This window comes from Euleptes europaea, chromosome 6 (genome assembly GCF_029931775.1).
Source record: "Euleptes europaea isolate rEulEur1 chromosome 6, rEulEur1.hap1, whole genome shotgun sequence".
Lineage (NCBI taxonomy): Eukaryota > Metazoa > Chordata > Lepidosauria > Squamata > Sphaerodactylidae > Euleptes > Euleptes europaea.
In genome coordinates, this window is record NC_079317.1 from 50,866,487 (window position 1) to 50,996,106 (window position 129,620).

General features: G+C 41.9%; 4 protein-coding genes and 1 long non-coding RNA gene across 5 annotated transcripts; 3 read left to right on the forward strand and 2 right to left on the reverse strand.

The window, feature by feature from the left end:
- Positions 1-4,283: 4,283 nt before the first annotated feature.
- On the forward strand, positions 4,284-11,206 carry LOC130479720 (uncharacterized). Its single transcript, XR_008933372.1, has 3 exons — positions 4,284-4,398; positions 10,547-10,650; positions 11,175-11,206. It is a non-coding gene; the product is annotated as an uncharacterized LOC130479720 (long non-coding RNA).
- Positions 11,207-25,849: 14,643 nt separating this feature from the next.
- On the reverse strand, positions 25,850-32,185 carry OIP5 (Opa interacting protein 5). Its single transcript, XM_056851829.1, has 5 exons — positions 31,894-32,185; positions 29,780-29,846; positions 28,626-28,745; positions 28,285-28,366; positions 25,850-26,002 (listed from the first exon to the last, which is right to left on the reverse strand). The coding sequence occupies exons 1-5, from the start codon at positions 32,183-32,185 to the stop codon at positions 25,850-25,852; spliced, it is 714 nt and encodes a 237-aa protein (XP_056707807.1).
- Positions 32,186-32,636: 451 nt separating this feature from the next.
- Positions 32,637-52,039, forward strand: NUSAP1 (nucleolar and spindle associated protein 1). The gene is made up of 12 exons (XM_056852137.1): positions 32,637-32,755; positions 35,561-35,626; positions 37,039-37,221; positions 42,286-42,451; positions 43,035-43,130; positions 44,757-44,869; positions 45,850-45,915; positions 48,424-48,611; positions 48,892-49,070; positions 49,814-49,918; positions 51,003-51,093; positions 51,877-52,039. Exons 1-12 carry the CDS (start codon positions 32,663-32,665, stop codon positions 51,962-51,964), a joined length of 1,434 nt encoding a protein of 477 aa, XP_056708115.1. The 5' UTR covers positions 32,637-32,662; the 3' UTR covers positions 51,965-52,039.
- Positions 52,040-58,542: 6,503 nt separating this feature from the next.
- Positions 58,543-67,098, reverse strand: NDUFAF1 (NADH:ubiquinone oxidoreductase complex assembly factor 1). The gene is made up of 4 exons (XM_056852138.1): positions 66,607-67,098; positions 63,125-63,310; positions 61,168-61,242; positions 58,543-58,701 (listed from the first exon to the last, which is right to left on the reverse strand). Exons 1-4 carry the CDS (start codon positions 67,096-67,098, stop codon positions 58,564-58,566), a joined length of 891 nt encoding a protein of 296 aa, XP_056708116.1. The 3' UTR covers positions 58,543-58,563.
- Positions 67,099-71,138: 4,040 nt separating this feature from the next.
- Positions 71,139-116,361, forward strand: RTF1 (RTF1 homolog, Paf1/RNA polymerase II complex component). Its single transcript, XM_056852136.1, has 18 exons — positions 71,139-71,357; positions 85,215-85,328; positions 87,832-87,979; positions 89,387-89,588; positions 96,610-96,724; positions 102,413-102,524; positions 106,357-106,492; positions 106,796-106,973; positions 108,396-108,478; positions 109,090-109,177; positions 109,283-109,390; positions 110,190-110,267; positions 111,149-111,270; positions 111,505-111,562; positions 112,148-112,225; positions 113,127-113,222; positions 113,504-113,615; positions 116,024-116,361. Exons 1-18 carry the CDS (start codon positions 71,139-71,141, stop codon positions 116,128-116,130), a joined length of 2,154 nt encoding a protein of 717 aa, XP_056708114.1. The 3' UTR covers positions 116,131-116,361.
- Positions 116,362-129,620: the final 13,259 nt, after the last annotated feature.

Below are 129,620 nucleotides of genomic sequence, written 5' to 3' on the forward strand. Positions count from 1 at the left end.
GGGACATGCCTTCGGACTGAATGGCTACTGCCAAGGGACGTTGATCGTCAGGAAGGATGGAGATTTGAGGGGATATACGATCCCAGAGGGAGTATTGATACCTGGCCATGATGGCAAGGAAATTGGAAATGCGGAGACCCACCGCAGTGGAAGTGTAAATTTTTCTGGCAAGGGTATCTAGTTTACAGCCTTCCTTATCCTGCGGGGAGAAGTGTGCTTCAGACCTATATTTACCAGGCAAAGCCTCCACTATTACGGAATTAGGAGGGGGATGCTGGTAAAGAAATTCTCCACCTTCTCTGTGAATCTTGTAAAGATTCTCTACTCGTTTAGTGGAAGAGGGGACCGAAGCAGGCTTAGCCCAGATGTTACAGATCACTTCCAGAATGCTCTTTATCATAGGAAGGGCCACGGGGCCTACGTCAGGGTTATAGAGGATATCCATAATATCATCTATAGGGCCGGAGTCCTCCGGCTTAAACTCAATTTTGAGAGCTTTCGCCATGCGAATGAGCTGCTCCGCATATAAACGGACATCTCCCGTAGGAGAGAGCGGCTTAGAGTCCCCAACATTGTCCTCGGGTGAGGGAGCTGAAATGCGGGATTCCTCATCAGGGGAATAGGAGGCATCATACTCGGATGGATCAGTGTCCCTTGACATAGAAGGAGACCTGGCAAGGGGAGGCTTGCGAAGCGACTCTTGCCTTGGACGAACGGAATCCTTGGAAAGATCATCAGGACGACGAGACGGCGTGTGTTGACGCCGACGAGAGCCTCCAGAAGCGAGCGTGACCGGGTGACGACGATGACGGTCAACCGAAGAGCCCGAGTAGACGGAAGGAGTAGGATATCGGCGTCGAGAAACCTCTCGATGCCGACGAGAGGGAGACCGGCTCCTAGAGGAGTAGCGGCGCCTCTGACATATCGGACTGCATGAACGAAGTGAATGGCTATGTCCGGTGTTTGGCTGTTTGGATGAAGAACGGCGAGGTTGAACATCTGTACCAAGTGGATGAAGTGAACGGCAATGTCCGGTAACTGGCTGTTTAGATGATGACTGGTGCTGTTGAACGGCTGGGGTACGTGAGCGGGATGAATGTCTATGACCGGAAGGAGACTGTCTAGATGAAGTCTGATGAGAGTGGGAGCAGCGAGAAATGGATCGGTGCCGACTGGATCTGCCCTGACGGTTCTGACGGGACAAACGGCTCCGACGGGACCGACTCCGATGATGGGATCGACTCCAACGAGAAGATGACCGGCATCTGCAGGAAGCGGATCGACTCCGACGATCGGCTCGACGTCGAGAAGATCGACTCCGATGGGTAGATCGGCGACGGTGCGAGTTCAACCGACACCGAGTGGATCCAGACAAAGCTGGGGATCGAGACTGGCGCCGAGAAGTCGATCGATGCCGAGGCCGTTGGCTGGGCTCAAGATGGGACAAACCCTTCGGAGACTCTGCTTGGTTCCTTTCAACCGAACGTTGGGAGTCTTAATGAGCACTCACAGGAGGGGGTGGTTGATCGGCACCGACCTGGAGCTCTGTAGGTTCTGCCCGAGGCCCTTTATCATCAGGCCGTGGGGACTTGTTAAGCACCGGAGGCACATCTTTATAGAGGTGAAGGAGGTGCTGTTTGAACTCAGCCGAGTCTTCCTGGGCCCTGCTCAGACACGGAACCGAGGGGGTAGCCAGGGAATGAGGAGGCGAGTCCTCGATGGTAATGGGCTGCTGTGCAGCTTCATCGGGAGCTCGCGACTCAGATGGACGAGGCGAGCGAGGTGACTTGGCTTGGGATCGGCGTCGAGGGGATGCCGAAGGCGATCGGCGTCGAAGGGACTTCGGCGACCTCAAAGGTGATTGACGCCGAGGCCATTTGGAGTGGGAAGCATGGTGCTATGAGCCGCGGCCATCTTGCGAAACCGGAGCAATAAACTTTGCTGGCTGAATAATGACGGAGGAAGGCTTCTTAGAAGGGCCAACTTTTTTGGACGTTTTTGTAGTGGGTCCCACATCGAGTTGGGACTTACCGGTCGAAGTACCCGGTTCAGCAGAACGACCTCGTGGGCGAAGCGACTCTTTGTAAAGATGAGAAAGTAATCGAGTCAACTGAACCCTCAAGGCCTTGTTGGTGAATTTGGAGCAACTTTTACATATTGCCGGAATGTGGCCTTCCCCCAGACAAAGGAGGCATTCAGTGTGGGAATCATTCTTTGTCATCTTAGTACCACACACACTACATTTCTTGAAAAGTGGAGCTTTTTTGGGCTCCATGGCTAGAGGAAGGTGCTGACACATTCTCTCTCCGTGGCGGCAGAAAGAACTGGAGGGAAGAGTCCTCCCTCCCCCTTGGGTCATGTGACCGTGGGTGGGGAGATTGCATGCCCCAAGGGGAGGGGGAGCACTCTCTTTTAGATTTTGCTAGAAGCTGACAAATGTTATCCGTGGCTGGCCTGCGCAGTCCCAATGTGGGACTGCATAGAAGCCACGTAGATGAACATTTATTTCAGCATGAGCTTTGGTGAATCAGAACAAACTTCTTCAGATGCTAGAATTTTCTGCATAGCGTTGTGAGGTTGTTACACTGTTGCAGACCTGAAAGTCACAGTTCTATAAACAAATCAAATCCCATGCAAAAGTGCAGAATTAGAACTCATCAAGCAATTAAACACCACCTGTCATCCTGGCTTCCAGAGACTTGGATGTCCTCAGTATCATCAGCTCACCAGGACCCACTGTTTAGAAACTTCACTTGGCTATTCTTAACATGTCATATGCTATATGCCTTTACTGATGTCAGTTAACTTTTTGATGCTTCAGACTGCTTCATTACTGTGAATCTGTGTACTTCATGAGAGACAAACTTGACTAATGAGCTTCAATACTGTAAATAATCCTAGCCCCACAGGATTTTGTCGATCAGAGAACTTTTGCTGCTTTTCATGTTTTGTAATGCGCCTACAGCCTTAATGAGAAAGGCTGGCTACACCTAAAGTTGTAACAGCTTAATTTCTTCCAGTCACTCAGGCTGCAATTCTGAGGGGGTGGGGAAGCTCCTCAGAAGCCGGCGTGACCAAGGGGCGCCGTAAGTGCCCATCTAACCAGGGATAAGGGGCACTTACGCTATCACGGGTGGCATCCACACCGGCGGCAAGACGCAGCAATGTGGGGCTCACGTGCCTGCGCTTCCTTCTAGCACCATTCTAGCGGCGCAACTCCCCGCGCCGGTGTCCTGGGAGGCGTTCCCAGGAGCGGAGCTACCTTTAGGCGGCTTCCTAACCCCTTTCGCCCCAGGAACGCCTTGTGCTGCGGCTTTGCCATGCCACCTTTTTTGGTGGCACAGCCTTGCTGTAGTCAATGGGGGCATTTCCCCTTTTTTTTAATTTTTAAAAGTTTACATTTCTTTTCAGCGGCCGGGAAGCCTCTGAGGAGGTAGCGCGGCTGCCGCAGATCTCCCCCCCCCCCCAGATTAGGCTGCCCCTCAGAGAATCACACACGAAAGGTTTATAAGGAGATTCACACCAAGCCTCCCTGTACTCCAAGTTCTCCATTCTCTCTCCCCACCCCCATCCCTTTTGTGATGTTCTTAATTAAAATGATTTCGTGTTCATGGAATCTGAAGAAGTGAGGTCCGACTCACGAAAACTGGAAAAAAAAGTTGATAGTATTGTCAAAGGCTTTCACGGTCGCTGTCCTTCAGTGTGACTCCTCCGAAGATGCCGGCCACAGCTGCTGGCGAAACGTCAGGAAAGAAAATACCAAGACCACGGTCACACAGCCAGGATAACCTACAAGAACCAATGTTGATAGTCTTCAAGGTGCCACTGGACTTGTTATATTTTGCAACCTTTCTGGAATTTCAGCGTAACGCTACAAAACCGTTCCCTAGTTGAGGACTGACGCCTTCCATAAGAAGCTGCCACTGATTGGCCTCTCTCATGATTTCTGGCGTGCCCCATCAACCCTTTCTCGCCACCAACCGCATTTGCACAGCGACTACGTTTCCTTCAGGGGGCGTGCAAAATGGAGGGAACCGCTATCCCGCAACTGCTATCCCACCGACGCTACGGAGCGAAAGGGTCGGCGTGGAGGAACTCAAGAACAGCCAATCTCTTCTCAAATTGAGGTACCATTCTTAGCCAATCAGAGGGAAGGTTCAGGAGGGTGTCCTCTGGAGCCAGCTCAAGGCTGCATCGGGTATCCAATAGCAGATGGAAGTGAAGGAGTGACTGACAGGAGCGTCACCCAATAGGAGGATCCCGAGGTAGGCGGCGCGGTCGCCGAGTCGCTCCGCACGGGCCTCCATTGGGTGGCCGAGGCAAGGAGGGGAAAATGGCGGAGTGAGGGGAAGAAGTGGAGCAAGAGCCGCGGGCTGCGGCCCGATGGCCTGAGCTGAGGTAAGAGGGGGCGATGGGCTCAAGGGCTAGTGAGGAAGGGGTTGATGAACAGCGGCGAGGCTCGACTGGGGGCGTCGCATCCTACCCGCCTGCTGATGGGGCCAACTGCCCGCCTGCGCGTCCGCCTGAGCTCTGTGGCCGGGGCAAGTTCGGGTGTTTCAGCGTCGAGCTTTCCGTTCATTGAAGCCCAGCTCTTGAGCCGGTGGGAATCTGCCCCCTTTTCCCGCCTTTGACGGTGGTCATTTTCCTTCGGAGCCGCGAAACCCACAGTGGGCTTGGGGCTGGACTCTTACTGAGCCCGGAGAAGGATTACGTGGCCATTTCTTTCTGTACCTGAACTTCATGTTGGCTTCTGTACCGTTTCCCTTTATACCAGTCACAACCCGGGATCGTTCTCTGGTTATAGGTATTGGGAATGGAATTTAGGATTTTTTGGAAGTACGATAGCTCCATCCCTCCTGTCCTGTATATATATTTGCACTGTTCTTAAATAATCTCCTGTCTGTTTACTTTCCCTGTCAGTTTTTAATTTTCTCTCCCCACCCCTGTTTTCGTTTCGCTTCCATTGCTCTTTACATTTTGGAATATATATTAATAAAATCAGTAAGTATAGATTTTTTCTTAAACAAGCAGAGCTAGGAAGGACTAGCCTCTGCATAATGCTGTAAGTTATGGCTAGCCTTAAAAAGAAGCGTTGAATCATATAGTGTGAAGGAGTTGACAGATCTCTGATGTACCATTATTTATCAGCTGCAGCAGATGGCTGAAGAACATATTTTGAATGTATTAATCGTTATGCACTGTATTCATTGCTATATCCTAAATAGTTAGCAGCTGCATCTACTGAAGTAGGTATTGCAGAAATGTAATAAATGCATACTTTTGGATTTTGCTTATTCAGCCACCAAAATGGCTTTGAATGAAAAGAAAGAAAAAGATGGAAATGAAGGGGCATCAAAGTGCTTTTTCTTTCAAGAGCAGCTGAAAATGCTTTTCCTGTCTGAACTCAGTAGGCATTGGAAACTTGTGGAACTATTTATATTTACTTACTGGCCTTTGCAAGTGAATTCCAGTTTTATCCCATTCATTCATTTCTGTCTTGGAGGGGGATCTTCCTGGAGAATAGCTAGGCATGAGTATCAACAAATTGAGGCTGTTCCTCTATGACAGTAAAATATAACAAATATCTGTTATAAATGTGTGGACATGAAGACTGAAAATTTGTTCTCAAAGCACTTCAGAACAACTTAGAATTCATAGAGAGAGTGTGTGTGGCAAATTTTGGCCCCTGGCAAATAGTCCAGGCTGATTTCCTCCACAGAAAAAGGGCAGAGGAGTTGAAGATGGAATTGTGGGTTTGCGGAAGATTATTTGTCATGTCCCACAGAAGCGGTCTCAAGGGAACTAACATTTTAAGAAGGTAAAACAGTAATAACTGGAGCTGGATCCAGGTATAGGGAAGGAAGAGTGTGTGGCTGCTTCTTACCATCCCTGTGTTGGCCCTCTTTTGACCAGTAGTTCTCAGGATGCGAGGGCTGATCTAAAGAAAAAGGATGTGGTATAACCCTCTTAGGACTGTGCCACTTCAGAATTCAGAAGGGGCATCTTTGAATGTCAACATTTTTATGCCTGTGGAAAGTAATGTGAAGAAGGATTATAAGAGGGCTGTGTCATTTGCTTTTTCTGAATGGATAGATTCATTGGGGAGGTCTGTAGGGAGATTGGGGATCAGGTTTCTCTCTGATGCATAATGTTGAGTCTTGATCAAGCAAAAATTAATTCTAGCCCTCATCTAGGTTTCCAAAAGCACTTGGCTCTCACTGTAAAATCATATCATACACCCATATAGATCTTGTCCCTTGATTTTTAAAACCTACTTGTCACCAAACTAGAACAACAGGAAACATTGCAGAATACACAGCTTTGCCTAGCCAGTGTCTTTGAACTGTGTTTTTTGTATTAGGCAGCTCAATATGAACTCTCCAAGAACACTGTTTGACTGCAGCCTGATAGCACAGTTCTCTGTATACTTTGTGACCCTGGGTAGCTTCAGTATATACTCTGCAAGTTGCTGTAAAAAAAATGTATTGAAGGAAAAGGTTTAACTTTTGAATCCAACTATCAGAATATATTACAAAATATTTTCAGTCAGTCCAATTGCAGCACATACTGTGCTGGTCTGTGATTGTAACAATAAAACTACTACTGCAGCAGCACATACAGAGCTTTGCAGTGGTGTTATGGTATCTTAATGTGGGTAAGGCCAGGAGCCTCAGCGGATTATTTGCATCCCTTGACAGAGAACAGCAGTTCTAGATGCCAAGCCCTGGGCAAGGTTAATATGGATTTTGTGGCTCAAGTGAAGTTGACAGTTCTGCTACTGCCTATCTCCCTGCCCTTTTTGGCAGCGAAGCACATATGACATTTGGGTAATGTTCTGTCTCTGACAGAAAGGACTTGTAGCAGACTACAGATTCATCACGAGCAAAAGTCCGCAGTAGCTGGAGTCTAGGTCCAGTCTTCCAAAGATCACAGAGGCCAGGGTGACAAGTTGAAGTATAGCTGGGTCCAGGTTCATAGAAGCATATTGGCCATGCAGACTGGCCGAACGAGCAAGGCTGTCTGTTTAGGCCAGGGTTTAAATATTCTGGAGAGGAAGAAGCCCCACTGTTTCTGGGCTTGATTGAGCCCAGATCCTTCAAAGTACTGTATGTGCTCCTGCAGTGCTCTGGCTCCGTAGCTGGAGCATGAACTGCCAGCCTGCTGCTTTGTTGCTGTTGAGGGCTCCTTCTGGGCCCACTGTCCTTGCCGCTCCTGCCAGATGGAGGGAGAACCTGGAGGATTGATGGTCTGTTTGGAGCTGAGCCTTCAGGGTAAAATCTTGTGATTTGAGGCCCAGGGATCTGGATCTAGAGGGGGTGTCTCCTGATCTTCCTCATGGTGGTCCTGTCTCATCCTGTTTGTATTTTGATGATGAGTCCTCTCTTGGATCCGGGTCTGGCCCAAGAGAGGTCCTGACAAGTAAGCTGATGGCTTCTTTATTTAGGTTCGAGCTCATGAGTTCTCATGTTACACCAGCATCAGATCTTTAGCATCCAAGCCTTATAGAATCTTGCTGTAAACAGAGTAGAGAAATTTAAACTTAAATGGAAAAGTGACGCTTTACTATTGAGTTTTTAGCATAATAACTAAAGCTAAACAAAAGTAACTGTGAAAAAAATCTATTATATTTCTTCTGGCAACTTGTTATTATTTACTGTCTGGAAATAATAGGGTTAAAATACAAGGTGCTAAGAGTCACTGTAGTTGCTAACTATTATGTCATCTTTTAATTTGTACAGTGTAGTTATTTTAAACATAGTATTAGTTTGCTATGTGGAGTATGGAAGCAGAGGTTCTGATTTTTATCAGGTTTACTCTAATTTGTGTACAGATATTTAAAAAAATTAATGGACAGCTGTACTAGAAATTGATTTGCATCACAAAATCATGCTTTTAACTCCCTTACATAAGTACATATTAATTAGCATCATAACACTGAATGGAATACCAGTCCATTTGAATGCTGATTGGGTAAAGGAGAAGAATCCTGTGTTATAAATTGGGTGAATGGACAGCCTGCTTTCTGAATGTAGCGGTGCTTTCCATGCTAATTTTTTGATATTTTAAAAATCTTGGGTTCCCAGTTTCTGTTCCTTGATTTACAAAATACTACACACCCCTGCATCTTCCATGGGATCCATATGAATTGCATATCCTCAGCACCATTGGAAATCAGGCATAACTTGGTGTGAAAAAAACCAACCCCTTCAGATATTGTATGAATCTGAAAGGCTGTGTTAGCCAAGTCCCTTTTCTTTCCTGCTCTCTTATATACATTACAATAATCAGACTTTTAATCATGGGAATAGTAAGAAAGCTTAAATATATCCACATTCTTTAAAAATCATGTAGTGAGTGTTATGGTTATTGCTGTTTAATTTGAAACTGTAAATGCAGAGCGTAGGATGGTATGAAAATGTCAAGACATTTTAAAGAATACCTAGAGAGCGGCATCTTGCTAAAAATGCTGACTCTTTCTTGCCTTTGAAAGTATGTCCGCAATGCAGAAGGAGGATTATACAGACGAGGGTGCTTTGGTTTGTACATACTCAGGGTATGCCTGTGTTTTAATTGTGTAAGCTTTTTATAATGGAGTAGTCTGTTTCATAGGTGATCCATCATTCTGATGCTGGGGCTTTTCAGCTTTGCATTCTTGAGGCCTAATTCTGATCTTCCTCTTTCAAGGAGGTACAAACAAAGTACTGATGTCCTGGTCATATTAGTGTCAAAACATTCCATTCTTTCACCAAGTATTACATGTTAGTGCATTTTTTAAAACTGTTCCCCCAGTTTTTAGTTGATGGCTTCACTCCTGTTATAAGATCACAATTACCAGTAGTGAAAGGAATGCAGCATTTAAAAAATGCATTTATTGGAATCTTGCATTTTGAGTGTTTTTGTTGTGGCCTATGTATATTTAGTGTTGGTGTATCCTGATGTTAAATGTATTTGCATAGAGGAAGTGTTGCTTTACACTTTATATGGCAACCTGTATATGATAGCAGCTACACAAATTGTGTAGGGAAGATGCATATCTCCAGACACGCAGTTCTAATATGCTTATGAAGGGGCTTGGTGTCCTTATTTTTGGGGGGTGCCACTTCATGAAAATTCGCAGATTCCTACAGATGTGATCCAAAACAGTCTTGCTTGGAATTCAGTTTCAGTGAAATCAAAAAGAAGTGATTGCAGGTAGAGATGTAAAATTTCTGGAAATGTTGATGCCACTGGGGAAAAGCTGTCCCCCCTTCTAGTTTTTGTTGGGGGGAACAGAAAATTTGGAGAAAATATATGCAATACTTACTGTCCTATCAAACCTAAACTAATTTTATAGCTTAAAACATAAATTTCATCATGTATAACTCACTTAGCATATACAATTGCAATATTTGACATATTTAGGGAATTAAAAAGTTATAAATGCCTTACTTTTCTACAAGCAAAATTGCAGATATACCCAATACTTGAGAAAACTGCCAGCTGATGCACCCTGTGTCACTTGAGCATATATATCTTAGTTCCACTAGATGCCGCCATCTTTCTTTTGTGGCTGGTTAGAGAGAGCTCAGTACTCAGTGAAACGTTCAGAGTTTTCCTCAGAGGCTTTGGATCTTTTTTTCCTCCAGCAAGGTAGGGCAATATACTACTTTTTGTTACCCAGTCTGTGCATATATGTTTCACAGTGGTTTGAGGGAGGGAAGATCAAACCACAAGGGAAGTGTCGGCTCAGAAGGACAACAGAAAGCATGCAACGGTTAAGAAGCGATGAAAACCTTGCATACTCCCCCCATTAAGATTAGGTATCCTTCTAGCTGTAGAAGTGCATCTTGGATTTAAGAGCTGTATGTGTCTACAGCATGCCCATTTTGTCTTTCAAAGCATTTAACTCATTTTAAAGAGGAAATTTTTCACAGGAGATTTTTTTTCCGGTATTGTCCAAAATTTCCAATTTTTCCTAGTGGGAAAATTGAAAAAAAGGCCTGGGGAGGGGAAGGAAAAAACACCCCCCTCCTCAGTTTTTCTGTTTAAGATTTGAACTGAGATGAATTTGAACCTTGTTGAATTGGTCTGCAAAAGGAAGTAGTATGTTTACAAAATACAAGATCAAAGTAGTGATGATAGGGTAGAATCTTGCAGGTGGAAGAGATGGAGGAGTCTGCCAAACCCCCGCACAAACAGGAGTGCAGCCTACTTGTATGTATCCTTCCAAGAGAAGAACAGAGTAAAGCATGATGTTCTTTGGCAGTGTGAATTCTTCAGCTAATTAGCACCGTAGCAAAGCAAGGGGAAGAGTGTGGTATTTTTGTTCTTAACCTTTCCCTGGGAGAGCCTTCCCCCTCCCCCCAAGCTGGTTTTTTTCCTTTACATGGGTTATGATGGTAATTAAACAACAACAACAACAATCCTTTTCTATATCATTCTAACCTGTGCTTGCGTTGATCTTTATTCAGGGGACAGCATAATAACCCCTTCTTAAATAAATATCCAGCCTAATGAAGAATTCTGGGAAACTTGAAAGCTGTTTTATTCTTGTTGTGTCCACTAGGTCCATACATAAACCATCTTTATTACCAGTTGGAACAAGAAAATTGCTTTACTAGAAAACTGAAGACATTATACATGACGATTTGAGCAGTCATGAAGCAAACAGTAAGTGTCTTCTGCTCATTTCATTGTTCAGCCTCTTGGTTATATGAAAGCAGTTTACAAGTTGACCTGCTATGGATATAATTTGTTGTAAAATTTGTTGGTAAGAACAGCATGCCAGCTGGCACTGTTATTAAGAAGCTTTGTGTATTGTTTCCTGTGAGCTCAGCTTTATGGTTCTAAAACATTAATTGGAAATAACTTATTCTAAAAAGGGGTGGCCCGCTCAGATAGCCAGTGTAATATAGCAGTTTGCATGTTTAACTAGATCTAGGGAGATCTGGGTTCAAGTCCTAATCTTTCATGAAGCTTATTGGGTGACTTGTGCCAGTCACACACTGTCAGCCTAATCTACTTCACATGGGTGCTAAGAATACGATGGAGACGAGAGAACTATATATGTGACCCTGTACTCTGAAGGAAGTGCAGGTTAAAAATGTAATAATATTTAATGATTCTGAAAGCTGGATTGCTGAAGTTATTTAATCACTGTTAATTTTTAAAGCTCTTCATTTTGTTTTGTGCAGGGAATATAGTCTTGTGGTTTGAGTCAAGCTCAGGAGTCAAGAAATTACTGTACTCTAAAACAACAATAAGTAAGTACAGAATTGGGAACATTAAGCAGAAATGACCAGATTCGTTAATGCTTAAGAGATGGTTTGAGTTTCTGGGTGGAAATTTTATCTGTGTATAAATGTTAAAATAGTTAATGGTACATTTATGTATTTACTTCTTCATGGCTTCTGTGCATCATACTGATGGGCTTTGCAACTGCTCAGAGCCTCGATTCAGAATCTAGAGATACTGTTTAAGGCATGAAAATCCTCTCCCCTCAGAGATGCAGATTGGATTGTATATGCTCAAAATGGAAGAGTTGTGCTTTCTTTCTCATCTGTCATGATAGTAGCATTGATTGGGAACCTTCTTCATGAGAGTCTTTGTCTCCATCCGGGGAAGGGCCATAGCTCAGTAGTAGAGCATCTGCTTGGTATACAGAAGGTCCCAGGTTCAGTCCCCGGCATCTCCAGTTCAAAGGACTAGGCAAGTAGGTGATGTGCAAGACCTCTGCCTGAGACCCTGGAGAGCTGCTGCCGGTCTGAGTAGACAATACTGACTTTGATGGACCAAGGGTCTGATTCAGTATAAGGCAACTTCATGTGTTCATGTGTCTCAAGGCCAGTTTGTTCTTAAAAAAAAACAAAAAAAAACAGGGAGGTAGTTCATAGGTGTTCTTAATGTGATAGTTAGTTGTTAGTGTATATAGTATAAATCATTTTCTTTTCTGCATACTGGGGTGCTTAGGCATCTATTGCACAGAAGACCATCTTTAAATGCTGTCAGTAATGCTGGGGAAAACTACCTTCTTGGACAGACATGACCATTGTTTCCTTTGCCTAGTGGAGCAGCATAAAGTTGTTGCTTGTATCCATTGCTTGAAATTTATGAAGCAGATATGGTGGAACTGAGCCTCTCATTTACGGGCTCCTCTCTGGGGAAGAGCTCAGATGGCCTCTGAGGGAATGGTGGACTCAGCCATCCCACTGTAGGTTGCTCTTTCCTTGTCACATCCTCTGTAGCTTAGCAGTGGAAATGGATTCAGGGCCTTCACATAAGGGCTCTGTGCTCCACGTCCATCCTGTAAGGCACCCAAAAGGAAGTAACTAAAATATTGTCAGTTTATGGCTCTGTTCTCTTCTTTGGTGCCAAGCATGGAGGCAGTTGCTATGGTTCCCTGCTCTCCTCCTGCCACAACTGTCTTTCGCTGCTTCCCCAGTGTTGGTACTGATCTTAGATGTTTGTGATAGTACCATTGCCCTCATATTAGAGACTTCTCTGACACCCAGAGCTTCATTGGTGGAGGGATGAATTGAGGACTGTCTGATTCATCCTTTGCATCCAGCTCTAGTGCCTTGCTCTCTTAAAAATAAAGTGCCATTCCCATCCCAGTACCAAAAATCCTCTAGGGCCTTCTCTCCTCTTGGTCTCAGTCTTGAGTTAGAGCCTTCCATAAGAATCACAGTTGGTTTTAATTGATCTCACTTAAATACCCAGATTACTACTGGAAGACTGACTGGCCATACCATTGCTCATAGGAATAATATCATCTAGGTCATGACCTTGCTCCCCTTCCATGGGATCCTTTGCACTCGGCTAGTGTTGCCAACTTCAGGTTGAGAAATGTCTGGAAATTTGGGAGTGGGGGCCTAGGAAAGGCAGGGTTTGAGGAGGAAAGGGACCTCAGTGGGATATAAAGCCATAAAGTCCACCTTCTGAAGGAACCATTTTCTCCAGTGTCACTGATCTCTGCTGTCTGGAGAGCAGTTGTAATACTGGGAGAAAACTTCCCACTTGGAGGTTGGCAACCCTAACCCTGGATCAGTGTCATCCCTCCAGGTTTGTCCTTAAGAGGTGCCTGTGACAGCAAAAGTCTGGCCTTCAGCTGCTGTTTTGAAGTCACTGGGAATGACTTCACTTGTTTGAGAGGCTCTCTCCCTTCCACTTCTTCTGATGGTGGTCCAACCTCTAGGGGTGGGTGGAAACACCTCTCCATCAACACAACCTACTTCCTACTTGCCACTAGCATTCTCAGATCCTCCTTTGTTGGCCATTCAACTAGCTACCCACTTGCCACCAACACAGCCCGCTGCATAGCAGCCTTCTTTGCTTCATTGAAATGGTTAATAGGGCTCAAGTCCCTCAAAACAGGGAGACACTACTTCATCCTCTGATTCTGATAACACTTTGGATTTGTCTCTATCAAATGTTGTTTTGGTTCTATCTTTTACAGAAGACGTTAGGCTCTTCTCTGAACAATTCAGCCATATGACCACTATGCGGGCTCACCAGCCCAGATCTAGACTTGGGTTGCTGGCTCACGGGCCAGATAAGAGCTCTTAAGGGGCTGGATCCGGCCTGCCAGCCACTTGTTTAACACCCATGTTCTAGAGGTATCTGAATCAAGGTTCTGTGCAGGTGCAAAGCCCATTAGTGTGGGTTCAGAGATAACCACAGTTAAGGTAAGCAATCCATTTTTCTAGTGGAGGATGTCCCATTATGAGATCAGCTTTTATTCTGCAATATGTTGGTAGCTATTTAGTAACTTCAGCACTACTAGCAATCTTGTGAAGCACTGTTTTGTTGTTTAAAACTTTCTCTTGTTACTTTGACAGTTCTCCCATTTTTTAAAATTAATCAAATTGGCATTGATCAATGAAATGGAAAACTAGTCTCCTGCATCCATAATGATGCAGCAGATGAGCTCCTATTCAGCCTTCACTATTGATTTATGCTCTCACATAACATCTGGGGATTTTTTCTGTCATGGGTTGATATTCCCAAAGAAGTGTTCCTATGAGTAGTCACTTCTCTGTATGCAGTTTAGTTATTTTTACACATGTCTTCTCTGGCAGTGATTTTCATTGGTTTTTGCACTGTAAGACAAGCTTACTCTCCTGTACATAGGATACCCAGAAACTTCAGGATCTGTGCTGGGTGTAGGAAAGTGGGCAGAGTGGGCAGGAAGTTGACCATGACTAGCATGCAACTGTGAGGGAAAAAGTAACGGCCATCTTCCAATTTTTGACACCATCCTAGAATTTATCTGCAGCCTTTCACACGAAAGTATCAAAAAACGAAGCTCAATAAAATGGTGTTACTGTTGTTACTGTTGTATTCCCCAGGACCTTTCTGGTTGATCCAGCCACGGCTGATCTTGAAGCCTCGCCTGTTCACGAAAGCACTTGTGATGAAAGAAATCATCTCCATGAAGGAAAATGAAGAATCTCTGTTCTGTTTCTGGTCCAGCTCTTTAACATTTGATATGTAAAGCCTGTACTCTAGCAAAGGCGTATTTCCAACCCTTGCAAAACAAAAGAAATGAATAGCTGACACTTAACAGGAATTTTCAGCTTCAGTAGCTCTTTGCTCAAGAGTTTCTGTAGTCTAGAAGAGATTGTGTATACAGGCAAAAGCCAGTACTGCTTGGCACTTCCCCCTTTTTAAAATGCCCACTGCCCACTCTCTACGTAACCCTTGAAGAATCTAGCAAACTGATAAGTCTCTTGAACATGTTGCAGAAGTTTAACATGAAAGGCTGTGGTAGGATAAGCAGGATGTATGTATTATCTAAAGTGAAGAATAACATTTTTTCTTAAAACACTCTTTGAAAAATCCCCAGCTGGGATTTTTCAGCCCATAAAGATTAGTAGTTTATAGGTAACCATCTTAATGCTACTGTGTAGAGCAGCTTGTGCAGAGAAACTGATTGGCATTTTGTCTGCTGTCTCTAAGTGCATCCTTTCCTTTAAAAGAAACGCAACAAATCTGCGCATAGATTATCTGCATATTTGCTGGAAAGCTGCTGCTGCTTTTCTGACAAATCCCTTCTCAAGGTGAAGCTTTGATTTTAAAAGTACATGCAAGCCAGCTGAGGGGCGTTGGGGGGTTTAAGCGGCATCCCCAGATGTCCCTAGAGAATTTAGCAGCAAAAAGAACAATAGCTTTCTTCAGTTCAAGCTTTTACCCAAAGGGAACAAATGTGATAGTATGAAAATAAATGTGAAATTTCCCATCATTTAAATGAACAAAGGCTAGACATGCTCAGGAAGGGCTTCTTCACTGCTTCCTTTGGTGTCTCCACCTTCAGTTAAGGTGGAAGTTCTGATTCTAACATGTTTACACAGGATTCTTTTTTTGTCTTGTTGTGTGTGACTTTTATGGGACATTTTGATTTCGCATGGTAATAATTGCCAGGGTTGGTGACAATTCCTGGTATAAAAGTCTCTATGCTTAACCTGGAGTCCTCAGTAGTGCACCTTACTTCAGTCTTATCAAATGTGAATTTAGAACAGGTTTGCCAACTGCTTAAAAATCCTTCATCTGGGTTAAAATGGTGGTATGTATTCTAATAACTCTCATCTTTGGCTAACAAAATTCTTAGAACTACTTCTAAAAATGCCACACTCAATTGTTGGCATATCACAACTAGTGATAGTCAGCAAGGGCATTATTTTCTGGAATGGACAGCAGTGGCTGATGAGATTAGACAACATATGTTCCTTTAAAAAAAAAGAGTTGAATAAATGGACCATACAATTAACTAAGCGCTTGTATGGGCTTAGTTGGTACTGTGCATAATTTCTATTAAATGGAAATGCAAGGGAATTTTTATGAACATATATTCAGCTGTTTTCCTTTATCAAGCTAAAAAAAACGTTGGAATCGAAATTGTAAAACAGCAGAACATAAATTAGCTCTCTTGCTGACTTCTACAGAAAAAAAATGGTTATGGCTATCATTGAGAGTGGCATTTATAGAAGTATTTTGGAATCCAAATCAAAAATTGTTAGGTTCTGAACAGGAATTCTTGTTGAATTCAGTGGGGTTTTAGGTGCAGGGTCTGTCCTCTAATTGGTATGAAAACAATTCTGTACAGCCCCGAAACTGAAAATGTAGAAGCATCTGGCATTGTGATGGCTTGTTGAGCATTCTGCAGTCTTCACATTGTCATCTTAACATCAGAATTTTTTTTCTAATGTGTGCTGTCACAGACAGAAGTTATTGATGGGTTTTATCACAATGTCAGTTCAGAATGAATGCAACTGAAGGCCCATATTGTTCATGCAAACCTTCAATAAAACAATTCTTCCTCCCTTTCCCCTCTAGGCCCTTTTCTAACCATTAACCTATATGTGCACAATAGGGCTATAGTAGGACTGAAGTTTGAAGACTCAGAAAAAAAGCCTTCTGTGCATGCCCAGGAAACCCCACTGCAGTACTTGTCCTGTAGCATCTTCTTAATTGTACTGTGCAAAGGCAATACTGCCTTAATCTCTTGGTTTTATATTTTGTTCTGCATCTGTTTCTCCATGTCGGCAGGAAACTTTTCCATTTGAAAAATTAAACAAATATGGGCATGTGCAATAGTATAATATATATACATATAAATATATTTTAATACTTGTGGACAAAAAGTTACAAGTTGTTTGAGAACAACAAAATCACCAATGTCTTCCATTTTGAGATGTGTATAGTTCCATAAGCATTAGTGCTTTGTAGCAAAACTTTAGTGCCATGTTAGAATCAGTGCATGAGCCTAGTAGTACTTTTTTTTACAATTTCAGAGTGACAAATAAACAACAGTGGTGATTTAACTAATAAGAAACGGACAAGATTATGTTCATGATCTAAAGATGCAGTATCTTTTCTAGGCAGTGGTGGCAGAAACTGTGGTGTAAAACAGTAATGTGAGTTTGAAATTGTGTGGAAGTTCTACTTGCAAGCAGCCAAGTACATTTTATTGGCATTTAAAATTATAGATAAAATCCAGACTGTATTTTAACAAAGGCCTTTCTTTGTGAGCAATACTCAACTTGCTTTAATGGTCAAGTCCTCTGATCGCTTATATTCTAAAAGTTCCACTTATGGACTAAGTTGATCAGTAATCCCTCATATTGTGTGTTTTGGATTTCCCATTCAGAACAGCTCGTGTACTTTGAGACAATTATCCAATGGCTGCATGTGTGCTCTAATGGCCCCTGTTTTAGGAGCATTAACGTAGCTCTTGATCAGGAATTGAATCTTGTAAAATTAATTACATTGGAACTACTAGTACAGTTTAAAATTCAAAGATTTAGTAGTTATCCGTTATTAAACACCTGAATGCAAGAGAAGTGCTTGTATAAATTTGCAGGTAATCTCAGATATTGGTTCTTGTAGGTTATCCGGGCTGTGTAACCGTGGTCTTGGAATTTTCTTTCCTGACGTTTCGCCAGCAACTGTGGCAGGCATCTTCAGAGTAGTAACACTGAAGGACAGTGTCTCTCAGTGTCAAGGGTGTAGGAAGAGTAATATATAGTCAGAAAGGGGTTGGGTTTGAGCTGAGTATTGTCCTGCAAAAGTATTGTCCTGTAAGTATCAAGATAATGTGCTAATGAGGGTATGGTATGTTAATATGGAACCATTGTATCCTGAAGTGATCTGTTAATGTGTGTAATCCAAAGCTAATCTGTATGGCTATTGTTGAATGTTGTCTTTGTCTGGAGGTTTTTCAGGGCAGGAAGCCAAGCCTTATTCATTCTTAAACTCTCCTCTTTTCTGTTAAAGTTGTGCTGATGTTTATGAATTTCAATGGCTTCTCTGTGCAATCTGACAAAATAGTTGGTAGAATTGTCCAGTCTTTCAGTGTCTTGGAATAAGACCCTGTGTCCTGTTTGTGTCAGTCCATGTTCAGCCACTGCTGATTTCTCAGGTTGGCCAAGTCTGCAGTATCTTTCATGTTCTTTTATCCTTGTTTGTATTCTGCGTTTTGTGGTCCCGATGTAAACTTCTCCACAGCTCCACAGCTAACGGTGCTAATCCCGATATTATTTTAATCAACCTGTTCTTATCCTATCCAACATTATTAATTCAATACCTGCCCTAGGCCTAACTTGGCACCCACTGGAGAGAGGAGCACAGGAACAGAGTGAAGCACAAGAGCAGGCACTGCTGTATTGTGCTTCACTCTGTTCCTGTGCTCCTCTCTCCAGTGGGTGCCAAGTTAGGCCTAGGGCAGGTATTGAATTAATAATGTTGGATAGGATAAGAACAGGTTGATTAAAATAATATCGGGATTAGCACCGTGAGCTGTGGAGAAGTTTACATCGGGACCACAAAACGCAGCATACAAACAAGGATAAAAGAACATGAAAGATACTGCAGACTTGGCCAACCTGAGAAATCAGCAGTGGCTGAACATGGACTGACACAAACAGGACACAGGGTCTTATTCCAAGACACTGAAAGACTGGACAATTCTACCAACTATTTTGTCAGATTGCACAGAGAAGCCATTGAAATTCATAAACATCAGCACAACTTTAACAGAAAAGAGGAGAGTTTAAGAATGAATAAGGCTTGGCTTCCTGCCCTGAAAAACCTCCAGACAAAGACAACATTCAACAATAGCCATACAGATTAGCTTTGGATTACACACATTAACAGATCACTTCAGGATACAATGGTTCCATATTAACATACCATACCCTCATTAGCACATTATCTTGATACTTACAGGACAATACTTTTGCAGGACAATACTCAGCTCAAACCCAACCCCTTTCTGACTATATATTACTCTTCCTACACCCTTGACACTGAGAGACACTGTCCTTCAGTGTTACTACTCTGAAGATGCCTGCCACAGTTGCTGGCGAAACGTCAGGAAAGAAAATTCCAAGACCACGGTTACACAGCCCGGATAACCTACAAGAACCAATGAACTCTGACCGTGAAAGCCTTCGACAAAATCTCAGATATTGTTTCTTTTCCCAGGATGCCTCTCCTTTTTTTGGAAATGTAGCTCCAAGTAGGTAACTTCTGCCTACTGTCCTCTTGAGTTCATTTAATTGTTCTGTCATAAATGTGATTATGTAAAAATCTCTTGTTTGGGCTGCCTTGCTTCACTCTTGAGGGTTTTTTTCAGTCCTGCTCCACACTTAAAGAAGATACTGCATCTTTTCCTTGGTCTTGTCTGTAAATGGCCACCTTGGGGTTGGGGGGGAGGATAAATTTCTCATTCTGAGTTGATTGCCTAAAAATTCATAGGAAACATATAATTAATTGCAGTGCAAGGGATCCTTGTAAAGTTACCTTTACTTTTAAAGGTTCTCTGTCTGTTGTTTCATAAAAATTGGGAAGGTGAGTCGTTTACAGATGAGCTGTGAGGACCTGTGCTTGGTCAAGGTTCTGTTGTGAACAAATATATCTGTACCATTGGATGAAGTAGTTTTAGTGTTTGAAAGAATCAATTGATGGAAAAATACCTCTGAAACTGGAATGCAAAATAGCACAGTATGTAGGGGGAGGAATCCCTGATGCAAATAAAGCCATATGATGACTTAATAAATAGAACTTCAGTAGCAATAACTGTTTGCATGTAATAGGAATTAACTTGCATTAGCAAGAATTGTACAGTAGAATAAATGGTACCAACCAAATAGGTTTGTAGTGCTCTGTGTTGCGGGGAGTGGCCTGATGAGATGGGAGTTTTTCTTTTTAAAAAATTAGAAAATTCCTCTCCTCAAAGGAACCTGGCATTTGAATGCTGCAGTTAGATGGTCCGTCGTAAACTCCTGAATAGCTGTTTGGTTTTTCAAATTTGATTGATTGTTCTGAAGGGGTAGATGAACCCCTATTCTGCTTATCTGTAGATAGCATGTATTTAATGTTTACCTCTGGAATGAAAGGCAACTCTTCCAAACATGTGAACAGGACTAGGTTCTACTCAGTTGTTTAAATTTTGGACACTTAACCATGGAAACTATTTAGAGGTGACTATTTTTGAGGAATTGTGCGAAGTACCAAACATCCAAGTATGTCTATTGAAATGCTAGTGTGTGTCTGACATGTGCTTTTCTTTATCTTTTTCAAATGGGCTACGTGTTTTCACTTAGTTTTACAAAGACTAGGGAATGGAAAAATAAGGTGTAGTAGTAATTCAGTGTGCCTGGCAATCTTTCCTTCGTCCCCTTTTTGCACCATTCTAGAAAGTGATTGCAAGTCATACCTCTTTACAGTGCAGGTCATGCTAATCTAATATACACTTGCATACTGAAAACCATGGAAACTGTAAACACAGTTCTGCCTTAAGCAGGATTCAATTGAAGTATTAATTATGGCATTACATGTTTTCTTTTGATTATGAGATGCCCATTGGCTACCAGCAGCTTAACTTTCTGATTGGATGAAGGAAGTTCATGTTTTAAAAATAGAACGCACTTATACTGTCAAGTTGTACTGTCAAAGCCCATAGTAATTTCCCATCACTCAAGAAAATTTGCTCAACACAGAAGATAAGGTCAACAAAGCCTATATAACTATCTGGTTAATATTATAAAATATATAGGAAACTTAATCTTGCAAAGGAAATTCCTAAGACTAGATCAGGTAAGGAAATTATTTGCATTTAATTACTCATGTGGTTCTTCAAAGTACAGATCTTACTGAATCCTAGAGAAGTATCAAGGCAGTGGCTGTAGAATTCATATTGCTTTAAATCTTTTGGGCAACTGGTTGTTCACCGTTTGCAAAACAGGTGCTAGACTGATATAATGTGGGTGTAAAATGCTGTCATGTCACAGCTGGCTTATGATGACCCCGTAGGGTTTTCAAGGCTAGAGACTAACAGAGGTGGTTTGCCATTGCCTTCCTCTGCACAACAACAGTGGCATTCCTTGGTGGTCTCCCATCCAATTACTATCCAGGGCTGACCCTGGTTAGCTTCTGAGATCCGACAAAATCAGTCTAACCTGGATCCTCCAGGTCATGCCACTGCCCAATTTAGTCGTAACGGAAAGTTGGTATCCAAAGCTCAGACGTGTGTGCCTCTTTAGCTGCATACAATTAATTTTTTTCTTGGAGATGCTTGACTGACTAGCAGTGTTATTCCAGAGAGTCCTGCAGCCTAAATGTGGAAGAATGAAGGACCTCAATACTCTTCAGGGCATTCAAGTACCTAAACAATTTAAAACTCACTGGCTGTGGCATTTAAGTTCCTGAAGATATAAAACTGAAATCTTTTCCCGTAAGTAGATAATTGGAACAGATCCTTTTATCTGAATTTTTTTGTGATACTTAAGTAGGCCTTCTGTTTATTTCTTCCTGTTATGATTTTCCAGTCATCATCCTTTGACTCAAGACTGGAATTTCATAGCAAGTACATTAGTGCTGTTCTTTGTGTGAGAGTGTTATCTATATGAGCTGGTATCTCACTTGCTCCAGCTGCAATCTTATATGGTAAAACTCTTCTTACGAGACTTTTTTAGATTTATTGTACCTTTCTTAGCTTTTCAGTCTTAGAAACAGTAAATTTAGTAGGAATCCAAGCACAATATTGAAAAACAAAAGAATACATGGGTGTCTTTCATAAGTAGGCTTTCAGTAATCCGATATCTGTATGCATATGCTGGCAGTGGGAAGACAAAAGGATTTTGTGTCCTCTTCTTATAGAGGCAATGAGTTCTTCCGTTCTCAAAATTGGCAGAAGCATAAGGCTCTTTCTCCAACCCCAAGTAGACTGGAGAAATAAAAACTGATCAGGGTCTCTTCACCAGGATTCAGGAGAGATCCTTTGCGTGAAAGATCTCTGACTGAAACCTGGATAGCAAATAGCTATATGTGATCCTGGGAGGAGGTCCCCAGAATGAACATTCCCTAAATACCAAGGTGGGGAGCAGGAAGTGTGTGTGGGGAGAGGAATTGACTTGTGTTTTAGAAAAATAGGTGGGATGGAGGCTTTTTGTTTGAAGCACTTGATAGTAGGTTTTAAGTGGAATTCTCAAAATGTCTGCAAGTCATAGCACAATATAATGCTCCACAAAGCTTAGCATTTCTTAAGTGTCAAATGGTGTTGCAATTTATATCTGTTCCTCCACACAGAACAGGTTTGCTGAACACACTAGAAAGCAGTTTGGCTTGTGGAGCCCTCAGAATTGAGAACTTGCTTAGAAAAGTGAACAGTGGCACAAGCACACAGGCTCACAAACCAAGTCTTTTATAGAGCTAGTATTCTAATTATGCATGATTAAGATGTCGTGTTATAGTTATCAGTAAATTGATATATGCATTTATACATAATGAAGCAATAGAAACTAATATACCAATAGCTTGAATTTACTGCTTTGATTCACAGATTTTGTTTTTAGAAAACATGTTACCCCTTTAGAAAAGGGGGCAGAGTGTATAAATAAGGGAAGAAGCATGACGCCAAAAACTGTGTATTGGGAAGAATAATCAGCAGAACAGAGCCCTATCTAGTCTCTTGCCGAGTTCAGGGATCCCCTGAGCATCAATAAAGCCAGGGCATAAGCTGAGCAAGGTTGGTGGTCAGATGGGTTTCTTAATTGCTGCAGTTGTACAAATAAAAAGGTGCAGAGTTTCAGAGTATGTGTGGGGGGCACTGGTAAAACCCAAAAAGGACTAAGTCATAGATTGTTCCATTAGCAGACAGAAGGAACCTTAGTCCAGAGCCTGTTGCACCCAACATGCAGGAGATGAATGAAATCGGTAAGCAATCTATACTCTTCAGAGGTTGAATAGATTTTAAGGACAGGTAGTTTTTTTCAGGTTTCTTTCACCACCTGGGCAGCTATATCAAGGTGAACTGGTTTTAAACCAGCAATAATGGTACAAATTATTCTGAAAATTGGAGTTTTTGTGTAGCTTAAGTTCTGACATACATTTATGTTAAAGCATGCTAGTTAAGGTGGGACCTTTAGATCTGCCAGGGAATAGTGTGCTTTTATTTATTTCTATATTTGTTCAGTTACAAAAGTGAATGTTGGATCCCTAAGTTTTGTAAATAAGGTGCATTTAATGGGTAGCAAATGTATATCCTCTAAATTGTGAATGAGCTGATTCTTATAAAAAAAAGCTCTTGTAGCAAAGCCTAAATTGGTGCTACATGAAAGAAACCCTAAAATTCTTCAGCTGTTTCTGAAGGGTAACTAGCTAATAGCTTTTCATGTTTGCCTTTTTCCCTAAATGAGAGAACAGGATTTTTATTCAGGTCTGTGTATATTTTTTTATTATTCACATACATTTCAAGCATGTTGTTAAGGCCATATTTTTTAACTGCCATTGTCAGTAAATTACAGCTGCCAAATGTTTGACTGCTGGAGTCACAAGTGTAGGCTTATGGAATTGACATAAGCTTGGCTGCCCGATTCCATTTTAAAAGGCAAAATAAAAAATGACACTGTGGTCCATTGCATCACTAAAATTTGCCTTTCAAATCTCTTTTATAAGTTGTAAACACTCAGCTAGTACAATCATAGGGTGGCAGTTATGTCCAAGTTAATTTTGTCCTTCCCAGGTGTCTTGGGAAGTGTGTAAAAATGAAGGAACCTTGTGGCATCCTGAAGACCAACAAGCTTATGGTAGAATGAGCTTTAATGGCAACTTATCTTAGAATAAGTCAGTCTTTAAGCTGCCATAGCTCTCCTTGAATTTTACTGCAACAGACTTAACATGGCTATCCTACTGGAATTTGAAAATGTGTGGGAGACATGGGCAGAAAAGATAAGAGGGTAACAGTTAAAAACTAAATGCTAGGAATATAGGTTTTTTTTTGTTTGTTTGTTTTGTTTTTTTTGGCTAATGTTAGTAGTGGGTGTACTCTTCAACTTGGCTGAGTACAAGAGATGGGAAAAGTAAAGGCCACACTGCAAACCATATATTCTGCATTGTACATGTTATGTAATAGTACTGAAACCTACCCATGTATATATCTGAAGTTTTCCAAAAGGCAGCTTGCTTTTATATCTATGCATCTTTGGGGAGGGATGATAAAATTTATTCTTTTGACACTGTAAACAATAATGTTCAAAAATGAACTTGGAAACTCTGCACCTGTATACAATTTTTTAGCAATAAAGCAGCATGGGCTGAGAATGCATTAAAATGTTATTGTGTCCTTTCTTCTGAGATAAATTGGATATAGATAGACATAGCTGCAGATACATTGACGTTTTCCTGACGTATGCAGGGGAAAGAGGCCTAAGCTGAGAAACTGAAGTACTCAACAGCATTTTCTTACAAAATCTTGTTTTATTCGTTTTATGCCAATTTTATTTTAAATGAATGATCAAGTTTGAGTCTTGTCTCATGCCTCTCATTTTACACACACACCCCATCTGTACACATTAACAGTAAAATGCCATTGGACATGAATTAAGGGATTTGGAATTTTGAAGCCTTCCCCTAGTGGTATAGGTTACAGCTTTAGAGGCCTTGCTAATGCTTATTGTAAGAACATCAAGTTGGAAATAAGGCCTTTCTATTCTCTCTTTACAAGAGTTTTCCCATTGTATGTGACTATTAGAGGGTTTTTTGCTGTTTTTAATCTCAGCCCCCACGCCTTTGGTAAATGTACTAATTCCAAAAGAGAAATCTGTTTCATAAGAGAAATCTGTTTCATAGGAGTTTTTTCAGAACTCACCAAGATTTCTAATGGAAAAATGGGGGGAAGGGAGAGATTTCTCAGACTTCCTGTTCATTTTTAATAAAACCTCATCTTAGAAGAATTTAACAGAAATAAATCTTTCATACCAGTTTTTATCCAGTGTGCCTTGGAAGTTCTACCTATTTTCCCCGTAGGCCTTCACATCTCTCTCTACACCTGCATGCCATCTACTGGGGGAAAGGGGATGTTAAAGGTTCTCTTAGCAGGAGTGTTCCTATCTATTCCTGTATGTGTTTTTGACTTACCTACGTGCCCAATGTTTTGCCAAATTAGCACTTGACTTTCTGCATCTCCCCTGATTTTGCCATTGTCATCTGGAAAAAAAAGAAAATTCCAGCAACAGAGAACCTGGGCTATTTGTCCGCTAGTAGCGTTGGCTGCATTTCGATATCACCCCAACTCCTACATCTCTTACCGTTCTTCTTCAACAACCTGGCTATGAGTGATTTTTCTCTTTGAGAAAGAATTTCAGAGGGGACAAGTTGGTTGTAGGACAGTGAAGATTCTCTTAAGAAGCTGCATTTTTCCTATACAGCTTAAGTTTGGTGCTCAGTCCTCATACTGTTAATATCACAGCATTCTGAAAAACATACTACAGTAGGATTCAATTCCTACACTATCCCCTTTTTCAGCTGAATTGTAACTCTTACAAAGCTTACTATAAGAGATTAACATGTGCTAATTATTCAGTGATTTCAAATCTTAAGACTAGACCCCCCCCACCACTTATTGACACCTATTTAGGCCTTTGAAAACTTAGTCGACCTATGTGCCCAATGTTTTGACAAATTACCACTTGGCTTTTTCATGTCCCCTGATTTCCAGGTGGTTGGAAAAGTTTATCATTTGAAATTAAGAATTTCAGTTAGAGGTTGGCGAAAGGGGTCAGGAAAAGAGATGTGCTTCCCCCTCCCCTGAACTCTTGTATATAGCCGGTGGTGGAAGATAAACGTTTTGAATTTCACGCAGACAATACATATAGATGGTTAGGGGACAATATTTTAACATTTAAATGCTTTTGTGGAAAACCTTTTACCATTGTGGCTCACATTCACACTGTGAAGACAGTCGTTTGCATCCTATATAAAAGAAACGTTTGTCATTCTGATACTTCAGCTAGTATTTCCAAAAGAAATCAAAGTAGTGGCTATGTGACAATAGTTTCAAAACTGTTGTGTGCATCTTCAAAAATTCTGCCGCTCAGTTCAACTTTTTTCGATGCCCAGGTGCTGAGGGATAGGGCCTTTGTTTGTAGCAACGCTTCTTGGCTACAATGTTCTGTTGGCTTTGTTCTTCCAGTTTCTTGTGCTGCGCTTCTATACGCATGTAGACTAGCACTAGGTTTTCTTTTAACTACAAGAAAAAAGTAAACCATTGAGTTTAGATAAAATGAAAGTCGGAAGACCAATCTACCTTACTGTTAACAGTAACAAAATGTCAGAAACAAACTTAAGTCAGACATTACCCCTTGTATCTATGCATTCCCCTATTAAAACACAATATGCACACCTTCAAAGACAGTTTATACAGAACATGTATTGTTTTGACCAATGTACAAATAAAGGAATCTAGAGATTTGGGTTGGAAGATTTAAGGGCATATTTTTCTGTGGAAATATTTCCATTTTTAAAGATTCCTTATTTCATAAAACTACCACCACTGAATGGATTTTTTTTTTTTTTTGCCATCCAGTCACATCTGACTTATGGCAACCCCTAGTGGGGTTTTCAAAGTGAGGGATATTGAGAGGTGGTTTGCCATTGCCTGGCTCCACGTCACGACTCTGGTATTCCTTGGAAGTCTCCCATCCAAATACTTTCCAGGTTGACCTTGCTTAGCCATCCCCAATATAACATTAGGCAAGCAGAGCAGGTCTAAAGTTATAATTAGTGTTTCTCAAATGATTATTGCATGAAAGAGTACATGTATGTTTCATTGATTTGTAATAATCCAGATTTTAAAAATCAAGCTCTCTATTCACCTGATTGGTTGTACAGGTCAAATCAAAACCAGGGTGTGATACTGTAATCAATTTCATATGAAACTAACAAATAATGCAGATACTATGGAGAGTCACAGTGAAACTGAGGTGCCCTGCTAACCATTGAGTTAAATTGTTTACATAGTGAACAGCCACATGTACAGTTCTTTGGCTGTGCACAAATCAGTATATCAACCACCTTAGTGCCTTGACTATAACTCCTAATCAAGTATTTCAGTTCAGCTATCTGTTGCCAGTGGGATGCAGAATTAACATGTACATTACATTTTAGTAAACAAAATTAAAATAAACATGCTCAATGGGAACCAAAACTAATTTGTTAGAGGAAGGAACTGCATTGATTCCTCCAGTGATATGGAGTTTTTTTTTCCAATTCAAATTTTTCCAGAAAACCCACATCACTGGAGGAATCAATGCAGTTCCTTCCTCTAACAAATTAGTTTTAGTTGTGATGTGGTCTATCCTTATGCATCCATTCTTGTTGTGAACTTGGTCCTCGAAGTGCAGGAGGGCTCTTCTTATAGCCATTAATTACAGACAGATAAAACTGAAGGAGGAGGATACCACCTACTGACAAAGACTGTAATTGGGTGATAGGAAAACGGAGTGCCCAGTTGTCAAAGGATACCCTGCTGCTTCAAAGGAAAACATGTGGAAGAAGTTAACAGCACATCTGTTTCCAAGACCAGTAAAAACCCCTTGCAACAGTAGCACTTGCCCTCCTGTGCTCCAATTGATCCTGCAGTTATAGGAATGGTACAGGGAAGAACTACATTGCAACCCCTGTCCTGCTCAGGTAAGGTCAAAAAAGTCCACTGCTTGAGATAAGTTGCCTCAAAGGCCTGTATATCACATTAATTTGCTTATACATTTGGTTGCCAATTCAAAGAATTTAACAAGCATAGGTCCAAAAAGGATTGTAAATGAGAGCTCTGCCCACCATGCTAGAAAAAATGCTTGATGAAAAAATGTTTTTACAAATCTTTAAAACTTTTTGCCAATCTGTATTGCACCCTAAGACAAAGAAGGTAAATATTAGGTGCATTAATTTTGCTTGCTTCATTTAAAATGCAATAAATATTTAAAGATGAATTTTACCGCACCTGCCAGGAACTGTTGTTTATTTTAGAATATTTTTTAAAGTGAACATTTTCGAGAATTAAGCAAAATCACACTATTCCCACACAACCTGGACTGTACTTTAAGGACACTGGCTATCATCAACATTGGTTAAAGAGAGGCTGAAAGTTGATTTTACATGCCCATGTTCGTTTCTAATTTTACATGCTCAAAATGCCGCCTTTGGCCTGTGATGGCTCCAAATAGCTTGTGCCCTACATTAAGAGGGGGAAAAAGACTGCTACGTTTTGTATATCCCATCAGCATTAAGAAGCTTCTCTTGGCTATTCCTTTTGGCCATGAAGAGCCAGTTAATTGCAGAGCAGCCAAAAAAGAAAGTGAAGACAATTGTTATCCTGGCTAAACTCAACGAGGCTCTGTGTTGCAGAAACTACAGGGCATCTAATGTGTTTTGAATTGTAGATATTTCCATATTTAGTTATTGTTGCTATCTGTCCAGATCCCATATAAACATGGTACAAGTTCTTACATGTATATAGAAGAAAAAAATTACCTTTTGGACACTGTCCTTTAGGCTCACTGTAGGAAAGGTAATCTTTGATGCTTTGACTGTGGTTTTATTTTTTAACATGTAACTGGAAAATAGAATAGTCACATATTTAATACTATCTCATCAATTGTTCTATAAATATATATAAAGGTCAGAATGTTAAAATGCAAACTTTTTAAAGCCAGTTAATTCATTGATTTATATTGTATATTTCAGACTACTGTGTTTAGTTCCTTCATTTTTTTTCTCTGCCTTCAGCAATGGGAAGTTCTAAATATTCAAACTAGCAAAGATTATTGTTGTTGACAGAGTAGTAATTCAATAGCATTTCAATTGGCACTAACCATACCACACTGTCCTTGAAAAGACAGAAGAAGCCTCGCAGAGATGCCGAAGATGTTGAACATAGCAGCTTGATACCTATGCCCAGATTGCATGACCGACAGTTCAGCATGTTGTAGGTGCTGGAAGAAAAAGGCGGAGTGTAAAGTCAGTTAAAATTCTGTTCAATAATTTGTTTGCACAATGTATCAGGATTTGAAACACCATATGGGCATCATTGGTAACATAATGTGATCACGTAAAGGTAACAGTTCAGCTGGGGGATTTCTGAGATAGTGAACTGGATCTCAGGGAATATTTCTGCTGATAGAAGAGGGAGGGAGCAAATTTTTGCCACTCTGACCCGCTCGCTGCATACCTCCAGCTCCCTCCTCATGCTGTTCCAGGGGGTCCCCCTTCCCTAGAGACATTTCAGGGGGCATTTAAGGCTGCAGTCGGAGGCAAGAAAGTCTCACAGTTTCCTTCCATCCCCAGAAATTTTTGGGGAGATCCAAGCACTAGCTACAATAATGGCACAAGAAAGAGTAAGTATGAGTTCTGGACCATAAAATATGAACCTTCCAATGAAACTCTCCAAGAGATTCAACATTAGTCTAGAAATTCAACATTGTGTGTGGACTTATTTGATAGATGTTACAAAAGAGCTTGTTAAGTAACAATGCATGTTCCAAGCCTCATGAATTTTCACTTTAAGAATTATTTAACTTAACGTGCGATTTATGTACCTGTATACCTAGAAAAGAATCATTACTACTTCTAATGGTATTAGTCAGTGACAGAGTCAATTAAAATTCTATCAAATCGGTTTTTCCATGTATCCTGCTAAAAGCATTTATAAACTGAAATAATGATCATTTTGAGGCACTGTGGAAAAGATTTTGAAGGTAGAGTCAGAATGCAGGCTCATTTCCCAGTCTGAGTGTTTGTAAAAAGAAGTTCATTTAGAAGTGGACATTCATTTACCAAGGCATTTCATTGGGAGAAATGGAAGTCCATGAACAATGCTGCAACTATTTCATTAGCTACCTTCTACAAGTCATGTCCAAAGTTTTAAAAAGGAGAAAGCAGTTAAGCCAAGGTATTCTGGCTATCTTTAATAGCCACTGAAGATGGGAAGTGAGAGTAACAATACACAGCTATTCCCCCCAATGCCTACCATCCCATGAAGTCTCCTTCAATGCACACCATCACAGAATCTTCCACAACAACATCACTTGTGACCTCTGAAAGGACAAGGAAACCTGAAAGTTACAAGGTATTGTTTATTCATCTCTTAGTTGTATTTGTAAGACAGAAGCCGTTTATCTAGCACAGTAATACTCAGTAGCTTGGGAGCCACATGTGGATTTTCAACATACCTCTTGTGGCTCTTCCAGGCACTGTTTCCCGATATGGTACGGCCTCATGTTTCAGGAAAGGGGGCAAGGTGCTTGCCCAGTGGCAATTATGGTTGACAGGTGATTCCCACCTTGGAACAGCCATTGCCAGAAGAACAGGTAAGATGCAAGGCTCCCTTAGGTGCAGTCCTCATGTCAGGGACGGAAGTAAATGTGGATCACTTTGTTGATAGTAATTGCGAATGTGACATTCTGCAAGTTGGCAAGTGATTACCACTGATCTAGCTCTGTCATCTTTTTCTGGTACATACAGAGGTAAAATGCCCAGGAAGTTGTAAAATACATGTGCGCTTCATTCAAGACTATTTCCAGCATTCAGCTAGAGAAGAAGTACCCACTCCTAGAGTTGCTGCAACATGCACTTTCTTCTTACTGTTTCATTTTATTCTGCCAAAAAGCTCAGGGTGGTATATGTGGTGAAATAAAATTTGCTATATTGAGAAATATCTATTGCCAAAACTTACAGTGTAAAAACTAGGATCTCAAAATGACTTTACTTTCCAATTCATCCTACAGAATGAGAACCCAGGGGGTGGAAGATATCAGGGTAAGAAAAGGTGTTTCAGGGGGCGGGGTAGTGGAGCTAGAGCAAAGGAGGAAATGGGATTTCTCTTTCTCTACAACTCTCTCATATCTAATTATTTCCACCCAAACCTGACCACAGAACCATAATCATGGACTGAACTGAAAGCTGAGTAAATAATAAGGTAATCACATTACTATTCCATAACTTTCCATTCCAGTTGATCCTCAAAATTATTGTGATATGTACTACTAACAGAAATCCTTGATCGCAAGTATGGTAACTAATCGTGTTGGGGTTTTTTTAGCGCAGTTCCTTAAAAACTAGAATTTTTTAAAAAAATATCTGCAGTAGGTTCAGGGGCTGGCTTTGGGCTAATCACTGATCTTTCAAAGACGGTGTTTCTAACCTATAAACCATTATTATTATCTTTAACCACACCTCGCTACTGCCCAGCTCTACCTTCACAACAACCTGCGAGGTAGGTTCCGGGAACAAAAGCTTGTATGGGGCTGCTAGTTTGCTCACTTAAATGGTTTATTGGCTTCAGTGAAATAATACACAGAAGTGCAAGACCACAATTATGCCCTAGGTCAACGGCACCACTGACTTCACCGGATGTCTTGAACACCTCTACAGGCTGATGAAGAGTACTGCGCAATAGCAAAACTTGTGTTTTCAGCACATGTTAATGTAACCTGCCAAACAAGAGACATTGCCGCTTTTGCTCCGTGAAGATCAAAAGTCTGGCCAACTCCGCACACAGAACTTTTTCAATATGCAGTCACTGCCACCAGAATTGTATATGCAAGATACTGGAAAGATGTAAAGATACCGGCTAAGCGGACTAACAAACTATTTGACTTTGCTTTGATGTAAAAATTGACATGTTTAATGAGAAGGAATTAATATAAGGATGGCAGCCCTTATATGAAAGATATTAACCAGATCTCAATTCTTTGGTCTTTTAGAGGAAAGAGACTTAAATCGACAAATTAAAAACCATAATGTTTAGAATTGAATATAGATAGAAGAAATATTCAGAGTATGTAAAGTACAATAGTATAATGACTAATAGAGGATGTGATAACTTAAAAAACGATAAAGTATCGTTTCCTTGGGGCAGATGCAGGATGCTTGTATGTAATGTTTTAAACCACTGTGTGTGTTAAGTGCCGTCAAGTCGCTTCCGACTCATGGCGACCCTATGAATGAAAGTCCTCCAAAATGTCCTATTTAAACCACTGGGACACAGATATCAAATGCTATTATTATTTCCCCCTAATTTTCTTTTTGTACCCTTATAAGAAAAATTAAAACAATTAAAAAAAAAAAGTCTTGCCAACTCACTGAAACAAGCGATAAGGCCGAGATTCTCCTCCTGAGAGCAGAGACTGAGCGAGTCTCCCAGGACCGTAAGGCAGCGCTGGCACTGGAACAGCATACATTCCTCCAGCTGGAGACCCCGATCTTTTAGGACGCTGCCGTTGGCGTCCCCTAGCGCCGCTGCTCTCTCCTGCTCTCGGTGCCAGTTCCTTGTCTCAGGCCTCGTCCGCTCCACCATGATCGCACCCCCGACTCGGGGCTCCTGAAAGAATCGCTGCAGCTGCCTGCGCACCGCCATCGCGTATCCGCCAGACATTCAAACCTAACTCCCACCTCCTGGTGGTGCCTATTGGAGCATTACCTGAGTGTCTCTGGTTGGACGAACCCGAAGATTCTTCCCTTTGATTGGACAATCATCCAGCGCCTCGTTCTACCCGACCGAATCACAGTATAAGAATCTCCAGTTGAATGAATCGTTTTGTTTTCATCCAAATTGGGGAGCCAAAGGCCTTTTAAAAGTAAACAGATGAATCGTAGGTTTCTATTGGTCGGGGCTCTCTTTCCCCTCCCCGCAGAGAGAGAGAGAGAGAGAGAGAGAGAGAGAGAGAGAGAGAGAGAGAGAGAGAGAGAGAGAGAGGGTCCCTAAACCAATAGAATAGCTCGCCAGGCGATTTTGAAAAGAGGGCGGGGCAAGCAGCATGTCCCGTGCGCGCGAGTTGAGCGGGTGGATTCGAAGAGCGACGGTTGAGCGCGAGGGTCTCTTTATTTTTGCACGGAGTTGGGAGAGTCGGCCATGGAGGCGATTTCTCCGCAGCAGTTGGAAACGCTCAGATACAGCGAGCTTCAGCGCCTGGCTAAAGGCGCGGGATTGAAGGCTAACCTCAAGGTGCGCGGGGGCTGGGAAGAAGAGCGGGGCTTTATCTGCGGTGGTCTGCTGGCCGGAGGAAACCAGGCCTGCCCTCTCCTGTAATTTTAATCGGCAGGTGCAAGTTGAAGCGAGACGGTTCGCCCTACAGATTTCTGCCGCTCGGCCGCGGCAGAATGGGGCGGGTCGGAAAACTGGTACCCTAAATGGAGGAGGGGGGGGGAGATAAAAAGAAAACGTTTGAGCTGCCCATTCCCCAGTGCCAAAAGACTGTTCTTTGTCACGGCTTTTTGACTTGTCTTGAGCCCATGCATTTAGCAGCTTCAGTTAAACAAATGACACTCGTCCTATCTAGGGAATGGAGCGACGAGAAAAGCTTCGCCTGTTTACCTTCTTAATCTCTGGCTATCGCGGCAGGAACAAGGCTAGCAAAACAATGCAGCAATCCTACCTTAATCGTGTTTTAGAGGCTAGGTGCAAACTGCGTGACTTTTACGTGGTGATACGTGGTATTACTCTTGGTTTTGCGCTCTTATAACATCGGGGAATACGAGAGATCTGATTATCCTGAACTGACAGCGATAGCTGTGTTAGTTGTATTTCCTTTGCTGCCTTTCCTCATGGTTCGAAGTGAGTTACAATTATAATAGAAAAAAGTTTGAGTCCAGCAGCACTTTAAAGTTAGTGATGAAGTGGTCCAAGGGAACGCTCCTTTGCTGCATCATGTCTACATAGAATCTCTGAAAATGGCGAGCTGGAATTGTGGGTTTAAGTGACACTAGCATGCTAATCGCACACAACTCTTTCTCTCTTTAATTTATATCAAGTGAGGCTATGGATATTCCTGATTGTGGTATTGGGCTGGATAAGAGCCGGTGAATTGAAGCTCAATCTGTATTAAGGGTGTGGTGCTGTCGTCTGGTTTGGGTGCTGATCAGGGGATTGGGAGACAGACTGCTCCAGCTGGGGTGAACACACCTGTTGAAGGAGCAGGCTCATATCTCAGGGATGCCGTAACGTCCAGATTTACAGGTGAAGAGACAACTCTCCGCTGTGGTCCATGGCACCTTTTTTCATCTGTTTTGGCAGCTGTGACTGAACCTTGAGAAGGAGGATCCCTGGATTAATAACCTCCAGTTTAGATTATTGTACTGTGTTCTACATAGACATGCCTTTGAGAACTGTTAGGAATCTTCAACTTGTACAGAATGCTGCTGCCCGTTTATTGGCTGGAGTCAGTTATAGTTATAATTTTGAAAAATATGAAGCCTTATAAGATCTGGGACCAAGGTGATTAAAAGACCTCCTACTCCTGTTTGGTTTTTCCTGGCCACTGCAAGTGCTCATCTGTGTGAAGTTGGGAACGTTGGCATATGAGAGAGAGAGCCTCTTTGGTGGTTTCCCTTTCTCAGTAATGCCCTCTCATTGGCAGTTGGTATGTTGTTTTTCTTGGCAGCTAAGAACATGTCTATATGGCCAATCATTTGGCTGAGTATTCTAAATTTTCTTCCTTTATACTTTGCTTCTCCATTTTATCCTCACAACAGCCCTGTGAAGTATGTTAGGCTAAGAGTAAGTGACTGACCCAAGGTCACCCAGCAAGCTTCAGTGGTAGAGTGGGGATTTGAATTTGGGTCCCCCAGATTCATAAGTCGGCTGCGACTTGACGGCACTTCACACCCACACAGAGAGATTCTAGTCAGACATTAACCAGTATACACACTGCTGTTTTCATACTGGTTATTGTAGTTTTATTGATCATGTTTTATTGTATGTTGCTTCAAGTACCGTGTGGAAAGGTAGGATATAACATATTTTAAATAGACTCAACATAATTTTAAATGATTTGTCTAGTGCTTGAGATAGCATCTGTTTTTAATCGTTAGTCATAAAGAAAATACTTTTGTGTGAGGGAAAAGGACTATATGCATATCACTTTTCTGCAGTGCATTTAAATGGCTACAATTTTAGTAGCATACTTCTTTTTCTCTAATACAGTTTTTCTACAGACTTCTGATGTGAAACATATTTCCATTAATGATATACTTAGAAATACAATTTGTGTAGTTTTCAAACCAGAAGTCCAATAGTTTTATTTATATCCCACTTTTCTCCAAATCCAAGGGTCTCAAAGCAAGTTATATTCTAAAACCAGGTAAAATCTCATTTCACAAAAAATACAGTACAAAAACGAGAGTAAGCTAGAAAGCAGATTGCCTGTCTACTTTAATAAGCCCTAAATTATTTGAGACTAAGGCTGTTACCGCACTAGATATTCCCAGCGATGTATTAAGAGTTTGAAAACGTTATAAAAAAACATCACTTTAAAAGGGTTTTTGGATGCCACGGCTAAAAAATGGTTGGAAGACATCTTCACAGCTAAAGGGACCAAACAAAGTGTGAACAGTATTTTTTATAACAGTTTCAAATTCTTAATACATCGCTGGGAATACCTAGTGCGGTAACAGCCTAGGATTCCTGAAGGCTGACTCTGCTTTTTTTTATGCGGGGGGGGGGGCGGTGCTGGTAACTGTTAAGCTTCTCTTCTTACAGTTTTATTCTGTGTGACATATTATATTGTAAAGTGTGTTTTTTATATTCTGGGAAGTTTTAGAAGCAGTGCCCCCAAAATGAGATATAATAAAACAGATATTTCAAGCAACATTAATAAGTGGAAGGAAGCAATGTTTCCTTTAACCATAATTTTGTATATTTACTAAATGATTTGACTTGCTTTATTGATTTTTGTGCTTCATGTGCTGAACGTTATCATTGCAACTCCAAGTCTGTATCTAGTGCTCAAATTATTTTGTAACTGTTTTATAGGCAGACAAGTTGTTAAAGGCACTGAAGCAGCATTTCTATGAAATCACACAAGAAAATGGAAATACAGTAAGTATATAAGTGTCTTGATAATGTAAGACTAATTTCCTGTTGCAGAGAAGAGTCCTAAAATTCAGCATTCTCACTCTGAAGGGGAGGGCATCTTCAGAGTGGGTGATTCCTTTCGCTTGCTCGGGAAGTATGAACAAGAACTTCGACTTCCTGTCTCTCTGAGGGAGTCGTTCCTCCTCATTTCTGTTCCTGCCTCGTGATGAAAGTCCTGCATTTCCCTTCCCTCAGCAGTTATTTTCAGGGATGTTCATTTCTGAATTCATGAGACCCGTGTGGACTAATAATAACCATACAGATTGGGAGGCTGCATTGGGGAAAAGGGGATGAAATTGCTTCATGGAGAACATTTCTGCCCTCCTCAGTGTTACCTCCCAACCCATATGGTTATTAGTCCATGAAAGTCCTGCGACTCAAGGAGTAAACATTCCCAGGGTCAGGATCATAAGGTCCAACCCAACATCATAAGAAAGATTGTGAAATGAACTAAACAGCTATGATATTGCCATAATAATTTTAGCGGAAAAACTAAAAGTACTGGGACTCCCAATCTCTGCTCCCTCTGACAACCTGGTTCCATCTCATTTAGTGGCAATCTTGAAGAGATTGAAGGAGTTAGATTGGGCCAGTATGGTTGGGAGGGCCAGACGTACTTGCTCCGGTCTGGTCTTGGGACTCCCCCCACCAGAGAAGCTTCCAGAGTTCCACTTTACGGTTTCAATCTTCTCACATTGTCGGGCTCTCCTTTTAGCTTGTTTAAATGCCTTTCCATCCATGGTCATGTTGGGCAGATATACCGGGATACCTTTTTCGGACCGTCTCTGCCCATGTAACATGGGCGAAATTGAAACGTTGGACCATCAGATGCTCCGCTGTCCTCGCTGGTCTCAAGATAGAGATGCTCTTATTGCTCCAATCCTCACCGGCTTGAACCTCCCTCTACATTCCTGGGTGTTGCTTTTTTTGCTTGACGACTCAACTAATGGTGCAGCCACATCGAATGTTGCCCGCTTTTTGGCCAGAGTGGCTACTCTTAAGAAGAAAGAACTCTCAACGCCTACCTCTGGCAATTTTTAGTCAGTTCGCTCCGCCCCCAGTTTATTTTAGTTAGGATTTTTACTTATTGGGCTGACGCCTAATTTTTAGCATTGTTAACTTAAGATTGTATTATCCTTAACATGTTTTACTATGTATTATGCTTCCTATCCTCCCTCGTCTTCTCCTCCCTTCCTTTCCTCCTTCCTTGGTCAAAGGCTGCGGTCATAGACCTAATAAAAATTATTATTATATTGCCATAATATTGTGTTATAGCAATTGGTGGTAGCTGAGAACTTTTACCACATTGCTTCACTGGTAATCAATAGTCTGGAAATAACAGTACATAGGAATAATATCCAACTTCTTTTGCACAGGTCAACAAAAGAGGCTCCTCCTCTTCGACACATACCAAAGAGCCTGATGGCAGTCAAATACCTCTAAATGAGACCTTTATCACCCAAAGGCATAGAAAAAAGAAGAGAGATGATGATGACCAGGGAAATCCAGAAAGAAAAGCTGTCCATGAGGAAAATCCAGAATTCTGTTCAGAGAAAGAGGTACCCTTATGTATAGCTTTAAATTAGAAATACTCCCAGCCTGTCAATAGTATTTTATACTGCGAGTTGAGGGGGGAAGTACTTTTTACTATTTAAACCCAGCAATATTTAATGTCTAAATGCTTTTGCAACATGAAGTTTCAGCAGTGATCTTAATTTGAGGGGTGGCTCTGGAATCTTATATAAGCTCAGCTACAAAGCAGAGTTATTAATCAATGCTGTCACTTATGCCCTAATTTTTTCAAAAAACTGTTTAAATAACTAAGCTAAAGCTTTTACAGTTTCTCTCTGTGAAAATACTCCATTTCCTGTTGTGTCTGTTCTGTGCAACTATCAACTTGTTCCCCTAACTTATTGTGAGGTAGGTGTAACTTTTATTGTGGATGTCTTTGTATATTTTCTAGCTTTTGGGCTGTTGATTGTTACCTGTCATCATCATCATCTTTGTTGTTTTTAACACTTCCAGCTGGTACAAATGTTAAGATGTTTTCTGCTGTTAGCATATCTAATTAGGGCTGTTGAATTAAAAAAAAATTCGGTATATTTCGGATTCGGCCGAATTCAGCCCGTTTAGATTCGGGATATGCCGAAGTCCGAACTCCCCCACTTCGGATCCGTTCAATTCGGCGGGAATTCAAAGTTGGGAAAAAAATTCGGCCGAATAAAGCCATTAAACACAATCACGCCTTTCCGCAACTCGGGGGGGGGCATTTTTGGGGTTAGAGGTCCCAAACTTTCAGCAGAGCTTCAAAGGAAGTTTATTGAAAAACTCCCCAAGTTTTGTAAAGATTGGGTCGGGGGGCTGAGATATGGGCCCTGAAAGGGGTCCCCCCCCACCCTTAATGTGCATCTCTCAGCAGAGCTTGCCGCCCACGCACAAAGCTCCCAGCCCCGACAACAGCTGAGACGTTTACAAAGCAACTGCAAAACAACACAACCTTGTAAAACAACACCTTTGCAACAGGGAAAACCAGAAGACACACAACTGAAACCTCCCCCCTCAAACCAGGGAGCAAGAGACTCGAGGGGGAACACACACCCCAGGCAGAACCGACGAAAGCCCCCTTTGGCTTCCCCCCCACCCACAGAAACTGCTCCCTCCCCACACACACACAGACTCTGCTTTCCCCCCCCACACACACACATACACAGGAGAAAAATTATAGATTAAAGCCCCCCAAGGGGTCTTACTGTGGCTGTCTTCTGTTCCATCAGAAGGGGCTGGGGACTGGACTTGTAATCCAAGATGATTCCAATTAGGCACGGGACGTTTTGCTGTGGAGATGCACACAGGATCGGCTGATCCATTCATCCCAATAGGGAAAAGGGGAAAGCCCATATCTCGGGACCCCCTGACCCAATGTTCACAAAACTTGGGTGGTCTCTTAAGAACACTGGTCTGAAACTCTGCTCAAAGTTTGGGATCTGCACCCCCAAAAATGCGCCCCCTGCAGCCATGGAAAGAGAAAAGGGGGGGAGGCGATATTTCTGCCCCCAGTGAACCCATCTTTACAAAACTTGGGTAGTATCTTAAGAATAATTGTCTGAAGCTATGCTAAAAGTTTGGGGGCTATATCCCCAAAAAAGCGCCCCCTGCAGCCACATAAATGGAAAAAGGGGGGGAGGGAAAAGGGGGAGAGCCCATATCTCGAGACCCCCTGACCCAATGTTTACAAAACTTGGGGGGTATCTTAAGAAGCTTCATCTGAAGCTCCACTGAAAGTTTGGGGTCTGTACCCCCAAAAATGCGCCCCCTGCAGCCATGGAAAGAAAAGGGGGAGCCCATATCTCGGGACCCCCTGATCCAATGTTTACAAAACTTGAGGGGTATCTTAAGAAGCTTCATCTGAAGCTCCACTGAAAGTTTTGTGTCTGTACCCCAAAAAATACGCCCCCTGCAGCCACAGAAAGGAGCAAATGTGCACAAGCACCCCACACACACACACACACACGAGGATTTCGCTCTCTCTCTCTCTCTCCCTGGCCGGGCCGCACATCAGCTGATTCCTCCAGTACTCAATCCTGACTGATTGGCCAGAAGAAGACCCAGCTTGGCCACCGATTGGCCAGGGGAGGAGAATGCTGCTTACTGACGGCCCCGAATTTGCCGAATTTATTTGCGAACTCGCTGAATTCGGCCCCCCCGGTTGCCCGCCAGTTTTGAGTTCGGTTCCTCCCGAACTAAAAACCACCGAATCAGGAGAAATTCGGCTGATTTTCAGTTCGGGCCGAACCGAATCAACAGCCCTATATCTAATTCTCAATCTGTCCCATCTGCAGATACTTAAATCTGTGGATTGGGAAGGAGAAAAAAAAACCTAGGGGAAATCCAAGTTCGCAGAAAAATCCTAAAAGTTAAAGGAAGGGGTAGCAGGATTATATCACCAGTTTTCTTGGTGATCATGCATGTTTTCATGCAGAAGTGAGCTCATATCAGGTTCATCTATTGGTCAAACTGATTGCATAAGGTTTTTCTTTTATCTGTGACGCCTAATTAAACCCATTACAGAAATATCAGGTTTATTGCTTTTAATAGAGATTAAGACTTAAATTTGGCCTTCTAACCTTGCTTTAAAAAAATAATGAACGCATATCAGATGAATTTTAGATGCACCTGTTTAATCAATTGTTAAAAGCCAATCATTTATCTAGATGATAATCACATTGTTAAATTAAAAAAAAAGATTTAACATAAGATAACATTGCTATTTTTCTGTATAAATGCATTAATGTAGTAAAGTAGGTTTCTCTGGATGGAACTCTCAGAAGAGATTAGGTGAGAATTTTGTGTGTGTGTGTAACTTGGTGTCAGGATACTCATGGTTGGATAATGTAGTTAGCCTTAGGCGCTTGCTTCCCAAGTAAAAGAACAACTAGTTTCTCTTCAGATCCAGACAACTGAATTCTTCAATATATAACACCAACTTGATAACAATAGAAAACTGCAGAACTGGATACAGGAGAACTATCTTTGTTGTTATTCTATATGTTAATTCAAATTTATAATCTCTGAGGTTTTTCTGCCAGCGTTCCCATGGGGAGGGGAATCTCCTCTTCTCTGCACTTCAGTGTAGCAACTCCCTTGAGACTGGCTGTAGTCAGGCTGCTGGGGCCTACCTATTTCCACAGCTATTCAGCCCTCCCTGGTCTACAGCTCTCAGGCTTCTTCACCTCCTGAGGGAATTCTCTGCTGCAGGTATCTGGACTTCAGCTCTGTCCTTGTCATCTGAAGTCCTTTAGAACTCTTTCTTTGTGTGTTTTTCTTGCTGATTACGCTAGTTCTCCTTAGAGTTTTCAATCCCCCTTCAAACTATAACTAGTGAGTGGCTCTTATCAAAGTTTGCTAAAGTGGCCAATAGGATTGCTGTGTTGGATTGGTTCCTCTCTTACTAGGCTAAGGACCAATACAACAGCCTATTTTCCTTCCTTTTTCTCTAACTGGTTAGCTTTACAAATCCTGATTTGCATGCTTCAGCTTTCTGATACACATAAAGACCTTATTCATTCTAATACATATACTTTTCTGTTTACAATCCTATATATACATGGTGTTTTTTTATTCACACTTGGATTTATAGAAAAATTTCTACAAAGTTTTAAGAACACTGAAATCTGGATTGCTTTACATTTCACTTATTGAAATGTGGTTGAGACATTGTATGAGATCTGGCGGGGTTACGTTATATAGAGTTAATCTTCACATGCTTGTATTTTCCAACATCTTGTCTAATAAAGGTAATTGTTTCTTTTTTCAATAAAAGATAGAAACTCTCTGGTTTGCTGGTAATAGTTCAAAGAACAGAACTCACAATTAATTCATTTATACTGTCAAAAATTAAAGATTGCAACAACTTCTAATTTGATAGGTCTTGAAGATGTCTGGGGCTAATAGTTCAAAGAAAAACTCTTAGAGCTATTTAGTCCAGATTTTCTACTTGAATATGAGAGCATATCATCTCATTACAGTGGGGGGAAAACTCCAAACTGAAAACAGTTGTCTGTGCAAATGCACGCGGTTGTTCTTCAGAGGCAAGCAAGCATGCAAGGAAGAAGGCAGTGGAAAGAACAAAAGCCATTGTTTTCTTCGCCCCCACACCACTGCAGTGGTGCAACTGGAGCAGGGTAGGGGAGGAAACAGATCCTGCCAGCTATCCCAGTTGCTGAGGTGCCAATGCTTTACGACCATCACTACCATCTTCTGCCAAGGCAGCACCAAAACTGGAGGCAAGCAGGACCCTTGGTGCTCCCCCTGCCAAGGTGGTGACAGTTGGGACAGGCAGGGGGCATGGCCAGGACTCCCCAGCCATCCTTGTTGCTGAAGCAGTGACGCTTTCCCCTCCTCCATGTCCCACCGTGTCAGCAGTGCTGGAGGCAGGCAGGGGAGGGGACACCAGAGTCATTGATGTCCAATGTCCACTGGCACCAAGACAGCAGCACTGGAGGTGGGCAGGGGAAGGAAGTGCAGAGAGTGACAGAGAAGAGATTGGGGAGAGGGAAGGAAGCAAAGGCAGGGGAATGGGATACACCCTCCCTGCAAGTTGCTTGTGGGTCCCTACTGGTCTACTACTGTCTTAAGGGTTTTATTCTGGTTTCTTGTTTTTGTGACAGATTATTATTGCATATAATGGTTTGTGTGTGTTCAGTAAATTTTAGTAATTCAACATTATTTTACATTGTTTGGTCCTGCACTCTAAATTCATAAGGCAATAGATCTAAAATAGTAAAAAGTCATAATCTACACTAAAACTCATAAAAACCAGGATGTGCAGCACTACAGTTTCTATAGGTTGCAAAACTGGGTTTTTCTCAGCATGTTTTTAACAGTTCAGAATGCACGCAACTTTTGAAGGCTTATGAATGTATGCATAGTCTGCGATTTTTAAAAGTGTGCCAATTCCACAAGCTATAGATATTTTGTAGGCTGCATGCCTCCTTTCTTTGCATTTATTTATTTTGTCTTGGCTAGGTGTAGGCTACCAGGGAACTTCACACTGTGCATTCTGAGCTAACATCAGTGTCATGTATTCCTGTTCAAAGTATCTGACCAGTACCTTTGGTCTACAGATTTCTTCTGAGCCAAAACAAAGCGAAGAGCCACAGGATTCTGGATCTGAAAGGACGCTGAAGATGAACCAACCTGAGCATTTGACAAGCAGTGGGATCACAAAGAATGTAGCTACTCCAAGTCAATGTAAAGAGGGGATTTCTACTAAACGTGGGAGACTTGAAAGTAAGCTGTGCTCATGAAGTAGAATACTGGTTCATTTTGTTATGATAGTGTAGAACAGTGGTAGGCATCTTGTTTAGCCCTCAGATTTTTACTGGAAAACATAAATTCAAATTTATTAAAAAGATGATTTTTGGAATTCAAATAATTGTTTGGAGACAGCAAAAAAAGCCTTTGATTACTGCAATGTGAGCGCATTATATTCTCTCAAATGATTGTTGAGAAGAGCAGGCAAGATTTCAGGTGGTATTGGGCCTCTTATTTAAAGGGTTCCGTTGTATTTGAACAATAATGGATTGATGATATAATCCTTTGATGACAAACTGTTTAGAACAAGAGCTCTGTTTTATTTTTTATTTTTAAATGTTCATGATATTTAACAAAATTACTATTAACAAAATTACTATTATACAAAATAGTTGCAACAATTAAGTACAAAACTATAGCAAGCGTAAGAATAATTGTATGGAATCATTGATGAAGTGGAGGGAATCTAGATGTGCGTTGAAAAGCTTGAAAATTATGAGACTGGTTTGAGATGTTGTAGAATGTTCTAAAAAGCTTTTTCTTGATTTTCTGCAATCAGGTAAGACTCTTGTGGATCCTCCTTCTGGAAAGAAACCTAGGTATACAGTTAGTCTAGCAAAATCTGGGAGGACAAGATTTGCTTCTACCACTCCAAGTAAGTTGCAGGCAAACTCTACTAATATCCTAGAAATAAGTCTTAAGTCATCAGAGTCCCCAAACCATAGGTTTTGAAAAGGAAGTGATGCTTTTGATTCTTAAAGTGCCATCTGTTCCTTTTACAGGTCAGGTTAATGGTTTGTTTTCTGTTTTAGTTACTTTGAGTTGAGAAAGCTTTCCCGCTTAGATTTATCACAGGAAGAGTTTTCAAGGAAATCTTGTTGCTTGTGACAGATCAATTATAGAAATAAGAACATTTAGTATTTCCCTCCCAATATTAAGTATTACTTGAACTATTCAGTACCTCATCTGACACCTATGTACATTTCTGTTCCTTGATTTGTGAATTGGTTTCAGCTAAGGGAATTCTAATCATAGAACAGAACTCTCCAGCCCCGGAACAGTCTGTTGTGAGTGTGGGAGGGGATATACAGCAGGGTAAGGGGACTTGGCAAAATCCCCAATGAGAGAAGTGCCCTTATATGAGAAGAACATTGGAACGACCCAGTGTCCAAATCAGCAACACAGTAAATACCAAGGCCCAGAAGAGGAGAAAACCAGACACCTATCGAAACAAGATAAAATTACTTTTCCATAAAGTGTTTGGCATAGATTACTATCCTAACCAAGTGGTTGAGAAAGTTAGACAGCTTAAATTTGTCACATTGCAGCAGTTTATGAGAACTGTTATCATGATCAGATGTATATGGTGTCTCCAGGTTTATACACAGTTATGAACACTTCTGATTTTTTCCCCCTGAAATAAAAATGAAATAAGAACTTGTTCCTTTGTTAAAGAAAGCTAGTGTGGTAACTTCATTGACTCATGAGACCAGTTTATGTGGTAAAAGCAGCAAGGTAATAGAAGGAAATCAAATCTGCAGCTGAAGAAAAAAAGGATAATTATTGCTAAATACTAAGGAACAAAAACATACTGGTTTTACGATAACTGGAACAATAGTGCATACTTAAACAAATATTAATTGAACCTTTGCAGTGTAGCCCTAAGCAAAATTGAACACATTTAAGAATATTGAAATTAATGGGCTTAGAAGATGACTGTCTTTTGGATTGCAGTGTTCATTTACTATATAACGGTATACAATATGGTTAAGGAATACTTGTATTTGTAACTGTTTAACTTAAGAAAAACAGATGAAAGATGTCTCCTGCTTAACAAAGGAATCTTAACTAAGTCTCCTTTGTCACAAATATTTCACCATTATTTACTGCCTTATGACATGTTTTTGGTTCCTTTCTTCAAAACCTAATAAACAATGTCCAAACAGTTTGTTAAATGAATGGTGGGGGTTGTATATAGTGTTCCTCCTGGTGTGTTTACAAGCAAAAGAAAAGGATGTGCATTCTTCCACAACTGATCACTTAAAGAGAAATGAGATGCATTCACCCGTTTGGAGCAGTTGAGTAGCTTTTATTTTTCAGTGGTAAATTATGTTTAAAATCTTCTGATAAGCATGAGTTAAACAGAAGAGATTGCTAAAGATACTTTCTTTTCCTTGATATCTTTTTACAGGCCAGATATCATTTTGTTTTCATTGCTTGGGGAAAACTTTTAATATGTATACTTCTGAAGTAAACCACTATGTTTGTTTCAATTACACAGACTTCAAGAAAATGCATGAGGCCCAGTTCAAGAAAATGCTATCTATTGATGATTATGTTGAAAGGAAAACTAAGATGATTAAAAATTTCAGTAACACAGTTAACGAGGTCAAGGTGAGTACTGGAATTTTTCCTGAAACTTAAATATCTTTGATTTTTTTTAAAAAACAGCTTCATTCCAATTGTGATGTGGGTTCCAGGACAGAATCTGAATAACCCTGAAACATCATTATCATTTAGCTTTCCTTGCCCTTGAAAACCTTTCTGCGGACAATGTGCAAGTCCTTTTCCTGGGCTAAGGGTTTCTTCCTGCAAAACAGCTTGACAGTACAGTAACTTGGTAAATACTTTCTTCAATTCCATGTCTTTTCTAGTTCTGTATTTCTCCACACTCCCATTTGTCTAGGCCCAATGCTTCCTTGCATTCCTTGTAGGATTTCTTTAATCTTTTCATGACACTAATGCAGGTGCTGAAATTAATTCCTCCCTATAAATCTTCTGAAAAGTGACCTCTGCAAAGCTTGACACTTGAGATTCACTAGATAGTAAATAATATCAGTGTATGATATCCACTGGTACTGGATTTCATTATTTGAATATTGTATCTTAGAGTTGTATAAGTATCTGGCAGTTGATATATAATCCTCCCATTACATATGAAGGTTGATGTCTTTTGGTATTTGATGCCTCACAATACGACAAAAGCCTGCTCAACTCAGCTAGTCACAAACAATCACAGTGCATTGCATTTTGACAGCAAATTCAAAGTATTGGTTTTGAAACTAGATTTCCCCCCTAGATTTTGGAAAGCCTTTTCAGCCCAGCCTTATGACATGTCAGCTCTTTTCCACTTTATGGGTCTTGTATTTAGTAGCAGCACCACTAATAGCTACTGACTGATCACAGGCACTTATATTTGTGATAGGTTTGAAGGATGGGTCTGAATTCCTATGAAATTAGGTAAAATAAAATAACTGGTTGGTACACCTGTCTTGTCTTTATGGGTTAGAACAGCATCTGCAGAGAAACCCTGAGATTTTATTATAAGTACTTGTTATACAAATGTTATGCCGTTTATTTTCCAATTCTGGTAGATGCTGGCTAAGAAAAGTAACTATCTGAAGACTTCTCAGAAAGAAACTCCAAACAGTAATTCCAAGGTGAGGCTTTACCAAAATAAATTCTCAGTTAAAATGTTAAACAGATGGAGTTGGATCCTATGAGTCCATTCTGCTAATTGCTCAGCATCCTGTCCATGGAGAGACGTGCTCGCTAGCACAACACATTTTGTGCTAGACCAAGGGTCTGCCATTAGCAGAATGGATTTATAGGATTAGGGGAGGGGCTTTGTTCTCTCTCACTCCAAATCAGAAAGGCCAAACTAAAATTTGTCACGGGTCAGTGCGTTTCAGTGCCTATGCTCTTAGAATCGACCCCTTCCTGAGAAGGAGTATGTTATCTTATTCAGTTAGACACCTAATAAGCAGGACTCAACTGCTTCTTACCGAAGTAAGCTTTCTCTTGAAGTGCGCCAATAAATTATTAAAAGGGACATAAATGTATGTACAGTTTATTTTACATAATATATATGTGTAGATGGTTACAAAGTCTTAAAATGTTACACAAGTTCAGACATTATCTTGAACATGTTCATGTTGCAAGAAATCTTAAACAATCTATGCCTCTATATGAGAGAGTATCAAATCTTAAAACAATAATAATATTTCATTCATAATATAACAGTTACAGAAATCTTGTAAAAATGGTTAGTTCAGTGCATAAAATCTGTTTTAGTTAAAAGTATCTAGAATATCATACTAATAAACAGGCATACTTTACCCAATCATGTCAGTTGTGAACCTCCCAGTACAGCAGAACTAGAAAGATCTGAAAAGTTCATCCATTTTAAGGATGAATAGACCTTTAAGGTCTTCTATGTGTTATTTTAGCCTTTGAGTATCTTTGTTGTATGCACAGGTTAGAAAAATATCTAAGTGTTCTCAGCCTATGAAAGGCCTGTGATCTATATTGAGATCAGGAAGATTTGTGTTTGTGTGCAAAGCTAAAATAGCTTTCAGCTTTGCATAGCTTTCTATGTGTAGTTATGTGAAAGCTTAAAGCTGTGTAAATGTTAAAGAGTTCTGTGTAAGACTCTGTTCAGAAGTCTCTTTGTTTATGCCAGTATTAGAGAGATCTATGTGTGAAACTTTAGTTCAATGCAAGAGCCAAAAAGCTCCATGGACCTTAATCCATGTAAAGACTAAAGAGTTCTGTGTAAGGCTGTGTACTAAAATCTCCATGTTTGTAAACTGGGATGCCTATGCAAAGGCTTGATAGATCTTAGTGAAAACCCATTAATCCCTGCTAGAATCAATGAGATCTCAATGCCTCCATATAAAAATGGAGAGATCTACGCTCTTAGCACCAACACAAAGGTTGTCGAAGGCTTTCACAGTCAGAGTTCATTGGTTCTTGTAGGTTATCTGGGCTGTGTGACCGTGGTCTTGGTATTTTCTTTCCTGACGTTTCGCCAGCAGCTGTGGCAGGCATCTTCAGAGGAGTAACACTGAGAGACACTGTCCTTCAGTGTTACTCCTCTGAAGATGCCTGCCACAGCTGCTGGCGAAACGTCAGGAAAGAAAATACCAAGACCACGATCACACAGCCCTGATAACCTACAAGAACCAACACAAAGGTTGATTCTAAGAGTCTCCATCATACTTAGAAGATGGAGCAGTCTGTAGGCATTCTGTCCAGATACCCAGTCCTAGCAAGGGCTAGTTATCTGAAAAGAATCCCCCATTTAGAGAGTTCTCCAGTCTCACAGGAAGATTTGTAAATGTAACAGAAATCTAAGTATCCAGCACTCGCAAGGGCTAAATACTTAGAGGGACTTTTTAGGCAAGGAAGTCCTAACCCATATGGAAGGTCTGAGAGCCTTAATCCATGCAAGAATCAAGGTCTGAGAGCCCACATCCCATGCAAGGGTTGGAGAGGTCCATTCAGGCAATCAGGTTACAACCTGTTAGGAACTCTAACCCTTGGTCAGAAAGCACCTCCCTTTTATATGTTTTTGGAGACCTGGTTTTCCAGATTTTGTTCTTATTTTGCACACAACTACAGCCCCCCATCCGGATTCTGCAGTTGTGCACCACTGTTGTGTGGATTCCACATGGATACCATATAAGGAAATCCTCTTCCTGGTCACCTGTCAATCATAGCTTTATGCTTAATAGCCAGTTTATGTCTGCATTTTACATCTTATGTCGTATCTTGCTGTGTAGTGCCCTGCAGCATCCTGCTTAATCAGGTAGGCTACTATTTGGATTCCAGAAAGGTTCCGAAAGGTCACTGAGTGCTCTTGCCTGTATTTTAAACAGGGTCAAATGGTCAGACATGTCTAGGCTTGCCAAGTTTCTGCTTGTATCAAAGGAAAATCCTACACCGCCTAGCATTTCAAAGACAAAATCATTTCTGTTGCTATTACAAACAACCTGTATATATTTCAAGACTAAATGATTTAGGGCTAACATTCTTAACTGAGTATTCTATTGCATTTAAACTTTAAATAGTGAAAGTCTGCAAGATACACGTGCTTCTATTAGCCTAATTGTCTCATAAGTGCGAGAGCCTATAACAAATTGTTAACCTCTCCTCACATTTTGCAGACATGTTCCAGTTTCAGAGAGTTTTTATTAAGCCCTCATCCCCATGGGAACAATTGTGTGACTACACGTACCCCTGCAAGCCTGCAGCGCTCACCACACTGTTCTAACAGCAATGGAAATAAGAATATGTTAACTCGGAAATCAGCATTCAACTCAACTACTCTCTCTGCAGTCAAAATGAATGTCAGGTAAACAGCATCCTTAAGGGTATCAAATTTATGAGAATAGTTGGAATTTGATAATCTGAAGACCAGTTTCTCACGAGGTTATGTAACATCAGAGTTAAAACTACAAAATGTTTAACAACATTTCTTTAAAACTTTTTTGGGACATTATTGGGTTCTGTTGCATGTTCTCCTGAATTTGTAATAGATTTGGTATTGGGGCAACGGGCAACTTTTCAGGTGAAATGGCTTTAACGAATAGCTGAAACAGAGCTGTTAGGTCCATCTAAAGCATTTTCTTTAGATTTTCAGAAGCCACCAAGGATAATGAACACAAGCGCTCTCTTATCAAGACTCCATCTAGAAAATCTCCATTCCTGAACACCTGCACCCCAGATAGCCAGAAGAGCCATATATCTGTATCTAGAAAGGACTTTGAGGGAAGCACAACAAAATGTCAGTTAACAGGAAGCTCAGACTCTGGTAAATATGAATAAACTTACAAATAAACTGGACCATTCCCTTCTTGCTACGAGACAGAAGGGACTCTTGTGATATGAAATACTGCTGCAGTATGTAGCATTACACAAAGTTAGACTGGGTTTTCTGCCTTCTCTGTGGTTAAGACTTTTAAAAGGACTTTATGCTGGGCGGATAAGAAAGATATTTTAGCATTTAACAGCTTTGCCTTCTACTATGCAGCCAGTGTGCTGATATACTTAAAGACTGTTTGAAGGCTTTGACTGGGATCTGTCTTCCTTCCTTCCTGTCTTGTTTAGTGTCTTTAGGGAACTAAAGCTGATGTGCCACCACTCCTCCAGTCTACCACTCCTTGTATACACTATAACAGTGGGAAATAACTGATCTTATGAGAAATACCTGTGTGTTAGAAGTACACTACTTCCTAGCCTTATCCTTGAAACACAATTCTGTAATGTAAAATTTGTAATTATTCCCCCCATAAATAAAGTGACTAGGGAAATGAAATTTTGTTTCAAGGAAGATCAACTAGATTATCCTTTAAGTGTTTGCTTGTGCTTTGAGAAGTTTAATAAAAACCTTTTGTTGCAAATACAGCCAAAATTGGGTGCTATATTAATTGAATATACTGGAAGAACAAGAGACTACAAGTAGAAAATAATTTACATTTGTGGGCTTATTGCCAAGTTCATCTGATTTGTTTACTGATATTTAAGTGTACTATCTTTTTCCTTTCCTTCCCCCAGCTGTTATCAAGTTTGAACCGACAGCAGAACCGACAAGCACCAAGAAGCCAACATTTGATCTCAAAGCTAGTCTGTCAAGGCCACTTGGTTATCAGCCTCACAAAGGTGGAACGTGTAGAAACAATCCCTCTAGAAAGTGTTTTAGACAACAAGGCAGCAGCAATCAAGTCAATATTTTGATTTTGCTCAGATGCTGCACAGACCAGAGTTGAAAAGTTGGTCTGTGTGTGTTTCCTAAGGTTTTTAAACTCTCAAAGCATTTCCTAGAGTATACTGAGGGTGTATATTCTCTTGTCTCATATAGTTCCGTTTAACTTGTCTTGGCTAATAAAGTATGTGCTTGGTTTTGATTACAGCCATACTGAAGCAAATAAAGACTATGCTAATTACTTTTGATTTGTTCTTCCTCATTGTACAGCCATAGCACAGGGCAGTCTAGTCCTCTAGACAGTGCAGAAAGCCCTACTACCTGGCTGTGCTCAACTAGGGACTTCTCATCTGCTGCTCTTCCACAAAGGAGCAAGACATGCCTTTCTGTGACTGCTATAAATACTAAGCAATTAGCCTTCTCCATGTTTTGAATTCCTCTGTTAGAATGACTGGTCTCATTCTTTTTATTGTATTAGTAGTTTGTTGTTCATAGATATATCTTGTATTTTGCACAAAAGTAATACAGTAACTATGAGAGTTCATCTCCAGTAGACATGAATTCTGCCTGCTGCAATCACACTCTTGATTCTGAACTTACTTTAGCTAGATTCAAGTCCAGTAGCATCTTAGAGACCAACAGGATTTTTGGGGTATAAGCTTCCAACAGTCAGAGGTATCTGATGAAGGGAACTTTGACTACCAAAAGTTTATATCCCCAAAATCTTGTTGGTCTCTAAGGTGCTAAGGTGCTACTGGACTTGAATCTAGCTGTACTGCTGCAGACCAATGCAGCTATCCTCTGAACTTATTTCAGATGCTCACGTTTTAAGAAGCATCATCAATTTATAGATAGTATTTTGCATTGCTAGGTAGTCACAATCCTTCACGGAATCGTTACATGTAAAAACAAAATTGATAGACTGAAATTGAGACATACCATTTGCCTCTGAATTAGCTCAAGGAATATATGCAGCTTCATTAAAACGGAGGACAAAGGTACCCCTGCTTATCTGGGCATGCTTTCCTTCTCTGTAAACAGGAAAACTGAAGCCTTGGGGTAAAGAGAAAGAAAACATCCAGAGTGCGAGCTCCCACAAGAGAGATTATAAACAGCCAATTCTCACAACCCGGTGAGTATAACTTTTCAGATTCAAGATGCAGGGTGGTTTTAATTCCACTATAGACTATTGTCAAGAGTGATCATCCTTACTTATACACCTCTCCAGCTCCCTTATGAAACAGAAAACAATATTGCTCAAATCCTATCCTTCTATTGTAACCAAACTAAAAACTGATAAAATCTATCCAATGTATGAGCTGCCTGCTGTGCTCCATATATGTGCCATATCAACTGATGATTAACTTCTTTCAAGACACAGAAATTGCTTAATCTGGTATGCAGTGAATGAGATTTCTAAAGTAAAATCCTAAATACCCAATGTGGCTTTCAAAACAGACTATCATAAAACATTAAGTCAGGAAGGAGAGCCAAAGAAAAGATAATGTGTCTATTTTCTTCTACCATACACGAGCTAGTGACAGTAGTTGGTCTGAAAAATAGCAGTCTGCCCAATTCTTCTATGAACCCCAACCCCAACAAAATTTTGCAAATAATAATAAGAGTGGACATAATTTACAAATCTGGGCATGCAGCTTCTTCGACTGAGCCAATGGCTCATCAAGTTGAGATGTGACTTCATGCTGCAACCTCTAGTTTTTGTGGATTGAAAAGACACTTATATTGCTCATCTGTCACAATTAGGAGGGCCTTTTGTAAAATTGATCAATTCCCCACTTTGGATCTGGAAGTATTACAACACAAGAACATTTCACAGTCTGTCTCATCTATGTCCAATTTTGTTTATTCTTGCATTACTCTTGCACCAGCCTAATGTGATACTTTTAACTTTCAGAGAGGAGAGGCGAGAGAAACATGAGGAAGGGAGAAAACTGAGAAAAGACAAGGCACTTGGAATCCGTAGAGGATTGACTCTTGCTTAGGGCTAACCCCAAAATTGCTCTGTAAATAGCATTCTACATGCAAAATTATTTCCTACTTTCTTGTAAATATTTGTGCTTTTTTCTCTATTCAGTAACTTGCTTAAGATGGTCTGTTGTGTGAACAGAACTAATCTAATGGGCTTTTAACACCATTTAATTCAGTTATTTTAGCTAATGAGACACAATCTTAAAAGGCCGTAAGCTACAAAAGTGCAACTATTGCACTGTTAACCTAGGCTATATTTTTCAAATGTATATCAAACTATTTTAGACTGGTTGGAAATGTACAATTTTCTGCCGAAAGGCGATTCTGGTTTGGTTTTTTTACTGTATTTGGAGGGGGCAAAATAGAAATGTTTTTATATGCATGATTAGTTGAAGAGAAAATAAATGTTTACGTAATTAAAATAATATGGCTGTTGATGGTATTTACATTTTGAGTACAAACTACTACATAGCTCCTGTCAAATGTGGCTTTTTATAAATGGTTCTGTGCCTCGAACCCACTGCAAAAGACTGTTGGCTCTTGTGGGTTGGGGAGCCATTTTTCCACTGTGCATGTTCAGGCTTTTCAGTACAACACATTAGTGACTTCTATATACCCATACGTCTACACTGAAAAAATGGAACAGCATTTTAATATACTTTGGGGTGCTGAAGTCTTGTATGGTATGTCAATATTACTACCACCAGAAGGAGAAACTGAACTACTTTGTCTAATATAGTGGTACTTATTCCACTGTGTACAGAAAGCCACATTTGCAATTACCAGCAGCACCACATGACTACTGTGTGCCCAGTGCACCACTCCACCAAACACACATATGGTAATATGTCTTAAGTATGTAACTTCTTAAAGTACCAGTGTATTTCTGTGCATGTAGGGTTGTCTCTATGACTTAGACCTTAGCCAGTCCTCAAGTAGCTGGATTGAGGGGAAGGGCTTTCCCCTCGCCTCAGTATGAGGCACAACAGGTTGGGTGAGAGTTAGATTGCCAAGGTGCCTGGAGAAAAGGGAAAACTACCATCACCACCAACCCCACTATGGCTGGTTTTCCCTTTCTTGGGTGCTTCTGTTATGGTTTTACTATTTTCTCTACAGTCAGCTTGCTCTCCTCCCAGCAGTTGCCCCAGTGCTGGGATCAGGGCACAGAGACATTGGGGGGGGGGAGGTGTTGAAAAGACAAGCCCTTTACTTCCTCACCCAATGAGGTTCACATCTTGCCCATCTTCCAGTCCTACCAGCAGCAGTTGTAAAGTGGCAACCACAAGCCATATCAGGCAATGACCTAGACCACTCTTCTGGAACATGGGGAGGGTGCAGCATTGGGGAAGAAACAGGTGGCATGTCAAAAACCACTTGATCAACATCTGAGTTAAGATACAAATCTGTCATACTCCTCTATTGGCATCTAGTGCAGGGAAGACACCTAGGCAGCCCTACACTGAAAGGTATCTGCTGTCTCATTAGGACAGGACAGAAAGTGTCATAGTGCTTCTGGTCACTGGGAAGGTTATCAGATTAAGTTTCCTCCTCTTATACTTTCCTTTGGGACTGAAGAGGGGAAAGCATTAAACTTCAGAGTGCTTTGCCTACCTTGTCTACAAGTATTATCCTTGTATCTGATTCAGCTGGTAGACTAACATGTCTGTAAATAGAAAAGAGCAAGAGTCCAGTTGAAGCGGGTCAGTGCCTTTCGAGTGACTATGCTCTTAGAAATGACCCCTTCCTGAGAAGTGGTATATTATCTTATTCAGTTAGTCACCTACTAAGCAGGACTCAACTACTTTACTCACTTAAAAGTAAGTCTTTTTATTGATGTGCTCCAATGTAATTGTGTGTATATATATGTGTATATGCAAGTATTACAAAGTCTTAAAATTCAGTAACAATGTATACAGTAAAGCAAGCAAGTTCTACATACTATACAGTTTTAAAATCTAACACTTAACATATAACAGTTAAAGAAGTCAGATTAGTTCAAAGTATCTAATTCACACTCTAGAATAATATATTTGTAAACCCATACATACCAATACCATCTTCTGAGACCCTCTGAGAGAGGGGTCTGAATTCTAGCCCTTTCCCTGCCTGTATTTATAGTGTTTTAATCACCTTGAAAAGGGGCTGTCTTGAAAAATCTCCATGCACTGGAGTAACAGTGCTGCTGCACTGTTTTAGGAATGTTACTGCACATGCTCAGTTGCTCTACTTTAGATGTGCATATATGGTCATCCACTTCCTCCAGGCTAAACATACTATTCCTTAAAACAGTCAGTTTTGATTTTTGTTATACTCTATATAATAAATTTTATCATTCTCATCTCCAGAAAAATATGTCGAGATTGAACCCATTCATTAATTTCTAGCATCTTGTTTTCATGTTTAAATCATAAAATAAAATATATTGTTTACATTATGTCATTACATCTTAGTCAGCATTGAATACCCTTGGAATGGAGAGCATTTCTGCACTTGAAGTCATTGGAAGGGCAGGAAGTGTGGCAAATATGCTGCTCTGTAGCTTAAAATATATAAAAAGTGCTGCGAAGGCTTTGCTGTTCTCAACTGAAAAGGCTGGGGAAGGTCATGAAAAGGGAAAAGTACAGTGAGCAAATCTGCACTGACACTGAAATATTTGACAAGAATATCCAGGCTTTCTTTTCCTGTATATTTTGCTTTTACATTGAATTTTTCTGCAGATGTACAACACTAATTCCATAGTTCATGTGCTGTAATATGTCAAAGCCTGTAACACAGTAGCACCTTAAAGACTAACAAAATTTCTGGCAGGGTATGAGCTTTCATGAACCACAGCTCACTTCTTCAGATACAGCTAGAATATGAGTCCATCTATCCTCAAGTAGAGACTAGTGAATTAGACACAGGATGGCAATGTAAATGTCAAAAGCAAGTAAATGACATTAGGCGTGATTGGATTAGGTGTGATATGCAGAGGGGTAGTAGGTGTGGAGAAATTAGCATTGGTAATGAAACAGGAATCCCAGATCTCTATTAAGTACAGGAGAATGCATAGTCTAATCTCCCTTTGTAAGAGAACTTAATGCTCTCATGTGCACGTGTGTTGAGTGCCGTCAAGTCGCTGCCGACTCATGGCGACCCTATGAATCAATGTCCTCCAAAATGTCCTATCTTTGACAGTCTTGCTCAGATCTTGCAAATTGAGGACTGTGGCTTTCTTTGAGTCCATCCATCTCCTGTTGGGTCTTCCTCTTTTCCTGCTGCCCTCACCTTTTCCTAGCATGACCGTCTTTTCCAGTGACTCTTGTCTTCTCATAATGTGACCTAAATACAATAGCCTCAGTTTAGTCATTTTAGCTTCCAGGGTCAGTTCAGGTTTGATTTGATCTATAACTTACTGATTTGTTTTTTTGGGTTTTTTTGGCAGTCCACGGTATCCATAACACTCTCTTCCAACACCACATTTCAAAGGAATCTACTTTCTTCCATGTCCAGCTTTCACACCCATACATAGTAATAGGGAATACGGCATGAATTAACTTAATCTTGGTAATCCTTACACTTCAGAATCTTTTCTAGCTTCTTCATGGCTGCCCTTCCCAGTCTCAATCTCCTTCTGGTTGATGATGGAGCCAAGGAATAGAAAGTCTTCAACAATTTCAGTTTCCTCATTGTCAACCTTAAAGTTGTGTAATTCTCCTGTAGTCATTACCTTTATCTTCTTGATGTTCAGCGGTAGTCCTGCTTTGGCACTTTCTCTTTTAACTTTCAGCAGTAGTCTTTTAAAGTCTTTGCTATTTTCTGCCAGTAATGTATCATCGGCATATCTCAAATTGTTAATGTTCCTCCCTCCAATTTTCACTCCACCTTCATCTAGATCCTAGCAATATCATCACTGGGCCCAGCAACGTCAGCAGTACTGTCTCAGGTTCATACTCCTGTTCATCTTCTAACAAGATTTATGCCATCACATGCCAGAAATGCCCTTCCACCCTCTACATTGGACAAACAGGGCAGTCCCTTCGACAAAGATTAAATGGACAAGTCTGACATCAGAAACCAGTGGGGGAACATTTTAACCTTCCAGGACATTCAGTTGCTGATTTAAGAGTAGCAGTTCTCTTACAAAGGTATTTCAAAGGGAGATTAGAAAGAGAGACTGCTGAATTACAACTAATAATGAAGCTCAAGACTGCATTCTCCTGGATTTAACAGATCTGGGATTCCTGTCTCATTACCAATGCTAATTTCTCCACGCCTACTAACCCTCTGCACATCACACCTAATCCAATCACGCCTGCTAATGTCATTTACTTGCTTTTGACATTTACATTGCCATTGTGTGTGTCATTCACTAGTCTCTACTGGACAGACTCATATTCTAGCTGTATCTGAAGAAGTGAGCTATGGCTCATGAAAGGTCATACCCTGCCAGAAATTTTGTTAGTCTTTAAAGTGCTACTGGACTCTTGCTGTTTTCTACTGCTAGTGACAGACTAAGACAGCTACTCATCTTGATATATGTCTGTAAACTACCCTTGTCATCCTGAAAGCACTGTGCTGATTGCAGATATATGACAAACTGGTGCTACTGTTGATTCAGGAAAGAACTTTCTTCCATATAACTGAACAGATTGTCTTCTGCTATTGGATATGTAGTTTTGTCAGATTTGTGCAGGGTTCTAGTTGAGGCAGGCTGGAATCTCATTCTTAAACTCCTTTCCTTCTCAACAAGGCTGACTATCTGGTATACAAATTGCTCTCTTATCTGTATAAGTGGAAGAACTCCCTCCTGTATACTAGCTGTTAACCTCAAGGCCCAATTTCTAAGCAGTCCTTTAAAAAAAAAAGATTAGCTGCTTCAGAGGTTACTCCAAGCTATACATTGGGGTGGGAGAAGCAAGGTTGGATCTATTACCTTATAGCCCACAATGGTCCCAAGCTATTCTTCAGAAGTTGGCTTGTACTGGAATTGATTTTGACTATTACTTTCTGATGAAAGATCCACTTTTCAAGTCATCAAGCAAAGGCTTCTGGATCATGAGCTGCAAACCCTTTTCCCTACTAAGGCGTATATATGTTCACCTGCTTTTTTTGGCATTTCTAGCCAGCTAAGCTCTATGGCTCATTATTTTCATAATTTAGTTGATCCAGACCAAAGAGCAGCTTTTTTCTTAGCTCGCATGAATGCCTTTCCATCGAAGGTCCTACTAGGTAGATTTAGTCACATTCCGTATCAGGAGAGACTCTGCCCCGTGGTTCAGGATCTCCAGATTCGCTTATGCATATTATATTGGAATGTCACCTGGGTGAGGGCCCTTGTAATGACTGTCTATTAGATCTGCTTGATACTGAAATAGTCAATAATAAAAGTCAAATGTTATTTGCTCTATTGTCTGATGCTAAGCCTGAAACAACTGCTTTGGTTGCAAAAATTTTGGTAACGTTATTGAGACAGGGATCCATGAAGCCCATCTAACATTTTAAGCTGCTGTTGTGATTGCAGTTTATCTAGTGAATGGTCAATGATTATGACTATTATTGTATTATATCACAGTCCGGCTGAATGGGCAGATTATTTTAACCTTTTGCTTAATTTCAATAATGTGGTATATTTTATATATTTCATATTTATTTGTATTTTATATATTCTGTATATTTCTGAGCCTGATAGGGGCCCTGGTTTGTTCAACTTGGGTTGGTGTGATTTGATTTTGATCATGAGAATTTGTACGAGATGTCTTTTGAACTATGCCTATTAAAGGTTAATGAATGAATGATCTATTAAAGAACAGAAAGGATTATTTTTGCCAGTTTATTCAGACCTTCAGCTCCTCCTTCCTGCTATTCCTGGGGCAGGGGCCCTCTTTCCTCCAGGAATAGCATTTCAGGGAACATCTTGAGATGATGTGGGAAGTAAAGCTTCATTCCACTGACCGAAATTCTTTCTAGCAGCAAAGGTTAAACACAATGGTTGTTTTTTTAAAAAAAGAGTAAGCTACAACAAGGCATCACTTCACTGCAATTGTTACTCCATAAATGTCTTCATTTAGCTTAAAAAGCAAAAAGTTTAAGCAGCCATAACAAAATAGGTTGGATGTATTTAAGAGATTTAACCTTTATCTGCAGGTGAGAAAACCAGCATCCCTTCAATCTCATTTAACGTTCCACCTGTCACTCTTGTTCCCAAGTCAGTAAACCACTGGAGTGATTTCCTTCAAAGAAAGACACTTACAGTTGTGGTACTCTGAGTCCATTCTAAAGCTTTCAGATCAAGGATTGCATTTATTTAACACAGCAATATAATATTCTGCTTATAACCGAAGGCGGATAAATCTCATGCACTTTGTAAGCTAATAATGAAGGCCCTTTACACTGTAATCCAGCCATTAGTTTCGTGACTTATGCTGGACTAAACTCTGTTGGGATGGTCCTAAACATTTCAAAGCACTGAATTTTGTCGATGGCTTGCTTTTGCTCAGACTAATCTTTGTCAGATTAGATTTCTGGATAGGGACTCCGGTGTAGTAGAGCAGTGCTAGTAGAACATTCACCTCCTGCAGAAGGGACGCAAGCTTGAGTATTCTAGATGAACAACAGCACTCCCAGGGTTGTTCTACTTTGGATTTCTTTCATATAGCTCATAGGCACATGCTTCTGTATGTGCTCTGTCTCTGGCCAATCCTATGTAGTCGATCTCCAGCTGGAATGGGCCATCTACTTGGTCACCTAAAGTGAATCCAAGAGTACTGATCTGTTTAAAAAAGGCAAAAAGTATAAAATGTTTTTAATTCACATAACTTTTATTTCTTTCCAAAAGGTTTACAAGTAACTGCAACAGTCAATCAACCAGGAATTATTAGATTTAATGCTAAGGAGATCTAAATTAAGATCCCTCCCACACATTTAAATTAGGAGGCTTTAAACAGATCTTGACTAAACACTAGCTTGGATCCACAGTCCTGTAGGTATAAGAAGATATTTTTGCTCACAGAAGCAAATACACATGCAGCAACTCTTGTATTCCAAACTGTTGAAGGGTTCACCTGATCGTCAGAAGTGACTTGGAGGGTAAAAAGTGCTTCTATGGGGAAGCCCTTCTGTGTATATCTTTTGACAAATACTATTTTCATAAACAGGCTCAAAACGTCCAGGGATTCCTCTGATTTACTGTTATGTGTTATCTAAATTTAACGTTGCTAATACATTTTTCTCATGATTGCATCTCTGAGCATCTAGTGTATTCTTCCCGCATACACATACACACTCCTTTATTTGCCAGCTGAAAAACAAAGTAACTTTTTCTGGTCAGGTCACGCCCTGACCTACTTGCAGTACAACTGGGGACTGAATCCTGCCTTTCATCTGGTTCACAGCACATGGCCCTATTTCTCTGCCCTTGGGTCTACTAGCTCCCCAGATCCCTGGATCTTCCACACCAGTGTTGAATTGTCACTTTTTTCTTCTTACCTGTGTGTTTGGGGAGGGGGGAGATGGCAGGAGCAACAGCCAGAAGGGCAAAGGTAAGCCAAGAGAAAAAAAAGACAGTTAAATAAAGGTCAGCCGAATGAGGAAGAAAACAGGTGGAAAGGTAAGAGGCAACGGTGGGGGGAAAAGCAAGAGTGGGTGTGGAGACACCACAGGGTCTGGGAGGCAAATGGGCTAAGGAGACCTGGTGAAATGTGGGGGTAAATCAGGCAGCCAGCAAGGTACATGAAAGGGGAGGGGGATAGGAATAAAATGGACCTGGATCTGGGGTGGTGGTAAAGAAAATAAGCTGGGGAAGAGGGGGAGGACTGATTGCCCCTGCTCTGGGTTCACTTGCAGGTACTCTTTCTTTTAACATTTTGGTTTAACAATCATGCACTAGGTAAAAAGCTAAAAGGCTTCCCTCTGTAATAAAAAGATACTTACGGTACATGAGGACATTACTGTATCTACTGTGGCTGCTAATCATGAAATCTAAAATGTTGAAGCATTATGAAATGCTGCACTAAAGGGGCATCTTCAACTTTCATTTTGACTTTTAGTGAGCTAGTTTTAGCCACCTAAAGTTTATAAAAGCAGCAGTATAGTATATTTTTATTAGGACCAACAAGTCACAAAATAGCATAAGCTTTTAAATTTCCCTGAACTCTTCATCAAGATGGCTGTCCAATATTAAAGAGGGGGGCGAGGAGAAAATATTTCATGGTATAATGGAAAATTCCCAAGTCTGCAGTTTGTAGCCTTCTTATAAAAAGAGGCCAGTAGAAGATGTTGCGGGCTTAGATTACAAAATGCTCACAGGAAAACACATTTCAAGAGGCACCAAGGGTGACTGGGATGGCAAGGCAAAATGGCTGTTCTCCCTTTGAAAGTATAAAAGCCAGCAGTTAGTCAGACCCGTTCTCCAGCATTATTCAGGATTCATGTCCCTTGTAAAGCCAAACAGGACCAGAATTTATTTTACATATACCACAGATTTTTCAGTTGGAATATTGATACATTACTTGCCCCATCTACTGCACAGTCTAAACACAGTCCATCTACTAGCTGGTCTACATTAGAATGGAATGGAGAGCCTTAGACCTCTAAGTGAAGTCAAGCTGCATCCACTTTTCTAAAAGTAGCAGCTTGCCAGTTTCAGATCTACTTTTAAACAGCACTAGCTGCACTACTGTGGGCCTTGTAAGAAACAGAGTACTTCTCAAGAAGGTACATATTTGCAGGGAATGTACATATTTGCAGGGAAAAGGCATGTGCCTGATGGTTGACTTCTATTTAATGTAATTCCAGAGCAACAACAATGACCCCCAAAATATATTCCATTAAGGGGGTCAACAAGAACATAAGAAAAGCCCTGCTGGATCAGACCAAGGCCCATCAATTCCAGCAGTCTGTTCACACAGTAGCCAACCAGGTGCCTCTAGGAAGCCCCCAAACAAGACCACTGCAGCAACATTATCCTGCCTGAGTTCCACAGCACCTAAGATAATAGGCATGCTCATCTGATCCTGGAGATAATCGGTATGCATCATGACTAGTATCCATTTAAACTAGTAGCTATGAATACCCCTTTCCCCCATGAACATGTCCACTCCCTCTTAAAAAGTTGGCAGCCATCACCACATTTTGGGGCAGGGAGTTCCACAATTTAACTGTTTAGCCTACTACGTGAAACCCCCCCCCCAATCCATTGTCTTGGCAAGGGTTCATTATTAATTATAGCAAACCTTACCTTGTCTACCCAGAGTTCGTGTGGCTGATCCTGGATTCTGCCCCGGCTTGACATAAAAAACTTAGAAAATGGAACCTGTCAATAAGAAATTATAAGCAAGCAGATTTTCGGTTACTGGTAGCATGCATCATTGTGCAGCTCATAGATTTATCTTCTGCTTTTCAGAATGGTGCTAACTTTGAACATAACATAAGAAGAGCCCTGCTGGATCAGACCAGTGGTCAATCTAGTCCAGCATTCTGTCTCTCACAATGGCCAACCAGTTACTATAGAGGACCAGCAACAGGGCATAGAGGCCAGGGTCTTCCCCTGATGCTGCATCCTGGCACTGGTATTCAGAGGTTTACTGCCTCTGAATGTGGAGGTTCCCTTTAGTCATCATGGCTAGTAGCCACTGACAGACTCCTCTCTAATTCCCTTTTAAATCCATCTATGCCTATATGAAGTTTCATATACAGGTCAAGCGGCTACATAACATTTTCTCTACTATAAACCACAATTGATTAGGTGTTTGGTTCCTCAACTGGTTTCAACTAAACACTCAATTTCATACAAGACCAGTTATATGTCTGCAGGAAAAAAACATTTACAAGCCAGTGAATCACAGGGTGGCTAGAGTAGCAGATCTTGTAGTGATCTCCTAGAAAGAACTGTCACCTAAATTAGGCAAATACCATGGCAGTTTGCAAGTATGGCCACATATTCAGGCTCAGAAGAATAGCAGTGCTTGTGATTCAGATTTTGTAATATGGCATTGCAGCCTAACAGCTTTTCTGGTTGTGCAAGAGGCAGAAAGGGCTGATTTTGCCCAACTACCACCTCTCTGTAGCTCTCCTCCCGCATGTTTTTGTCTATGTGGGTCCCACAATCACCAGCACACATCCTTTTCAGGGGTCAAAAGGGGCCCTAGTGCCAGAAGAAAAGCTTGGTAGGACCCAATTTGAATATAGTACCTATGAATATCAACAGAGTGTGACAGTTATATGCTATGGTGTTGTTCTTCTGTCCCATAGGTACAAATAAGAAAATCCATTTCTATCCTAAGCAACGTGTCTCAAAATACAATCACAACAGCTCTACGTATCCATGAAGTGTGAAAAGTGGCCACTTCCCCATGCAGCGTACAATGTAAATGATTAGGTGAAATCTCTAGAAAGAAAATGCAAGTGAGCAGATGTATGGCGACAACCCAACTGCATTGTTTCTTTCTAGCTCTCATGGTCCAGGACAAGACCTTCTCCTGGACTTACCCAGGCCACAGCAGATGACCATGACCTCAGTTCCAACCTTTGGACTGCCAACAGCTCCTATGGCTGCTCCAACATCAAAAGGACTGGCAATGTTAGGCCAGGAATGCACAGCTCCTGGACAACACTGAGTGGCCTCTTTAAGAAGCTACCAGCAGTAACTGCAGCTGGGCCAGATTGGCTGTCAAGCAAATGGGGAACAGGTTTGGGAGGTTAGGGGAGGCTGTTAGGCATGCTCACAATTAGACCTAGCCCATATTGCCCAAACAGCAGGCCAGGGAGGAGGATCCAGGTCTTCTCTAGGCTGCCCAGTAGAGAATTGGGGAAAGAGGAGGAGGAACAAGGTGAGGTTAACCTCTTCCTTTCTCTGCATCTGAGGCCTTCGGTAGCCCTGGAGTCTTGGCTAGAACCATGGAGGAAGGCAGAGAAAACCAAACAGCTGTGGATCCCCTGGGGGACAGACCCATAAAGTAGCTATATTTTTTCACTTCTGAAAGACCTAGAATTCAAATCTGAAGAACTTGGCAATAACAAAATATCAATTTGGAACTCTGCTTGCTAAATCCGATAGATAATTTCACTTAAATAGAAGTAGTTTTAATTTTACAACGACAAGAAAGAATTGTTAATGAATTTCACTCCACTTGTACAAGCAAGCTAAGGACTCTTGATTCATATATTTTCATATATCATAGAAATAATAATGTTACCTTGATTTCCTCCCAGTATGGACCCCCTCGGGTAAATATGAAGTAATTATAGAGATCATCCTTCTGATGAGAGAAGTATGGATCTGTATAGATGTTTATCATCCAAGGTCTACCATCACCACGAATACGCAGGTGCAAGCAATTGAAATTTGTCCAATCATAAGGCTGCTTTCGATCAAAAGAAATCTACCAAAATAAGCAACAATGCATTCAGCATTTTACCAGTTGCTACATGCAGATAAACTCAGCTCCTGCCAACTTGGGAACTGCCTTAGCAGGATATTAATAAAGGTTTTCAGAGTACCAAAGAGAGCTCTGGGGCAGCATGTTAAACTAAGATCAGACTCTTAGTTTGTGCTCGTCCATCTTTCTAGTCCTTTCATAAACCCTATTTCCGTGACTAATGAACAGTCTGTAAACATTTATATTCTATGTTCCACATCCACTATCCTATCGCTCTGCACAAGATCAAAGAATATTGCACTGAAGCCCTGGCTCTAACAGTCCCATCCATAGTTTGTGCCCCTGCTGTTTCCAGTACTGGTGATAAGACTGGAAGGACTGCTTCATCAGCAGCATTCTGTTCTCTGACTGAGGAAGTAATGGCACATATCCAATGAATCATGGACTGAGACATTCCTCTCCAACTGCAGTCCACTGAGCCCCACAAAATGGGTCCTCAGGAACAACATGGGGGCAAAGTGGGAGAAAGGAATCAATGGAAATCACCACCCCTAAGTGTTCTTTAGATCTGTATACTTGGATACATGTCAATATAAATTACTGACCAATCTTTGCAAAAAAAAAAGGATTGAGTTTTATGTATTTAAAATGTATACCCTATCTTTCTAATGAGCTCATTGCAAATTATAACCTAAAAAAACAGCTCCTTTAACTGGGCCCAGAAGCAAAGTGACAGCCAGTATAGCTATTTCAATAATGGCATAATATAGACAACAAAGCAGTCATATCCAGTTAATAAGTGGGCATTTGATCTGAGCCAATGGCGGCTTCAGAGTCATCTTGAAAAGCAGCTCCACTTAGACCATATCACAGCAATCTAACTGAGTGGTTATAGAAGCATGGAGTAGCATAGCTAGGTTAGCCATGTCTAAGACAGATGATATAGCTTAATGCACTTAACTTGATTAGCCAACAGCAACTGTACCTCAGTGAAAACTGGAAAGCCAGCCCCATTTAAAACTTCCCAACTTAATCTTGCTTGGTTTTATATATCATTTTTTTTGTTTTCTGTATTTAAATTGCTGCCACTTTGAGTTTTTAAAATAGAAATGTGGAATATAAAGATACTGAATAAATGAATGCAGTTTCTTCCAATGCTGATGGGAAATTCGACCAGAGAAGAATCTATAATTGTACTGAGTGGATCAGCTAAAATTTTACAAGCCACAAAGGGAACACATCTAATTCGCAAGGTAGCTGTCTACACAACCCTGAGAATCCTATCAGTGTGATCAATCTGAAACTATGACTATCCATATAAAATTGATAAATGAGTGTCTCTATCACATCTAATAAATGTCCTGTATCCAAACTTGCATCTAAGTCAACCAGATTTGAGAGACTTTATCAGCAAAGAATCTACAAAAGTAACCCACAGCATTGTTGTATTATCTTCAACAGGTGGCTTCGATTGATTTGTTCAAAGACCATAAAACCACTCAGAAAAATAGAGATGGACAAGATTCAGCTGGTAGTGGAGAAGAATGCCTTCTTTATCACCATTACTGACATTTCAAAGGACGGCAAATGGACTGAACTGAATATTCTATCATACTCAGAGCAAGTTTTCCAACCAAACAATACTCAAGCTGTCTCCCTTCCCATTTCATTTCCCCCAATCCCTAAAGGCAAAAGGGCCCAATTCAACAACAGGGGAAGAGGATACTAAGGAGCAATTCTATCTATCATTATTTTATTTTTATCCCACCCCTCCCTGGCCAAGACCAGGCTTGGGGCAGCTTACAACTATAATACAAACATAATTCATTCCATAATACCTAATAAATTATCGATAAAACCTCTAAAAAAAACCAGTTTATACATTCTAAGATCCAAGGTGCCAATCAGCACATTAAAAAACCCTTCGGTCAGGAGAAGGAGGCGGGTGGGCAGGATAAAACAGGAGCAGGGAGGCCAGTTTTGATGGTAACTGTTACTGTGCTCAACCATAGGTGTGATGGAACATTTTTGTCTTGCAGGCCCTGCGGAATTGAGCTAAGTCCTGCAGGGCCTGGTCTCATTTGACAGAGAGTTCCACTAGGCCCTGGTCAAGGACAGCAGTACACATCTCGGGCCAGGGACCACCACCAAGTTATTATTTGAGCGTAATACTCTCTGAGGGATGGATCTGGAGATGCGGCTCCTCAGGTCAGTACCAAAACCTTGAACTTGATTCAGTATTCAATCTGGAGCCAGTGCAGCTGGCAGAGCAATGGTTGGCTATGTGCTTTCCAAGAGGTCCCCATAAGGACCCTCGCCACTGCATTCTGGACCAGCTGAAGTTTCCGAAGCAGGCACAAGGGCAGCCCTGCTTAGAGCAAGTTACAGTAGTCTAGCCTAGAGGTGACAGTTGCGTGAATCACTGTGGCAAGGTCCTGATGGGACAGGTAGGGCACCAGTTGCTTAGCATGGCGCCGATGGAAAATCACAGCTTTGGCTACCACAGTTACACTATGTCATCAGGCCATCAACAGACCTGCCACATTACAGAACAATGTATCTTTAAAATGGTGTTTTGGATTATCTCATCCACATAAAGGCAGGGGAGAGCTGAGATTTTTGTCTCCTGAAGAGCAAAATTCAAGCCCGATTTATAAATTAACCCCAGTGTAGTTTTATTTGGGGGAGGGGACATTTGTGTAAATAGATCTCCTGAAAGCAATGCCATTTCCAGTGCTGAGCAAGCAACATAAAGGTCTGTGGTAAAATAATTTGCTTAAACTTCTTAGTTTTAGAAAGCTATTGTGTTAGCAATGATGCTAATGAAGAACTTGCTTGTCGATGTTTCTAAAATCAAAACTTTTCAAACAGTTATTATCAGGAAACAAAAATAATTATTTATGGGCTCTATACAACATAAATGGATTTTAGTACTTATAAAGGACAAGAGTTTGACAGAAATGTATCTAAACAAATATTTCATTTACATAGATACATTTTGTTCTTGAATTAAAAATTTAACCTCAAATCCAACACTAAAAACAAATTAAAAATTCCTTATAGTTTTCCTGATGTTTAAAAGTATAATGTAGTTTGGGGTGAAATGTTTTCATTTTCAGGCATTACTTCATAGAGACTTTTGTGTTAGAGCAAGTGAGCAAGAGAGAGAGAAGGTATCTTTTGAAGTATCAGTCCATTTTTCCCTCCTTGCCAAACCTCACTAAAGACCTGGCTTAATTATTACAGGCTTAATTATTACAGTCCAGTGACTAGTAAATATTATAATATGCTGTACTCACGAGTCGTGGCTTTGATTTAATGGAACAGTATCCACTGTATCTTGTCTCTCCATCCCGAGGTACTTGAGTATTGAGAGTCCCATACAATACAGCAGACTCGTTATTCTTACCTAGCTTTAGGTATACTTCACTTTTCCCTCCGATTTCAGCATCAGAGGAGATTATCCAGTTATTCAAATCTTCTTCACTGCGAAACTGCCAAGTCACCCTTGTCTGTTCCAGCATGTATTCCTTTAATGAACGTCCCTCAGGTCCTCTCAGATGATCACCTATGTCTTTTCTTAAGCGTCCAAAGTGTGTCTTGATCCCTTCTATGCCTTTCTCAAAGCTAAAGTTAATCTTTGCCCACGGAGGGGTCCTGTCTGGCGGTGTTCCTGGTCTTTTATAGCTACTATACTGACTTGGGAAGCAACCATCAACAAGAGGTCTAGACAAGGCATACAAGCCATTTTGCCAGTGCCACTTCTTAAGCACCTTAAGGGATAACGCCATGACAACCACGAAAAATTAGAATTTGCTTTGACAAACAAGTTCTTATCAGTGTAAAAGAACAGATGTCTCTTTCTGGTTGAAGTTGCTTGCTTTCATCTGTAACAATAAGAAATTATACAAATTTGAAAAATTACTTATTGGTTTAATTCATTCTCTCAAACCAACTGAACCGTATACATGCACCTAATGAGATTACCAAAGTAGCCCTGTTAGCATTATAGCATAAGGAAAATCCTTGCTTCATAATCCACTGCAATAAATCAACAAGTACCAGATTTTGCTTTTAGAAAAAAAAGAACAGGTGACACATATGGTAACATGTTCAGTTCTGCTTCGTTCATTATTTAGAGAGCCAGTGTGGTGTAGTGGTTAAGAGAGGTGGTTTGGAGCGGTGGACTCTTATCTGGAGAACTGAATTTGATTCCCCACTCCTCCACATGAGTGGCAGAGGCTAATCTGGTGAACTGGATTTGTTTCCCCACTCCTACACATGAAGCCAGCTGGGTGACCTTGGGCTACTCACACTCTCTCAGCCCCACCTACCTCACAGGGTGTCTGTTGTGGGGAGGGAAAGGGAAAGTGATTGTAAGCTGGTTTGATTCTCCCTTAAATGGTAGAAAGTCAGCATATAAAAGCCAACTCTTCTTCTTAGAATATGTACCATTATGGAGAGTGGCGAAATCAGTTATATAATCAGAAGCAGATACGCCATTTGTATCTGAAAAAGAAGATCACACACACACTCATTCAGAATCATGGCAATTTACTCTGAAATGGATGTACTCTAGAGCTTGCTAAAAAGCAGTCATGACAACATGAATGTCATCCCCTTTGTTTAGTTCTTGCAAACAATGGACAAAGTGTTGGACAACTGAAGTGATCATGTGCTGTGATAGGAACTAATATGTTTAGATCTTGTATTTCACTAAAAAATACTTTATCTAACTTACCCAGTTCTCCAAGCGCTGATACAAACTTTGAATTTATAGAAAAATACCTTTTTATTGTAGTTACTTCAGTTAAAAAAAATGAAAAAAACATTGTAAAATATAAAAGTCAAAAAATACATGTAAAATATGTGAGAGTTACCGTACATAGCTTCTAGCAAAATAGTTTAGAACTGGATACAGGTACACAAAAGCAAAATTCAAAGTTACATACCCATCAGGGGAGTCATGTCGGGGAGCCCTTCCCAACAGCCTAACTGCATACAGGCCGCAATGGGAGAGGATCTCCAACCTTGCCCAATTTCAAGCCCCTTTTTATACCTTTTTTGACTTGTTTACTTCAAAATATTATTTTGAGAAAATTTCTACGCTCTCACAGATCAAAGACATATGAAATGCGTTAATTAAGCAAAAACATGTTTTGGTGAATCTTATTCTCTATCGATCATATGTCTGATGGACATATGACATATGAAATACAAACTTGTCAAAATAACAAGGTCACTTCTCACATCTTACTTCAAAGAGTGTTGACTACAATAAGACTAAACAACTCATTATAAAAATGCATATAAGGCATTTCCATATACCCTTAAAAGTCAAAAAATATTGCATGAACTATGAAATCATCTTCATTCCCATGGGGGGGAGGAGGAAGAAGTCAGTCTCAAAAGGTCACTTTGTACCATTAGTAAAACCACAAGTCTGTTTGTCCCAGGTTCTCAGACAAGCCAGACAGCTGGCTATTTTTACTGACAGCATTGTGTTTCTCATCCTTTCATTTAAATGTACTTTAAAGGCCATTCAGTGTTCTCTTCAGGACAAATCTGAAAACTTATTGAAAATTATGCTGAAGTTTGTCAATAATCAATACTTTTGACACTAAATATATTGAAAACCCATAACACAACTGCAATATGAAAACACAGGAAAAGTCTTTAGTACAGGTTAATCCAGTATTTAGGCAAGATCTTGCCATACATCTGTGACTCCTAACAAAATAATTCACATCAAGTAGATTACTGCATAGAAGATTCACGTTAGGCATCTTCCACGTTAGTTACTCAGTGCCAATGATGCAATCAGGTTTTCAGCCTGTTCGCTAAGAACCATGGTTTAGTTTCTTAAAAAAGAGAGATGTCAGAGCTCAAGCCTACCGGAGTCTCACACCTCATGTGTTTTATTTGCTAGCCTTCAAATATCCCAAGGCCAACTCCTCTTCTTAAAAACTGCTTCTAGCACTGGCTCCTGGTAGTCTGGTTCACGCCAATTATTCTAGATCGTCCCACGGGAATAATACTTAACGAAACTTGGAACTAGAGAAAGCCACATGGCGGAGAACCAGGATAACGGGCCAGCTTCTATGACAGGGATGGGGAACCTCAGGCCCGGGGGCCGGATGTGGCCCCCGAGGACATTTTTTGTGGCCCTTGGGAGCTCTGGGGCCCTGCCGCGGAGGTGGAGCGCAGGGCGGCCCTCCCCGAGGGTGTTCCTGGGGCTGCGGCTTACAGGGGAGGTGTGGCGCCCTTTGGACCTCTTCTCGCCCACTGTCGGCTGCTGGTCGGCGAGAGGGGAGGGGGAGGGATGCTTCCCCCAAGGCTGCCCCTTACAGCCGCGGCATGCAGGAACGTTGCAGCACATTGTAAGCCCCTCTCGCTGCCTGTCGGCTGTTGAGCAGCAGGGGGAGGGAAGAGGCCGACGACTCCTGGTGGCAGAGCATGCATGCGGGAGCCGATCGGGCTTGGGGGGGGGGCTTTTGTGGACTATGGGGGGAGAGGGTATGGCGACTGGGGCCCGGTCGCGTGAGGCCGGTGTGTGTGTGTGTGTGTGTGTGTGTGGCGGAAGGCTTTTCTGTCTTTTCTTCCTCTTTTTCTGTCACTCTTTCTCCTTTCTCTCCCTCTTTTTCTGTCTCTTTCTTTGTCTCCTTCAGTCCTTTTCTTTCTTTCCCTCCGTCATTTTCTTTCTTTCTCCCCCTCTCTCCATTTCTTTCTCCCTTTCTCTCTCTTTCTCCCTCCCTTTTCCTCGTTCTCTGTTTTCCTCCCTCCCTTGCTGATCGACTGTGGTCTGCGCCCCCCTGGCGCCTGGTTTGCTCGGGCCCACCGCTGGCTGCCCTCCCGCCTGGGTCTTCTCTGTGTGGTCTTCTCTGTGTGGCCTCCCCTGGGGTTGCTGGCCTCCCCTGGGGTTGCCAACCTCCAGGTGGTGGCTGGAGACCTGGCAACCCTAGCCTCCCCCCCCACCGGGAGCTCTACACCTGGTATGGCCCCTGAATGATGTCATAAATGTGCAAATGGCCCTTGGCAGGAAAAAGGTTCCCCACCCCTGTTCTATGAGGTGACACGCAAGGCACGCTAATTTGGCAGCTCTGGCGGCCAGGAATGGCCAATCCCCGCCCCCGCCGCCTCTTCATGCTCTCTGCCACTTCCCACACGCCAGCCTCACCTGCTTTCTATGATGTTTCCACAGAACCGTGCAACACGGACGAGTCCCACGCTGAAAGCCTTCCGGATGCCTCCACTGATTTTGTCCGGCCTCCTTTCATCTCCGCCCATCAAGGAAACAGGAGCCCTGTGCTGAAGGGTCCGAACTGCATACAGGACCCCCCTTCCCCCCCCCCCCCGCAACCCTACAACGAAAAGCCGGTCGTTCTCCTTTGGCTGATGCTCTTCAGGCGTTTGCTGCCCTGAAAAGGACAGGGGACAGGGTGGGCGTCTGTGTTCCCTGAGAGTGATCCTTTCCCAATAAAGAACTGTCGCAAGTCACTCTGAAAAAGTCTCTTTGTTTGCCACTGAACTAGAACGGCCTTCAGGAAATCCAGAGGCCTCGAAGGCCCAAGCCTTCCAACGGCTATTTAAAGTGGAACCTGGCTCAAGTCATGTTTTCACGATAAGAATTATTATACTCCTAAGGATAACAAGAGCTTGTTTTGTTAGCGTCGAGAAAAGGCAACCTCTTCTCCCTAACGGGCAGCCAGACTCAAGTGACGCAAGGACAGCCCTCCGGACCCCCTCCACCCAATCGGCGTCCCTTAGTTGGCCCCGCCCACTGCCGTCGCCGCCTTGGCCCGGCCCCAGCAGGCGGGGCGGCATACGGCGCATGCTCGGTGCCCTTTGTGTCCCGGGCTGGCTGGCTGGCGGGCGGCTGGCTAGGCAAAGGCCCGGCCGCTTTGAGTGCAGCGCCGGCCGCGACGCGGGGCCCTCCGTGAAGAGCCGGGGCGGCGGCGAGGCCGGTTCCGCCATGGTGAAGAAGCGGAAAGGCCGAGTCCTCATTGACTCCGACACCGAAGACAGCGGCAGCGAGGAGAACCTGGACCAGGTGGGCAGCGGCGGCGGCGGCGCGCTGGGCCCAGCCGGAGCTCCATCCCGGCCTCTGCTGGGCTGGCTCTCCGTGGGGGGCTTGAGGTGCTGCTGGGCCTGTGAGGAAGGCGAGCAGCGCGTGTGTGCGTGCTAGGGCGGCGGGGCTTCTTGGAAAGAAACGTGGGGCAGGGCGCCTGGGAGACGGAGTGGGCGTGCGGGACGGCGTGGTGTGGGGCAGGTGTGGGCTACTTCGAAAGCGGTGGCTGAGGTGCAGCGGCGGTGATGCTGGGATGGGGGTGGGAATTTGCCCTAGCAGGTGGCAAGGATGTTGGTTGGCTGTGGGAATGAACAGACGTGCATCTGGGGGCCCCACCTGAACAGGCTCTCTTGGAGACCTTGTTTTAATGGTGCTGGGTGGTTCTTGGAAATTACTGCTAGCTGAACTGTTGCAGCTTAGCTTAAGTGTTGCTCAAGGAGGTGTTCTTGTGTGATGTCTGGTTTGGCTTCACAGTGAAGAGGCCTACTGTCGTGGTTCAGCAGTCCAGGTGGAAAATTCTCCAGTTGATTGTCTCATCTAAGCTCAGTCCAGTTGAGTTGTATCTAGAGTGCTGCCAAGCATCCTGCTTGGGCCTTCACAGCTGTGTTTCTTGAACAGTTAGTGGTGTTTGGTTAGTTTTTCCCATCCATGTGCCTGTGTTTGCCTTGACAGTGTTGACCCTTCTTAGGCATCCTAGTGCTGCTGGTGAGCATCTTGTAGGTTTGTCTTGGCTTCGTACAGGGTGCCCTCATTGCCTCAGTTGTCAGTGCTCAAATCTGTTCCCCTGTGACACTGAGCCTTGAACCTGTCCACTGCTTTTTTTTCTGATGGCCTGAACATATCCAAGGTGCAAATATCTTGAAGGGGAAGGGGCTGTGGCTTAGTGTTAGAGCATCTGCTTGGCATACAGAAGGTCCCAGGTTCAATCTCCAATTAAAGGGACTAGGCAAGTAGGTGATGTGAAAGACCCCTGCCTGAGACCTGGCGAGCCACTGCCGGTCTGAGTAGACAATACTGACTTGGATGGACCAAGGGTCTGATTCAGTAGAAGGCAGCTTCGTGTGTTCAAGTAAGCTGCTGCTAGTTCCGTGGCTTGCCCACTTGCACCTGGAGACTGCAGCACTGTGAGATGAATACTGCCACCTGGAAAGCAGTTGTCGGCAGTACTCCTGCTAAAAGTGGGTTCAGAATTTATATGCACACAAAGACCATGGACAGAAATGGAACTAACACTGTGCTCTTAAAATGCATGTACATGAAAAGTGTCCATTTGTGTTTTGCAGAGCTCTTCCTTTTAATATTGATAATTCCAGATGTGTTAGTATATAACGGCAACATAAAACGAGTCCTGTGACACATTAAAGACTAACAAAATGTATTCCAGTGTAAGCGTTTGTGAGTTTTCATCTGTTAGGCAGATTACATTCATACTAAATAGTACAAACAAAAGATCTCTTAGGAACATCTCCTTGTCCCTTCTGCCTTTCTGTTTTGTAGTTTTGTTACAAGTGTATCTGGCTAGTGGAGGAAAATTTCATGTGTCTGATGGATTACTAACTCATGAAAAATTATATTGGAATTCATTAGTCTTTAAGATGTCACTGGACTCCCTGTTTTATTTCCCTTAAAGGTATGAACTTAAAAGCCACCTGTTTAAGCCTACGTGTGCTTAAACAGGTGGCTTTTAATATTATTGTACATGGAACTGGAAAGGCAGAACCTGAAGCTTGTCTGTTTTGTTTATAAAAATGTTTTTGTCTTAACTTGCCTATTTAGTCCAAGGCAGGTTACAGACAAGATCATAGGCCCAGGCAACACATATGAAGCATAATACCAAACTATATAATAGAACCATAGGCTTCAAAAACCCAGTACATTTGTTAGCTTGGCAGGGAAAGTCCGTTCAAGTGCAGCTGGAGTTAATGACTTGTGGCCTGTCTTCCAAGAGACTATTCCACAATAACATTATTTTTTTTAAAGCTGGGGAAGATTGGGTAGAATGGACTACAGGAAGGGGAGCAGGGACTGAGAGCAGGACATTGACTATTATCTACCTTAAGCCTCTATGCTGAGTTTTGCAGCCCAGTTGAGCAGAGATGTCAAGTTTATGCAATACAGAAAAACATGGCAGTTGAGAGAGTAAGAATGAAATCTTATATACAGTTTCCTGGAAGTAAATTCTGTTGAACATAGAGGGATTTACTTCGAAGGTAACATGCATAGTATTCACCTGAGAAAGGAGAGGTGAAACAAAAGACAGGAAAAGGGGAAGCTAGCTGACAGAAAATAACTTTATTTCAAATATCCACAAAACGTACAGCTGAGAACAGAACATTTAAGACAATTATTAAGCAATCAAGGTTGTTGGGTTTATTTATATATATTTTTCTTGTTCATATATATTATTTAATTGTTTTAGCTCTTTTCATATTATGTAGAATAGCACTTGTTTCTATTGTCCAACTTGGAGGCTGCTCATAATGGTTATTCTTAATGAGCATGCGCAAAGCTGATTCTGTTGTATATTTGCTTGATATCTTTCCAGTTCAATATATGTTTATATGGGCCTTCTTGTCATCTGTCATTATTAGGAAGGTTTTAGTGTAGCAAGGATTCTTGGCTATAGATCCTAGCACATGTGGCCAAGGAGGCTAAAAGAAGATAGCAGAGTTAAGTATAGATTGCTTTGGATGAACATCTGCTGGAATAAGTGTAGTCCTATATGTATTTGGGCATTATATTTAATTCTTCTGGTAAATGGACTGTACATCTCCAACATGCACAAGTGAATGCCAAATAATCTGTTAAAACGGTTGCCTAATTCTATTATGTCAAGCATGGATGTTATGTTCCTGCTGCAGTTCATGCATATAAGTCCCAAGTGCTGCCTCATCTACTTTATAGAGTACCAATATGGCTTGGTGGATGCAGTCCAGACATAGAAAGGATACGGAGCTGTTCTGGAACTCCCTAAACAAGTAACGGGGCAGTTATGAGCCTCGAGGTAGACTTATGTTCATTAACAGCAAGTGTAAGGATTGCAGTCATGAATTTCTGGGTATTTTCCATAAAGATCCAGCCTCAAGTTTTGTCTCTTCAGTATTGAAATATACATTTATGAGCAAAGAGAAGAAAGACATAATCCAATAAATTATTATGCTGGATTTTCTATCCCCAGTTTTAATGTTTGCTGGGGAGAGCATACATATCCCTGAAAAAGTGGCGTATTTTCTAATGTACCCATTGAGATGATATCCTTGTAGAAGAAATTCATCTAATTAAACATGTCCAGTAAAAGATTTTGTTTTAATGAATGTAATGCTGAAATGTCTGTTGACCATATAATAAAGCTGTAAGCATCTCAGTATTAGAGGAAATAATGGGACAATAATATGAATTAATTATGTTAAAATTCCGAACTTTATTCTTCCAGTACATTTCTTGCTGCTGCAACTTTTGAGAATTCTACTTGTAAGGTGCAGTACAAATTTTACCTTGCTGTAAAGTGGGGGCTGGGGTTATCTTTTGTGCTGTACATTTCTGTGACTAAGTTTTTAAATAAGCTTTGTTATTTAACTGAAAGGAATCAAATATCAGTCTAAGCTTTTTATTTAACTAAAAGGAATCAAATATCAGTCTGTATTCTTAAAAAGAAACCAGTCTGACACTGGTTGAAAAAATACACACGGGCAAATCCCATTTTAATACTTGTTGCACATTTTTATTTTAAAAGTGCACTTTTTAAGAAACTTTATCCATAAAAGGGTCAGTACCACATAAATATTCGTAGTATAACAATTTTGTCAGATATGCTATATTCCATGCTTTATACAACCATTCTGATACAGTGGGAAAACTTGCACTTAGCTTAATAAACTTAAGCTTATTAAACAATAAATGCAACACTGTTTCAAGATCTGTATCTTGAATCAAATACTTCAGATAGCACAATAAAAACTGCCTTTGGGTCTTGGGGGACTTTATAACCTGTAAAATCATTAATTAATTTTGATACTGAAGCCCAACTTTCTGGACTCTTACAGATTCCCCCCAAAATAGGAAATTGATCAGCTCTTGTTGCAGCTTATCATCAACATATACAAATTGGAATTTTATTTGTACAAGATAATTGACATGGTATTAAATATCATCTAAATATAGTTTTAAATATGTTTTCTTTATCTGTTGATCAATATTTTAGTCTTGTTTTCCAAATCCCTTGCCACTCATACAAAATAATTGCTTCCCCAGAGGACTTTTCTCATTTCACTTTTACATACCTCATTTAACAGTACTGTTGACTGTCCTGAATAGGTAGGAGCGGCAAAGTCCAGTGCTGAAAGTTTGTTTTCAGAGAACCTTTTCACTATCTTCTGACCTGCAAAAGAACTCAATTGTGCTCACACAATTCACATGGGGTACTGGTAGATGTTTCCCTGGGTGAACTAAGAGCATAGACAACACTCCTCTATAGCTACATATTTCATGAGAAGTGTGTCTACCATTACTGATCTTATTGAAGAACCCCTGGCAGAGTTCTATGGGAACATAGCCTGGAAATTATGGGGATTGCAGGTGAAGCTAGCCGATATTACCAGACATGGTCACCTTTAAAATTTGAGGGACTTCAGTTGAGTTCTTAGATTCTGAGGTAATGATCTCAATATACCCCTCAGAAAGTGCTACGCTCAAATAGAAACAACCTCTTGGTAGTCCCTGGCCCCAAAATCTTCTGGCTGTCCTTGGCCAGGGCTTTTTCAGACCTGGCCCCAGCCTGGTGGAACTCTCTGTCCAGTGGGCCTTCAGGACCTGGTTTGGTTATGCAGGGCTTGTAAAATGATGGTGTTCCACCAGGCCTATGTTTGTGGGCTGTGACAGCTTCCACACTAGGTGGCTTCCCTTTCCCCTCTTTTCTCTTTTTTTCATTCTCTTTCCCATTATGTTTTTGCCCCACCCCCTTCTTCTCTGTACCTCCCTGTTGGCATCTCCCCCTTGAATCAATGCTACCCAGCAGTGTTATGGCTCCTTTTTAAACTACCTGTATAACAACAAGACTTATAAAAGGGGAGAAAGTTGGGTGCCTTTTATGCAAAGTTGAAATGAAAATTTTATTAAGCTATTTATAAATTTTATTGGATTAATGGAATGGTTTTACTTTTTGTATTAACTATTGCCTTTGATAGTTATATTTTGGTTGTAAGACGCTCTGAGCCTGGCTTCTGCCAGGAAAGGTGTGAGATATATTTATTTAGATTTATAATCCATCACTGAAACTTCTTGAAAAAGTACAGAACCAGGGGATATCTAGTTTGTATTTTGTTGTTTAAAATCTCACAATGGGCAGCACCTGGTGGAAGTTCAGGGCAAATCTGAATGGATATTCATGAGCCCTCAGGTCGCTTTTTGAACAGAGTTCATTTCAGACTATAGATATTTTAAACAGATCAATAAGCACTAGATTAGCTACCCAGCTTGTGATTTTGTGTGCTGTAGCTTTTTGGGGGGGCTTGTCCAGGCTGATGAAATAGCCAGGAACTGTGACCTTGAAAAATCCCTATGTTCTTATTCATGTGTCAATATCTTGAGCACCTTGCATATAAATAATGATGTTTGTGATAGTCTTTTTTATTGGCTGCCTTGTTACTGAACTATTGGAAATATTTTTTTCACAAAAGATGTGTAGTAATAGCAATTTCAGGTAACTGTAACAAAATAATGGCAATGCAGATGTATCAAGTAGGCAGGATCCCCTTTCATTGACATTCTTAATTATGAAAATTGAACTGGTCTGAAGGGATACAGGTAAGCAAGACAACAGACTAAGGGAAAATTCATAACAGACTTAGGAAAAATTCATACCATCAGTTCAAGTCACAATTACTAAATTTTAATAAAAAATATCGCTTAGTAAGTTTGTCTTTATTAATATAAATGTTGCCAAGTGATTATGAGTTGGCTCCAAAATTTCTGGAATGGAAATTCCTTCCCTTCCTCCTCCTGCTTTAGCCCACTTAGCTCCTTGGAAGGCTCTTCCTGACATATGGGGGACCCACAGGAACCACATGAAGTTGGTGACTGGAGGGAAAAATCAGGCCCACCCTCCTGTGACAGAAACTGACCAAAGTTAATTTCCACCAGGAAAGGGGGTGGGATTGTTTCCCTCTCATTGTAGACCCCTAATTCATCCTTCATGGCATCAAGTCACAATTTGGCTGGAAAATACATGTGGGTAAAAGACAGTTGCTGTCAGTCTTCTGAACCTTAGGAGGAAAGTAGTAAGATTACTGTTCTACATGAAATCCCATGATTTCATATGTCATGCCGTTTAAAATGTTACTAGAGTATATTACAGTTCACTAGTGTGCCAAAATGAATTTTGGAGTTGGCCAAAGACCAGAAGAAGCAAACATGGTGTGATCTCAGTCAGCAACAAAGTTTTGTATCTGCTTTGTGTAGCAGGTAATTTTTGGCTAGCTAGATGGAGAGTGGCCTTGTCAGTTGTGTCTCGAGGGGAAAATTCAAGAACACACACTATAGCAAGATCGAATATTTGGGAACATTTTTCTTAGGATGTTGTTTCCTCACAATTCTCCACCATTGTGTGCCTTTTATTCTGCAAGAAGGCTAGAAACAGCTGCTTCAAAAATAATCTATGTCAAGAAATGGTCTTTGCTTAGCAGTTTCTTGACTTTTCACATCTTTGGTTCCGACTTTTGGATCTAGTAAGTTGCAGAAAGCCCTTCTCTGGGAACTTAATTTCATGATGACTTACTGTTTCAGAGAGATGAGATGGACACAGGTGCAAGTATGATCATGGGAGCTTCAAGGCTGAGACCAAGAGGGAGTTTTGCACTCACATTTCATCTCATTAGCACAAGGAACCCTGGCAGGAGGGGTGAGTGCTTGCTTGCCTGTGGGCATGTACTGGCTGCAGGAGTGCATGGTCATGTGTCCTAGCAACACACTTGATTGGTCATACAGAATCAGGCCAGCTACAGACAGTCTGGCATAAAGTGAGATAATTCATTCTAGTTTGTACCTTTGATTCATACCTTTTGACCAGGTTGTGCTTTGCATAGCAGGAACACCTGATGTGAAATTTTGGATTCTGTGCCTTCAGTCTGGTCAGGTAACATCTGTGTCAGAGGACCCAAGCCTGTACAGACATACCTCGCTTTATCATTCTTTGCTTTGTTGTGCATCGCAGATATTGCGTTTTTGAGCAAGTCTGTTGGCTCCATTTTTCCAACAGCAGGTTCTCACTTCTTGTCTCTGTGACACATTTTGGTAATTCTCGTAGTGTTTCAAACTTTTTCATTATTATTACAGTACATTGTTTTTTAGACATAATGCTACTGCACACTTAATAGGCTACAGTATAGTGTAAACATAACTTTTATATACGCTGGGAAACCAAAACATTTGTGTGACTCGCTTTATTGTGATAGTCGCTTTATTGCGGTGGTCTAGAACCGAACCCACAATATCTCAGAGGTATGCTTTTATTTGTATTTTAGGCTAGCTATTTAGATTTTATTATTTTCTTCCTTTCTTTTCACTTCTCTTATATTTGTAAACCTTTTGCACATTTATTTTAATAAGCCTTATTAATACTTCTGGGGTGTTATTTGGGTTTTGGGGCTTCAATCTAAACCCGGTATCTTGGCGTACATTAACTACAGCTACCGAAGTAATTGTTTTTGGAACTCAACTTGAAAGTGTCCTACCTTGCAGGGTTGACTTCTTGTTTAATACCCAGTCGGGCTGGTGACTCTCTCTTTCCATCTCCTAGCTGGAGGGTTAGTTAGATGGGGTGGTGTTGGCTTATTACCCTGGGCAGTGAAGATTCACTCCCCAGCATTTTGTGTTTTGCTCTTGCCTAACCTGTCATTACCTTGACAGTGTATGAAACCATGTGCTCCTGGCTTTCAGAGGTAGGCAAGAACTTTCATTTTGTCAATAAGAAGCTCTTCTGTATAACTAAATCATCACTTTCTGCAGTATTTGGGTGGAATCCTATGGATATGTTCTGGTAACAGTGGTGATGCCTTCTGCCAGGACAAGTGCATTCTGCTGACAAGCCTCTGGTACCAAAGGGAGAGTTCCACCATTAGTGGATCTGTAGGACCCAGCCCATATAAATCAATATCGTGAGTAAAACTGAGTAAGGGTGAATCTCCAACACCCTTTTAATTTTACCTTGTTCTCTTCTGTCATTGTTTGGAAAACTGGATCCTGCTGTTTATGGAAATTTCAATAATATAGTTCATAGAAGCTGGCACAAAAAAACAGACCAGTGTTAGTTCAGTTCTCTAACTGGGGAAGGAGGTCATCTTATGTTGGGTGTTTCCATCCTCTGTTGCTCTGGGAGGCAGGTCTAAAAGAACTTCCTGTCCAACCGAGGGAACGCCCCTCCTCTTCCAGTTCTTTCCTGCCTCACATCGGGAGAAGCAGCTTGTACGCAGCTCTCTGCGTCACCTAGGAAAGAGATAGGCAATTTAGCTTATTATTATCACTACTATCTTACTTTCTATATTCTATCTTTCAACTGTTCTTTCACTTGACTGTCTCTGTCGTGTTTTCCCTTCTTTCTGTGAAGAATTTTTTCTGAGGGGGAAAATTCCCTCCAAAACAAAATGGCGGGCGCTCAAGACAGTTTTCTAATCCCAGGAGATCTCGACCCTAGTCTACTCACTACCCAGGCCCAGAACCTTATCAACCCCCCTGGCAGTCTCCCCGGAGGCTCTACGGGGAAGGGCAAGAAAGTGGGGGCGGAATCCCTTAAGAGGAGGCATGCCGGCTCAACTGCTCGCGCACCTAAAAAGCCCAAATTAGCCGCGCAAGCCGTCTCGTCTCAAAGTACCGTTTCAACTAAAGTGGGAGTTTTGCACTCACATTCCACCAAAATCTAATTTAACTTATCCCTGAATAGCTTGTTGCCCTGGAAGGGGTATCCCATTATTACCGACTTGGATCTGTGCACCACCTGCCAAGGGCGCAGCCACAGGGATCTCCTGACAGCCACAGTAGAGGAAAGAGCCCTGGCTGCGAAGGCCATGGTGTCTAGAGTGGAATATGCCAAGAATGATACTGCTTTAATCACTCTGGAGGCTCCTTCTAATGCATTCCTATCTTCCTCAGGTATAAGTTGGGCCAATTTTCTGGACCATAATATAGCCGCACTTGAAACTAAGGCTGACTAGATGAGCTAATAGCCCAGGCAGCGACCTCATGACCTTTTTTACAAGCCAGGTCAGCTTTTCGGTTCGCTGGGTCTTTGATCGTGCTAGACCCCTCCTCTGTCACTAAGTCAGAAGAGTGAAGGACCGTTACTGGATTTTCTACGGAAGGAATTTTGAGGATCTCTGCTGCATTGTCAGCAAGGTTATAATTTTTTTTGGCTATAGCAGGAATTTGGCAAGACGCCGTAGGCTTATCCCACTCTGCCTTAATCAAGGTCAGGAAATAATCAGGCACGGGAATGACCTTAGGGGAAATATGTTTATGAAAAAACTCCTGGGTTCCAAAGGGCTTTTTCTTGGGTTGGGAGTCTGGTTGGGCCACAAGATCAAGGGCAGCTAAGGTTTTGTTCATGAGGGACTGGAAGTCCTCAGGGCTGAATAGCCTGAGTTGCTGTTCCTCTGCTAAAGGTTCTTCTGAGTCAGAGAACTCCCCCTCCTCCCTCTCCTCATCAGAGGAATCTGGGGAGGGGTGAACTTGTACAGTTGCTCCCTTGAAGGGACTTTGTGCAGTGGCTTAGCTGGCCCCTTAGTAAAGGAGGCACTAGTTCCCTCCCCGGGGTTGTCTGCGCCGAACCGGACATGTGTACCGCAAATGGAAGGGGTGGGAGAGGCTATCTGCATAGCCCATAAGCCATCCAAAAAGGGGTCTTTTATGAGAGCGGCGAGCTCCGCTCTTAATTGCGCCATACCTCCCACCTCAGCCGAGGATGCGGGAGCCGGCGCTTGCAAAGGCCGAGGATTAACCATTCCCCCAGAGAGCGTAGGTAGCGTAGCGGCAACCGCTACGAAGTCTAATGGCGGCAGCGGGGGAGCGGCAGCCGCCGCGAGGTCTAATAATGATGAAGCCGCTTCTGCCATCTCCATGGTGGAAGGGACGGCCGACGGTATAGAAGCCGTCTTATGAGTAAGCTCTCCTGGCTGATATTCTACAGTCGCGGCGGTGGTGGCAAGACTACAGGGCTCACCAACGTCTTACTCATCTGGGTGTAATCATAGATACTACGTTGAGTACCCTGTTCCCTTCCGGAAGAAAAGATCACCAAATTTTCCTCACTGATCAATCCCATTCTGCAGTCTCCAACACCGCTGCTCATGACCCTAGCAAAGCTTCAGGGACATATGATCTCCGCCATTCCAGCTGTTCCCTGGGGCCGCTTTCACTCGAGACCCCTGCAGGGATTTCTCCGCCCATATCAGGAAGACATCACCAACAAGCGCCGCAAGTCACTTCTGCTCCCCAAATCGGTCAAGTCCAGTCTCACATGGTAGACTCACCACAAGAATCTGTCAAAGGGTCTGCCCTATATACACCAACCTCCGCAACAATTGTTTACAGACGCGAGCCTTACAGGCTGGGGAGCCTCCTTCAACAATCAGCCAGCTCAGGGCCCTTGGAACTCTCAAGAGAGGAAATTGAACATAAATGCCTTGGAACTCCAGGCCATCTTCAAAGCCTTGATTCACTTTCAAGACCTGCTCCGGGGCCAGCACCTGCTTGTAAGAACGGACAATATAACAGCAAAGGCCCATGTCAACAAGCAGGGAGGGTCCCGCTCTTCACCGGGAGGCCACTCAGATACTGACCTGGGCAGAAGTGAATCTGGCCTCCATATCAGCGGAGCATATCAAGGGAGTTTTGAATACACAGGCGGATTGGTTGAGCCACCAATACCTGGAAGAGTCAGAGTGGGCCTTACATCTGGAGGTCTTCCAGATGCTAACTGACCTGCTGGGAATGCCGCAAGTGGACCTGTTTGCCTCGGCTTCCAACCACCAGTTGCCTCGATTTTTCACACGGCTCCAACACCCAGCGGCAGAGCACTCGGATGCCTTGACAGCCCCTTGGCCTCCCTCCCTTCTGTATGCCTTCCCTCCACTTCCTTTGATTCCTCGAGTCATCAGAAGGATCCGATTACTGAAGGCGACGGTACTTCTCGTGGCTCCCTACTGGCCGAGACGTTCCTGGTTTCCAGCACTGTTAGAAATGTCAACCAGGGATCCTTGGCGACTGCCGGTGCGTCCCGATCTACTCCAGCAGGGGCCCATTCTACATCCCGACCCAGGCTGGTACCATTTGACCGCATGGTTGTTGAAAGGGACAGGCTCCTAGCTGCGGGTTATGATCCGTCCGTTACAGACACCATCCTAGAATCCAGGAGGCCTTCCACAAGAAGAATTTACAACTTCACCTGGAAGGCATTCGCACGATGGTGTTGCCGGAAGAGCGTGGATCCTCTGCGACCAAGAATAGCTGACCTGCTAGCCTTCCTACAAGACGGTCGCAAACAAAACCTAAAACCGGCCACACTTCGACGACAGCTGGCGGCCATAGCGATCATCGTGCCTCGAGTCTCAGGCTTTCCCATAACCAGTCACCCCCACATTAAGGCCTACTTAAGGGGAGTGAGTTCCACATCACCGATTGTGACCCATAGGTTTCCAACTTGGAGTCTACATGCTGTGCTCACTGCCCTGACCAAGAGCCCCTTTGAGCCCTTATGTTCCATAGTTCTGAAATGGCTACGGATGAAAGCTCTCTTCCTTACTGCTATCACAACTGCACAAAGAATCTCAGAGCTGGGCGCTCTGTCAGTAAATCCCGCTCTATGCATCTTCCACAGGGATAAGGTCGTTCTCCGCCCCTACCCATCCTTTCGACCCAAGGTCAATACCCCATTCCACAGGAACCAGGATATCTATCTGCCCTCCTTCTGCACTAATCCGCAACATCCTAAGGAGAAGGAGTAGCACACCTTAGATGTCCGAAGAGCCCTGAAGATCTGTATCAGGCATTCTGAGGACATTAAGGCTTCAGAATCCCTCTTTATTAACCTTTCTCCTCCTAACAAAGGAAAACCTATGTCCAAAGCGGCCATCAGCCGTAACATTAAAAGTTGCATATCCCAGGCTTACCTCCATAGCAACCGGCCAATCCCAGGGGGAATCACTGCGCACTCAGTCAGAAGCGCCTCCACCTCCACGGCCTTCTCACGTCAGGCATCCCTGGAAGAAATTTGCAAGGCGGCTACGTGGAAATCTGCTTCCACGTTCGTTCGCCATTACAAACTAAACCTAAAGCCTTTGGCAGACAGGTCCTTCAGAGCATCCTACAGGATGTCTAGACCCACCCTGTTTCTCGGGACAGCTCTTGTAAGTCCCAACATAAGATGACCTCCTTCCCCAGTTAGAGAACGAGCCTTGTTACTCACATGAAGGCTCCTTCTTAGCTGGGGAAAGGAGGTCATCTTGCCCACCCTGTTAAGAGGGCTTCATGCCTACTGTAGGATGCTAATCTAAACAGAACCTTATTACTAACCCATAGATGTATTACCATCTACATTTGTTTATATCTGTTTATCGTTTGAATCTCCTGTCCTGTTGTTATAAAGTTAAAGTTATAATGAGATTACTGTTTAGAGTTATTAGCTCAGAAAGTTATTGAACTGGAAGAAGAGGGGCGTTCCCTCAGTTGGACAGGAAGTTCTTTTAGACCTGCCTCCCAGAGCAACAGAGGACGGAAACACCCAACATAAGATGACCTCCTTTCCCCAGCTAAGAAGGAGCCTTCACTTGAGTAACAAGGCTCGTTCTGTTTCTTCAGTGAGGAGCAGGCAAACCCTTCCATGTTTCAAGATGGTATTCTTACTAAACTTTCTGCTAGGTGAAGAGTGAGACAACTATCACTGCGGTACAGCTCAGATGCCTGATCACCAACGTTTAGTGGTCATGAGCACCCCCAAGGTAATCCCTGCCCACATGCTTTCCCCTATTTCCTTTCCTGTTAGTGATTAATGTAGTTCCATATGACCTGAATTGCTGTGCCCCTATTTAATGCAAACCATTGCTTGCCCTCACACTAATGATGGAAGCCATCCCAGTTTTAATGTCATGATTTAAATAAGCATCGATTTAAGATTGTGTTTTATACACGTGCTGGTGTATGACCGTAACAATAATAAACAAATGTCATGATAAGCTGTAGTTATCACTGACCTGGAAATGGAGGAGGTGCAATCATGCAAGCTTTTGATAGAGCTTCTGATCACCCAGTCATAGTTTTGCAATCAGGCAGCATGACACATGAACCTAGGACACTGTCATAATTTTGGCAGCTAAACCTATACATTCAGGATGTGCCGAAGTGCCAAGACTGCAGTAGAAAAGAGAGTCAGCATGGTGTAGCGGTTAAGAGTCTCAGAGTATCCGGGAGGCCCAGGTTCGAATCCCCACTCATGTCATGGAAGCTTTCTGGGTGACCTTCAGCCAGTCACAATTTTTCAGCTTAACTTACTTTACAGCGTTGTGAGAATAAAATGGAGAAGAGGAGAATGGAAGCCATTTTTGGGTCCCCATTGGGAAGAAAGGCGAAGTATAAACCACCTAAATAAATAAATAAGCCCTGTTCTGTCTCTTGATTTTTTCAAAAAAGAATACATTGTACTAGATTATGTTATATCATTACAAACTTATTTAAAGAGAATTCATATTTCAAATACTGTTGTGGGGGCAATGGGAGTTAGTGTCCAAGAAATTATAACTTTTATAGTCAAAGCTGGAGAAGTCTACTCTAAGACAACTGTATATTCTGCTTCATCAGGAGCTCTTGTCGTTGGCTAAACGGAAACGTAGTGACTCTGAGGAAAAGGAAGCACCTGCTAGCAAGCCAACAGCATCGTCAGATAGCGATGAAACTTCAGACAGTGATGATGAGGTAAGTACTGTGCATAGTAAATACTGTAGGAAATTAGGTAGCTAATTGCTACTATATTAGCAATGAGAGTATTATGATGAGTTGTTCTCTACAAAATGTTAGTGTTGCATTTTATTTATGAGTGGATCTAGATTTAGGAAATGGCTTGTGCTCCCATGACTCTAATAGGTAATGTCTTATTGGATTAGTCAGGGTGGTATTGTGGGTGGGGGGTATGGGTGAGGTGAAAATTTCCAAGGTGGTGTCTAGGATAAAAGGACTTCTGTGAATATATAACTGTTCGGGATATATAGGCATTATTTTCCCTTTTGGCAAAGTCAAGCTTTATGCATCTTTTTACACGATATGAAGGAACTCTGGCAAAGGTGGTAAGAAAGCCACATTTAACAGGCAAATACTGACTTGTGTTATGAGACTTACCCTGACCTGGATAGCCCAGGCTAGCCCGAACTCATCAGATCTCAGAAGCTAAGCAGGGTCTGGTTAGGATTTGGAAGGGAGACCACCAAGTCCAGGGTTGCTATGCAGGGGCAGGCAACAGCAAACCACTTCTGAATGTCTCTTGCTTTGAAAACCCTACAGGGTTGCCTTAAGTCAGCTGTGCCTTGACAGTACTTCCATTACAAAGCACAAGAAATGAAAATGCAACCCCCCAATAAAACAGAAGGGGATGTGCATGTTTCAGAGTTAGTGTATGCATGTGGCCATGGAATGTAAATGTGAACATTCCTGCATATCCTCATGTTTCACATGGACCTCAGTATCTTACCTGCTCACATTCTGTTAATGTGTTGCGGAGCCATAGAGTACAACCCCCTAGAACTGGAAGACAAACCGTGCTGAAGTATGTGTCTCATAATGCTGCTAGGTAGGAACATAGTAGTAGTTTAAGATGCTGCTGAAAAACCTCAAATACACCTGCTGCAAAGCAGAACAAACCAATTCATAGCTTGGGTTCTGAGAACTGCAAGCAGAACACAGAATGGGATATACGATATAGGCGAGTGGAGTGTCAGTGATCTGGTTTCTGCTGATTTCCCCTTAACCATTACTACCCCTCACTTGCCCTATATATCACTCCCAAGGGAGTCTAGACTCTTAGCTCTAACCTGGCTGAAGAAGGCTGCAATGGGGAAAAGAAGTAGCAAATATCCATTCTATGAATTCTGCTCCATGTGTAATTCTCTAGTTCTGTGCCATATGTTTTACCAAGAGGTCCTTAATGCTTTATTTTTGTTCCACTGTCAAGAGAGTCAAGGTGGCATTTAAGTTAGAAAAGTAATTTCCTGCAGTTATGTTTCTAAACTGTATGGAACTAATTTGGGTAGGTGTGCATGATCTAGCTTCTTTAGAGAAGCAGTCTGTGACAGAAATCCTAAAACTTGCTGAGGCTCAAGAGTACCACAATGAGCGTCTGGGATCTTGTACCCTAGAGAATGAACTATTCACTTCCATTCCATGTTGGACAATGGCAGCTGACCTAATCCCTTTTGGAAAAAGGACTGTCTGGTTTGGACCATCTATTTGTCATGGAAGTTCAGAGCCATTACCAGGTTCTTGATGGAGGTGTAACTACTGTATATGGCTCTGATTGGTAAAAGTAGCCTCTGACATCAGAGATGAGGATTTGTGTGGGATTGGAAAAATCCACTTGTTATTCTTAGAAAGGAGGCTGGCTTACATCCAGCTCCATTTAGCGTAAATATCTGGATGGTTGGTATTTTCCTTTGTCTTCAGTGTTTAGTCTTCAATGGAAACTGAGTCCACAGGAAGTTGGGTAGGGGTTAAGGACTCCTTTGACTTCTTGTTACTACAAGGAACTCTGTGCATGCTCTGAGGAAACAGCTACCGCATAGGCAACATGTTTAGCTTCGTTAGTTCAACTGTATTACTTTTCATTTGAATATCTGTGTTGTTATTGCTGTGTGCTTTTCCCTGTATTTTGTTTTATCTATTTCCACCCCTTTTTTAATTCAGCCACCCTTTCCCTTTCCCCCCTCTCTTTTACAATAAACCTTTTAATGATTTTTTTTTGGCTTTACTTGGTACAATCTATTTTTCTGGGATATTTATCTTAATTTCTTTCCCATGCGTTACTGCACAGATGCTACCTGGTTGGTTATAAGTTATTTTTTATTGCTCTACTACTGTGCTGGAAGACTGCCTTCTTGGTGGGTCAGTCTAGATGTTCTCAGGGTCCTGTGTGGTGGTGGCTGGTTACCAGGGAACTTTCCAGGGAACCCTTGGTCTAAGGGAGTTTCTCAGCAAGGAAAGGCACCGTTTCCCCCTTCCTACCTTATTATACTCTTCTGCACATTGAACATACTTGTTGTAGAATGAAATTTCCCTTTTTGGTATCCTTTGATTAATTCATGCAGAGAAATAGCCAGTAGTTTTTAAGCAACACAATGGCTACATTTTTCATGTGGTGTTTAAATGTATGATGTTTGCTGAGAGACTTCAGCCTTGTTACACGATTCTCTTTGCTGCTTTGGTTTTGCAGTGGACAGTTGGTGGTGCTAAAAACAAAAAGAAAGGGAAAGCAGGGAAAGCAGAGAAAAAAGGAGCCATGAAGAAACAGATGAACAAAGCAGCCTCATCGGGCAGCTCTGATAAAGAGAGTTCTGCAGAGAGCTCAGCACCTGAGGAAGGTAAAAGAGCACTTGTGTCTTGTCAGTAATGTTAAAGATTGTCTTCAGGGTGCTCACTTTCTGTTTGGTTTGAAACATGGATGTTTCACCAGAGCAAACTATTTCTGTTTTGGTGGTAGGCTGATGTACTGTGAAAGCATTTCTAGAACACCAGTGCAATTATTTACCCTTCTCTCTTCATAAATTTATTTTATAGTTTATTCTTAGACCTAGAAGTAAAGTGAGAAAGTTTTAATTCTTCCCTGAATAAAATGCCAGTAACTTTATTTTTCTTCTTAGTCCTCAGTCATTTCTCCCTCCCTCTGTCAATTTTGGAGGTGTTCTGGTGACTGCTATGGCTATGTGTAAATAGTCACGAGTGTGTTACTAGTTAAGATGTCTGATGCTGTTCCTTTATTCTGTAAACTGTATTGGGTTCCTTTACACACTGCTATTGAAACCAGCAGAAAACCATCTTTGGAGCGGTACATGGTTGGATCCTTTGAATCTGTTCTTGCAGCACAAGAGATAGCATGGGCAGTATTGTCTTCTGCTGCTTCCTCACTGCAGTTGCTCATGTAACACAGCTTTTACCTACATGGGTTCCCCAAACCCTGGCATCATCAGTGCTCACCAACAGCTGCTGGAAGAAAGGGAAGGTGGGAAGATCTGCTACTGCCTTCTGCTGGCAGTGCATAGGGTACCACTAGTAGTAAAAAGATACCCAGAAAACAAATGCAGCCAGAAATAATCTAAATTTCAATAGCCAGTGATCCATTTTGTTCAGCTTTGTTGCCTAGCACAGGATTTCAGAACTGTTGCTTCAAAGTCTGCAACAGATACTTAAGGAACAACAATAATGTCTTGACAGTCCATCTAATGAGACATATGTTTCTATGATAAGAGTGTGTATATATGGAAATCTTTTCATCAATACAGCTGGGAGAAGACAATAGAGGGACGTTGAATGGATAACAGAGATTGTCAGGGAAAAGGCACAATGGGGAGTGGGCTAGAATTCTCAGCCACTTTACAGGTATCCTGAACTAAAATTTCAGTCTTAAAAGCCTAATCCTTGTAGAGTTAAGTATCCCTAAATCCATCAGCTTTAGTTTACTGAGAGGTAATAAGGGATGTAATAACACAAATGTATTATCACCTAGTATAATCCATGGTTGGTCAATGGTACTAATACCTGTGAGGAAGACATGTGTAATTCATGGATGTGTGGTCATTATGCACAGCATTCTGTAGCATAAGCTGAAAGCAGATCGTTGTTCAAAGAATTCATAGCTCAAATTTTGATGGAGAGAGAGAGGCATGCGGGGGAGGATAAATGCAAGTAAATGACATTACACTATGTAGTTAAGCTTCACCTGGAGTTTCTTGGCTGCATCAGCGTATCAAAATAATTTTATTCCATTTCAGGTGAAGTATCAGACTCTGAAAGCAACAGCTGTTCATCCAGCTCAGACTCTGATTCGTCATCTGAAGATGAGTTCACAGATGGCTATGGGGAAGACCTCATGGGTGATGAAGAGGACAGAGCTCGGCTGGAACAAATGACAGAGAAGGAGAGGGAACAGGAGTTGTTCAACCGGATAGAGAAAAGAGAGGTGCTGAAGAGAAGGTAAGGTTTGGGTTAGAAATACTTTTATGTACCAGTTTCAGGACATACTCTATTTGCAAGCACTAGGTTTCAGTCATAGAATATACGTTATCCTTATCTCTCCCTTACCAAGAGTTAGCAGCTATTAAACAACATGCACTGTTTGAGCCTGGGAGTTCTTATACATTTCCAACCATGAAAGATGAAGTCAAGGTGAGATCCTAGTGAAATGGACTGTAAGAACCAGCAATGATAGGTTGATCAGTAAGAGGTGGACTTGATAAAAGATTATTCTTATGGAGATTTTTTTTTAACTCGATTGGATGGGGGAGCAGGCTGGGTGATCTGTTGTGATTTTTAAGGCTCTCTTCATGTACTTTGTCAGAGTTCTAATTTTCAAACGTACGTATCTGGTGTTGGATACAGGGGATAGAATGGGAAGTTTTTTTGTTGCATTATCTGTTTCCCTGTCTGAACTACTGGTGGTGGTCTTAGATTCAGCCTTCTTGGGGACTTCATACCAAGGCCTAACTTGGTGCAGCCCATGATGGCATGGCCATTAAAAGGAAGAAGCCATTGAGCAATCCGGCCTTGAGAGTTCACTCCTCAGGGAATCACAGCTGTTTCGAGTTTTGAGATCAGGTGAAACTAATGAGGCAGGAAGCCAAGGTCGGTGGTTAAGTGAAAAAGGGAGGTTGCTCCGGAGGAAGGGGTCTTGGTTCGGGATTTTGTTTGTTATACAGTGACTGATAGTGAGAAGGAACAAGACCAGCTCTGCATTGTAGGTAGAGTAGATTTCTAGTTGCTCTGAGTTTGTTGTTTTACTTTTTAAATTGCTTGTAATGGTGTGAGAGCTTATTTTCTTTTTTTGCTCTCACAACCAATAAATTTGCTTATATTACTTAAGCAAAGGTGTGAGTCTCGTCCCTGTGTGGCTCTTCCCTGCCCAGAACAAACCTGCAGGCTGGAGGAGAAAAGCCTGAGTATTGGGAAATTACAGGCCCCGAATAAAGGAGGTCTAGGTCTCTCTCTTGCTTCTTGCGTTGAGGAGAGACTAGAACCATACAGCCATCATGAAAACTATGGAACAATTCCAGAACATCATAGATAACCACCACTTTTATTCCACCCTTCTTCCCCTTATTCCTGGTTATGACGAGTAAGCCACTCAGTACTTTGGCCTTCCTGGGTACTGAACATCCACCTGTGTGTTTGTTGTGCTTGGAGACAAGGATCTGGGCTGGTGAAACGCACAGCTTTCCCCTCTGATTCCTAAATGCAGGTATCACATATAGGGTCAGGCAGTTGGTCAACCTACTGACAGAGGTTATCTATGGGTGGCCTAGTATAAGTTATTTGAATAATTGATCGTGAATTTAATATCCTGATATTCTTAGTGTTAAAATAGCTTTCTCTTTTTGAGGTATGTGGTATTTGTAGATCTTGAACACTGTGCTTATCATTTGAAATATGCAAAGTTCAGCTGAAACTATGCTAAGGACTGACAAGACTGAAGACTCAGTATTAAAAGTAGATCACTAAGACACAGTGCCTTCCATCTCACAGTTTCTTCTGGTCTGTTCTACTGCTGACAAATTTGAGGGAGTGTGCCTCCATTATTCATCCTGAAAGCTGTCAAAGATGTAGTTTGCTCTCCTAAAACTGTCAAGAAATTGTCGTCAGGAAACCTTCAGGACAGAGATGTTGGTGGTATTCCAGTGGTTGTGATACACTGTAACTCCCTTAATTCCAACAGGCAAGTTATTGGTCTCCAAAGAGAAATAGCACTATATATCTGATCATTGAGATGAAGCTCAGGTGCCAATAGATGACCTTGTAATTAGTTGCGATTCACCAAAGTCACCATATTTTTTTGTAGCCAGCAATTTATGTTGTCCACTTCAGTCATAGATATCTAACTCACTGTGTAGTTTGAAGGGCCAGCAATTTGGATAATCACAATCTTCCTGCCGTGGATCTCTTGAAATGTGAGAAAAGCCATGACATAATGGATGTATTAAACCATATCAGAAGGTGTTCCTTTCTTCAAAAGCAGCATCTGCTCAAGTTCTTCTAGTAGCATTTAAACACCTTCTCCTCCCTCAGCAGCTCCTGGAGACTATTGATAAATCAAAATCATGTAAAACCAAAGACTCATAGAAAATGTCATTCTGTGGGGAGAAATGTCTATCAGTTGAGATCTTCAGAATGCTGAGGAGATGAACAATGAGTAAATACATCCATACTGCTCCTGAGAAATCACTTATTGCTGTTTATGATCCTCAAGGCATATGTACCTTCAGAGATCTTTTCTATCTTCAGTACAAAGGAGCAATTTCTGAAACTATTCTGTACTGCCGAAAGAGAACAGGTAATGAAAGCCCTGCCTATAGAGGAGTGACTACTTTATTCAAACCCATTGCACTGATTACATTTCTGCAGGCTGTGGCAGCCGGGATGTCTTCTCCTGACCCGTTCAATTTACATCCTTCCAAGAGAGCAGTTGGAGCTGGTGTTGGAGGAAAGTATTATGGATAATGTGGACTGCCCAAAAAAAATCAGTGGGTTATGGATCAAATGAAGCCTGAACTGACCCTAGAAGCTAAAATGACTAAACTGAGGCTGTCATACTTTGGGCACTTCATGAGAAGACAAGAGTCACTGGAAAGGACAATCATGCTAGAAAAAGTAGAAGGCAGCAGGAAAAGAGGAAGACCCAACAAGAGATGGATTGACTCTATAAAGGGAAGCTATGGCCTTCAGTTTGCAAGATCTGAGCAAGGCTGTTAAGGATAGGACGTTGGAGAAGACATTGATTCTTAGGGTCGCCATGAGTTGGATGTGACTTGATGGCAACACACACAAGAGAGCAGTTTAATAAGGCGTTGTCGGAAAATCTGATGGAACAGTTGCCTGTAGAGTTTTTGCTCCTTGACATCGTCAGTTAGTGGATTTTGGGCATCATATGATTCTAGTCAAAGGTAGCATATTGTGGAGGACTTCATTACTAGCAGTGATTTATCAGTGCTGAACCCTAGAGAAACCACCTGTTCGTTCTAGTCATAATTTCACAGCAGTCAACCTTTCTCTGGTTTCCCTTTGCCAGACTCCTTATAACCCATGGAAAATAGATGACTCCCCCAATAAGTAGTGTGCACTTACTATTCCTCTTGAGGGTACAAGTAAACAAAGTTACTGACCTCCTTGAAACTTGGAGGTAATGCGCTAAGCAAAATATAGAAAGCTGGCTGTCTTGCCATTCTCTGTCTTTGCACACAGTTTGTCTCGTCTGTGTGGAACAAGTCAGCAAATGTGATTGCAGCCTGAAGTAGAGTCTATACCCTAGATGTTAACAGAGATGTAACATTTCTGGAAAATTTTAAGGCACGGGGGAGGGGGAATTCCTGTTGTTTTTAAAAAAAAACAAAAACAAATTGAAATCTATGGAATACCTTCCTGCCAAACCTAAACTACTTTCATTGATTTAACAACATAAAGTACATGATTTATAATTTAGCATATAAAAATGTACTATTTGGCATATTTACTGAATATAAAAGTATAAATTTCATTATTTTCTGTAAGAAAAACTGCAAGTATGCCCAATACATGAGAAAGAGTTGCAAACTGCTACTGCAGCGAATGCTTCCATAGCACATTTATCTTTATTTATTGCCATCTGAGAAGTAGGTGAAAGTTGCAATTGGAAAACAAATTCTGTAGTAAACAAAATAAAATGTATTATTTGGACAGACACTCATACAGTTCCAATAGGTATGATTGCCAGAATATTTGGATATTAAGTTAAACTTTATAACATTGAAAATACTGATTCATAATATATTGTTAAATACATTATAGCATATCAATTGTTGTAAGAATTATTTACATTTAAACAAAAACAATTCTTGAAAATGTTTGTCTGCAATATATATAGGAATTATCATTATCTAACACTATAGATTGTCTTATTTAAAAATTTTCAAAAATTGAGCAAAAGTTTGTCTTTTACTCACTCCAAAAGAAAAAAAAATAGGAGTTCTTTTCAGTGCTCCCAAATATTTCCTAATTTTTTCAGTGGAAAAAATTGAGAATAGTCCTCAGACTTTTTCGGAATAAGAAATGCTTTTTAAGGCAAGTTTTTTCTCACTCAAAAAGAAAAATATATATTTCATAGACGTTTTGAAAAGCCTTGAAACTTCTTCTGGCCCTGTATAATGAATGGGGTGTGGCAAGAACATGTATTTCCAGGTTTGTGGTAGACTGCTATTACCATACTTGTTCATTTGAAAAATTTCTAAGTTTCCTTATCTCCTCGGACTCAAGGTGGTATACACCTACTTTGAAACCTGGCTCTGACCTCAGTAACCTGGCAACTGACACATTGCACTTGTGTGATCATGTTTAGGATAGTGGTTAGACTGTTGGACTAGGATCTAGGAGACCTTGTTTTGAATATCCTTTCTTTCTTGAATCTTGCTGGGTGTCTTGGGGAGTCATACTCTCTCAGTTTAACCTTGTAGTGTGGTTGTGAGAGTAAAAAAGGGAAGGGAGAAAATTGTATACTGCCCTGAGCTCCTTGGAGGAAGGGCAGAATAAAAATGCACCAGATTGGTTAGAAACTGATTCATGAAGCCCTCTTGTGGTTTGAACACTTTTGTCATTGACACTTCCTGGAAGCATGGATTCCTCAGAGGTCTTAGGAGCTTTGCACTGAGGGGCAATTTCCCAATCTTCATGTATCTTTTTGGGGATTGCATCAGCACAACTTACTTCAGAGCAGGAGGGAGGGAGTTCAAGACAGCCTTAATGCAACTTTTTTTTCCTTTGTAAAGATTAATGAAGAAAGATTCTGTGGGCAGAAGTGCCTTACACAAGCAGGAACTAGGTTAGGAAACTAAGCTGTGATGTACCAGGTACTTAAATATCCAGAGAGTGCTCCCCCCCCCCATCTTCATGGGAAACAGCATGCTCTGCATTTACAAGGCCTTAGTTTGCTCCAAACAAGATTGTGGTGCCATAGTATATAATTCTGCACAGACATCTGTCACGTGAAAACTTAGGTCTTACCAGGTATCTAGAAAGTGCATTGGAGCATATCATGTATTTCCTGCACACAACCTCTGTGCTGAAGCATTGAACCACTGCTGAGCCTCTGCCATGCACAACTTACTAAAGTATGCTGGTAAAATGCAGTCCTTAGCCTGCCCCTCCACATAGGACAGCACATACATTCTATAGTTGGGGAACTTGTTTTCTACTTAAATGTCTTCAATTCCAACCTTTGTGTTTAGGCTTACATTTCTTCTGCAGCAACTGTCCACTGAAGGAGGGAGATGGGCTGTGCAGCCCAGTTAATTCTCCTGAACCTCTCACTGTCTTTTGATACCATTAAACATGGTGTCATTTTGGAATTAATATTGGGGGCACTGTGCTGTGGTGTTTTCCGTTCCAGCCTGGTTGATACCAGAAGATCCTGCATGCTGTTTAATATTGACATGAAACAACTGAGTGAAACCTAGAAATAAGGAGACTCAATATGCTAATGACTCCCAGCTCTTACATCTCTTCAACAATGTCGTTTGAGACAGTAGATGTTCTCAAAAGGTTCTGGGGTCCGTAATAGATTGGATGAGGGCATGTAAACTGAGGCTTACTCCAAGGTCAAAATAGCTAACTAGAGATTGAGTTTGGTCGATTGTGGAAGAAATTGATCTCTGTACATGCAAAATCAGATTTGCATTTTAGGGACAATAACAAATCTGTTATAAATTATGTCATGTGTATAGTGCCACAGCTTCAGTTGATTTGCCAGATGTGTCCCTTCATAGAAAAATAAGAACTGGCCACAGAACTGTGCACATTCTAGTCACATCCAAACTTTCCTACTACCGTGCAGTCTTCAAGGCAGCAAACTGCTACACCTGCACTTAAATAGATCCAGACAGTTCTTGAAAGAGTGTCACTGGAAGAACCACCATGCTGGATTAGACCAGTGGGCCATTAGTGTAGCATCCTGTCTTGCACAGTGGTCCACCAGTGGACCTAGTGGGCCAACAAACAGAGCATAGAGGCCAAGGCCTTTACCTGATGCTGCCTCCTAGCTCTGGTATTCCATCCATGCTTCTGGCTATTGCTGCACCTCTGGCAGCGAGTTCTACATTTTAATTATTCATTGAACAAAGAAGTATTTCCTTTTGACCCTCCTGAATCTATCTCATTCATCAATTTCATTGGGTGCCCCCAAATCCTGCTGTTTTGAAAGAGGAAGTTCTCTTGATGCATTCTTTCAACCGGATGCATAATTTTATAAACCTCTATCATGTCCCACCTTATTCATCTTGTTTCTAAACAGAAAAGTAAGGAGAAACAAAAGGGCCGTACCAGTCACAGGAGATAAAAAGTAAGGCCACAGCCAATGGTGGAAAATAGGTAAAAATATATTTTATTACTCAGATAAAATTCCCTATGCATTTCGCCCAAAAGGCTTCTTCGGGAGAAGCCATAGTATAAAATATGTAATTACATTACTGAGTTTATAAAAATAGTTATTTAGTTAAAATTATGATAACTAGTCAGGTAAACCAAGCAGATGAATGTTTCCTGTTCTGACCATACCAAATCAACCCTCAGGTTGGTTTTGGGTTCTAATGCAGGCAGTATGATGTCAATAAATTCCTGAACTTAATTTGATAGTTAAATTCCTGGTTCTTTACATGTATTGGAACACTGCTTGCTATAAAGGTAGATAAAAATTCCTGCATAGTTTTCAAGTAAGTGATCAACCCTGCATATTCAAACACTCCTGCTGAATCACTCCCAGGTTTTCCATCTCAGGTCTTCTGCTTTGAACCACTGAACAGCTAACAGTCATGACTTGCCACAGATTAAGAAACTGTTGACAATAAATAATGGACGCATGTTTATCTAACTTCATTGTAACTGTTATGAAGGGCTCATTCCTCACTTCAAAGCCATTAATCCAACCTACTATTTGAATCTGCTGTGTATGAACTGTGTATGAACCTTGTGTTTGTTGCAGGTTTGAAATAAAAAAAAAATTAAAGACAGCAAAAAAGAAAGAAAAGAAAGAGAAAAAGAAAAAGCAAGAAGAAGAACAGGAAAAGAAGAAACTTACACAGATCCAAGAATCCCAGGTAGGAGAAACAACATTTGGTTTACCTAGAGGCTAGACATTCCTTCTGCAAGTCACTGATGAAGCTAAGTAATTTAGGTTCCAATTTATTATGCATCTTAATCCTAATCAAAGGATTTTTTGGGGGGCTATATAGAGTAATCTTGATGGAAGTCCAGCCAGGTGGCTTTCACTGAAGCAAAATGGAAGGGCTACCAGTGGGAGAAAGGCTTGATGTAGGAATGATCTCCTTTTCTGGATGGGGTTGCACTCCCCCTGAAGGAGCAGGTTCATGGCTTGGGGATGCTGCTAAACCTGGGACTCCTGCTGGAAAACCAATTGGCAGCAGTGACTTGGAGCCCAGCTGCAGCCTTTCATGGGCAAGAAAGGTCTTGCCACATCAGGTGTATGTCCTGAACATCTAGTTTAGATTACTCCCAAGCACTCTACATGGGGCTGCCATTGAAGAGTGACCAGAAGCTACAATTGGTACAGAATTCTGGCTGGAGGAGGTTGTTGGAGACCATATCACTCCACTCTTGTTCCACCTACACTGATTCCCAATTTGCTTCCATGCCCAATTCAAGGTTCTGGTATTTACCTTTAAAGTCATATGCAACTGGGGCTTTCCCGCTCTGAGTGACAAGGGCATCTTGCAGCTCGGGTTATTCACGCCCACTGCTCGGGGAGGCAGGACTAATTTTTAACTTCCTGTCTCCTAGGGCGGGAATAGCCCCAGCTTCCAGTTTCCCTCCTACCTTGCCGGGGAGCACTTTTGTATAGCAGAGCTGCTGTAGATTCTTAGCTAGAATAGGGAAATCTCTATATCTGTTACCTTTATTCATCTATATTTTATCTAAGTCTATTACCTAAATCTATCTATTTACACACACACAAATATATTTTAAAACCCTCTTGTGTCCCTTCCGTCTGTGGACTCAAACCCTTTTCCGTCTTCCCGTTCGTCGACTTCACTTCTTTTACTCTAAATATTCCCTTGGAAGCCATGGCTACTGCCGCCACTTCCAGAGGACGATGACTACTTATCCAAGGCCGATCACGATCACGCCCTGCGCGCGCAGCAGCACTCGGGTACAGAAGACCGAGCCGCTGCACAGATGGCCTCAGAAACAATGGAGCCTTCCGATCGCCACACAGGCGGTCCCTCGGAACAGCAAGAGCCGTCCGGAGACAAAGCCGAATACCGGTCCGTCTCCAAGAAAGCAACGTCCAAGAAGCATCATGGCGGCCATGGTAGAAAGAACGCGAAACGGCTGCACCCCCTGACGTCTGACGCTGGTGCCACAGCCGTTGACAAACGCAGCCGTCCCTCAAAAACAAAACCGGAGGAACAACTGGCCGAGTCTTAGCGCGCAGATTACCCCCCTCTCATGATGACGATGGAGGGTAATGTAGCCCCCCCCACGGGTGGAGTTGGGGGAGGGAGAGCAGCGACCATCGATGAGGTCGCAGTTATTATCAGGCAGGCCCTAGCATTCCAGAGACAACTCTCCCCTAGTCCTTCTAATGCTGACTCAGCTTCCACGTCCAATATCTCTCCGGTTATATGCTGTATCCACACTGATACCTCTGTTCCCTGGCCCACTAAGGCGGCCATGAAATCAGTTTGCCCACAAATGACCCAAGCTACTCTACTGGAGCAGGGTTCGGGCTATTCATCAGAGGGCAGTATCAGAGGAGGGGGAGTACAATTCTGATGCGGAAGAGGGTCATCTAGAGGCAGAAAGCCAACTCAGGCTTTTCCTTGCTGATGATTTTCAGTCCCTGTTATCCAAAGCACTGATAGCTCTGGATTTAACAGAGGAGGCTGAGACAGTGGAAGAACCTAAACTGCAGGTCTGGCCCAAGGGCACCAAAGTGTATTTCCATAGAAAGGGTCAGCTGACCAAGACGGTCCCCCTCCCTGAACATTTTCACGATATAATCAGTTCTGAGTGGGACAAGCCCACAATTAATAAACAATTCCCCTCAGCAGTAAAGAAGCTCTATGATATGTCTTCTCCTGCTCGAGAATTTTTTAAACTACCAGTGGTGGATGCCCCCATGCCTGTGCTACAATCCTCAGACTTCATAGCTGAGGACAGGGCGGGGTCAATCAGATCAAATTGATCGTAAGTTGGGAGTTTCTGTCACGCAAGGTACATGAAACCTCCATCCTCACCCTTCAGGCCAACACCACAGCAGCCATCATAGCCAGGGCATCCATCACTTGGACCAAGAAGCTTGCCAAGCTCCTAGAGGGCGCAGACAGTAAAGTAGTAGAAGGCATGGACAGGATACTTAAATCATCATCCTTCCTAACCGATGCGTCTCTGGACGCCATTTCCTTCTCGGCCAGGTCCGTGGCAGCCAACGCGGCTATCCGCAGGGGGCTTTGGCTGAGAGCCTGGCCGGTCGAGTTTAAATCTAAGGCGCTCTTATTGGCCCATCCCCTACAGCCAGGAAAAGTTTTCTGGCGCTGCAGGCCAAACACATCAGGGGCACTCTAAACATTCAGGCAGACTGGCTCAGTCGACGCGTAGTCGACGAGGGAGAGTGGACCCTGTGCCCCCAAGTCTTCAAGATGCTGTTGGACAGATTCGGAAACCTACAGGTTCACTTCCATCCAGAACCGCAGGCTGTCAAGATTTTACACCCGCTTCTACCATCCTCAAGCTGAACAGATGGATTCTCTGACATCTCATTGGCCTCTGGGAACCCTATATGCCTTCCCTCCTCTTCCCATCCTGCAAAAAGTAGTCAGGAAAATACGATCAGAGAGAGCGACTGTAATTCTGATCGCAACAGACTGGCCAAGAAGACCATGGTACATGGCCCTAAAAGTTATGGCAATCCAGTGACCGTGGCGACTGCCTATCCTACCCAACCTACTACAAGAGGGACTGGTTCAACATCCCAATCCCGAATGGTTCAGGTTAACTGCTTGGCCATTAAGCGGCACCAACTGACAACTCTAGGTTTGAGCCAAGAAGTGATTGATACTATTCTGCAGGCCAGGAGGGCATCCACCAGGAGAATCTACAACTATACCTGGAAGGCTTTCGCCAGATGGTGCCATAGAAAAGGTCAAGACCCACTACTCATCGACCTTCCTCACTTCTTATCTTTCTTACATGATGGGGTAAAACAAAAGCTCCGACCAGCCACACTACGCAAGCAGGTGGCAGCCATCTCGACAGTCATTACATCCTTAGATGGTTTCACCTTATCGGGGCGTTCCTAAAGGACGCTAAAGGACTAACCCCCCAGCAGTACACAGATTCCCAACCTGGAGACTCAACGTCGTGCTGACAGCCTTGACCAAGCCTCTGTTTGAACCACTACGCGAGATTCCACTCCTCCTATTGTCCATGAAGGTCCTATTCCTCACCACCATCACTTCGGCCAGGAGGATATCCGAGATCGGGGCACTATCAATCCGCAAAGATCTGTGCATTTTCCACCAGGATAAGGTGGTCCTTCGGCCGGACCCCACCTTTATTCCTAAAGTGAATTCTCTGTTCCATCGTCAACAGGAACTTCATCTGCCCTCCTTCTCCGCTAATCCTATCACTCCAAAACAAAAAGAGTGGCATACCCTAGACGTGCGTAGAGCAATTAGCACATATATTCATCGTACAGCTCCATTTAGGAAGTCAGAGGCGCTGTTCATATCTCCATCGGCTCCTAATCTGGGTAACAAGATGTCTCGACAATCGCTAAGTCAACTGGTCAAACAATGCATCGCAGAAGTGTACACAGCATCTAAACTTGCGGTACCCATGGGCATAACGGCCCACTCGATCAGAAGTGCCGCAACCACGGAAGCATACAACAGTCAGGCATCCATCGATGAGATCTGCAAAGCGGCCACCTGGTCCACTGTCTCTACCTTTGTGAAACATCATAAAATTTATACCTTGGCTTCCACGGATGCCACATTTGACAGAAAAGTACTGCAACATGTCACAAATGACTAGACAAGCCTTTTTCCACCCGGGATTTAGCTCTTGGACATCCCGAGCTGCAAGATGCCCTTGTCACTCAGAGCGGGACCGGACCCTTGTTTACTCACTGAGAAGGTTCCTTCCGCTCTGAGGGCCAAGGGCATCTTGCCCACCCAAAAAAATCAGGCCAGGGTGGCGCTCTGTTTAGAAAAATTTCCTCAAATATTTGCACCAAAAACATAGGGATGCAGGAAAAATTCCTTCACCTTCCTTTTCCTCTGTATATAACGTTCAACTCTTGTTCTGTTATTACTTCCACTTAACACTCAGTTGGTTATTGTTACTGTTATCCAAAGTTATGGTTACATGTTTTTTCTCCTGTCTCTAGTATCTGGTTAGTAGGTAAACTGGAAGCTGGGGCTATTCCCGCCCTAGGAGACAGGAAGTTAAAAATTAGTCCTGCCTCCCCGAGCAGTGGGCGTGAATAACCCAAGCTGCAAGATGCCCTTGTCCCTCAGAGCGGAAGGAACTTCTCGGTGAGTAAACAAGGGTCCATTATTACTTCAAGGATCACCTACTTCCATATGATTTTACCCAACTACTATGATCATCTTTGGAGGCCCTGCTTCGGGTGCCCCTGTCATCTAAGACTAGATGGGTGGCAACCAAGGATGGCGCCATCTCAGAATTCCTTCTCTAGGGAGATATGTTCTTCCCCCTTCTATCATTATCTTCCACCTGATAAAAATTTGCTGTTTTACCTGGCGTTACGTCACTGATTCTTATTGACCCTTTCTCCTGTTCAAATCTGTATGTGTTTGTGTTCTGTTTTAATTGTTTTTAATGGTTTGTATATATTTATTTCTTTTAATCTTGTTTTAATTGTATTGTTCACCATCTTGAGACCCTACATTGGGTGGAAATGAGCCTAAAATGTTTTAAACATTTTTTTGAAAATTCAGTTCTTATCTAGGCAGTTGTTTCTGATAAACAATCTTGACTGATTTTTGTGCTTATGTACAAATGGAAAAGCAGTAAACCCCTACATTTGGTTGTCTTGTCAATATTTTTCCTACTAATCCACTTTCCCTGGGACTGTTTGGGACAATTCAGCTTTAGTGCTTGTTAAGGTGATGCTTTTCCAAAAATGGTCTATCATCACATTAGCAAAGTCATTTTTAAGAAGCATTTGGTTTGGTAGCATGCATTTTGTAATATCCATAAAACTGTATATTTAAGGAATTCACCTGATGCCAGATGACTGTACTTGTAGATATACAACACAAACCGTCCTAAAAGCAGATTTTCATAATCAGAATGGTGTGAAACATGTGTTTCTACCAAATAGCAGGTGATTACTGTGTGGTTTAAAAGCAACTTCAGAATATGGAGGGGGACATTGAGATTTGCATGTAGACAGTCCTTGGGATCAAGGTCATACCTCATTGTGAAGTAGTGATGGTTAAAGCAGATTTTAAGAATGTCAGCACAGCTTTGTAAACTAAAGGAAGAATAACTATATTCAAGTCCAGTAGAGGCCAACAAGATTTTCAGGGGGTACTCTTTTGAGAGTCAAAGCTCCCTTAGTCAGAAGGAAGAACAGTTGTTAATCTTGAGGTTATTCAGTGTAATTCTGTTCTGGTAAATGACCATACCCAACCTGTACTAGTATAATCATGTTCCAGGCCACATGAAAGTGTATGTAGTTGTTTCCATGCTTGAATTGGGACTAGGTGTTGAAGATGGTTATGTGTTCTTCTCAGGTAATGTCACATAATAAAGAGCGGCGGTCAAAGCGAGATGAAAAATTGGATAAGAAATCCCAAGCCATGGAAGAACTGAAAGCAGAGAGAGAGAAAAGGAAGAACAGGACAGGTACATTGAAATTATATGCCCAAGTTGTTTGTTTTACTTTTGCACTAGATGGTGCATTTCTAGTTCATGTAATATGATTGCCGTGTGATGCCCAGAAACTACCCTCTATATATGTTGCTGTAAGCTATTTCCCTTTAGATACTAGTTCCAAGGGCATTGCATTATAAATTATAGCCCAGCCATATCTTTTTCTTGCCCATGTAATTTTATTCAGTAGTTTTCATGTGGCTTTAAATGCAATGATCTCATAAGCTTCGTTTGTTCAGTCTGAAGAGATATGGCTGTTCTGACCTTGCCATGGCTAGGCATGAGCTATATTGGGTTGTTTCGGAGAGTAGAATGTCCTTTCGTGGGCTCTTTTTACTGAGGATGGATGCCTTTAGAACAACCTGGCAGAAACTCGCAACCTCTCACCTGAACTGTTTGGGGATCTCCCCTAATGATATCGACTGCCTCAGTCTGACCTATATTAGAATTCTGATTTTGAAACGCCTCTATACCCTAGATGAGCTCAGAACCAGAATCTGGGCTTGTAGAGTTTGTTTTCCTCTTTATTTGGGATTGGCATATCCAAACTCCAGCCCAGTTTATCTTGATTACTTGACGCTTCCCAAATACTGACAAGCCTTTATGTTGGCTCGCCTTAATTCAATCCCACCGGCAGAACATTTTGGCTGCTTTGGAAGGATTCCATTTGCAAATAGACTCTGTAGCTGTGACACAGGAAGCCTTGACACCTTGCTCCATTGTCTGTTTCAGTGTCCGAAATTTCATAGGTATAGAATTACGTTTGTTTCCCCCCTTCTAAAGGATCTGGTTAGCATTCCGGCCTGTTGTAGGCTACAGACCCTTTTGGCTGGAAGTGATCATAGTACCACCCTGGCAGTTGCCGAGTTTTTTCCCCATGTAATCAGATCTCTGAGTTAAATAGATCTGAGCAACCTGATGCCCTGGTCGTCATAGGTGTATTAATTTATATTATTATTGTTACTCTCTTTTTTGTTATGTTTGTGGAACTATTTGTGCTCAAGACTGTTGTCATAAGAGCAGAGAAAAAGAAAGAGAATAGAATGTGCTTTCTCCTGTGTGTTTCACTTAGTAAAACGCACCAGGTAGAAGTTGCATGAATGCATCTTGTTTTCTGAACTTCATGTGCTTTGAAATGCCATCCCGAAGGGGAAATTGTATTCATTCTTTAATAATGCTAATTCCCTTCATCTGTTCATGTATCTCAAAGCACATAAGCATGGAAACATTCTTTTCTTCCCAGTACATATTTCAAATATTTTTGTAGTCTGCCTCTGCTCCTCCTTTCTTAATTATCACAATGCTATCGGTGCTTTTACAGATCATTGCCATCCACACTTGAAATAACAGGTTTTGGAGTTAGCAAGATATAAACTTTGCCCTTCCATAAAGTTCAGGATGCCTTGCAGAAATCAATCATGTTTGTAGAGTGAACTGTCACAACTATACCTTAACAAATAATTCAACAGATTGCCTAAGCAAAAACAAAACGTATAGGCTTGGACCCAGCAGGAGCTTCTGCTGCAAGAAGGGATTTCCATAAGTAAAGCATGCCTTTCTCACCTTCTCCTTCCCACTGCAGCCCAAAATGCCTCCCTGAAATGCTGCACCTGAGGGACAGCATGAAGAGAGAGTTGGGGGTCTGCAATGGGAGGGTGGAAATGAGCACCAGCCCCCCTTCCATGTACAGAAATCCTCTACTGCACCCAACCTGTACAGTTATCACCCTTTTCAGCCCTATAGTGATTGGTTGCTCACCACATCTCAGAGTGCTTTTTCAGATAAGACAGCTTTACATGCCTTCTGAAAGTCCGAAGGTGAAGGATCCTTGCAGTCCCAGTTGGATATGATTCTCCTACTCAGTCTTCCTTCAACAGAGAGAGGCTTCCCCCAAAACAGAATTACTTTTTCTGAGGGAGAAAGGCTTCCTCTGAAGAAAAGTCTCTTTCTTGAAGGAAAACTTGGCCAAAGGGAGGCATAGGATCCCTTCAGAGCCCTTTGTGGCCTTTTCTCCCGTCTTCCAGCTCCAGCAGTCCTTTCTGACCCTGAGAAATTTTATTCCCGGGATTGCAGGACTCGCTTAGTATAATATGCATACAGGTTGGGACGCCACAGTGGGGAGGGAGGAGGGAATGCAGCTGTCCCTTCCTTCCTTCCTCTTCCATTAGATGACCTGGGATAGCTGAAGAGGCAGGATGATTTCCTGGGATTGGAAAGGACTGATGGTGGGAGGAGAAGCACAGGAAACAGCTATGACCACAAGATCCAACCCCATATGTCTCTGCAGCTATATCCTGTTGCATCATGCTTCCAGCAGCTTCACCCCCTGCCATCCTAAAGGACTCCTGCTCCCTGAAACCTGCCTTCCTCCCAGTCATCCCAGGACTCCAGGCAATTCAGTCCTTGCTGCCCCTTTTACTTGAAACTGCCTCCCAGGAAGCCTGCATGTTGTCACCCACCCCCTAATGAAAGTGAGCTTCAGCACCTGTATCGACCATAAGCAGATCTGTCTCCTATTTATCCCCTCCTTTACATCCCCACTCCCCTTGCTTCCTGTGTATTAGTTTTTGATTGTAAGCTCCTTGTGGCAGAGATATTTTGGGGTTCTGTAATTAATGGTGTGCATGTTAATGGCACTATATAAATAATTTTGGCAGCTAAGCTGGGAGATGTTAAAGTATTACTCACCTCATACTATCCCATATTGTAGCTGTGGTCCAAAGAGCTACTCTGGATATGCCCATGATGACTAGTTGGATGTATTTTTCTGCACAGTGGAATGGAGTAGGTGGATGTAAATCACCAAGAAAAAAGCTCATCTCAGTGTTTTGATTTAAATAAATTTTTTTCTGTTTACGATTTCGATAAGTTCATTTTAATGTATGGCTATAATAATAAAAAGAACCCTGAGTTTTTAAAAAAACCTTCAGTAGAGCGTTTAAACAACTTCAGAAGGTATACTATACATTTCTTAAATATTAATACTTTTACTATTTCCAAAAATGATATACAATGCATTGCTTATTTTTAGATACCCTAATGGTCATGACCCCAGGTAGGGTGTCTCTTACAGTCTGCAGCCATGAATGGTTTTTGTAGAGGTGTGCTGCTTGGAATCAACGCTGCAAGGTGCTTCTGCTTTCTAGTGTTCCTTTCTGCTTTAGTCTGTCCCTTCTCCTTTGTTCTATGCCTGCCCAAATGGTAATTTTTGCAGATTCCCCACTCCCACTGCATACCCCTACATCACACTCAGTGCTGTTCTTGTGGGGTCCCCTGACACCCCCCCCGGGGGGGCCATGTTGGGGTAGGGATGCAGTGGGCTGGAGGCGGAGACAAGAGAGCTTGTTCTGCAAACAGAGCTCTGTTTGTGGTGCATTGGATACGATCTTACATGTTTAGCTGTCATTTTTAAGAAACAACTAAAACGTTAAAGTTTTTTTTTTAAAAAAACTGTTCAAATTTATTTTCCATCTGGCAGCAGAACACAATGATGTTTCATAAGTTGCTTTTATAACTTCCTCAGTTTCAGAGTTTTTTGCCATGTGCCATTAAGTAGTTCCTTCATGTGTGTACATCTGCTTGCATGGTTCTGTAGCCTGTATATAGGCAACTAAGCTTATTAAAATTTAAGACAATTCTTATTTGTTGCTTCAATAAATAACTCTGTAGTAGCAGATGAGAGCTGATTTCAGATTTGTACTAGGATATCTGCCTCTTTTGCTTGTAGTCCAATTTAAAGGAGTTTCTAGGAAAAAAGAAAATGAACAGAAAAAACCCCAAGTCGTTTTCCTTTTATCCCTTGTAGCAGAGTTGCTTGCAAAGAAACAGCCATTAAAAACTAGTGAAGTATACTCTGATGATGAAGAGGAGGAGGAAGATGATAAATCTAGTGAGAAGACTGATCGTTCGTCCAGATCTTCATCTTCTGATGAAGAGGAAGAGTGAGTACAGAATGTACCTTTGTGTTTTAGGGTAAGGGAGAAAGGATTTGAGTCTGTTCCAGTTTGTAATCCTAGATTCAGTATTCAGTAAGGGAGTCTGTACCCCTTGTGATTATGTAATAGTTCTTACCATGGGGTGTACTTTTGTACCATGTAGTATTCAGTGCTGGATGTCAACTGGAAGGGTGAATCATAGAAATATGAACTTGATTGTCCTGACACTGTAGCTTTGTGTTTGTGATACCTATGGACTCAGACTCTGAAGGTGTGAATGGACTTCTGTCTTCTCCTTTGCTGAACTAGGAAAGAAGAAATTCCTCCCAAATCACAACCAGTGTCTTTGCCTGAAGAACTAAATCGGGTTCGATTATCTCGGCATAAACTGGAGCGTTGGTGTCACATGCCATTTTTTGCCAAGACAGTCACAGGCTGCTTTGTGCGCATTGGCATAGGAAACCACAACAGCAAACCAGTTTACAGGGTGAGTTTGTCTTTGAAGGTGAGGCCCAACTTCCACTGGCATTTGTTGTGATAAAGGAATACAGGATATCTTGATTAACACACAAAAGACACCGGCCTCCAGATAGGTCACCCTTTTCCTGGGGAATGAAGCAATGAACTCATCTGATCTCAGGCTGAAAAGAGATGGGTTCCCTTTATGGAATCAAATGGGCAGGATGGAAATGACCATTTGCTCACCTGCCAGGAAGATAGTTCATTGTTTTGGAGATCCTGAGTTAGGGCTGTAAAAGTTGAGGGCATGAGCTTTGATATCATTGGGGAAAGGTGCAGGGCAGCACACATGGGGTCTTAAACCCCAGTTTAGGCTAGGTCACAGAGAAACCCAACAGGCAGGTAAAGAATTAAAAGATTCAGCACACTCTGTGAAAGCATGCAAGCCAAGGTCCAGGGAATGGGGATAAATGGAATGAAGTCTGCCTTGACGAGCATCTTCCAAAGTTTCAGCTTTGCATGTGTCCAGTCCTCAGAACGAAATGCCAAGGTATACCCAGTGACTTTTATAGCTTAATTAGCTTTTGGGTTTATTTATCCTCTTTAGCATTCTTTCTAAAGTTCTGAGGCTGTTTTTCCTGTGTTCTTGTGCTCCTAGAAATTAGAAATGTTTGTTAGCAAATAAAGATCTTTGTAGAAAAGATCTCCGACCATGACCAGAATTTCTTACCCAAAGCTCCTGGCTACTTTCCATGCATAGACCAAAAATTCCTGATTAGGCTAATGTCATTTAGCAGGTATGGGAAGAGGTGGTGTACAGCTCACATGTACATACACAGCATCTCTCATAGAATCATAGAGTTGGAAGGGGCCATACAGGCCATCTAGTCCAACCCCGGCTCAATCTATCTGTGCCTCAGACCATAAACAGCGAGAGAACAGGGCAGAATTTGAGTGGCGGCAATGTACCCAAGGCAAAGAAGAGAGGTGGGGACTTGGGATGTCAAAGCCCCCCCCCTCTCTACTCCCCCCTCCTCCCCTTGTCACCCCCCCTCACCTCTCAGGTATTCTTGGACAACGGGAGGGGAGGAGGATTATCACAACATTAAGAGCTGCAGATGTGAGGCATGGGAAGCTGGTAATATAGTAACCTTGTATAATATCTTGACATTCTTAATAAAAATATATCGAGGTTTAAGTAACTTCCTGCTCCATGTGTAAAAAAAAACACCCAAAGTTATTGCATTTTAAATGGTGTCATTAACTTGTCTTTTTTTGATATACAACTTTCCTGCTTCAAATTGGACATCACTGAGGATGTGACAGTGGCAATGGACTCTTGCTGCAGCTTCTGCTCTGCTCTCTCTTTGTTGGTTCTGCCCATTGTCGAGTCTTTTCCTCTTTTAGAAAAGGTGCAGTTTTCATAATCTTCACTCCCTTCTGTCTGTAGGTGGCAGAAATAACTGGTGTTGTAGAAACTGCAAAGGTTTATCAACTTGGAGGTACCAGGACAAACAAAGGATTACAGCTAAGGTAGGACATCTGGAATTCATTTTGAGGGTATGATATTCCTTGGGAAATAAGAGGATAGACATGAATGTCAAAACCTTAAAAATAGGATGTTGGCAAATAACCTTCCAGAAGCGTTTCTTTACGGCATCCATAGAGATGTGGAAAACGCCGGCAACACTGGAGTAGGTGAGACAGGATGTGTCTGCTGTGCTATAAGTACCGATCAGAATTTCTTCACTGGTACAGCCCGATTTAGAATCTCTTCTTGTAGCAACCTAGAATTAGGGTTGACAATGGATTGGATTCGGTCAGGGTTTCCTTTGGTGTAAGAGGGAGGAGGGACAGTCTCACCTGATGTCCCTCTGTTGTGCAACTCTTATCCATGAATTATTGGGCTTGTGGGTCCCAAAATCTTCAGTACTTTGAAGATCCAAAGGCACCTCTCCTTCCCTCCTTGACCATCAGAAAAGCTGGTAGGATCCAACCCAGATTATAGTCTGCTGTATGTAGCAGTGAGATGCAGCGTTGCCCTTTACTGGATGTGTCTCTACCGCAGCCTCCTCTCCAGAGCTTAGAAAGTAACAACTGCTATCATACAGCAGTGTGACTAAAAAATATTTTTTGTTGAACAGGCATGGCAATGACCAGCGTGTCTTCCGATTAGAGTTTGTCTCCAATCAAGAATTCACAGAGAGCGAATTCATGAAGTGGAAGGAAGCTGTAAGTTTCTTGGAATCTCTGTTTCTCCTGATATCATTTGCCAAGAATTATAGTGTTGAGCAGTAACTGAAGACAATTGGCACCTTTCCCTCTTTTTATACCTAGATGTTTTCTGCTGGGATGCAGTTACCCACACTAGATGAAATAAACAAGAAGGAAGTGTCCATCAAAGAAGCCCTCAACTATAAATTTAATGACCAGGACATTGAGGAGGTAAATGAAGAAAATGTACTTTTGAGCTGGAACCATGAAGGTTCGTAATGGAAAGGTAGGTGAGGTTTTAAAGAAAAGATGTTCTCAGATGCCAAATTCTGGTTCTATAAATATAGGATAGGCTCGAGGTTTTTCTTTTGAGAGAGAAATACATGGTGCAAGGATCTGTTTGGACTCCATTTTGATGTTCTTGTTATAGGCAGATCAAAAAGTGATATGCATCAAACTTGCAAAAAATCATATCATAGCTGAAGCGTGACTCATATTATACGCCCCTGGTATTCCTTGAAGGTCTCCCATCCAAATACTAGCCAGGGCTGAGGCAGATAGTGTGTGACTGGCCCAAGGTCACCTGGCAAGTTTCCATGGCAGAGTGGGGATTCGAACGTGGGTTTCCAAGGTCCTAGTCTGACTCTTTAACCACCACGCTGTCCCTCTCCCCCCCCCCTTTTTGCAGCATCTACTTGTAAAATAAATTAGTTTTGCCCTGGTACAGGTAGATTATTTCTCACCACTTGTGAATCACCAGTAGACTTGAAACCAGCATGCAATATATGATGTATGGACAAGTTCTAAAGTACTTACTTTACTACTCCAGTACAATGTACATAAATTAGGGGGGGAAGCAGATCTTTAAATGGGCCATAAAGTGACATAGGAACTGACCTTGGCTTCTATGGCTATGAATATCGTGAGTTTCAGCCTAATTGTATCTTATGAAGCCAGACAGCTTATCATTTATGGAATTCCAGGGTTAATGCTACAAAGCATTTTATTTTATTCTGTTCTCCATTTATAGATTGTAAAAGAGAAAGAAAGATTCCGGAAAGCTCCACCAAACTACGCCATGAAGAAAACACAGCTACTAAAAGAGAAGGTAAAAAAAAAGGTGGCCTTCAGTTGGGTTCCCAGGTAGCTTTAGCTGGTGGGTTCAGACAACCCTTGAGTAAATGGTCCTTCTAAATGCCTTTCCATGCAGTTTTTTTCTAGTGCCTGATTTGAGTTCTTTCCCCAGGTTTCCAATTCACGTTCACTTTGCTACTTTCCAGCTTTGATTGTGCCTTCCTTGGATTAATTTTTCAATGATTACTTTGAGGTTCATTTTGGTACAAGGTGTATACAGATTGTTCAGCTTGTACCACCAACCTTAACAAATTTGTTTCACTGCTAGCAATGGTAATTTAAATGTGGTAATTTAAAAGGTAGGAGCCCCGTGGCGCAGAGTGTTAAGCTGCAGTACTGCAGTCAAAAGCTCTGCTCACGACCTGAGTTCGATCCCGACGGAAGTCGGTTTCAGGTAGCCGGCTCAAGGTTGACTCAGCCTTCCATCCTTCCGAGGTCGGTCAAATGAGTACCCAGCTTGCTGGGGGTAAAGGGAAGATGACTGGGGAAGGCACTGGCAAACCACCCCGCAAACAAAGTCTGCCTAGAAAACGTCGGGATGTGACGTCTCCCCATGGGTCAGGAATGACCCGGTGCTTGCACAGGGGACCTTTACCTTTACCTTTTAATTTAAAAGGTAGCGCTCTTAAATTGCTGGTCCATTAACCAAGATAAAATAATTTACTGCATTGATAATTGTTCCTCCTGCCATATGTGTCTGACCAGTGTCTGTCCTATTTTATCTAATGAACAGTAGAACTACCTGATCTAATGTTAGCATGATAATATGTTGGTAAGAGTTTTTTAATGAACTCTGACCCATATAAGGAGTGTTGTGGAGATAGTTCAGGCCTAACAACCACATCTTTGTTTAAGGCAATGGCAGAGGACATGGGAGACCAGGACAGGGCAAAACAGATTCAAGATCAGCTTAATGAGTTAGAGGAGAGAGCAGAGGCCTTGGATCGCCAGCGAACAAAAAATATTTCAGCCATCAGGTATGTACCTGACATTTAATGGTCTACCAGAAATAGCATACCACACAAGTTGGACTTCCTCAGAAGTTTTGTGAGTCGTCTTCCTACTAAAGTAAATCCTGTGGACACTATCTTGTTTGCAGACAATTAATGCTCATTTTCTTCACCTATTTACTGATGAAATAACTTATGTTGAGAATTTGAGGGGGTGTCTTTGTGGGGTATGTTAATACTTGTGCTGTGTTTTCTTTGCAGTTACATTAATCAGAGAAATAGAGAATGGAACATTGTGGAGTCCGAAAAGGCTTTAGTGGTGAGTGGTAATAAACATGGAGAAGTACAAATAGAGTGTAGAAAGGTCATAGAAAAAGTAGCCACCTGAGCCAAACATTTGGTGTCTTCCCCAGTGCTTCAAAAGAAGCTGTTGCTTTTTACAGCCATATGCCACTTTGGTTGCAGTTTCATCAGTGTTGTAAAGTATCAAGCCATTCTCTTTATGATAGGAAAGGTTGTAATTTTATGTTAGTTTCAAAAGAGAGCACTTGTGTATAATATAAACACAATAGAATGGCATGTAGTAATAGCCATCTGCAGGAACAAACCTGTTGACGTAGATGTCGCGCTAGATGGCCTGTATGGCCCCTTTGAACTTTATGATTCTAAGAACAAGATTATGCAAATAAAATGGCATTTCTTGGAGGTAGTCTTTCACTGTCTTTTTTTGTTTAATCCCAGACACTTTAAAAAATAGTGTAAATTGCAGTACAGTAAGCCAGATATTTGGCTAAAGGAGTTTCTGATCCCTTGTAGTGACAGGTAATCTTATGTTGCTGAGCTTATGCTGAGGAAAGCCCCACAAAGCAAAAGATGACTGAATATTTTGTATTTCTCTATGCAGGCTGAAAGCCACAATATGAAAAACCAGCAAATGGATCCCTTTACTAGGCGGCAGTGCAAACCCACAATAGTCTCAAATGTAAGTAAAATTGGGAGGGAAACAGACTATTCACGTGTGAAAATGGCTTAACAGGCTAGAACAGAGCTATTTGAATATTGCTGCATATGATGCTGAAGTCATATCAACATCAGAACATGGTCTCTGGGTTGATGGAAGGATTTTTGAAGGGCTGCTTTTGCTTAGCTTAACATTGCACTAAGTTCATCATAACCAAACTGCCCCTTCTGTTAGTGCAAGGCATAGCACAATATGCAGCACAAGCCATTCCCAGCCTTAGCTTGAGAGACTCGCACCAAGTCTTGCTCTAGCAGTTGAAGAACTAAATTCTGATGGCTTGTAGGATCCAACCCCTTGTCCTACCCCTTGTCCATCTCAGTGAAGAAGAAGAAGAGTTGGTTTTTATATGCTGACTTTCTCTACCACTTAAGGAAGAATCAAACCGGCTTACAATCACCTTTCCTTCCCCTCCCCACAACAGATACCCTGTGAGGTAGGTGGGACTGAGAGAGCTCTAAGAGAGCTGAGACTAGCCCAAAGTCACCCAGCTGGCTTCATGTGTAGGAGTGGGGAAACAAATCCAGTCCACCAGATTAGCATCTGTTGCTTACGTGGAGGAGCAGAGAATCAAACCCGGTTCTCCAGATTAAAGTCCACCGCTCCAAACCACCTCTCTTAACCACTACACCATGCATTATATCCTCCTTTAGCAAAATGGTGTATTGGTGACCAAATCCAGTATAATTGAACCAGAATATTGATGGCACTCGTTGAAAGTTGATGAAAATGCTAGATCTGGAAAGACGTGTGGTTCTGACTGCACAGGTATTAATTTGTACAACAACGCAAATAAAGTTGTGTACATATTTTCTCTTGTATGATGTGTACTGAGTTGATACTAAATCTCTGCTTCTTTTCACAGTCTAGAGATCCAGCTGTCCAAGCTGCTATTCTTGCCCAATTGAATGCGAAATATGGATCTGGCGTATTGCCAGATGCTCCAAAGGATGTAAACAAGGCAAGTGCATACAACCTCTGGCTGTTTTATAAGTTTTTACACTATTATTTGGACAACTAATTATAATAAAATTGTAACTGTGTGAAGTAGTTGCATTTTATAGGTGTAGGAACAGGAAACAGAAGTCTAAGAACAGAATGAGTTTTCTATAGTGTGTAAAAGGATTGGTGCATTCCAGAACCATTCTAACTTAATATACTTCCTCAAGTTTTCTTTTGATTCAACCTGTCTTAGCTTTTAGCACTGTGTAATATTGAAAGCTTCCTCTTTTTTTGCTTCAGAGTCAGGGAAAAGACAAAGATATTAATTCAAAATCAGCCAGTGACCTCTCAGAGGACCTTTTCAAAGTGCATGATTTTGATGTGAAGATCGATCTCCAGGTTCCCAGCTCAGGTAGGTGCTACTGCTGAGGAATGTAAAGTTCGAAGGTGTGGAAACTGAAAGGAAACATTTGTTTCCTGCTGCCTTCTTGTGTAAAATGTCAGATTCTTTGAACAAAAGCCCAGTGCTTGTGAATGGGAAAGTGAATTTTGTACAGACTTTTCCTATATTTGTTCCTGGATTCCTCCTAACTTGAAAAGAAGAGCCAAGGTGATCTCTTGCTGATTACTGAAGGAGCAGGGAAACAAAGGGAAAGGGCAGCATGTAATCAGATACAGGAGTAGTATTGTTAGTTGAGAGAAACGGGTTTGGTTTGGTCTGAGAGAGTGTTGATTTTTTTCACTACTGTTCTGTAGAAGCAGCGCCTGGCACACAGTGTGTCCAGGAGATTCCTGTCTTTTTATTTTAATGTATTAAAAATTATTAAAGGGGGTATGTGTGGTTCTGTTTCTCCTCCTACTCACTTGCATTAATTGGTTTTAAGTGGATGTTGTGGGGGTTTAATTAGTTTTAATTGCTTACTGTGGATTTGGTTTAATCGGTTCACCGGTTTTCTGGGATGAAATTCATCCCTGGTTGCACTTATTTCTTCTAAATGCGTGGAAACTTTTCTATTACTTTTTTCCTTTTAGGACACTGACAACTGCATATTACTAAGCAATGTCGCCAAAAGTACAGCCCTTTGCCACTTAGTTTTTCTTTTCTGTAAACAATTCTGGGATACTAAACAGCCTCATAATAAAACTTAATTTTGCAGTTAATGTTCTTTTTTATCCCAAACAATGGGATAAAATCAGAGCATATTCGGATAAAAAATACCCTATGACTTTTTAATGAGAGCACTGAACGCAACCATGGAGGCAGGAGCAGCTTTCTTTTCACAGAGAGATGACCTAAGAACATCCCACAGAACTGGTGTGTGTTTTAAATATGCAAAAGAAGGGGGGGTCTCAACATTCCCATCTCATGTGTAAGTTTGGGGTGTTTGAAATAGGATCTGGGCATTATGAAACACACTGACTTCTGCCACCAAGAACATGTCTTTTGACTACCCTTAGATATATTGTTTCACACTATGGAAAAAACATTATGAATATTAAAATCTTAAGTGATTGTTTGAAGGCATAAAATCAGTGAATAGTGACCAAAATCTTTGAGAAGCCTCCAGGCCCTTTTTGCTGCTCCAGGCCCTTTTTGCTGTAACTTTGCTGTCTCAACACCATCTCACATTTGATAGTCTGTTTTTTAACATTGAAAACTTATATTCACGCAGTTTACCTGCTATTAACATAGTGGCTGCTTTCAGGACTGTACTGGTTCATAATACTTTTCCCATACCGCTTCATGAAGGGACCACTCTAGTATAAAGGCAATTTTGAGCTGCTAAAATTTCATAGGATTTCCACTGTTACCACACCTCCACAAACATGTGAACATACATTCAGATGAACATGGGGAATTAGCTTGTGTGTTTGTTCAGGGAGGCCAAAATCAGGATCTTTTACTTAAAGTGGTGGTGAGTACCTTGTTTTAGCAGGAAAAAAATGAGACCTGAGTTAAATACTTTAAAAAGAATATTGAGTTTATTGAGGGATTTGGTACAATGGGGGTGGGGGACCTATCCTAAGCAGCTACAAGAAGTACTAAATCTAAGCACAGACAAATAACACATTCCTTATCCTAACCAACAGTGGAGCAACAACAACCAAACATTCAGCAGAGCTACTCCAGTTAAGACCAGGAGTTACTCTTTGAGATAAAGGTGTAAATGTGGGGTAAGGGGGAATAGGGCAGAGGAGAAGTGAAATCAGTTAGGACAGAGGTGTCCAGCTTTCCAGATGTGAGGCCTAAATAGCAGAGAGGAGCAAAATGCCAGCTGTGTAGTGCAGTGTGGGTTAGAAAATAAAAGGAGACAGTTCAAGATATAGCTAACCTACTCTGCGTAGAAACGAGATGAAAAAAGGAGGAGGGATCCAGTGTGTGTTGGGAGCCTCTTGTTCCAGTTCAGTTTGTCCTCAGCACTTCCCCAGTAGCTGATTGATTGCCATCCGACCAGGGGGTTTGGTCTTTCATCACTACATCTTTTTTTCATTTTGGATTGTCTCATTATAATGTTTTCGAGCTAAGAGATGATCAGAAGTAGTGGGAATATGTTGCCTTAAGGTAACTAGATACTGCAGTGAAGTATGGGACAGAAATCAAATCCTAAGTCTCGCCTGCATTTGTTACAAGTTGCTGAGTTTATTTTGTGACAGCCTTCTGTGTGTGACCCCTTCCCTCTCCAGAGCAAAGAACAAAAGTTGGTCTGTACTTCTTTTTTACTGCTTCTGTTGCGAGAGCAATACAGGTGGGAACCAGGCCTTCCCTCAAGCTAAGACTTCACTGTATAAATCCTTGATCTGTGTCTTGTCTCCCAACAGAGTCCAAAACACTGGCTATCACTTCCAAGGCTCCTCCTGCAAAAGATGGTGCACCCCGGCGATCGCTGAACCTGGAGGACTACAAGAAAAGGCGGGGGCTTATTTGAGCATACCCACTCTCTGCTGTTTCTGATCCTGCATGCTACACGATGGCCATTATTTTGTTCCTTCCCTCTTCAGTTTGCCCTTTGGGGTTGGAGCAGCAACAGAGCGGGGAAGAGACTCTTTGAAATTGCCAGCCATCTGTAATATAAACCATTGACTCTTTACTGTATAGATCTCCCTTCTTGTCCTTCCCTCCTGCCACCCATACATGTGGATCCGTGCTATTTAGGTTTTTGTTTTTGGGGTTTTTTTATACAGCTGGTTGGTTGGCTGGCTGTTAATATTCAGTGTTAACCTGGAGTCTGGATTTCTGCAGGAATCTCTTGGAGGCAGAAGCAGTGTTTACACTTTTGGCTGACTTTCCACCACAGACAAGGAAAGTGAAACAGTGGCACAAGGCCTCTTGGGGCTTGAAAGTCACCTGCACCTTTTTCCCTCCTCTTTCCCCCCCCCCTGACTCCTAACTTTGGAGAAGGACATCTTGACAAACTGAGTTAGGTTGAAAGTGTACATTTTTGTGGGGGTGGGTGGGTTGTGCGAAAAATTTTCCAGGTGATTTTTTAAAATCATTTTTAACCTGCAGTACTGTTTATATCTGTCACAGTTCTTTACAGCTGTCTTAAAATTTCTACCAGCTACATTGGAGCGTCCAAAACAGCAGGAGCAATTTAGTTGCAATTTAGTAAACAGCAACAAAAAAAGTCTGGCTAACAATACTTCTCTGTTCCTTTCCACAGACTTGTAAAAATCACTCCCCTCCTTGCTTGGAAAGGCTTTACTAGTTACATACTAAATTCCCTGTTACAGAGAGGTGGGGCAATTTCTCCCTTTTGATTTTTTTTTTAAAGAATATTAAATTTATATATTCACCCTCACAAATCGCCTCATCTTTTCCAAGCCAGATTTTTTTTTGCCTCCTGTTTAAACCTTTTTTTAAAAAAAAGTCTTGATTTGCAGAATGGCAAGGATACAGTAGAAAACAAGACTAGGAAAATATGGGAGGGCAGTTATTTGACCTATATGTAACTGGTACAACATGTGCAGTGGAACTCTAGCACAAGAATTGTATGTATGGAATGTTTGAATAGGAACAAGATGACTGCTTGATAATCACTCAGGTGTAAAGATCAAAGTGTAAATAAATGATGTTTTATCAAAGAGCTCTTCAGAATGAAATATGGTGGGGTATACTGAACTAAGAACTACATACACACCAGTTATCTTGACAGATTACTCTAGTGCCAGTGCTGGAAAGTGCCCTAAGTTAAGGTTGCTTTTCTGACTCGGGGTTAAAAGGAAAAATCCTAACATGCATAAAGCATTCTTAAGCAAGCCCAGCAAATGTTTTGCTTACATCTGAATAGAAGTTTGAATCTTGTGGCTATTATTTGTGGGATCCTTATCGATGCTTTAATGTATCTTTTTTTAAAATTCTTTGTTTAAGATTAGGAAGACATGTAACTGTAAAACCTGATGGAATTAAGAGGGGATTGGAAAAAAACATACACACACCACAGAATCCTCCCCGTGAAGCAGTTCTTGTCAAGTCGTGTAAACTGTGGCTTTATTTACTAGATAGTCCATAGTTTGTGACCCACTTTGTGGACTATTGTGTAAATATGTAATCATTCTGTTTTTCTGCCTTTTTTGCTAGCTGCCCTTTCTTGAGCTCGCTCTTGTGATCTCTTATTTACATATGTGCTTCTATTTTTTGTTTTGTTTTTTGAGCGGATTTCTAGAATCTGCCAATGTATAGCTGTTTGGGCACCATCACGATACACACTCTGTGGATACACAGCTGGTCTCACTTGATTTCTGCCAGCAATATCTATAGTAGCCAGTCTCCCCAACACCAACATTTCTGTTAAAAGAAAAATATTGTAAAACTATTGCAGGGTTTAATAGCCCACCAACTGCTATAAAAGCTAGGACACAGGAGAATGAAAGAGCAAGCAAAGATTGAAATGAACAACTTCCTTGAGATTTCACTGACTCTGCCCTGATGGCGGCCCACACCAGACCTCTGCAACAGAGGCACCCCCTGCTGGTGTGGGCTGTGTAATCAAAATAGTGATGTCATCCTTAAGTTGTAAATAATGCAGCAGTTTTGTCCTTTCCCAAAGACCTAAAGAAATAGGGAGGTGGGTGACGTATTTAGGAAAAACACGTGACCGAGGTATCCCCTGTTAACCAAATGAAAATTTCTGCTTTGAACAGAGGTCATGGACTGCAAGTCCTTGCACGCCATCTGTTTTCCCCCCCACCGAGAATAATGCATTGATGGAGTAATTTTTTTCTCAAATAGCTATGGAATTAATTGTGTATGAAGGTGTAATGTTTTCTCCTCTTTAAGTGCATGTGACGGTGAGTGACGACAACACTGGCTCATTGGGAGGGGACGGGTTTATTTGCTTTAATTCATTTGATGTCTTGGCAGCATTCGTTTAAAATGTATAGACTTCTATAAATAAACTTTGGTTGGTTTTAATGATGCTGTTCATGTTTAATCCTTTGGATGTGTCAGGTATTCTGTACACCTCAAATGCCATTTGTACTTCTCCCCTGAAGCAGCATCAAGTGAGGTCAGATAGTTTGCTTTCATTGCAAGTGATGAATAACCCCAAATTCCTTCTCATTTGGTTACCTCAAAGTCTAAAATCTGCTTCAGATCTACTCTCCCTGTGAGTTTAAATGCACTAAAAAGACAGGGACATGTTTGAGGCCCAGGGCTACAGACGTACATGAAGCTGTTGCATTTCAGAAAAACACACAGGTGGAGTGCAAACAAAGAATGTACAAGGCAGGTGTTCATTTGCTAAGTATTTAGTTTATGGAAGGCATAAGATCATTTGTTTTACTGTCATTCTGTCTTGACAGCATCAGCTAAAGATTTAATGGCCAGCTGGTTTATTTGCACAAGTATGCTCATCTAGAAACCCTGACCTGGATTGCCCAGACTAGGCCTATCTCATCTTGGAAGCTGGTTAGTACTTAGATGGGAGACCACCAAGGAAGTCCAGGGTGGCTACACCGAGTCAGGCAATGGCATAGAATCATAGATTTGGAAGGGGCCACCAGGGTCATCAAGTCCAACCCCCCGCACAATGCAGGAAATTCACAACTACCTCCCCCTGCACACCCCTAGTGACCAGAAGATGGCCAAGATGCCCTCCCTCTCATCATCTGCCTAAGGTCACAGAATCAGCATTGCTGACAGATGGCCATCTAACCTCTTCTTAAAAACCTCCAGGGAAGGAGAGCTTACCATCTCCTGAGGAAGCCTGTTCCACTGAGTAACCGCTCTGTTAGAAAATTCTTCCTAATGTCTAGACGGAAACTCTTTTGATTTAATTTTAACCCGTTGGTTCTGGTCCGGCCTTCTGGGGCAACAGAAAACAACTCAGCACCATCCTCTATATGACAGCCCCTCAAATACTTGAACATGGTTATCAGATCCCCTCTCAGTCTTCTCTTCTTCAGGCTAAACATACCCAGCTCCTTCAACCTTTCCTCATAGGACTTGGTCTCTAGACCCCTCACCATCTTTGTTGCCCTCCTCTGGACCCGTTCCAGCTTGTCTACATCTTTCTTAAATTGTGGTGGCCAAAACTGAACACAGTACTCTAGGTGAGGTCTAACCAGAGCAGAGTAAAGTGATACCATCACTTCACATGATCTGGACACTATACGTCTGTTGATGCAGCCCAAGACCGCATTTTTTTTAGCTTCATGCTGACTCATGTCCGGTCTACTAAGACCCCAAGATCCTTTTCACACAAACTACTGCTCAGACAAGTCTCCCCCATCCTATAATTATGCATTTGATTTTTCCTACCTAAATGAAGAACTTTACATTTGTCTTTGGTGAAGTGCATTTTATTTTATTCGACAATATTTTGAATTTTATTAGTTCTAGCCACTTTTCCAACCTGTCAAGATCATCCTGCATCTTGGCTCTGTCTTCTACTGTATTTGCTACCCCTCCCAATTTAGTATCATCTGCAAATTTAATAAGCATCCTCTCTATTCCTTCATCCAAATCATTTATAAAGATGTTGAACAACACAGGGCCCAGCACAGATCCCTGAGGAACTCCACTAGTCACTTCTCTCCAAGTGGATGAGGAACCATTACCTAGCACTCTTTGGGTACGATCTGTCAACCAGTTGCAGATCCACCTAACAATAATAGGATTAGCGAACTGCTAATCTCTTGCCTTGAAAACGTAGGGTATCCACAAGTCAGCTGTGAGTTGGCAGCACTTTCCACCAACATGCTTGTCAGAAAAGTCAGAAATTAAGTTGACCGTTATGGAGAAGGTGCATCTGTCTTCAGCAAGAAGAACAAAGTGGCAAAAGATTTTGAGAGATTGTCTAATTGAAATTCAGTGTTTTCAAGGCAAGAGATTAGCAATCTGCCATTGCCTGCCTCTGTCAGTAATTGATTTCAGCAAGGCAATACAAAAACTGAATTTCAGGACATATTTCTGTTTAAAATAGTACATGGGCCTTCTAGGCAGAATCAAGAGCTTTGGACTTGTGCTCTTGAAGGAAATTTCAGAAACAGTTTCTAGCAAAAAGGTCTGCAGGTCAAAGGGGTGTGTATGCTCTGTTTTAAATAGAATGAACAGAGACCCAGGTTCAAATTCCTGTTTCTGACAGAAAACCACTGATCTTGGGCCCCTTGCCCTGCCAATCTGAATTACTATGTTGAGTTTTTTATTATGTGTTTTTAAAATGAATTATGAACTTCATATGCGTCCATGATAGGGTTGCTGGCTCCAGGTTGGGAAATTCCTGGAGATTTGGGAGTGAAGCCTTGGTAGAAGCTGCTGAGGCAGAGAGAGAAACCTGAAGAGACAGGGGCAAATAAAAGTAGATTGGCTGTTGGGTGGGAAGGGGAGAAGGAAGCAGGAAAAGGGAAAATGCTATGGGGACTTTCAGGAAAGAGAAAAAGGAAATAGGGAAGGGGGAAATGAGATGCCTCCCACAAAAGGAAATAGGGAAGGGGGAAATGAGATGCCTCCCACAATGCTTCCCCTTATGGGTTCCCACTTGTATATACTATTTGCTGCCTGATTCAAGTATGGATACCTTTTAAGGTGCCCTTGGTTGATGCCCCAGTGGCCACTTTGATTTCAGAGGCAGTTGTCCCCTAAAATGGAGATTGTTCCTAAAAGACCCAGGGAACAAAAAGAATGATCTTACCCTAGATAAGATGCACAAGTTTTGGTGGCTGATATACATTGTAATTGGAAGAAATCTGTGGCTCAAACACTGGTGTGTAGATTTAGCATCAAAGTCTAACTTGTCTGCCATTCCCTTTGAAGGGGGGAACTTTTCCAGGACACCGCTCTCAAATCCTCATTGAGAGCAAGGAGATGAGGAAAATAATGCCATCTCTGTTTAAGAAGAAAGACTGTAAGACCAGATGATGCAAAAGCTTTTCAGGTATCTGTTTTGCTTAAGTATGACAAAGAATAGTGTGTGAAAGGCAATTTACTTCAACAAGCTTGTGGGAAGGAGGAAATTCTAGATAGATAGAAACCCTGAGGATCATTGGAAGGCAGTCAAGCAAAGGGAGTTTCTTCATTTGACTTGTTGTAGGCTTATTTCTATATCCCTTTTCACCACCTCCAGAGGAAATACCTCAGAATCACATATGATCTCCAGTATTGCTACTCTGCTTGCTCATCTTCATCAAGATCAGAGTCACCTTAGCAGTCTTTCTCCAGCTCTCTGGGTGACCTTTTCCTCCATTCTGCAGGCAAGGATGCTTGGTTCTCTAGAAACCTGTTAACTGCCTGGACTAATATGAGTTCTTGGTAACCACCAGCAGAGTTGCCAAAGGGTTGGGGAGGGGGCATAATATCTCAACAGTGTTCAGCTACACCTGTCACTTCAGGAATACATTTGAGCCAAATCCTTGCTCTGAACACCAAGACTACAAACACTCTGCTCTGCACAATGTTCTTCCCTAGAGAGTAACCACACAGATCTGCTTACCTAGTATTAGTGGATCTTTTTATGGGATGGAGGAATTGATTTGAAGGCAAGCGCAACACAGGAACCTTCCAGTCAATAATTAAATCACTGATGTCCCAACATGGCTTTAAATTCTATCCTGAGAGTTAAAATTCAGTTCAATTTTAATTAACAGTGCAGTCCTCAGAACACTTTCCTGCAAGTTAGCCCCATTCAACAGACCTGAGTAGGAATCTGAGAAGACCTGCTTACAATTACTCTTTAAACATTATGCTTAGGTATTTGCTATTTCAAATTATGACCTCTTCTGCACGCTTGAGTTACTTCTGCCTTTCTTGGGAGTCAATCCACAAGCATTAGTATCAGTCTGGACACGTTTCTTCCACATGTCTGCCCCCCTGAGCATGTTTATAGTTGTAGAGCCAGTTAATTTTCTTCTGCATGTGGCTTAAATAATGAGGATTTTCAAGGGAGGAGGCTGCTGTCGTCATCGGTGGCATCAGAGCACAACCCCCTTTTTTTTCCAAATACGGCCCTATAATATAACGTATACGGGTGTGTAAACCCCCCCCCCCCAAAAAAAAAATTGAGATTTTTCAGATTTGGGTATATTGGACTTGGGGGGAAATCGGCATTCCCACATATTCCTGAACACATGGGTTTCCCCCCCACCCCGGGAATTTGAATTTTTTAGCTCCATTATAGCCTATGGGGAATATTTCTGGAGGGCTGTTTTTTAAGGTAGAGGCACCAAATTTGCAGCATGGCTGCTCCTAAGAAGAACCTCCCACCCAGGTTGGTAAAGATTGGGTCAGGGGGTCCAATTTTATGGGCCCACAAAGAAGGTGCCCCCATCCATTCTCCATTGTTTCCAATGGGGATTACTACAGTGCAATGCATTTAGATGTTTGATTTGTTTCTGTCACCTTTCACTTTTGTTTCTCATCGGTCTTTAGCAATTTTAAGAGTTTCCTCAGTCATCCATCGAGGGTTTTCATTTCTTTTGGCTACAGGAATAGCCTTTACTCATTCTTCCTTGATAACATCTCTAGTTTCAACCCATAGCTCTTCTAGTTTACATTCACTTGAACTTAGTAATGCAAATCTGTTCTTTACATGGTCTTTAAACTCTTCATGAATATTGCTTAGATTGTATTTTGGCACTATGAATATTTTGGGGTTTTTTCTTTAGATTTATTCTAATTTTCAATATTAACAATTCATGGTCAGTACCACAGTTGACTCCTGGTCTTGTTTTAGCAGAAAGAATAAAGCTGCTCCATCTTCTGCTTCCAATTATCTAATCTATTTGGTTTCTATACTGGCCCTCCAATGATGTCCATGTATACAGTCATCTTTTTGGTTGCCTTAAACACGTGTTTGCAATGTTTGCAGTGAACACATTGTTGTCTTCACAGAATTATGAGTCGCTCTCCTGCTTCATTTTGTGTTCGTAGCCCAAATCATCCAACAATATTTGATTCGAAACCTAACCCTACTGAGCCCATTTAGAAGCAGAGGCACTCTGGCCTTGTGGACACAATTGAAACACGGGCTCAAGTAAGGTTGCCAACCTCCAGATGGGCACAACCAAGAAAAGAAAAACACTAGTGCTGTAACACAAAGTGTGGAAAGAAGACAGCACACGGGCTCACTCTACTTAAACACTCTATTCACTCTATATTAAATAATTTTCCAAAATGCACTTTTTCTATCATGTTGTTTTATATACACTAAACCACAAACTATATACAAACAAGTTACAATGCTTATGCAACAAGGCTCTCATATAACTCAAAGCGAAAGAGACCAGAGTCTATAATGCTCCCAAAGGTGATGAGATAGACGCTGTGATGAAGCGCTGTAAACGGTTGTCACTGTGTGATCTGTCAGTGTTTATATCACAGCCATAGCCTGAAAATCGGTGGAATGTCTTCACCCCAGGGGACGGGTTGGGGGCCGGGAGACGCCCAGCGTCACAGGAAAACGAGGGAACACTATCCCGAAACGTTTTCGCCCAAAAGCTTCATCAGCCAATTTCTCATAGAATGTGGTCTCAAAAGACCTGACAATGTTTTTCCAGCAGGATTCACAATGAATTCTCCAGATAGAGTGTTCCCTCCTTGTTTTCCTGTGACGCCGGGCGTCTCCCGTCCCCGGGGTGAAGACATTCCACCGATCTTCGGGCTATGGCTGTGATATAAACGTTGACAGATCACACAGTGACAACAGTTTACAGAGCTTCATCACAGCGTCTGTCTCATCACCTTTGGGAGCTTTATAGACTCTGGTCTCCAAACCTCCAGATGGGTGCTGGTGCTCTCCTTGAATTCCAGTGGATTGCCAGACTACAGAAATAAATTCTCTTGGAAGAATAACTTCAAAAAGTGAATTTTATGACATCACAACCACACTGAGCTCCCTTCCCTCCTCAAACTATGCCCTCGCCAGGCACCTCCCCCCCCCCCCCAAATCTCCAGGACCTTCACAAGCGGTAGCTGGCAATCCTAGGGTTGTGTTTTAACTCACACTACAGAATATTCATATTCCAGTGCACTGGTTCATACAGAATATTCATATTCCAGCCCCTGACCTGGATGGCCCAGGCTAGCCTGATCTCGTCAGATCTCAGAAGCTAAGCAGGGTCAGCCTTGGTTAGTATTTGGATGGGAGACCACCAAGGAATACCAGGGTTGCTGTGAAGAGGAAGGCACTGGCAAAACCACCTCTGTTAGTCTCTTGCCATGAAAATCCCAAAAAGGAGTCGCCATAAGTTGGCTGCGACTTGACGGCACTTTACACACACACACAGTGCACTGGATTGGAGCCAGGATCTTTGATGTCTAAGTATTCATTTCCTTTTGCTTAATGTACACACAAAATCACAACCCCGGTTGATATCAAAGTACCTCCTACTGCTGGTTTTGTTTGCTCATTTTGGAAAAATAAATATAAGGACCATGTAGATCTTCATGTAATGTTTGCTTTGTAACGTATAATCAGGTTTTATCCTGTTTTTACATGCTGAAAACCAATCTTAATTTTTTCTACCCTGCTTTGATTTTGCCACCTTAATCATTCCGGATTAAATTTGACCCACTCCTTCCAGTATGGTATAGTGATTAAGACCGGTGGACTCTAATCTGAAGAACCAGGTTTGATTCCCCACTCCTCCTCATGAGTGGTGGACTCTAATCTGGAGAACCAGGTTTGATTCCCCACTCCTACACATGAACAAAAGAGTCTAATCTGGTGGACCGGGTTGGTTTCCGCACTCCTTCACATGAAGCCTGCTGAGTGACCCTGGGCCAGTCGCAGTTCTCTCCGAACTCTCTCAGCTTCACCTACCTCACAAGGTGTCTGCTGTGGGGAGGGGAGGGGAAGGGAAGGTGATTGTAAGCCGGTTTGAGACTTCTTAACGGTAGAGAAAATGGAGCATTAAAAAGTGCCTCTTCTTTTCTTCTCCCTTTTAGACGGTAGACTGAAAACAATATACAAAAATAAATTAATAATTTACTAACAATATATATTCATGAAAAATAATTATGACTATTGATTCTAAATTTCCCTTTTCAAATGTGAAACAAATGGCCTCCATCTCTTTGCCCTATGTTACCTGGGTTCCTACTTTGCCCTATGTTACCTGGGTTCCTGGATGTGGGAGCCAGGAGATCTTCCGTTACATACTTGTCCAGCAAGAGGGCCATGGTGGGTCCAAGGCAACTGTTTTTACAATCCTGTTTCCTTAGGCCAATTACACATTTTCATTCTATCCTACCTTGCAGGATTGTTGTGAGGCTAAATACAAAGAAAGGGGGATGCTATAAGCTGCTTTGTGTCCTCACTGTGGAGATTGGTGAGGTATAAATGATGTAAATAAATAATACATATAGCTGAAGATGAGGAGCATATAAAAGGTAGGTTGGTGGGTGGGAAGGAGAGAAGAAAGCAGAAAGATGTGAATATGGGGGTTGCCAAAGTTGGAACAGGCAATACCTGCTGTACAAAGAAGATAGAAGACCCTGCAGGGGGCAGCAAGAAGACAGATAGGCTAGTGAAGTTAGTGCCTTCTCTCCTGTTAAGTGTCATTCTTTGTGCGTCTACAGATTGCTGCTCTTGGGACTATATCTTGCTTCTTCTCAGAACTTCCACACTGCCTCTCTCAGCTAGTGATGTAGCTAGGCCCCTCCCTGTCTCTGTCTCTTCTATTTACTATCAAGTATGTGAGTTCCTGAATAAAGCTTTATCTACACTTTAACCAGGTTGTCCACCTCTGCTGTGTCAATTACTATGCCACAGCCAGGAAGAGGGGAAGATGAAATAGTGTCCAATACAGGGGGCAATACAGGGGGAAATGGGGTAACCTAGACAAGTCCTTGGAGGTTCCCCGCCACGCAACTAGACCCAGCCTATCAGTTGGCACTACAAAACTGGGCTAGGCCCTAGCATCCAGCAATCTGCAACTGCTTTTCCTGGGTAGTGGCTGCAAGGGGGAGAGAAGGGGGGAAAGCAGAAGACGGGACAGGTAAAGGTAGGCTGGCTGGTAGGGAGGAGAGAAGGAATGAGGAAAAGGGGAGAAGCTATGGGGGCTCTTATGAAACAGAAAGATGAAACAGTGGTGAAGAGGAAATGGGATGCCCCCGGCAAGTCTTGACAAGTCCCATGCTTATCAATATATCTAATTCTCAACATCTCCCCATCTGTGGATACTTAAATCCAGAGACTGTAGCCAAGGACAGACAAAACAGACCTACCAGCTGGATATTAGGGAAACGTTTTTTACAGTAAGAGTTGTTAGACAGTGGAATGAACTACCTAGGGAGGTGGTGAGCTCCCCCTCACTGGCAGTCTTCAAGCAGAAGCTGGACAAACACTTGTTAGGGATGTTTCAGGCTGATCCTGCATTAAGCAGGGGGTTGGACTAGATGGCCTGTATGGCCCCTTCCAACTCTATGATTCTACCCTTGATCCTTGCACATCCTTGCTGCTAAAAACGTGTAAGGAACACATCAACAAACCCTTAGCATCTATTATAACTCAGTCACTAACTCAAGGCACTTTCCTTCTGCTACTCAAAGAGGCAGTTATTCATCCACTACTTTAAATAGCCATCCCTACAAAAAAATAATGTGGCCAATTATCAGCCAGTCTCTAGTCTACCCTTTCTGGGCAAGGTGATTGAGAGAGCAGTAGCAAACCATCACCAGGTCTTCTTGGATAACTCATCTGCTATACACCCTTTTCAGTCCGGTTTCAGGCCAGGTTATGGGACAGAGATGGCTCTGCTAGCTTTAGCTGATGATCTCCATCTAAGTGTAGACAAAGGCCAAGCCTCTCTGTTGCTCTTATTGGATTCATCTGCAGCCTTTGATACAATAGTTTATGCCATCTTGTTGAGGTACCTAGAGGCAGAAGTAGGTATCAGGGGATATGTGTTGAACTGTTTCAAACCACTCCTTATGGATAAGACTCAAAGGGTTGCTATTGAAAACCAGTTGTCATCAGAGAGGGGTTCCACAGAGTGCAATTCTATCCTCCATGCTTTTTAACCTCTTAGGAGAAATCATTAATAGTTTAGGGCTTGGTTGTCATCAACATGCTGACGATACTCAGCTCTATATATCCTTATCCTAATATCTTGATGATGTGGAAGAGGTCCTAAATCGCTGTGGTGGTAAACTGGCTACTAGTGAACAAATTGAAATTAAACCGTGAAAAGACCGAGGTAATGTTAGTTGGGAAGGCAGAGGCCTTGAAGGACATTGTTCTCCCCATTTTATGTTCTCTTCTTAAAATTCACCACCAGAGGGCAGCTATGTAGTATTTTAGATTGTTTAGCTCTGTAACAAATGCCTAAGAAATGTTCTGTGATAGTGAAAGCTTCCTCTATTTTTATCTCCACAACAACCCTATGGAGTAGATCAGTCTGAGTGAGATTAATCTCCCCAAGGTCACCAAAGAATCTTCATACACAGGTGACAATTTGAACTTGGGTCTGGCCAGTCCTATAATCACACTGGCTTGATGTTTAAAAAATGGGACAATTTGTTTTTGCCTAACCATGGCCTTGATGGCCCAGGCTAGCTTGATCTCATTAGATCTTGGAAGCTAAGCAGGGTTGGCCCTGGTTAGGACTAGGATGGGAGACCACCTCTGAGTGTCTCTTGCCTTGAAACCCCTACGGGATGGAGTTGCCATAAGTAAGGTTGCCAGCTCCAGGTTGGGAAATACCTGCAGATATTAGGAGTGGAGCTTAGCTTCCAAGATCTAATGAGACAAAGCATGAGCTTTTAAACATGATACGTTCAGTGGTATAGAACGTTAAGTGGTTAAGTGGTATAGAATGACCTAGTCTGGAACATACTTACAGTGATGGGTAGCATAGACCACCAGTCCCTGCCCCTTTACCAAAGCAACTCTCTGACCATTTCATTATAGTACAAGTCCTATTTACCTGTGCAATGGTCCGGAATCAGACCACATGATGTATTAAGCATTTCTTCTGCCAGGTTTCTCTTACGAGCAGCATCAAGATGAGCGTGTATTCATGTTATTTTATCAGCAAAGAGCCTTGCAAAGGTGTCACAGCTAATCTGCCATGAGAAAAATGGGCTATAAGTGAAATGTCTAAATAATAAATAAGAGGATCCTCATGAAAAGAAGGATCTTCCTTAATTTGTCTTTCCTACTTTTGAGGACAACATTTCAATCATCTCCAAGGAGGGCCCCCCTCATCTCTTAATTGAGCAGGAGTCACAATGGAATGGGCTCTGGTTGATGATTTAAATAAAAATGTTGCGAGGGAGCTTGGTTCATGGAATGCCCAGCACTGCACGTAATTAGGGCCTGAGACAGAGAGCTAGTTCTGACTAACAGCAGATGAGATGGTGAATGTACTTCTGGACTACACCTCTGCAGACTGCAAGTGGGGAATTGCCTTACTGAACGTTGCTTTTAATGTGACTATCATGTAACCAGTTTGTCCTAGGTAGCAAAGCAGCAAATACTCCACTGGGTTGGTTTCCAAAGAACCAGTGAATCATCCCATGGAGGGAAGGCTCCGTGAAGAAAATATTGAGAACCTTCATCCAGAAGTATTCTGTTAACCTCAGTGAATGGATTTTCCTAATGTGTCTTTCTTGAATATATCAATGAAATCATAAAACAAGGTGAACTGAATAGTACTGGAATTGTTGAGACTCGCTCCCATACATTCAACAACTGAACCAGCCCTATCACAAAGGTTTTTTCTTCTTCTGAAGAACACGCTGTGTTGTTTTAGCTTATGAAATAAGAAAGAGGCGAGACAGAACCAGGACACAAAACTCCTGATTCTTTGTCATCCCACAAATTATCACATTACACTCCTACACTTGGGGTTTCAGTTCTGTTCCTGGCGGTCACGTGTTCCCTTTCTTTTTACTACTAGAGTTTCATATATTGCATTGTTTCACTGCAGAAAGAAATCTCTTTTTATTGATCTAAATTTTTAAAGAAACACATTTATT

Bases quoted from the DNA above. Each gene is read 5' to 3' on its own strand.
- NDUFAF1 (XM_056852138.1), bottom strand. From the start codon at position 67,098: ATGGCGTTATCCCTTAAGGTGCTTAAGAAGTGGCACTGGCAAAATGGC. The intron at 63,311-66,606 runs GTGAGTACAGCA...TTATTTTGGTAG, and splicing joins TTAAATCAAAGCCACGACTC to ATTTCTTTTGATCGAAAGCA. The intron at 58,702-61,167 runs GTAAGGTTTGCT...TTTTTTAAACAG, and splicing joins ACGAACTCTGGGTAGACAAG to ATCAGTACTCTTGGATTCAC.
- OIP5 (XM_056851829.1), bottom strand. From the start codon at position 32,185: ATGTCTGGCGGATACGCGATGGCGGTGCGCAGGCAGCTGCAGCGATTC. The intron at 29,847-31,893 runs GTGAGTTGGCAA...TTGTCCTTTCAG, and splicing joins CGGCCTTATCGCTTGTTTCA to AGGTCACAAGTGATGTTGTT. The intron at 28,367-28,625 runs GTTAGTGCCAAT...TCTATTTTCCAG, and splicing joins TTCAAGGACAGTGTGGTATG to TTACATGTTAAAAAATAAAA.
- RTF1 (XM_056852136.1), top strand. From the start codon at position 71,139: ATGCTCGGTGCCCTTTGTGTCCCGGGCTGGCTGGCTGGCGGGCGGCTG. The intron at 102,525-106,356 runs GTACATTGAAAT...TATCCCTTGTAG, and splicing joins GAAAAGGAAGAACAGGACAG to CAGAGTTGCTTGCAAAGAAA. The intron at 111,271-111,504 runs GTATGTACCTGA...TTTTCTTTGCAG, and splicing joins AAAAATATTTCAGCCATCAG to TTACATTAATCAGAGAAATA.
- NUSAP1 (XM_056852137.1), top strand. From the start codon at position 32,663: ATGGAGGCGATTTCTCCGCAGCAGTTGGAAACGCTCAGATACAGCGAG. The intron at 43,131-44,756 runs GTAAGTTGCAGG...TCAATTACACAG, and splicing joins ATTTGCTTCTACCACTCCAA to ACTTCAAGAAAATGCATGAG. The intron at 49,071-49,813 runs GTAAATATGAAT...TCCTTCCCCCAG, and splicing joins AACAGGAAGCTCAGACTCTG to CTGTTATCAAGTTTGAACCG.